The 144,179-nt window shown below is 39.3% G+C and overlaps 4 protein-coding genes across 6 annotated transcripts; all 4 read left to right on the top strand.

Annotated features, from left to right (window-relative positions):
• The first annotated feature begins 26,398 nt into the window (after positions 1-26,398).
• On the top strand, positions 26,399-50,318 carry FAM149A (family with sequence similarity 149 member A). 2 transcript variants are annotated; one of them, XM_055315705.1, is made up of 14 exons: positions 26,399-26,512; positions 31,686-31,796; positions 32,061-32,199; positions 34,125-34,267; positions 35,439-35,564; positions 36,222-36,392; positions 36,971-37,161; positions 38,090-38,244; positions 41,778-41,881; positions 42,386-42,595; positions 46,279-46,399; positions 47,593-47,721; positions 47,808-47,886; positions 50,103-50,318. In XM_055315705.1, exons 1-14 carry the CDS (start codon positions 26,502-26,504, stop codon positions 50,174-50,176), a joined length of 1,764 nt encoding a protein of 587 aa, XP_055171680.1. In that variant the 5' UTR covers positions 26,399-26,501; the 3' UTR covers positions 50,177-50,318. The 2 variants fall into 2 exon arrangements, 1 of the variants encoding a protein (XP_055171680.1); XR_008663194.1 differs by lacking the exon at positions 50,103-50,318 and having other exon boundaries at positions 47,598-47,721.
• A 5,841-nt stretch (positions 50,319-56,159) lies between these two features.
• LOC129503583 (cytochrome P450 4V2) lies at positions 56,160-78,274 on the top strand. Its single transcript, XM_055315757.1, has 11 exons — positions 56,160-56,665; positions 59,484-59,596; positions 61,033-61,118; positions 61,918-62,108; positions 62,509-62,578; positions 64,258-64,384; positions 66,186-66,371; positions 69,577-69,679; positions 74,128-74,262; positions 74,355-74,534; positions 75,695-78,274. The coding sequence occupies exons 1-11, from the start codon at positions 56,452-56,454 to the stop codon at positions 75,865-75,867; spliced, it is 1,578 nt and encodes a 525-aa protein (XP_055171732.1). The 5' UTR covers positions 56,160-56,451; the 3' UTR covers positions 75,868-78,274.
• Positions 78,275-83,366: 5,092 nt separating this feature from the next.
• Positions 83,367-109,332, top strand: KLKB1 (kallikrein B1). 2 transcript variants are annotated; one of them, XM_055315755.1, is made up of 15 exons: positions 83,367-84,284; positions 84,895-84,953; positions 90,451-90,613; positions 92,175-92,281; positions 94,644-94,803; positions 95,228-95,337; positions 99,470-99,629; positions 100,436-100,545; positions 100,704-100,866; positions 100,954-101,066; positions 101,229-101,397; positions 104,907-105,085; positions 106,035-106,130; positions 108,195-108,334; positions 108,848-109,332. In XM_055315755.1, the coding sequence occupies exons 2-15, from the start codon at positions 84,896-84,898 to the stop codon at positions 109,028-109,030; spliced, it is 1,911 nt and encodes a 636-aa protein (XP_055171730.1). In that variant the 5' UTR covers positions 83,367-84,284; position 84,895; the 3' UTR covers positions 109,031-109,332. The 2 variants fall into 2 exon arrangements, with proteins under 2 accessions (XP_055171730.1, XP_055171731.1); XM_055315756.1 differs by lacking the exon at positions 83,367-84,284 and having other exon boundaries at positions 84,942-85,068.
• A 4,744-nt stretch (positions 109,333-114,076) lies between these two features.
• On the top strand, positions 114,077-134,604 carry F11 (coagulation factor XI). Its single transcript, XM_055315754.1, has 15 exons — positions 114,077-114,561; positions 115,388-115,443; positions 117,208-117,370; positions 118,805-118,911; positions 119,568-119,727; positions 120,785-120,894; positions 121,729-121,888; positions 124,461-124,570; positions 124,672-124,834; positions 124,923-125,029; positions 128,532-128,700; positions 129,850-130,025; positions 130,614-130,709; positions 131,224-131,363; positions 131,879-134,604. Exons 1-15 carry the CDS (start codon positions 114,530-114,532, stop codon positions 132,038-132,040), a joined length of 1,911 nt encoding a protein of 636 aa, XP_055171729.1. The 5' UTR covers positions 114,077-114,529; the 3' UTR covers positions 132,041-134,604.
• Positions 134,605-144,179: the final 9,575 nt, after the last annotated feature.

The raw sequence follows: 144,179 nt of genomic DNA, 5'->3' as shown, positions 1-144,179 counted from the left end.
GTAGGAAGAAAAAGGCAGTAGGTAAAGAGAGTGTGGAGACATGGAAACAACAGTAAATAAACCCCTGAGCCCATGAATCTAATGGTGAGACCATTACACTCAGTTACAAAGGAAAATCCTCATTCAGTTTATATTTCTTTGAAGAAAACCCATACGTTTTACATTCTGATTCTGTACTGTTCTATTAAGGCTAAAAATAGTGAAATTAATTTGATGGGGGAGTATGCAAACTTTCTTGATTCTGTTTTTCTCTTTTTTTTTTTTTTTTTTTACTATCATGCTGTATAGCAGCAGGGGTTTTGATCTCTGAACCATGGCCTCAGTAAATGAATGGCGCATGGAAGAAGGGCTTGCCCTTTGCATCCCACAAGGCACATTGGCTGCCCCTCTGAACCAGAGGCAGAGGATACTGAGTTCTCTTCTTCACCTCACATTCTTGCACTCCTTGATAGGTATCCCACACTTTTTGTCTTCACCCTTACTTCCCCTTGCCTTTCTTCCACACTGTTTTTCAGTTTTGCCCACACGCCACACTACCTCTTTTTGCACTTCTGGTGTGAACTACACAGTTACCACCTTGTGAAAGGCCTTATTCTGTTTGTTCTCGAAATAAAAGAATTTCTAACAGGTATATAGATAGATAACAGCTGTATACAAATGTTGGTGGATTGTAAACTTCATGTGGTCAGAAAGGATTTCTGTCTTTTATAAGTTATAGCTGTTAGCAGATAATTATTGCTATTTTGAGTCATTGAGTTCGATTGTCAGAGTCACGTTAGTATGGAATTACTGCAGAAACTGCCTGCAGGGCTTGTTAACTTGGCTGGCAGTAAAACAAATGCAGGGACTTATCTCCCAGTTCAGCCCAGGGTTGGAGCGATGTCTGTCTACCCAGGAATCAGAAGAGCTGGATTCCAATCTTAAACCATTTGCTGGCTGTGTAAACCTTGGCAGGCTATTCAGTGTTCCAAATTGTAGCTTTTCCTCTTCAATAAAATGCAGATGATAATACTTGCCTCATAAGGATGTTCTAGAAATTGATTGCAATAGTATTTTAAGTACCTAACACATGGAGAAGTGCTTTAAGAATGTTAGCCATGATTGCCATCTGCTTCTTGGCACAGAAATGAAATTTGAGAACAGGTTTCCTGAAAGGATGCATTCCAGGTGAAGAACCAAGTGACAGAAAAAAAGAATCCATTTACACTTATCATATGACTGTAATAAATGGTGTCTTTCAGTTCCATTATTTGGGAGAACAACTTAGCGTACTCTAATCTTTCATCAAAACTTACAGAAGATAAAGGTTAGCTTGGTTAGTATGACCACTGATTGTGGTATAGTACATAGAATAAATGTATTTGCCATCCTGGGATCGAACTTTTAATTTTTTATTTTTGCGAACACTGCAGAATGATCAGTAATGTCACAAATTATTCCCAGCCCATGTTTTGTACAGGTCTTGCACATTCCTACCCACTAACCTTGTGATTCATGCTCACATATTACATCCTTTTTGAATAATAAACTCTTTGTCCTGTGCCACTTTAGACAACATATGTAATAAATAAAACACTAAAAATAAAATAATATAACAATAAATATAAGATAGAAAACAATTTTATTAACTTTAGTGGATAATCTCATAAAACTCTAGAGGCAATTTAAATGTCCTTCCTTAGGAATAATTGCTGTCTTGGGTCTTTCTGTTTCCTTGTCTTAGAGTTTCCCCAAAGTTAGTAATATTTTCTGCTGGGACTTTGCATTTCCACAGGGATGAATAGTGAGCTGAATAGATCATTGTTATATGACTGTTACTTTCTATTTCAGTCTTATGACCATTACCTTTATTAAAAATACTAATAAAGTGAGTTGGTTGTCCAAGTATTTGCTTAATTGTCTAGCATTTGCTTCAATCCAAGAAAACAACTTCATTTTTACCGTCTTATGCAGTCGTTTTTTATGCTTTAAATTATCTTTACTTTGTTGTATTCAAAAATCTCAAAAATTATATTTGACCTAATAATTATATGTTCTGCTACATATTTAAAGAACACATTTTGATTTTCTTCTAATATGATAGCTAACATGTCTATAATGTTGGCTACTTGAGATGTGCCAGGTACATAACAACAATCCCATAATGTGGGATATAAAATCTTGATAGTCTAAAATTATAATAATAAATTTAAATGAGGATAGTTTTGGGACTCCTGGGTGGCTCAGTAGTTGAGTATCTGTCTTTGGCTCAGGGTGGGATCCCAGGGTCCTGGGATCAAGTCCTGTATCGGGCTCCCCAGAGGGAGCCTACTTCTCCCACTGTCTAGGTCTCTGCCTCTCTCTCTGTGTCTCTCATGAATAAATATATAAAATCATAAATAAATAAATAAATAAACAAACAAACAAACAAATAAATAAATATAGTTTTTAGAGTGTACGTTTGAAGTCAGATTGACTTGGATTCAAATCCTTCTTTATAATCTTTCTGAGAATATTTAGAATACTAGTTAAGTATCCACCTTACTTGTCTTTAAGCCTTACCTTTTCATCCCTAAAGTGGGCATTAATAATAATACCTAGTCAAAGAGATATTGTACACATTAAAAGTGATAACACATGCAAACATCTTCCAGTGGCTGGTATGTAAGCACTCAATAAGTAGCTACTACTATTGGCTCATAATTATTTTCAATATCTTTTTACTTATCACCCACCATCAGCATTCTTTATATAAAGTGCAGTTTATTGCTATGATCTTCAGTAGAGATTAATATATTATTTTCCAAATATTAGTCATCAACCTGTGTTTATAAAATATCTGTTCTATCTAAAACCAACATAGAGCTAGACCTTCTGAGCAACAACTGGAAATGAATCTTATCATCAAAGAATAAGAAAAATAAGATGAACGATTCAGGAGAGGTTTCAGACAAATTACCATGAGCACATGGTTAGGGGAGAAGGTGTCCATAGATAATGGGAACGGGGGGAGGCTCAGGAATTTGAGTCCTAAAAAACATGTCAAACTGGGGGACATAGAGACTTGTGATTTGGAAGGACATTTCAGGAGACTAAAAACCATGTGAGCCAATCATGGAGGCACAAAACCATATGTCACATACGAAGTCCAATTTGTTAGGAGCACAGTGTTTGTGAAAAGGCATTGGGAGAAAACCAGGGAGAGTCGTGGATACCAGACTCTGTTTAGTAAACACTGGAGAGGCCACCAAGTGTTTTTAGATAGGGAAGTGGCCTGAACAGGGCTGAGCTTTTGAAGGATTAAGCTAATGCACAGGAGAGTGTAAACCCTGAAATAGTAGAGAGGCTCTGGCAATAAACCGAATGACAAGTAGAAGGGTCTGGGATGCAATTAATAATAATAAAGATATTGGGATGATAAATACCATAAGACTGGCAATGCATCAGTGCAGCTGAAGGAAGCAAGAGGGAGACATGAAGATCATTTTACATGGCTGCGAGTAGAAGGTCATTAATAAAGCAGAAACACAGAAGTGGGTGTGTTGGGTAGATGAGGAATTCACTTTGGGTTGCACATTGAGTTGAAATTTTAGGGAAGCAACTGAAGAAGGTGTCAGGCAGAGAGCTGGACATTCACCTGTGGAACTTGGGAGAAAGATTAAGGACTGGAAATATAAATATGGCAGCTTTCCTTAAGCAGTTAGTGGTGAATGTGTACAGCAGTTGCAGATTCGATGGCAGTGCATTACGTGCTCTGCAAGTATAGAGTGTTCTTTTTGTTGTTGCTACTGGGTGTTATAAGATCTTCTAAAATTAGAGGTGTTTCTTCTCTGTGCTAGACTAGTGTTTCTCAACATGTGTCCTCAACAGGTCCTGCCGGTTACCTGTTCACAGTCCAAGACTATATAAGTACAGAAAGTGAGAATAAGCATTTAGAAACTTGCACAGCAATTGACAGAGTAACTTTATGCCTATTGACTGATAGCCAAACATTTGTGTTTGTATTTTGTGTGTCTTTTTTCCAGTATATTTTCTAGTTAATTTATATTGTGTATACTTTGACAATTAGTTAACCACAATGAATTGGAAACTTTTTTTTTTAAATGGTCAGACACTACACAGTAGTTTGAGAAGCACCAACACAGACTTCACTTACATAAGTTTAGACCACAGGGAACAAAAAATTTTATGACAGCAAGAGAGAAAAAACCAACCAAGCGATTATACTATCTTTTCACTTTCCCTAAAGTACAGGGCTAGGCAACATTCAGAGTACCCTCTGATTAAAGATGAGATTCTTCAAGTTGTTCAAATGATCTAGAGTTGCAAATATGCTCTATTCACAATACCTTTGGGGGCTGTGGTCCTGTGGTTACAACCTACGGCCAAGAGTCCACTGCTCAAAGGGAAGGGATTTCTCATACTATTACTTTTTTGTTTGTTTGTTTTTTGAAGTTATAAGCCAAAGGTTATGTTCATCATGATTCTCATAATTCATTCACACCCTTGCTGGCAATTTGTCTCATAAAACATAACTTGCAAACACAGATAATTTCCAGACAAAAGGAACTTTTTTTTTTTTTTGACAAAAGGAACTTTTGACAGAAAATTTGCAAACACGACATGCTTTCTTCTCTTGTTGCCAATCTTTGGGAACAGTCCTTTGCTTGTGATTAAGTGATGATCACAATGTATTAATCTCTTCTGAATCCAATGGAAAAGAAGCATGTCACGGTGAGGACTCTGATCTTATGACCCATGAGACCTTTTTCCTGTAGTTTACATTTGATTTCTATTTGAGGCTCACATTCTGCCAAACTGATAGAAATGAACACTCAGCTATTTGGGATTTCTCCCATCTTTATCTTAGGCTTGAGCCACTTTTTGGGGGTAGGGGTTGGTGCTCACATAGGATCAGGATATTCAGTGGCAGGGAAGGAGTCCACTTGTTTTTTGATAACCTCTGTTCTTTCTGGATCCACTGAAATGTCCATAATCTCATCTTATCCTTTTTTATAACCTTCTTTATAACCCAGGTCTCATGCACATATCCACCAAGGCTCTTCAAGTTAGGGCTCTCTCCCTTATTTCTGTGTTGCTCATGGGAGCCCCTGGAGTCAGCCTGTTGCTCTCATACCGACATTCTTCATTATAGGACATCCAGGAGGATGCCAACCCACAGGTATACACTTTTTCTCTGGGATCCTTACCTCAGCTCTACTAAAGGATCAGGGCACAGGTACCCTCTGATACATTACCTTAGATCCTAGAGAAAACCTCTAGGAACTCCCTGGTGCTGAATGCCTGATTTAGGAACCCACCAGTTCATGGGAATGAGAAAAGATACTCCTCCACTAGGCCCATTACTGCACTGTGGTGCAAATCAACCAGAGGGCTATCTAGATTTCAATCGACCTCCTGGCTTTGTGCCTTGTCTAGGGTGCAGTGTGCACTAGTGCAGTGTGCACCCCAGTGCACTATTTTGCTTTGTAGTGGCCACTCAAGTCATACATCCTCATTTCCTACTCTCTCAAAGATTGCCTTCTTGGAGATGGAAAATCTGACCCACAGGATCACTCCATTTTAGGGGATCTTTTTCTCTTTGAAGGGATGGGAAGAACTTCCCTGATGTATGTGTTTTTCCTTAAATCTTTTACTAAGTTAAAAGTCCATACCAATCTTGTAAGTACAGGCCTTAATAAAAACACACAGACACATAAAAATCAAGGGGAAAAAATCCTGCTGCATTCTTTGTTTTCTGAAGCAATAGGCAAAAAAGCTTTGGATTATTCAGTGTGGGAAGGGACAAAGGAACATGAACGCACTAGGGAAAAAAATATCAGTTGAAATACATTTAAAAATACTCTACCACATAACCTTCACATGGGAACACTTTTCCCCTCACCAGAGCAGTGTGGATATGTGTTTAATTCACCAACAGCCAAACCACACACCTCTTGGGTATAATTTTATGATCTATAGGCAAAAATTTTGCTTTTTATAAAAATTTACCTGAATATTCTATGGTCCTAGGAATACCAGGTATTATACATATGCATATTAAATAGGACATGATTCGTTAAGTACTTTGTGCTACTCATTAAATAAATGAATAAATACTATTCATTAAATGTGTATTGAAAAAAATTAAAAAATTGACTTTTTATTCTTGAGCAGTGGAAACAGTCAATGAAGACAAGAAACCATGTTTCATAAAGCACAGAAATTAAATAAAGCTTCAAAATGAGTAAATATCCAGGTAGAAACTTGGAAAATAAGTGGATGGTCTTTGGCAATGATAAGAAAAATAGTTAAGCCAAGCCTTTCCTTACTTTTGTTTAAAAAACAGATTATTTAGGGTAAGTTGAACTGAATAAAGTGTTCTTTTCATATGCACATATACACGTATATTCTTCTTCAGATCATTGTCATCTTAAATTCATTATAATGCCAGTAATAAAGATGAAGACAAACCCCAACTTGGAAGCTCATAAATTACATTAGGTTTTTAATGCTAATAATTAAATTACAGAGTGTCACTAGATGCACAGACGGTTAAAATGGGGACTTCTTTTGAAATGAAACATTTAATTCAAATTTCTACCATTCAACAGTGAAGTCTTAGAAGGTATTCATGTATATCCAAGATTCTTTATAATCTAGTTGAATTAAGAGTCTCCATTGAAAAAATGAACTCCTGTCCCTTAAAATCCAGTAATTTCATTGCTAAGTTAATGCATAAAGATAAATCCTAGGGAACTTTGATTTCATATTTAAAATGTATTTTATTTTATTTTATTTTATTTTTAAAGCTTTATTTATTCACTTGTGAGAGAATGGGTGAGCATGGGGTTGGTTTAAAATGTATTTTAAAGAAACAGGTGATATATTCTCAAGAAAAGGCCTACTTCAGTCAGACTTTTGTTTTACTCACTAGTTTTAACATTTTTATAAGCATATTCCTCAAATATGTATTGTTCTGCAAAGCCAAGATTCTTAGCATTGGAAACGACAGCTGGTATTTCCATGTCTCCTAGATACCAAATGCTGCATGCAGGTTTTATAGACTTATCATGAATCCCCAAAACAAACATACAAGGTAGGAGTTTTATTTCCTTTTTATAGATGAAGAAATTGAGGCTCAGAAAAGAAAAGAAATTGTTTACTTGCACATGGCTAATAGGTGGAGAATGTAACATTCAAATCTGAGCAGTCGATCTGTGTCATGCATACATATGTAGAGCCCAGTGTTTTTCCAGGAATTGTTTAAGATGGTAAGGAGGATAAAAATCTATTTCTAAGATGATTGGTAGTATTTTCCCTGGAACAAACTGACTCTAAGAAATTTTGCCAAAAATAAAGTTTCCAAACTAAAGTTTACTCTTTCCAAAACTAAATCTGAAAAATAAAAATTATGTTAATGAGTAATCTAAAAATACCTTTCTTGAAATAATACTTTTAGTAATACTGACAAAGGGACCAAATTACTGAAAATGCTACTCTTAGTTTTGTCCATTTTGAAATGAGATAAAAAAATGACTTTTATCCCAAAGCCATGACTTCTTTAAAATAAAATATTAGTTTTACCAACTCTCTTTTATTGTATATATTATTCTTATAAATTATTTCATATATATTTAATAGCAAATCAAATATTTTTTTCATACTAGTAAGGCAGATGATTAGCAAGCATTGTCTTACTAGTAAAAATAGAGAAGCAGCAATTAGATATGGCCCTAGCTAGGGGAAAGGGTACACCTTCACATTAGCATTTTCTTAATCAGACGTTTCACTTAAGGGTTTAGAAGAAGCCTTATAATTAAATATTGACCACTGTAATCCTTACCAGGCACTTATATGTTCATGTTTATCTAATGAATTTTTTTCTTTCATGTAACAGTTAACATTTTGGATCTTGCTTATTGATTTCTAACATAATGATATGATTTTGAGTACCTAAAAAAATCAAATAATGAGGTATTAACTGGAGGGTATTATGCTGAGTGAAGTAAGTCAATCAGAGAGGACAAACATTATATGTTCTCATTCATTTGGGGAATATAAATAATAGTGAAAGGGAATATAAGGGAAGGGAGAAGAAATGTGTGGGAAATATCAGAAAGGGAGACAGAACATAAAGACTCCTAACTCTGGGAAACGAACTAGGGGTGGTGGAGGGGAGGAGGGCAGGGGGTGGGGGTGAATGGGTGACAGGCACTGAGAGGGGCACTTGACGGGATGAGCACTGGGTGTTATTCTGTATGTTGGCAAATTGAACACCAATAAAAAATAAATTTATTATAAAAAAAAGAAAATGAGTGAAAAAAAAAGATTCATTAAAGTGACAATTTTTAAATTAATCATTAACTTCAGTTCCTTACAATGGAATTTCTTTTAATGGAGCACATCGAAATTATATTGAAGAAATCTGTAGGACCCTATTTCCAATGTAAAATAATTATTATTAATGACAGTTGCTAGATTCCAGTGTATGCAAACCTGCATTGTGCCTATCCTAACACGCTGCCCCACACATACACACCACCTAGTTTGAGGTTGCAAAATGGAATCTTGTGGGAGTCACCTGCCATCCAGCACCTGTCTCTCTATCCTTATTCTCCCTTCTGACTCCACTGCAGTTCTGCTTCTAATACTTTGTCTTAACTTGATGGTAGAGTTTAACATTGGACGTGAAGATAAAATCTGGCTCTTAATATAACCCTGACTTAAGGTGGCTGAAGAGCAGAGTGGACTTCTGCAGTGAGCAAGTTGTCTTGTAAGTCAGTTCGAAATATTGTGGTGATGGCAGTTGTTTTGGAGGCAAAAGTAGCAATTTGTGTGATTCTCTGAGAATCCTTCCCTCCCCAGAAGCAGTGGTCTGCTGGAGTTGATTGAAAGGGCTGGTAGGAGCCAATTATGTGCATCTATTTCCTGATCCACACTGAGTGGCACCACAGCCTCAGCAGGGGCTGGAAGCTGGCCAAGGAGAGTGTATTCACACCCTGCACATCTGCAAACACCTCAAATCAGGACTTATGTTTTTTCAAAGAGCTGGTTTACCAGCACATCTCTGCTAATGAGTATAAGAAATATGCTTACTTCCAAAGCCTCTTGGATATGACAGGTAGATTGGAACAAGAGGATGTTTTTAACAATAGCTTATGAAATTACTGAAAATGGTACTCTCATATGAACACTCAAAAGAGATGTTAGGAGCTCTGCTCTTCAGAATTCACAGAGCTGGACAGGAGATGGGGATCCGTCAAGGAGATGCTCTCAACCTCGGTTTCCCCCACGTTAGAGAATGCCATTTTTATGTACAAGACACATTTTCATGCACAATTGTTCATGTAATCTCTTCCTCTCCACATAAACAAGAATATGAAAATGTAAATGAAAATGATAGTCTTGAAAGCATTCTATTTTGAAATGAACATCATTGATAAAATTGGTCCCAAATTTGTGGTTCATAGCTCACAATGGAGACTGAAGTTAGGATTTTCGATGATACATGGATAAGAAGAAATTGTGCCCTGCAGGAGGACTCAGAGTAGTTTTTTCAAGACAGACGTCTTGAAGAGCGACTCAGCTAAATGTTATCAAAAGCAAAACAAAACAAAAACAAAGGAACTCTTCATGAAACACCTTAGCACATAATGTGTTTCCTTCCTGTAATGAGGAAAATGTGTTTTTTGAGTTTATTATAGCCGAAGGTTGAGCTGTGCTTAGTGGAAATATGTCTGTTATATCTCAGAGCTCATGATTTTTGTGAATTCAAGGTCAATATCAAATTCAGTTTAGGATTAGAATGTTTATTATTATTATTTAATGCATTCCAACTGCTCATTTAATACCGACACTTTAAGTTTAGCATCGTGCCTGTGTGTGTGTGTGTGTACTCCAAATACACTTCTAATTCATATACTTGTCCCTGTTGGAAACATCTGTTTTTGCCTCAAGCTGACCATGAAGCAGGATGCAACCCTGTTTTCACCATAAAATGTTTGCTAATTCTTCCTCATTAAACATTAGGGGAAAAATGTATATTTTATTGAAGACTCTCCTGGGAGATGAATGGTGATTTATATCACACATTGTACAATAGTTTGCTACAAAAATTCCCCTAATTTTACTTCAGCAACAGCAGACTAGACTGTGTCAGACCAACCACCACCTGAGTGCAACTAGGAGGGTTGGACAATAAACTAAAGAAACCACTCAGGAGTTAGGGTGAACTGGAAAGAGACCAGCATCAGAGAGACTGAAACCCAGATTTAAATCTTCTTAATTACTGATTGGATTAATGTGATTTGGGATTGCTAGAGTGCCTCAGTCCACTCTGCCATAAGAGGCAAATTTAATCCTCTCTGAATTTAGCTCTAAGCAACAACTTTATATTGTTTACTGAAGAAGCAGTTTAAATATAAGAATACAGAAATACTGAGTATAAATGTATGGACGGAATGTCTATACATGTAAATTCTAATGAAAGGAATGCTGTTGTAGGTTATATAATATCAGACCAAGAAAACTTTAAATTTTATTTATTTATTCATGAGAGACACACACACACAGAGGCAGAGACATAGGCAGAGGGAGAAGCAGGCCCCATTCAGGAAGCCTGTTGTGGGACTCCATCCCAGGACCCAGGATCACACCCTGAGTCAAAGGCAGACGCTCAACTGCTGAGCCACCCAGGTGTCCCCCAAGTAAACTTTAAACCAAAAAGCATTCATGGAGGTAACAAGGGCCATTTTATAAGTATAGAAGAGCTACTTTATTAGAAGATATGAAAATTCTAAATTTAGAGACACCAGTAACATAATTTCAAATTATATAAAGAAGTGTCTATTTTTGACAGACCTGCGACATTTAATATCTGCTGCTAAGTTTTCCCTACCAGTGCAAGAAAAAAAGTGTTCTCATTCTTTCTGTCTGGTTATGGCAGCCAAGATTGAATGGGGGAATACAAGAATTACCAAATATGGGGAGAAGATCATTTTTACAACTCAGTAATAATCTTGTAGATAGCAAAGAGTGTATTTTACAGCAAAAAAAAAAAAAGCGCCTAAAATTTTAGTTTGTGAAAACAAAAACCCATCTATGTTTAGAGTGATAATTGACTAAAGGAATAAGGAAATCTAAAATCCTAATGAAAGATATTAACATACCTTTCACAGCAATTGGTAGAAAATATACAGGAAAAAATAGCAGTAATTACTATATAACAATATTTACAAAAATATACAATAAACACTCTAAAGAATACTAGATTTATTATAAAGCCACATTAATACATAAAGTATATTATTGATGCCAAGACAGACAAATAGGCCAGTGGCGTGTAATAAGGAAGCCAAGTACAGTCTTCTAAGTATATGAATGTTTGATTGTTGCAAAGTAGGCTTTGCAAATGTTGGTAAAATGGTGGTCTTTTCAATAAATGGCGCAACATCAGTTGTACATCCTTAAAGAAATAAAATAGACTTGATCACTTACATCACATTTCACATAAAAAATCAGTTTCAAGTGAATTGTAGATCTCAATATGAAACACAGGCTTCCAGAAGAAGCTTCCAGAAGAAAGCCTAGGAGATGATCTTTATGTCTTATATAGACAAAGATCTCTTAAATAAGACCCTCCAAAAAAATGCTAACCAAAAAGAAAAGATTGGTAAATTACTATATTAAAATTAAGAACTTCAGTTAATCAAAAGAGACCACTAACTAGGAAGCTTTTAATTACCCCAAGAAAGCTTTGTAAGGCGAGCTGGCCCTGTAACTGCAATTAATCATTGCATAGGAGGCGCTTTGGAATTTATGAGTTGAGTTTAGCTTCTATTTTACATTATCATCTCTGTACAAGGTTGAAAAACAAAAACCTAAATAGTTTCAGAGTAAGACTTAGAAACACAGGGCTCTGTGGTGGCTCAGTCCGTTAAGCATCTGACTCTTGGTTTTGGCCCAGGTCATGATCTCTGGGTCATGAGGTTGAGTCCCATGTTGGGTTCCACACTCAGTGGGGAGTCTGCTGGAGATTCTCTCTCCTTTGCCTTTCCCCCCACTCTCTCTTTCAAATAAAAAATAAATCTTTGTTAAAAAGACTTAGAAACACAGATAAACTTAGTATTTCTACAGCAGAGACCTGGTAATATTAATTATTTGATAAATTCCCATGGCACAATATCATTCTCCAGTTTATGTTGCCTTTAACAAAGGGCAAATCTTTATAGACTTATTTCCATTTCAGCAAATTTTCTTATTTTTTAAAAAATTGTATTTATTTATTTGAAAGAAAGCAAGTACACAAACAGGGAGCAGCAGACAGAGGGAAAGAGAGAAGCAGACCCCCAGCTGAGCAAGGAGCCTGATGTGGGGCTCCATCCCAGGATCCCAGCATCATGACCTAAGCCAAAGGCAGATGCTCAGCCACTGAGTCACCCAGGAACCCTTGTCTATCCTTTTAATTTTGAATTTGTTTTCCATTCAGCATTGTCAGGGCCTTGGTTTTTCCACACATTTTCTATAGCATTAAAACAGGGATGAAACAATCTTTTTAACATGAACCCAGTAAAGTATAAAAGGTGGGGCTGACCTATTAAGCTGGCTTTGCAGTTAGTAACATAGAGCCAACCTACACTTGACCCCGCTTAGGGAATGTGAATAAAGAAGTCTGATTCAACACTGTCCCACATCCTCCCTAGGGCATTGGCTGTTAAAGTTTAGATAAGTGCTTCTGTATTATTTCCAGATTTTGTTTCAGGTCACTAATACTCATTACTCAAATTGGAAGGTGATCCTTTTTTTAATGTGGTAAAATATAACATAAAATGTACCATTTTAACTACTTTTTTTAGAGAGTGTGTGTGTGAGAGTGATGGAGGGGGAGTGGCAGAGGAAGAGGGAGAGAGTATCTCCTTCATGTGATAGCATGATCAAAATTTCATGTTTTTAAAAAACAGAATAATATTTAATTGTAAGTATAGACCACATTCTGTTGTTTATATGTCGATCAATATTTGGGTTGTTTCCATCTTGTGGCTCATGCAAATAACGCTGTTATGAATAATGGTACATAAGTATCTGCTGGAGTCCCTGCTTTCAATCCTTGGGGTATTTACCTGGAAGTGGAAATGCTACATCATATGGCAATTCTATATTTAATTTCGTAAGGAACCACCAGATTGTCTTCCATAATAGCTGCACCATTTTACAGTCCCACCAACAATGCCAGGGCTTCAAGTTTTTCACATCCTCACCCACACATGTCATGTTTTATTTTTTTGGATAATAGTCATCCTAATGATGGATGCTTGAGTGGCTCAGTGTTTGAGCATCTGCCTTTGGCTCAGGACGTGATCCCGGAGTCCAGGGATCGAGTCCCACATTGGGCTCCCTTCATGGAGCCTGCTTCTCCCTTTGCCTATGTATCTGCTTCTTTCTCTCTGTGTATCTCATGAATAAATAAATAAAATCTTAAAAAAATAATCATCCTAATGAGTGTGCCATGGGAGCCTAGTCTTTATGGTGTATCACAAGGATTTCCTGATTGCCACTCAGCTGGCCACTATGGTAAGATGGTCTTAGTGATCTATATCCCAATCCCAGAGATTAAAAATTTGAGAAACTATGGTTTTTATTTTTTTACTTCTGCAACTTTTTAGGCTGGCATTTTTTAGACTATTTTTTGAGCAATTTGAAGTTCACAACAAAACTGAGTAACGGTAAAGATATTTCACATATTCCCTCTGCCCAACATATGCAGACCCTTCCTATTATCAACATTTCCCACCAGAGCTGGGTATTTCTTACTAATGATGAACCTACATTGTCACATCATTATCACCCCAAATCCATAGTTTACATTAGGGTTCAGCCTTGTATGTGTTTGAACAAATGTTTGACATGTATCTACCACTGTAGTACCACACAGAGTATTTCCACTGCCCTAAGAATTCTCTGCGTCCTCATCCTTCCCTCTCTCTAAGCCTTGGTGAACACTGATCTTTTTATGCTCTCCATATTTTCGTTTTCAGAACGTCATATATTTGGAATCATACATTGTGTAGCCTTTTCGGACTGCTTATTTCACTTAGTAATATGTATTTAAGTTTTCTCTCTGCCCTTTCATAGCCTGCTAGCTCATTTATTTTTAGAGCTGAATATTTCATTGTCTGGATGTACCTCAGTTTATTTATCCATTCACCTACTGAAGATGCTTGGTTGCCTCCAAGCTGTAGTGATAATGATAAGGCTGCTATAAACATCTGAGTGCACATTTTAGGTAGACATAAATTTTCACTCCTTTGGGCAAATATCAAGAAGTGAGATTCCTGGGTTGCATTGTAAGAGTATGTTTGGGGGCACCTGGGTGGCTCAGTCTGTTGAGCATCAGACTCTTGGTTTTGGCTCAGGTCATGATCTGGTTGTGGGATCCAGCCCGGCTTCTACATCTGTGCTCTGTGTGGATTCTGCTTCAGATTCTTTCTCCTGCTCCCTCTGCCCCTCTCCACTGGGACACTCTCTTTCATCATCTCTCTCAAATAAATAAGCAAAATCTTAAAAAAAAAAAAAAAAGAGAGAGAGAGAGTACATTTAGTTTTGTAAGAAACTGCCGAATTGTCTTCCAAAATGGATGTACCATTTCCCATTCCCACCAGCTATGAAAGAGTTCCTTTGCTCTATGTCCTTACCAGCAATTGGTGTTGTCAGTGTTCAGCATTTTGACCATTGTAAAGGGTGTGTAGTGGTATTTCATTTCTGCTTCAGTTTGCAGTTCCCTGATGACCTATGATGTGGAGTATATTTTCATTTGCTTCTTCGCTATCTGTACATCTTCTTTGATGGGGTGTCTGTTAAGGTCTTTGGCCCATTTTTAACAAAGTTATTTTCTTATTGTTGGTCTTAAGAGTTCTTTCTACATTTTGGATAACAGTTCTTTATCAAATGTGTCTTTTGCAGATATTTTCTCCCACTCTTGTTTCCCAGGCTTTTCTTTCCATTCTCTTGACAATATCCCTCACAGAGTATAAATGTTTCATTTTAATGAAGGCCCACTTGTCAAATCTTTCTTTCTTTAAAGGCATGCCCCATTAGTGTTTTATCTAAAAAGTCATTGCTAAACCCTAAGTCATCAAGATTTTCTTCTATGTTATCTTCTAGGAGTTTTAGAGCTTTTTTGTTTTACATGTTGGTTTATGGTCCATTTCAAGTTAATTTTTGAGGCGGATGTCAGGTCTGTGTCTAGGTTGATTTTTTTGCATGTGGATATCCAGTTGTTTTAGCACCATTTGTTGATGAGATTGTCTTTGCTTACTGTATTGTCTTCACTTCTTTGTCCAAGATTAGCTGACTATATGTAAATATATCTGTGGGCTCTCTACCCTGTTCCATTGATCTATTGTGTACTCTTTTACCAATATCAACCTTGATTATGGTAGCTTTATGGTAAGTCTTGAAGTCAGGTAGCATCAGTTCCTTAACTTAGTTCTTCTCCTTCAGTGTTGGTTAGTAATCTGGGTCTTCTGTGTCTCCATATAAACTTTAGAATCAATTCTAGATATCAGTTTGTTGATATCCACAAAATAACTTTTTACTGGAATCTTGATTTGGATTACATTAAATCTGTACATCAATTTGGGAAGAACTAATATCTTAACAATATTGAGTCTTTCTATCCATGAACATGGACTATTTCTCCACTTATTTAGTTCTCCCTTGATTTCTTTCATCAACCTTTGTAATTTTCCTCATATAGATTTTGTACATATTTTGTTGGATGTATATCTAAATAATTCATTTTCAGGTGTGCCAATGTAAATAGCATTGTATTTTTTATTTTAAATCCTCTTGCTCATTGCTGATATGTAGGGAAACAATTCACTTTTAAATATTAATCTTGTATCCTACAACTTTGCTATAATCACTTTTTTAATTCCAGGAGGGTGTTTTTCACTTTTGTTTTTGTTTTTGTTTTTTGTAAATTCTTTTGGATTTTCCATACAGAGATAATTTGGAAACAAAAATTGTTTTCTGTCTTCCAAATCAGCATACTTTTTCTTTCATTTTTGTGTTTTATTGAATTGGTTAGGACTTCCAATATAATGTTGAAAAGTGAATGGTGAGATAGGACATCCTGACATATTCCTGACCTTAGGGGGAAAGCTTCTAGCTTTAAACCATTGAGTAAAATGTCAGCTGTAAGCTTTATGTGGATGCTCTTTATCAAGTTGAAAAAAATTCCCCTCTATTCCTACTTTATTGAGAGTTTTTTCATGAATGGATGTTGGATTTTGTCAATGCATTTTATGCATTTATTACTGTAATCATGTGATTTTTCTTTAGTTTGTTGATATGATAGATCATGTTCATTGTTTTTTTGTATGTTAAACTAGCCTTGCACACCTAGGATAATTCCTTCTGGGTCATGGTGTATAATTCTTTTTATACATTGTTGGATTCAATTTACTAGTAACTTATTGAGAATTTTTGCATTTATCTTTGTAGGAGATATCGATCTCTAGTTTTCTTGTAAGGTCTTTGATTTTAGTATTATGGGGATGCTGGCCACATAGAATGAGTTAGGAAGTGTTTCCTCTGCTTTTATCTTCTGAAAGAGATTTAGAGAATTGGTATAATTTCTTCCTTAAATGTATGGTAGAATTAGCCAATGAATCCATTTAGGCCTGGTGCTTTCTGTTTGGGAAGGTTTTTAATTATTGATTTAATTTCTTTAATAGATTTAGGTGGCCTATTCAGATTGCCTGCTTCTTTTTGTGTGAGTTTTGGCAGATGTGTCTTTCAAGGAATTGGTCTGTTTTATCTACGTTATCAAATTTGTATGCAGTGAGTTGTTTAGCGTATATTCCTTTAGTGTATTTTTAATGTCCATGGTATTTGTAGTTATATTCCCTCTTTTATTTCTGACTTCAGTAATTTGTGTCTTCTTTCTCTTTTTCCGGCTAGAGGATTATTGATTTTTATCAAGCTTTTCAAAGAACCATCTTTTGATTTCATTGATTTTCTCTATTAAATTTTGTTTTCATTTTTTAAATTTCTTCTCTAATTTTAATTATTTCTTTTCTTCTGCTTACTTTGGATTTTATTTGCTCTTCTTTTTTCTAGTTTCCTAAGGTGGAAGCTTAGATGATTGATTTTAGATCTTCTTTTCTAATATACGTATTCAATGCTATAATTTCCCTCTAAGCACTATTTTTGCTGTATCTCACAAATTTTGACAGCAAAATCAGTAACTAAAAACACAAAAATACAAAGTAACATGGCATTAAACAGACTACAAAAGGGCATTTAATTATAGTATTAGAGCAAAAATAACCAGGCAAAATGGCGCCCTGTTCCACTTCTACTGAGAGCATGCCATTCAGTCAACTCAAGTTTTTTGCCACTCTTCGCATGTCCATGAACAAGCATGAAAGCACTTTGAGTAATGATTTTGGAATTACAAATAGATTTTAGCAAGTAGGTGAATTCACAAATATGGAAACCATGAATAATGAGGATCAACTGTATTTTAATATTTCAGTGATATCAAATGAAACTGAAATTATAATAGTGATCTAGCAATTATTACCAAGTCTTTATTTTCTGCTCTCTGAATTAAGAGAATGAGTGAAATTAAACATTAAAACACTCTGTTTTGGAAAATTTGACTATATTGATGCTGCTGTGGAGGAAATTTGACTCTTCATAGGGTATACTTAATTGTTTTCACTTTGAAAGTCTGATGAATTCTTTATAAAAATATTTATAAAACATTTTTTGGATTATTTGTTTCCTTTTTCACTTTCTACTATAATAGTACAGTAAAGTTAACTCCTAAAAGTAAGAAAAACTATTGAAGAATGTTATTGAATCCATTTATCCATTGTATTAGGTTGACTCATAAAATTTCTGGTTTTTTGGTTCAAAACAGTACACAACTGGCAATTTCATATGATCTTACCTAATAATTATTGTTCTTAATAGATTGCAGCACCAATTTAGAAATTGTTGGATTTCTAAATAACCAATTCAGGTGTTTTTTTTTGAATAAAATACTAATTCTATATTTTCTGTAAATTTTATATAAGCTGTTAACCTCATAAATAACTTAGGACTTTCCAAGTTTTTTATAGCCTTCATAGTAAAAGTCTAATGAAAGTCTCTACTTCTTTACAGATACAACATTTCTGTAGCAAATAATATAGAAAAATTTAAAAACTTTTCTATATGCTTTGTTAAATATAGTATGCTTGAGGTGCTCCAGATCTTTTGCAGAGGGCTTGTAAGGTGTATTTCCTGCATAAAAGACTGAAGTACGTCACTGAATATACTTTATCTCCAATAGCTGAAGTTAGAATGTTGGCTCAGTCACATCATTGACTTCTTTCTGCCTCAGTTTACTAGTCTGCAGAATTAATTATGAAACTTAAATACACTAACTTGAATCAAGAGCTTTAAAACACAGATGGAGAAGTGGTTAATACTCAAGAAATGTTAGTGAATATTATTATGTAACATATTTGGTATATCCATAAGAGATGTCCATAGAGCATCTTTATGAGAGAAGGAACTTCAGCAGAAATCTGCAAATTAGATCAGAGATGAATCTTAGGGCAAACTTGTGAACTCATACCTGACAGATCTGGATAAAACTGTTTACTCTCAGTAATTTACTTACATTGTTCACTTTGGGTTTTCTTTTCTGTACTTAAAAGCAGCCACTCATCAAGATGTTGTTATGTTTTGAAGTAAGGTATGTAGGTCCCTGAGCCTATTTGCCTACTAAAGTGTGATACTAACACAGACTAGCATAGACGATGTTAGCGTCTTGACGCTGTCAGCTGTGCATAAACAGAATTCCACATCTGTACTGGAAAGAAAATTCACTACATCCTAAATCTTGAAAAAACAAAACAAAACAAAACAGGGCAGCCCTGGTGGCGCAGCGGTTTGGTGCCGCCTGCAGCCTGGGGTGTGATCCTGGATACCCGGGATTGAGTCCCACATCGGGCTCCCTGAATGTAGCCTGTTTCTCCCTCTCCTTGTGTCTCTGCCTCTCTCTCTCTCTGTGTCTATGAAAAAATAAAATCTTAAAAAAAAAACAGAAAAAAAAAATCATACGTGGTATTAAAATCCACTTGGACAGAGTCTTTAGTGTTAACATATGGGAAGGATTGACATCTAGTGGCTCTTCAGTAGGATTGCATGCAAACATTTCAATCCCAAAATGGGTCAAATAATGTAGCTGTATTTTGCTTTACATAGGCTGTTCTTAGGAAAATTTTATATAAAGCTAATTTATGTTATTATTTAACATTAGATACAACTTATTAAAGTTTATTGCAATTCTTTAAAAATAATGTCCTTATAAATTTTACTACCTACGTAATTCTTTTTCATTTTTATGTTAAATAATATATCAATTTTAGAACGCCTGGGTGGTTCAGTTGGTTAAGTGTACAAGTTTTGATTTCTGCTCAGGTCATGATATCTGGGTTGTGAGACTGAGCTCCACATCATCTCCTCAATGGGCATGGAGCCTGCTTAAGATTCTCTCTCTCCCTCTGCCCCTCGCCACCTCTCTCTTTTTCTCTCCCTCTCAAAAAAATTATATATAGGGATCCCTGGGTGGCGCAGCGGTTTGGCGCCTGCCTTTGGCCCAGGGTGCGATCCTGGAGACTCAGAATCGAATCCCACATCGGGCTCCCGGTGCATGGAGCCTGCTTCTCCCTCTGCCTGTGTCTCTGCCTCTCTCTCTCTCTGTGTGTGTGTGACTATCATAAATAAATAAAAATTAAAAAAAATTATATATATATGCTATATATATAAATTCTATGTTTTTCTATAATTTTCTGTAAGCTATTGACTTTACAGTTTATCTAACACATTATGAGATGATTATACTCACATTAAAATAATAATAAAACACGATATTGTTTTATTGGTCTTCTTGGAAAATAGTTACTAACTTGTAAAATATATTTAAATGTGTAGAGAGTTTATCACAAGCACTTTTTAAATAAAGCTTTGAGAACAGCTTTAAATGCACAGGAAAGTTGCTCCTTATTATTAATATCTTATAATGGTACATCTATCACAAATAATGAACCAACATTGATGTGTTATTATGAACTAAAATTCACATTTCATTCCAATTTCACCAGTGAATGCAGCCAGGGTCTTCCAGAGAAACAGAACCAATAGGATGCATCTCTATGTCTACACCTGTATCTATATTTATAGACTTAAATAAAAAAATATATTCTGAGACAGAGAGAGAGATTTATTTTAAGGTATTGACTCACATGATGGTGGAGGATTGGTAAGTTCAAAATCTGCAGGGTAGGCTGGCAGGCCGGAGACCTGGGGAAGAGTTATAGTTTAAGTCCAAAGGCAGTCCATTTGCAGAATTCCTTCTTGCCTGTGAAAAGTCAGTCTTTGTGCTATTAAGGGCTTCAACTGATTGGATGAGGCCCACCCACATTATGGAGGCTAATCTGCTTTATTCAGATCCACTGATTTCGAGTTAGCCATTGCAGCTAGTTGATCTCCGAGGTACTTCTTCGGCTCCACAGTCCCTATTACATTTAATTATCACATCCCCTTAGTATTCTCTGTTTTGAGACAGTTTCTCAGACTTTCCTTGTTTTGATGACCTTAAGAATTTGAAGAGTACAGGCCCTGTATTTTGTAGAATGTCTCTCCATTAGAATTTGTCACTTTTATCATGATTAGGCCGCAATTATGGGCTTCAAGGAGGAAGACCACAAAAAATGAAGCGACATTCTCTTTGTATCTTCTTAAGGGTACAGGCTATTATGACTCATCACCACTGATGCTGACCTTGATCACCTGGCTGAGGGAGTGCTTGTCAGGTTTTTTCCCTTGTAAAGTTGTCTTGCCCCCTTTTCGGACTCTACTCTTTGGAATCAAGCCCACACTCAAGGTTTAGAGTAGGGTGTGTTAAGCTCAATCTCCTGAAAGAAGGAACAATTACATAATTCACTTATAATTCTTCTGTAGGATATTCACCCCTTTCCCCCATTGTTATTTGTTCATTCATTTATTTATATCAATGTGTACTCATAGATATTTATTTTGTCCTTTGGATTGTATATCAATACTACATTATTTGTTACTCAAATTGTTTCAGCTTTGGCTATTCTGGGCTCTTTCAGGTTGGCTCCTGAGTCCCTCTGACATGCCCCCACTCTTTTGTAGGTTTTTGAGTACTTCTTTATTTTCTGGCAGTGTGAATGCTCCAGGTATATTTTTATATTTTCCCTATCCCAGCCCTGGAATAATCTTTCTCCAAGGAACCCTAATTCCTTCAATTAGGGAATGGTGCTAGAAACCAAAATCTAGGTGCTGAGTGTGCTCATGGCTACTGGAGACAGCTCTGTGATAGAGATAGAAAATACATGTGTGTCTATATGTGTATATTTGCAAAGCAAGGACCCAATTTTGATACAGTTTCAGTTCACATGATACCTGTGCAAAGGAAAGACTGCCTGTACTGGGTAAATATAAAAGCTTATCTAGATGCAACATTTGTATATTGCAACTGCATAAGAATAAGATGAACACAAATGAACACTCAATTTTCTTCTTTTAAACTCTCACTGGAAGTAACTCAATGTTTCTAGCGCTGAAGGGGGAATGATTAAAGTTAGGATGTATTATGCATCTACATGCATTTTCCAAAAATCATCTCTAATTCATGCAACTCTATAAGGTAGAGAATAATATTAGATTTGTTTTCTATAACTTATGCTCAGAAAATTGTTGCCAGCTCAGGATTGCCTGGCTAGAGCAAGGCAAAGCCAGGATTTGAAATCAGGTCAATTTTTAGAAAATTTAAATGTTGCTTATAACTATTGATGTATCTTTAAATTACCAATAGATTTTTAGAGAGTGATCACATATACAATTCCATTTCATCCTAATGAATTCCCCCAAAGTAGGCTAAGGCAGATGCTAAGATCTGTATTTTAGGAATTAAGGTCTCCTATTTAATTACTGTGATTACTGACTGATCCCATGCCCCTTGCCTGCATTAGAATGTAAAACACTCAAACTAGAATGTGGAAATAGCTATTTACTTTCAGTTCTCAATTATGATTTGAGATAGTCAATGAAGGAGGAAAAATTACGTGCACTAAGTACAAATAACATTGAGAAAAATTTTTTTCTTTTATAAGTCATATCTGAATGTAGAACATTTTTCATTCTTTTTTAAAATTAATTTTTGTCTGCCCATATAAATTTTTATGTGTCTTTAAGGATAAACTGACAGCATCAGTAGCTTTAGATTCTGATATGCAGTTAAGCCTTTAACTGTCTATTGATGTTTGTGGCAACTACTTGGAATATGTGTGTATTTAGAAAATAATATATAGATTTTTTCATATATATGTATGTTTATATCTTATATATATAAATATCTCACAACTTCAGTCTTGACTAAGTAAGATGGAGTCTTAAAATGCTTCAGCCATATTAAAAATAAAAGTCAAGGGATTTTATTTTATGGTCTAGAGCCACCATCCAGGACGAAGTCGCTAACCACATGTAATGAATGAGCACTTGAAATATGGGTAGTCTAATTGAGATGTACTATGAGTGTAAAATACACACTGGGTTTCAATGACAGCCCCCCAAACATATTTAAAATATCCCAATAAATTTTGTATTGATTATATGTTGAAATAATATCTTAGATATATTGAATTAACTAAAATATAATATTAAAATTAACTTCAACTGTTTCTTTTAAGTTTATTAATGTGGATACTAGAACGTTTAAAATTATGTGTGGCTCACATTATATTTCTATCGGAGCACACTGCTCTAGACCAATCCAGCCGCAAGATTGTATGACTTTCATCTCGAAATCAATATTGCTTTTTCTTTTGAAATTTGAGAGAAGAGACATATGAACTAAAGAAGGAATTGTCCAGTTTGGGAGCAGAATTCATATGAAATCTATGAGCCAGGACTTGGGTTTGAGAAGTAAACTGTTCAACATCACAGTATCTCTGAGCAAAATTAAGAAATGACTTCCATGCACCAAACAGATCCCAGGCAGTGGTAAAGGTGAAACCAAAGGTTGGCTAGCTAAAAGCTTCAGGAAGATTTAGGGGCCAAGAGCATTGTCCCACAGCAGCCTCAAAGGGGCCCCAATAACCTGTCCCAGAAAGAAAAGCCAAGAGTGTCTTAGGGCCTAATGGAGTGAGCTCCTCCATTAACTGGAGGAAATTCAAAGGAAAGCACACAAGTTCTGTAAGAGGATGAGACTGGTGGAGGAGTGGAAGCACTGGCAGCTTGGACTAGACGTCCCTCTGGAAGGAAGCAGGCTGCGAGCCTACTCCGTTGCAAACCTGTGCCATGCCCTCTTCGTGAAGATGACTCAGAGGGTGGGAGCCAGAGCCCAGAAGGCAGAGCGAAGAGCTAGAGGAAGCCAGGGAGCAGAAGTGGGTCCTAATCAAGAAATTGGAAACATGAGCTTGCTTGGACTCCAACAGCCATGGGCTGGTGACTGCGCTGTCTCCCGCTGCCCCTCCTTTGGGACACGAGTTCCAGTTGTGGTTTCTTCAGTCTCTGTGTCTCCATTGTTCTTTGGGCACGTGGGAGGCCGCTGGCTTGTCTCTTTAGTTCACGGGTCTTCAGATCCAGAAGAAATGCCCCCCCACGAGGAACCTCCTTGTCCTCACTTGGACATGATCGAGATGATTAAATTTTAGGGAATTTTGAGTGGCTTGAGTATATTGTGCATGGAGGGGGAGGAGTGTAAATAATGTCTGGACAGAAGGTGGATTATGACCTGAAAAAAAAAAAGGTGGATTATGGTAGAGTAAAAATGTTCTTTGACACACTCCCCATTGGAGAGGGGTTCTCTTTTCCAACACTTGGAATCGGTGAATGCTTGGATAATGGAGTACAATGTAAGTGGCACTATGCCACTTTAATAGAGCAAACAGCTTCTGCCTTGGTTTCTTAGAGCCCTGAGTGCCATGTAGGACCCACTGGGTTTCTGGCTGTTCTGCTGGAGAGATTCCCCGGGGAGGTCCCGAGACTACAGGAGAGAAGGGCCACCTGGGCCCAGCCTTCCAGCCATCCCTCTGCCCCCAAGGGCTAGATACGTTGTGCGTGAAGTCTTTTTGGTATCTCCAGCCCAGCCCAGAGGCCAGTTGAATACCACTGAGCAATTCCAAGAAGCCACAGTGACACACAGAACAGACAAATCACCCAGCCACATCTTGCCAGGATTCCTGACTTCTGTGGTTTGTGAGCATAACAAAAATGACTTGTTTTAATCCACTAAATTCAGGGTAGTTTGCTGTGCAGTAACAGATATCTGGGACACAAACACACACACACACCCCACATCCTAGATGAGTGACCTGGAACATTTCACTTAAGGTCTCTATCTTCAGTATTTTCATCAGTAAAATTGGATGATAATATCTACCTAGCATGGGTGTTAAAAAATTAAACAGGGGATCCCTGGGTGGCTCAGCGGTTTGGTACCTGCCTTTGGCTCAGGGCGTGATCCTGGAGTCCCGGGATTGAGTCCCGCGTCGGGCTCCCTGCATGGAGCCTGCTTCTCCCTCTGCTTGTGTCTCTGCCTCTCTCTCTCTCTCCTCTCTCTCTCTATCATGAACAGATAAATCTTTTTAAAAAATTAAAAAAATTAAACAAAACAATGTACATATAAAGCAGCCAGTCTATATTGGGATCATAATCATAATATTCTTCTCTTTTGTTTCTCTATCAGGTCTCCCTTTATGTATCAATAGTTTTAGCAGGTATGTGTTTAACCTCAGACACCATCATAGCTTTCCTCATAGACACATCCATGCACACTCGCTCCCCACAGATGTACACATATGTATGGATCAGGATTAAAATCCTATTAATTTTAGGATTTAAAGCCATTCACCACTTCAAACTGATTATTTGTGGTGCTAAGTGTGGGGAGGATGCAGTATCCTTAGTTCAAGACATGGATGGTTTTATTGTTGGTAGTGGTTTCTGACCATTCTCTTAGGGTTGCTCATTAAAAGTCAGATTAAAAATAAATAAACCAGACTTTTTTTTCACTAATAAATGGAAGAGGTGTGGTGTACCTCTAAATGCAAGATGCCGAGCAGAAGGAATAGGTCGGCTTCATTGTACGGACTGTTCAGACTCGGGAGGCCTCAGATCAAAGGCGAATGGATATACAGGGCGGACTACAAAGCGTACCAGCGCCCGTTTTATACATTGTAATTATGAAAAATATTGTAGTGGGGAAAGGTATGCTACGCGTAGTGCCCGCACTCTGACACCTTGCTTACGCAGCCTACTTAAGCTAAATCATTCCCATTCTTTCAGTTTATGAATATGATGGCTTGGTCATCACACAACACAGGGGCCAGTGACTTTGGTCCTGGTATAATTAATTGTGTGACTCCAAGATGGAAACAAGCACACACCAATACACACAGACACAGGTTTGCAGAGAAGTTATTGGATCAGATACGATAAAACACCTGTGTGAGAATGGAGAGAGGGACCCTGAAGGGGCACAGTTAGACCTAGAGTTCCTGTTAATCAGGTTAGCATCTTGCATTTACCAGGTCTGAGGCTTTGTTTTTTTTTTTTTAACTTTCCTTCTGCCTACCCTCCCACCGGGCACCCCTGCCCAATTAGGAATTCTCTTGATGGGAGGAGGGGACAGGTCGCCTACCGTCCCCCCTCCCCCGCACCCCTGCCCAATTAGGAATTCCCTGATGCGAGGAGGGGTCAGGTGAACTCGTTCTGTAGTTCTCGGTCTATCTCCTGTTAATTAAAGGTCCACTTAGGGGAGTTAAGGAGAGCAAACACCTGTCGGGGCAGCCCGTCCCGCCCAGACAGGCCCGCGGAGGGGTGAGGGGCAGCGGGTGCGCGCGGGCGGCGCAGGGAGGCGGCAGGGCGGGCGCCCAGGGGCCCCGTGGCTCGCGGCCAAAGCTCAGGTCACTGGGTTATGAAATCGGGCCTCTGGCAGCAGGCTTTCCCCAAGGTTAGGTTCCCGGGAACGCGGGAGGCGGCGGCTGGGACGCGGAGTCCTCGGGGACCCCCCCCCCCCAGCCCGGCCCGGGCCGACCTCAGCGAGGGCGGAGGAGGAGGAGGAGGAGGAGGAGAGGAGGAGGAGGGCAGGGCGTGCGCGGCGGGACCCGGCCGGCCGGGGGGGGGGGGGCGCCCCGCGAGCAGCCGCGCCCATGGGCCGCGCGCCCCCGGCCCGCAGCGCCCCCGGCAGCGCCGCTCGGGGCTGGGGCCTCCGGGGCGCGACTGCGCTGCGGGCGCGGGGCTAGCGGGCGGGGGCGCGGGGCCCCGGGGGCGCGGGGCTGGGCGGGCGGGGGCGCGGGGCCCCGGGGGCGCGGGGGCGCACGGCCGCCCGCAGCCTGCAGGGGGCCCGCGCGGGGCGTCGGCGGCCGGAGGGGCCCAGGCCTCGGGGCGCGCGGCCGGGCCCCGGGGATGCGAGCCCGGGCCCGGGACTGATGGTGATCGGGTAAGTGTCGGGCGCCCAGGGACGTGGGGCGGGCTTCGCGCGGGTCGCGGGCTGGGGGCGCGTGTGGGGTATTTTCCCTGCGCCGGCTGCGAAGCGGGACTGCGTCTGCTCGGCTTCCCCGCATCCGTTCGTGAAATCTGCGGTGCGGACGTCACCCGGCTTTCCCAGGGAAGCTGCCCCCGTGCGCCGGGGCGACAGACTGTCCGCCAGCCCCGAGAGCTGCCGCCGCTTCTAGGGTGTGCTCCTCTTGGGTCGGGGCGGCGCTGCTTTGCCTTTGCTTGCGAACTGGTTTTTAAATGTGTTTATTATTTGACAGAGAGCACAAGCAGGTGATGCAGCTGGCAGAGGGAGAGGGAGAAGCAGACTCCCCGCTGGGTAGGGACCCCCCCGCCCCCCCCCGTGGAGCTGGGTCCCAGGACCCTGGGATCATGATTTTTTTTTTTTTTTTTTTTTTTTTTTTTTTTTATTAGAGAGAGAGAGGCAGAGACATAGGCAGAGGGAGAAGCAGGCTCCATGCACCGGGAGCCCGACGTGGGACTCGATTCCGGGTCTCCAGGATCGCGCCCTGGGCCAAAGGCAGGCGCCAAACCGCTGCGCCTACCCAGGGATCCCCCCTGGGATCATGATCTTGACCCGAGCCTGACCCCCTGAGCCACCCAGGCGTCCTGGCGCCCTTTCAGGGGACGAGGGGCTTCCTGAGAGCCAGCCCACCCAGGAAACCACCCCGCATTTTAACCCATTCAGAATACAGTGTTTGTTTCAGGCAGGCCTTTAAAGCAGAAATGCAAAATTACGAACGCTTCGATCACACTAATGTTGAATTTCTACAAGGCAAAAGGACAGAGGTTTGTGGGCTATCTAGAGGCAAGTTTTATTTATTTATTCATGAGAGATACAGAAGGAGAGAGAGGCAGAGACACAGGCAGAGGGAGAAGCAGGCTCCATGCAGGGAGCCCGACGCGGGACTCGATCCCGGGTCTCCAGGATCACACCCCGGGCTGAAGGTGGCGCTAAATCACTGAGCCACCGGGGCTTAGAGGCAAGTTTTAAAAAGTAAAAATAGATAATAGTCACTATCTTGACACTGGAAATGAGCGGCTCATAGAGATTGGGAGTCAGCCTTCCCTTTGTTGCATGGACAAATTAATGCCATATAGTTCAGTGGGTGCACTTCAGTCTGCTCCAAAACGCAGGTCACCTTTCCAAATGAACAGCCTTAAATGTACACCCATTAGCAGTTTTTATTTATTTATTTATTTTTATTTTTCAAAATTTTCACTTATTTATGATAGTCACACACACACACACACACAGAGGCAGAGACACAGGCAGAGGAAGAAGCAGGCTCCATGCACCGGGAGCCCGAGGTGGGATTCAATCCCGGGTCTCCAGGATCGCGCCCTGGGCCAAAGGCAGGCGCTAAACCGCTGTGCCACCCAGGGATTCCAGTTTGTTTGTTTGTTTTTTAACATCTCTAAAATTTAAGGGGCATAGACAAGAAGTAGTGTAAAGTTCATATGCCCATGTATAACATAATAAAAGCTTAATAGACATTCCACCACTTTCAAGTTTTATTTATAGGATGCATCCTGTACATCCTGTACACTTTTTTAGGCTGCATAGTTTGCATAGGAATTGATAGTTTACAGGGAATGAGAGATGTTCAGTGCTGTGCATGAAATAACAGTACAATGATTAGTTAGGGGAAAGAAATCAAAGATTCAAAACAAGGCATAAAAAGAAAAAACAAAAGGAAAATTGTATAGACTCTGTTGTTAACAATGTCAATAATTTGGGATTCCTGGAGAGACAGGCAGATGGCCTGGGCCCAGGGAGCAGCTGCATCCCTGTTTTCTTGGTGACCTTGGGTAGTCATTGCATTAATAGGCTCAGGTTTCTCTTTAGGGTTGTTCTGAGTTCTGTGGTCAAATGAACTCTGAAGTTCAAGAAGTTCCACAGAAATACAGAGACTTTTCAAGGAGATAAGATGAGAAGAACAGAGGAGAAAAAAGTTGAAGAAATACTATAGAAGTAGGTGGTGGTTGAGGGCATGGCATCCATTTTATAGTAATTCCTCCCCCTGCACTCCCCCCACTGCATCCCTGCATTTTGAAGCTCTGTCATCAGCTACCCTTTGAAGTGAGTAGTAATGCTATCTGCGAAAGGATATGGTGTTATATGAAGACAGAACTTAGTCCTTTCATTTTGCAAATCATTTTCTTAGGTTGGAAAGACTCCCTCCCCCCTCTCCCCCCCCAAAAAAGGGTGAATTTTCCCGGAGCAAGAGATTATTGTTCATTAGAAACAAAACAAGCAGGCATGAGTCTGATGAGTGAATTTAGTTTTCCGGTTGCTTAAAAGACAGAGGAGGAGCAGGAAGCAAGGAACCATCGTATCCAGCCATCCAGTTGTAAAAGTCACTTTTGGAGATAGCAGTTGCTCCAAGAGCTGGGAATTTTCTGTCTTTATAAAGGAGAAGCAAATCTCCAGAAATGTCTTGAATTGGAAGAGTATGCTTGCGTCCGGTCACAATGTAATCTTTTGTGGTAAGCATGAATTTATAGAGTAAAAACATGTTCTTTGTTTGGCTCACTAATTATTGATTCTTTCAGCAAACATAGAGCATCTCTATGTGACAGGCATTCTTTTAGGTGCTGCTGATAAAAAAAAATAGTGTAAAAATCATCTCAATAAAAAGCTGAGGGCCAGAAAGAGATCTATGTAATACAAAATGCTGCAGGAGGTACAAAGCAGCAGCTCAGTGTTTTCCAGTAGCAGGTGATAACACTGACAGCGGTGAGGAGGAGCAATCTGATGGACCCAGCACTGATTATGCATACTTTACATGCTTTTATCTAAGCTGGGTCTCACAACTGTAGGAAAACATTGACAGTATTGTCACTGTTTTTACAGATGTGTGTATTGGGTCCAGGAAAGGAAACAACTTGCTTGGAGCGCACAGCCAGTCAGGGCAGAGCAGGATTCTAATCTATCTTTATTTATTTTTTTAAAGATTTTATCTATTTATTTATTTGAGAGTGAGTGAGAGATCACAAGCAGAGGGAGTGGCAGAGGGAGAGGGAAAAGCAGATTCCCCACTGATGTGGGCTTGATCCTAGGACCCTAGGATCTTGACCTGAGTCAAAGGCAGATGCTTACCCCACTGAGCCACCCAGGTGTCCCAATCTTTGTTATTCTTATGCAGATTATTATGAAGGAATTTATTTTAATTCACCACCCCGAAGTTTAAGATTGTCTCTCAGTGAGAAGCAGGTTAATTCATATGCTAGTGTGTATTTCTTAATGCTCAAAGAAGCTTATTTGATGTAATTGTTAGTTGTCTCTTTTTTATCAATTTATGTTTATTTTGAGTTATTGAGTCACATGGAAATGATGAATAATTGATAGTTTTTTTGAAGCAACTGAAAAAGGCCAAAGGTAAAGCAATTTGTTAGCATACAACCTTGTCCTGTATTTTCTCTTAGTGCCTTTATCCTCAGAACCGCTTGATGGTATTTAAGATAAACGAGCAATAAGGAGGGAAAAAATTATGTAATTCTGTTATTCTCGCATATAAGACATATGTATGGAAGAAAGATTCTTGCCCACCTCTGCAGTAATGAACTTGTTTTTTCAAATTCCATTTTTCGTAAAGTATTATTGGTACATAACTCAGGGCAGAATTTATTCCTATATTAATATTTTTAAAAATTCCATTTATTTATTTATTTTTATTTATTTTTAAACATTCTTTTTTTTAAGATTTTTATTTATTTATTTATTTATTTATTTATTTATTTATTTATTTATTTACTTACTTACTTACTTACTTACTTACTTACTTATTATGGTAGACAGAGAGGCAGAGACACAGGAGGAGGGAGAAGCAGGCTCCATGCCAGGAGCCCGATGTGGTACTCCATCCCAGGACTCCAGGACCGCGCCCTGGCCCAAAGGCAGGCGCTAAACTGCTGAGCCACCCAGGGATCCCTAAAACTCCATTTATATTTAGAAATACAAGTGTAAATTAGGCACTGCTTTAATTGATAACACAGCAAATTTTTTTAAATGAATGTTACTGTGGTATCCCTGTTAGAAATATTGAAAGTTGACTTTCTTTTTCTCCAAATCACTACCATATCTTCAATTAATACAAAATTTGAGTTATTTGTATGGGAAAATATGATTTCTATAAAAGAGTAAGAGGTGTTTACTGTTAGATATTAGGAAGCTACTATGACTAAGAGGGAGGTAAATGTTTTAAGAGGTTCACTGAAAGGGCATTTTAATGATTAACACTATTAACACTAGCTTTTATACACCAGTCAGGTTTAGTACCTTATTTAAAGTTTAGAGATTTCTTCTGTGTTAGTTTTCCATTAATTTTAATATTTTATTTGTTTGTAAAATTTTATCCATTTATTCACAAGAGACACACAGAGAGAGGCAGAGACATAGGCTGAGGGAGAAGCAGGCTCCCTGCGGGGAGGGAGCCTGATGCAGGACTAGATCCCATGACCCTGGGATCAGGACCTGAGCCGAAGGCAGACGCTCAACCATTGAGCAACCCAGGCATCTCTATTTGTAAACTGCCTAGACATCAGGCTACAAACCAAACAATGGTGCCAAACTAAAATGAATTATTGTTTGTGTGTTTCAGTCATTTCTTCTATTCATTCATGTGTTTAGTGATTAGAGAGAATTTAATATATTTCAGAATTAATGTGGAGTTATCAATTTTTTTCCCAGAAGACTGGTTGCTTTTGTAATCACAAGGGCACCTGGTCAAAGGACAAGTGGGATCTGAAATCCAGCTCATGTTTCCTTTGGGAGTGGAGCTGTGTCTGCCAAGTTTTGAGCAAATTTTATTAGTCTGCTAAGTCACAAAAAAAAGTTGTGTGTGTTTTTCCATTTTGCATAAAGGGGCATGCAGGTTAATGGCAACCTTGTTATGAGAAAAATAAAAATGGTAAGCTCCCAGGCCTCAGTTTCTTGAGGATACACAGAGTGTGTGTATGCAGAGCGTGTGTGTATGTGTGTGGGGGGGTGCATGCACACGTGTTCAGGGGGACATGGAAGAGAGGAACAACTTTATGCAAAAGGATGTTTTAAAAGTTTTAATGAATAAATTACTACATTAGAGATATTTTTCATAGTTTATTTTATTTTTCAGAAGAGGACTGTCAGAAGGACCTGGAAGGCAAAGTTTGGCTGTGAAAGGCAAAGATCCTTTACCTACACATTTTACAAGAAATGTGCAGAAAGCCATTGACAAATATACCTGGTAAGAATTAACGTTTTAAATGGTTCTGATCTCAAAATCAAAACATGCCCATAATGAAGAGAGGAAGCAGAATCAGTGATTGGTCATGCATTTCTAAGAGTTTAAAAAAAAAAAAAAGCAGTTTTCAGTTTTAGTGTAATGAAATGTTACACTGCATAAATGTTTTCAAATAAGTTTTAAAATCAACTCAGAGCAGTACAACCACTTCTAGTTTAATCCCTTCCCAAGAAATGTTCTTTCTGTTGCTTGCATTGGTCTCTGCAGTGAATCTGGGTCATCGTTTCGATCCAGTGGAAGCCCCACGCCAGCAGGTGCCCACAGCTCTTGGCCTGGGTCCGGGACACAGAGTTCTACTACCGGCTTATCAACGGAGAGGAGCTCGATTTACTCTTGGAGAGATGATGTATGTCTCAGAATCTTTTGTATAATTCCATGATTACAATTTATAATGAAGAATTTCCTTTCTTACTTTTCAATACTCTCTTTACTGATTTTGAAAGCACTACCTATTTGTTACACATACACACATACATCCATAGAAGCGCATTTACATGTCATGTGGGAACATTTAAAAATATAGAATATGTAAGAGAAAATAAAAATCACTCCTAATCTCATAGCCCAGAGTCTTAGCCGTTGATAATTTTGCTCTTTCCCTACCTCCCATCCCCTCCCCCTCTGTATGTTGTACATGATCTCTTGTATTATATCCGTGACAGGAAATTGGGGACTGACTTTGACAATTAGGAACTTAAATACAAGAAAAAATGTGGAGAGGTAAAAATTGTACAAAATCACCGGATGAAGTGATATCCCCCCAATACTCTAAATCAGATCTTTTACTTTCACCTCTCACCCTAGCAGAAGCTGTTAACTTTAACCCTTTGTTTGTTCTCTTTGGGAGTGGGATTCTTAGCTGTGGGAGTGAGTGTCCAGCTCAGGTGGGAGCTCTACTAACCACAGTCTCCTGCCCCTTTACCCCATCAACTGTCCCTGAGAATAGGGTCCCAGGCTTTTGTGAAGCCCACGTGGCTGCGCAAGAGCCTCCACTACATCACCTTGGATGCTCTGACTCTTGCTCTTTTTTTGGTGTTCTGATTTCCTTTGCCATCTTTAAAGCAGTTCACCACTTGGAAGGCACCTGTAGGTCCACTTCTTCGGGTCTTGGGTGTGTGTGTGTAATAGCTGGGCTTCTCATAGCCACGGGGAAACACTGGACAGAGTCAGCTCCAAATCACTCAGGCCTTTTTGAACAAGGTGGGACCAGCTCAGCTGTGACAAGCAGCCCCCACCCTCATCCCCATGCATCTGCAAATGGGAAGAAGGCTGAGGACCATTGCTTCATGCCATCCAAATTCTGAGATCCTTTCTATACACGTTTTTGTGCAATTATCCAGAGAGATTCTTGCGACTTCCATTTATAGAATTGAATCAACTTCAGGCCCTACAATTGCTTTTCATTTAAAAACTTTAACTTACTTTTTTGGTGGGTAATATTTACAAAAAGCAACAAAAGCCAAAAGAAAGAAAATTGAAAGTAAGCCCAGTCCCCTCCCGGGAGGCAAATATTATTAGTTGTTACCCTCTTGGCATTTTAAAAGAGATCATTCAACTCACCTGCTGTCTGGGAATCTAGTTTATTATCAATTTAAGCAAAGACGCAAAAAAATATTGAATATCATTCCATGATATTCAATCCAGTTTGACCATCTTGAATCAGGTATATCACACTGAATGTGTGCTTTGTTGCTCTGAGTTGTGGATTAGATTTCAGGTTCACACACCCCTAAAAGAAATTATAGTCAGGGTTCTTCATTAAAAGAAGGTAAATGGCCCTTCACATAAAAGTAATTTTCCATTTCAGTGATATCATCATCAGAAGAAAAACTAGCTGGTATTTTGCAGATGTGCTTAGGTGTGTGACACCCAACCATACGAGGGACATGTGTCTATGTACACATGTGTACATACATACATATAGATATATAAATATGTGTAGTGTGTATGAGTCCATGTATGTCTGTCAATATGTGTACCTTTACCTATATTTACATCTCTGTAAAATCTCAAATAGGCCTCATAACTCGTGTGGTAGAAATGGTCTCTATTTAACAATTAAAGAAGCCGAGTCTCACAGTGGGATATAATTTATCAGAAGAGTAGAAATTGGGCCACTGGTATGTCTGACCACAAAGTCCACATTCTTGTTATCATGTCATACTTCTTCCTATATAATGGGCACTTTAAATTTTGCAAGCGTTACGGATTATGAAGGCCGGATTTCTAAAACTTTTAGTCTTGTAACTAAATGTGCATTTCTTGTTTTAGGAGTTTGACAAAGCCAATGCACAGAAAGTACAGCAGTTATTCTGGGAGGTGGAGGAAATGTTATTTGAAGGGAAAGTCAGCCCTCAGACTCAGAATCTGGTGGCCGAATGCAGTGAGTGGGCAAGAAGATCCCTCCATCTGAGGTAGGGAAGTTGTTTATGGTAATTCTCTGAAATGGGTTTCGGAACCACCCACTGATGTTTTCACTGAAACCAATTACCCCATCAAAACATGTATCCAGAACACGTCTTTGGTGAGAAAGCATATCCTTTGTTTTCTTTATTTATTTTTTATTTTTTTAGCATATCCTTTGAAATGGTGCTGGAGGGAGGAACAGAGTAATTATTTGCCAAATGATTGGAAAGATGAATCTTACTGACTAACCAAGATTCCTTATGTAGGAAAGATCACTTATTTTTTTAATCCCTCTGGTATTTATTTTATTTTCTTTCATTTTTATTTTTATTTTTTAATTGATTTTTTTTTTTTTTTTTTTTTTAGTAGCCTCCACCACCCAGTGAGAAGCCCAGTGCAGGGCTTAAACTCATGACCCTAATATCAAGACCTGAGTCGAGATCAAGACCTGAGTCGAAATCAAGAGTTGGATGCTTAACTGATCCAGGCGCCCCAGGATCATTTATTTTTTTAATATCAATGATGGAGAATATAGATTGGGTCTGAAGGAAAGCTTTTCTTCTCTCAGTATTCAGCCAAACTCACTTAGGAGAGAAAAAATATCCATCTCTGTTATCAGAAGTTCCTTTATATTAATTATATTTGGGAGAATAGATTAGAGCACTTATACAAATGCAGATGAATTTTCTGGTTACCTCAACTAGGTAACTTAAAAAAAAATCTTGACTAAGTAGTCTTTCGATTTTTCTACTCAGTCCTTTATAAGCCTTTTGTCTTGAATAGTATAATAAGTCCACCCGATATTAATTGTGGGTGCTTATTTTTCTAGGTGTAGGGCACTTAGTGAAAAGCCAGGAGCTCAGAGCAGCTCCCGTCACTCTTACATAGTTAAGATAATAGTGAAGGAAGGAGGGTGGAAAAAGAAAACACTGCAGGGAATATAAGCCAGGTGTACATATTTATATAGTTTTATTCATTATGTAGATATTAGTTAACATTTATAGAGAGCTCCTACGTGCCCAACATTACCCTAGCTGTCTGTTCCTTATCACTTCATAAATGTGTCTTCAAAATATTATTTCATCTGACTTTCAACATTGCAAAGCATTTTTCCTTTTTCTAATAAATTATATTAGAGTTCCTTTTATTCTTCCTTTTATTTATTTTTTTACCTTGCAGAGTATTAGGAAGACAGCTCATCATGCCAACTGATGAAGGGTTCCAACATTTCCAGGGCAGCGAGCCTCGTTCTGCACTCCACAAACCCTTCTTAGATGCCTGTAGACACAACCACAACAGCAGAGAGTAGGTTCCTATAGGTTATTTTTAAAAGTATTTTGAATTTCATTTTAGTTTTCCTTTTTTCATGTCTGTAGCCACGAGGCTTGGCTCCACTGATTTGGAAGCTTAGATTTCAGGGACTGGCAGGTACAGAGCATTTTTTTTCCCAGGATGTTTCTGATTCTAAATTGATGGTGATGATGATAATGGTGCAGAGTGTGTATGATGAGGGAGTTAACTCTTGAAATTCTGTTTCAAAGACTCTGAAAGGTGGGTTAGATACAAAATCAAAACCTGACCTCTTGTCATGGATCCTAAGTTCCAATGCAATAGCAAAAGAAATAAAGCTTTATCATATTTTCTTTTGTTCATCAACAGATTTTGATGAATCCCTCTATGCCAGTCACACATATTTGGGACTATGCCATGACATCATCTTATTACAGCAGAGGGGATGCAAACTCACATAGTAACTTAAACTTAAGAGACCCTTAGAATTTTTAATGATGCCTGTGTAATAATGTTGCTTTTAAGGATATGATTTTAACAAGTGTAATAAACAATGATTTTTTTGTTTGGGATTCTGTACTTTATGGATTTTAAAGACTTGCCAAAATCACACATAGCTTTATATTCTTGATACTTTACAAACTCTCACAGAGGATCTGCTTTTCCCTATAGGTTGTGCATCTCTGGCTCTCAAATACTCCCAGAGGCATGCTCAGCCTCAGCCCGGCCAGGCTCTGATGGCACAAGGGTTGCAGACCTAACAGCATGTTCATCCCTGGAAGAAGAGGTTTATGTTGTGGATGGAAAGATTGAGGAATATTTTGCTTTTGACAGAAAAGAAGAGTAAATAGAATTTATTTGACATTAACTTGGTGTAATAATATTAATTTACTTGACATTTATTTGGATTATATGCTCATTTATTGTTTTGTGTATTTTTTACTTATCCCCCAAATTTTCCATTCTTTTGAGAGTATTACACTCCCAAAAGATTTTAGATTCCTAGCAGGGTATGTCTATGCTGCATCAGGGCTTCCTCTCCACCTTATTTTTGGTGGTAAACAAGAATTATTTCAGCTAGTAAACAAGAATTATGTTCAGCATGTTGGTGAAAGTGGACAGACCTACTAGTGGCCTTCATTTCCTGAGGACTCCAGGCTGCCCAGAGGGGTAAAAGGGAAGGCCCAGACTCTGCACTAAATACAGAGACTTAAATTTGTTCTTGGATAAAAGCTACAAATATTGAATAATAAAAATTGGCACATTAAAAAGTAACAACGTGCTGTTTAAAAAAGAATGTTATGTTTACATATGTAGAATGTACATGTGCATTCATACTAGATAGAGATGAATAGGTTTATAACACTATTTTATCTTTAACCATTGGTACTTTTAGTAACCACAATGGGTTTTTTTCTTAGAGATGATGAATGTCTTGAGCAAAAGTCAGCTCACCGTCATAGGATGTGGCGTAAACACGGACTCCCTCCCGTGTCTCCTCATGACTGTATCAAAGATGCAGTGGCCGCAGAAGTGTTTGATCACGTCTGGACAAATGTGGTAGAAATATTGGAAGAACTGATTAGAAAAAATTGGGAAGTGACTCTCACAGGTACTTCTATGTAGTAGTTGGCTCTAATGAAAAGAAAAAAAGACCCTTGCTGCTCAGCCATGTGCCCTCACCCAGCTTGGCCACACCTAGGATATGATTCGGTGAGAAGGGAAGCAGGTTTTCTCCACTTAGTCATGAATGATCTTTAATCCCTTCAAAAAGGATGTTATTATTTTTTAAGAATATATATGCACTTTGGAACAATAACAGAAATACACAAGAAAGAAGCTTAAAGTTACTTTAAAAAATCTCTGATAATAGGAGAACTTCTCTGATAATGGGAAATTGCTTTTTAATTGTTTATGACATTATTTGTAAAGCAAAATAGAAACATAGATAATTTAATAATCATTTCATTTAGTCTTACAAAATGTTCTCTAAACTACTTGAAATTTACATCATAGAAATGTCAGCAGTGGACGTTAATGGCTAATGTTATAGAATCAGTTTATTTTATAAATAAATGATTTTATTTATTTATTTATAAATAAAATAAACTGATTATTTATAAAATGTTCTCTAAACTACTTGAAGAAACAGATGATAGAAATGTCAGCGGTGGACATTAATGGCTAATGTTATAGCATCAGTTTATACAAAAGGGTACTACTCATGTTAATTTAAATATATCTTTTTTCCAACCAAAGGGATTAATTGGGATATTATAAAATACCAAGAATTTTTCTTGCCCCAGTGTATAGTCCCTGCTTTTCTACCTACTACTGGAATGATAAGCCTGTGTGTGTGTGTGTGGAAAATGTCATGTCAGTCAATTGCTCTGTGGGGTCTCTGCTCTACAGCAGGATTCAGTGGCCATAGCAGATTCATGGTAACTAAAAAACAGAGGTTCTTTCCGAACAGTGAATTTTAAGTACATATATTTAATAATATGTTTCCTAATAATCTTGATTTGGTATTGTTGACACAGAAGGAAAGAAACAGAAAGAAAAACTGAAAGTAGCTGAGAATAAATCTCCACTTCTACATATTTCTCGTATTAACACTGATGCACCAAGTGTTCCCCCATCCAGAAGCTCTGAAGCTCGCAGCCTATCCCTGGCTTCTCATCTCAATCCACCTCAGGTAGGTGTTTTTCTACTAGTCTCTCTCTTTCCTTCAATATTTTTTTTTATCTCTGGCCTGGATTTGTCAGAGTGCCATCTAGTGTTTGGTTCTGTCAATTAGACTAAAATTTAAAAATAATCCTTTCAAGGAGTATAATAGCATAACCATATTCTTTTTTTAAAAAAAGATTTTATTTATTTATTCATGAGACACACAGAAAGAGGCAGAGACACAGGTGGAGGGAGAAGCAGGCTCCATGCAGGGAGCCTGACGTGGGATTCGATCCCGGATCTCCAGGATCACACCCTGGGCTGAAGGTGGCGCTAAATCGCTGAGCCACCTAGGCTGCCCACCATATTCTTTAATAGAGTAGGGACACTCAGATTTGAGACTGTCCACCTGCTTTGAGCTGTAGAATTTTTTCCATATTTTTAAAGAGAAAAAAAATGCTTTTCCTCAACATTTCTAACCAACTTGAAAGTTACAGATGTTTTCCTGTCTTCCCACCAAAATAATAATAAAAAAAGGTCAATGAGAATATGTTGGGTTCATTCAACATTTATTGAGTTTGCATGAAGTGTACTGTAGTAGATGCTTTGAGGAGACCTGTAGATGAGCAAAGCATGGTCCTCAATCCAGTAAAAGGAAAAGCATAGTATAAATCACATGCAATACATTGTGTGAGTCATGTGCAAAACGAGGCCTCAGGAGAATAAAGGAAAGAATGACTGGAGCTCAAGTCTTGATCTTTTAGGTTGGAGGTGAAATTGAGCCGAATCACAAAGAAGTGAATGGTTTTGCATGGGTAGGAAGTCTGTGTGGGTCATTTCAGGCCAAGCAGGGGCATGTTTGGAGAATAGTGTGTGGGTGGGATGGGATCAGAGGTGAGGATGCTGGGACCAGCAGGGGAATTGTACCAAGAACAGGGCATTGAGAGTCCTGGACTGTTGCGGGGATTATGTTGGACATGCTGTTTAATTTTTCAAAAGTTCAGTTTCCTTTATCTAGGGAATGATGTCCAAGTATTGTTGTGAGGATGAAATCACATAAATAGGTGAGAGCTCCTAACGCAGCACCTGGCACATGTTAGGTATTCAGTACGTTTTTCTCAAATTGCTTCCTTAGTTAAAGGTTAGGTGGAGGGTGAGGCCAGAAATTCTGGCTGAGCTTGTTCATGGGAGACCTCAGTAGTGCTAGGGAGCTTGGACTTTATGTTTGCACAGCTTGTCTTGTGTGGGGGAGCAGAGAAAAGGAGTAAGACAAGATTCTTGGTCTTGAGGTACAGGCAATTTAGCTGGAGCGAGTCAAGCTCCATGCCAAGCGATACTATACACGTGCACACAGGTGCACACACACAACATGAGGCAGTCAGTAGGTAGTAGAGCAGATGAGAGTTTGAGCTGTGGGACTACAAGTATGGGGTCGGATGTGACAATTTATTAGTTCTGTGATCTTGAATCAGTCCCTCAAAGATTTCGTCTCATTATCTGTGGGATCTGTGAGTCAGGAAGCTATGCAAAGTAGAGGAGATAAGACATTTAGTGCAATGCGTAGCATAGAGTAGACACCCAATAAGTGTTAGCTTTCAGTATAACCAGATGCAAACTGTAGGCTATATTGTATCATACCATATCCTAGCCTAGCTATATTGTAATCTGACGCCCTTTAGCTCATAAGTGCCTTGCGGTTCGGGGGGAAAGTAGCATACCTCCATAGTAGAGTGACACATAAACTAAATCTGAAATGATAGGTAAGATTTAGAAAGGCTGAAAGAAAAAGGGAAGATGTTCAAGGCAGAGGCAAAAATATGCATCTAGCATAGGAGCAAATAAACAGACGCTCTTCGCGAGATTAGAACACAGAATAGTGTGTAGGGTCCGGGGGCAGAAGTACAAAATAGGAATGTCTAATAGTATTGTTTTACTCTGTACATAAGGGCTTTACAGTAAGCCTTCTTTGCTTTTGCCAATCAAAATAAACTTTCGGGGGTAGCCCAGGTGGCTCAGTGGTTTAGCACCGCCTTCATCCCAGGGCCTGATCCTGGAGACCGGGGATTGAGTCCCATTTCGGGCTCCCTGCATGGGGCCTGCTTCTTCCTCTGCCTGTGTCTCTGCCTCTCTCTCTCAATCTCTCTGTGTCTCTCATGAATAAATAAAATCTTTTAAAACAATAAAATAAACTTTCGGAACTGCTACCCTTTATTGTATTTTTTGGTTTTTTAAAACTGCTCTGGCAGGTTCAATTGTGTTTCCCACTTTGCAGATTCAAATATGTGGTATGAATCACATAAAAATGGACAGCTGATGGCAGCATGGAAAAAAAGTCCTTAAGTTTTAGGCAATATAAGTAAACTTGAGAAATATGGAAATTTTTAAGTTTAAAGGGGTTTTTACAAGTGTTTTCTTTTTGTAGATTTTAATGGGTTTTGGAAATATTTTTTATAGCTAATTTGTTTTCATTTGAGTCAATGTTAAAATGAATGGAAAGCAAGGTTGGAAGTAAAGATGAGATATTATTAGAGCCTGTTTTGAAATAGTCAAAGCGGGTCTAGCAGTAATTACAACAGGTCTTAATTTATTCCTCTAACACTTTTAAAAAATATTCAACCTGGGGAAAATGTGATTGTCCACATCTATTCTCCAACAAGAATACGATGCTAGCTTCAGAAACAGGATTTTAAAGATTGAATCTAAATATTGTTTCCCATCCTCATTGGTCATATCGTGGGACCAGATAGGGAATTCATGATTATTTACCCTCACTTCATGCTTCCACCAGTGCTATCTAATTTAATTCTCATACAAAGTATCTATCGTTATCCTAACTTTAGAGATTAGGGAATTAAAACTCCAGGAACAAAGCAATCTTTCCAGGACCACCTACCAGGAAGCAGAACTGAGATTCTAATGTAATCCTTCAAAATCTGAGATCTGGTTTTTGGGCTTTTACCCAGGCTATTGTGCTGCTCCCAGGGCTGCTAACTGGGGCCAGCTGTGAAGGATAGGGTAGGAGAAGAGGTCTAAGCAACAGGTCTAGGAGGTCTAAGCAGTTAGAAGCTGGGGCATGTCCCTTCCTTTGCTTCTGCAGATTCCCTGTCTGCTTTCTTCACCCGGGTGTTATCTGGAGGCTGGTGCACGGTGGCTGTATGAGGGCTCCCTTGCCCTGGAGCTCTTGGAGCTCAGAGCAAAGGATGAGAATGACAGAACATTGTTTACTCCTGGCCTCTCTGCCAGGTGACAGCTATCGGTGGCATTTCTCTGAGCAGCTACCCTGTCCAGATTCCAGAAACCTCTTCCTCACTTCTCGCCATTGCAGTCATGCATGTGGTACTGTGTCCCTACTGCTACATGGTTATATTGCCTGGCGGGAATTAAGCCATTTCTTGTTAATTTCTTTTCCCACATCTTTATAAAACATCATCCCTTTTGAATTTTTCCGTCAAAGTAGCCAGTTGGAGTGTACCATTTATCTCCCGCTGATTCCTGACAGGCACCAAGTAATCTCAATAGCACTGGATGCCTCTTAATTTCTATTGTTTCTACTTTTCACAGGTTCATCGCTTCTCCAACAATTTTTATAGTGATTTGAGTGGTGTGATGACAATTCAGGCAAAACCACTGCAGCAGAGACCTACCTATTTTGCAGATAGAACACAGTATGTATAAGAAATAATCCCCCCCAAAAAAAGAAATAATTACCCCACCTCTTCTCTATGCTGGATACACTCAAGCACTGAAGACTGAAGAGGATGTGGGATAATGAGCATCCCACTGAACCCCTTGCAATAGGTATGCCTGAGCCCATTCGGGGAAGGAGACAGCCACGCGTGAGAATGAAAACACACTTATAATATCAACCACAAAATGGTCATTGTTAGGGTAGATAGATAAGGGGAAGACACCTGAGAAATTTTAATCTTGTGGGCTATACGGTAGGATTACATCAGTGAGAACCTTAGATCTTTTCTTTGTTTCCCCGTGGTTGATTCTTCAATGAAGTTGAAATTGATTTGGAAATCATAGTCTTTCATTCAACCAAACTTAGGAGTATCTTATTAAACCAGGGACTGTTCTAGATGATGCCTAGTAAAACACACATATATATGCCTTGTTCTCCTAATGCTTACATCTGAGTAATCAACTTGACCTCCACCCCCCAGGAATGAGCAAGAGGACAGATCATTGGGTACAGGGGCTGGTGCTATCTCTTTGGCACGACACCGCCTGGGACGAATCTCAGATGCTCGTGTACTACACACTTCTGGAAAGAAAACACCTGCACACACGAGGCTGCCTTCTCTTACTTCAGACTCACAGAGAATGAAAACCCCCAATGTGTACAGTGATGAGGTTCTTCGGGGAACAAAACTGTAAGTCCTGTCTCTCTCCCTGTAAACCAAATGTCACAGAGGACAGAGATGCTTGCCAGTTAGGACTTACGGATTCTTATCTGTCAAATTTTATGTGGCTACTTCCCAGGTATTTCATGACTTTGAATTTTTTAAAAAAAGATTTTATTTATTTGAGAGCGAGAGAGAGAAAGCATGAGCAGAGAAGAGGGGCAAAGGGAGAGGGAGATGCAGGGAGCCCGATGTGGAACTTGATTCCAGGACCCTGGAATTATGACCTGAGCCAAAGGCAGATGCTTAACCGACTGAGCCACTGAGCGCTCCATGAATTGGAATATTTAACATGAAATTTGTTCCAGTAGTATAGTTGGTTGTATCCTGGAATAAAAAAATCAGGCAATGTACCTGTAGCAGTGCAGCAAAATGAAGCTATAATGGTGAGGCCATCTTGGGTGGGTATTCAGTAGCCTCATCTGTAAACCTAATAGTTAACTAATGCTTTCAAATTACATATGCAATTCTTTCTTATTATGAGGTCCATTAGTGTGCATAAAATCCTATACAAATAAAAATTAGTGTGCATAAAATCCTATACAAATAAAAGGGAACACATAACTTCCAGGTTTTTGTTTGTCTCAAATTTTGATTTAAATTCTAGTTCGTTTACATATAGTGTGATACTAGTTTCAGCAGTAGTCCAACTATTAGTTTTTATTTAACTCCAAGGCTGCGTTTCACTCCATGTGGGGAGTTTCACAAAAGCTTTTGACCTTCAGGATCAACTTCAAATCATTGCTGTGTTAGATTGGAATCTGTCCAGTCCTTTGTTGCAGAATTATGAGGGAGCAATCCAGCTTTCTCACTCAAGTGTCAGGCGATCCTTCCATTAATAATAGCCAGTGTTTATTGACTGCATTCTGTTACCAGCACCAGCTAAAGGAGTCGCATTTATTATCATATTTATTACCTGCCACAAATCTTTCGAGTTGGTACTCATAGTATCCCAGATCCAAGGTGAGGAGACAGAGGCTGAAAGAAGTTGCATAACTTGGCCAAAGATGATCTCCCGAGGGAGAGGCAGAGCTGGGACTCTCCACAGTACAGTTCAGCTTCAGAGACCAGCCCTGGACTACAGGGGCCCTGGGCGTCCTGCAGCCAGGAAGCCAGTTATTAAGGGGCTGGCCTGGGCTCCCCACTGCAGGGATGGGAGGCATGAACTAGCCATCAGAGCTAACCAGTAACTGGATTTTTTGGGATGCATTACATAGTGCCATGGCACCTTTGGTTTTTGATGAGTCTCTGTTTCTTTCACCATCTGGAATTGATATTTCCTATGTTATTTGGGTTATTTGGGTCACCCGGGGTTATCTGCTCTGGGAGTTCTTTCAAGAGTGCTCCCCCTCCTCCATCCTTCGTGGCCATCTGGGACCCCTTCGCCCCCTGCCAGGGTCACTAGCCCATTGAGGCCCTCTCCTCCTCCTCCCCTCAGCCTGCCTGGGCTCCACTGTCAGGCTTTCCTCCCAAGCCTTTTCTATTTTCTCTTGAAATAAGCCAGATGCCTCCAAGTGGACATTCCCTTCATGTTCTGGCCCCCCTCTATCTGCAGGCCCGTGTTTTTCAACTTTTTTGTTTGTTTGTATTATTCCTGCCATTCTAAAATAGTTTTTTTTAAGACTTATTTATTTATTCAAGAGAGAGAGAGAGGGAGAGGGAGAGGGAGAGAAAAGCAGGCTCCATGCCGGGAGCCTGACACAGGACTCGATCCCGGGACTCCAGGATTGCGCCCTGGGCCGAAGGTAGGTGCCAAACCGCTGAGCCACCCAGGGATCCCTATTCCTGCCATTTTAGACTACCTTTTGTAATTCCTCCCCTACCCATGGAATTTTAATGCCACAAATCTGTATAGTCTATGTGTTCTTTATATCTGTGTTTTATGCATAAAAAGAATAAGGGTTTTTTTTCTGGGGGGGGGGTGTCCCACCAACAACCAGTGTTTGCCTGCTGGGAGCAATGTCACCATCTTTGATTCTGCATACCTATATCTTCCTGCTACTTCTCATCACCCACCTTGACTGGGGGCAGTCTTATTGTGTCTCTGACCCACAAATACACCAGCTGTGAATGTTCTTACTTCCAGATTTTGTTTGTGCTCTTTCACTTTTATTAAAATAACATCTTTTTAACTATAAAAGTATGACAAGTTCTCTGTGGATACAAAAAATATGAGTAGATATCAAAGATCACCCGTATGCCCAACACATACAAATATAAAAATGATAACTTGGTCAGTTTACTACCAATTTTGTCCATGGTTATGTTTCTTCTTTTCTCTCCTTTCCCTTTTCTTTTTTCCTAATAATATATTATCGTACTATTGTAGCATTTTTCATATGATTTTTTGACTTAATGTTATTCATATTTTCCATGTTTTTAAATATTTTTGAAAGCATATTTTAACGACTAGAAAAAGTAACATGTGGGTATGTGACAAATTATTAAGTATTTCCCATTACTGAAACTTTTCATTCCTTCTATATTTTCACTATTATAAGGTACAGTAAACATCGTTTTATACAAATCTTTTTTTTTTAATTTAAATTCCAGTTCATTAATATACAGTGCAATATTAGTTTCAGGTGTGACATTTTATGTAAATCTTAATAAGGATGTCTAAATTGTGTCCTGGTGGTGTCATCCTAGAAGTAAAGCAGCCAAGTCAAAGGTTATGGATATTTTTAAGACTCTTGGAATATTTTTCCAAAGCTCTTCCCAGAATGTTTTGGGACTACTACAATTTGTAGTCCCATTGGCAGGACGGGAGACTTTTTCCTTGCAGCCTCTTAACTATGGGTAGTATATGTATTTTAAAACTTGATAGGTCAAAAGGGTCATATTTTAATTTTCATAATTATTATCAACAAATAAATGAATTAGAGTGTTATTGTAAAATATCCATCTTTGTCCTAGTGCATGAACTGGACAATTTTTCAGTGTCCGTATCTGGTAGGGAATGTCTACCATCATTACTCTTCTTTTATTAACATTTCCTCACCTTTCCTGACAAACCTTATGATCTGGTTGTCAAATTCAAAAACAAAAAGTATCACATTGAACCTGCTTGCATTAAATCTATTAAAAACCTAGGGAAAACTGACATTGTCACAATATTCCATCTTCCCATCAAAGGACTTGTTTGCCTCTCCTTTTAATGACCTTATATAAGTTTTATATTCTCTTCATCTGGGTCCTGCACATTTGTAATTAATGTTATACTTCATGGATCACACCACTCCCTAAATTTCTACAGTACAGATATTTAGAATCATTTACTGTGTCCTTTTATTACATACAGTAATTGTATTGTTCTCTAATTACTTCATGGGTTTTCATCTTGTTTTCAGGAACTTGTAAGCTCGTCAAGGGGAGGCACTAGATCCTCAGTTACTTGCACATTCTGCCCATGGTTGGCCCAGCTGAGCACTCAGCATATACAGGTTGACAGTCCCTGCTGAACAAGGAGAAGGCGACTGGAGCTGGTGCTCATTCCCCTCCCTACATTTATCTTGGGGACATTCCGCTCATGCACCATGAGCATTTCTTTTGGAAGGCAATTGTGATTAGTAGCTCAGATTAAGAGCTTCGGGTGAGGTCCCTCCCCTTCTGTCTGCACCTGGGTACTCAGTCACGTGTTGTTGTGTTCACAGGCAAACTGGCGGGGACCGTGTGTCCTCCTCATCAGCTCAGGCCTCACGGAGCAGATTACCCCCAATAGGCTCAGAGACCTGTGAGCAGAATTTGGCAATTCCTGGATCTCGACCTGTTTCTGTAAGACAGATTTCCTTCTACTTAAGTGCACCATTCAGATTTTCTATTGGAAAACAAACAAAACAGAATATAAATTTGGCACTTCCCTGTGAACACAGTAATAACAAAATGTCTCTCCATAATCTGCTTCCTGACAGTGACAAGTGACAGGAGGTAGGAAGGTTAACTCATTGTGTTGTGAAATACAAACATGATTTGAATTAAGTCAGAAAGTCCAGGTGTCAAGGAAAATCTGATAGGTTGGTATAGAGAAGAAAATACCATGCCTGTCAGGTCAGGAGACAGGGAGATCTGTGTTTGAGCCCTGACTGCAAACTCTGTTTGACTTGGTAGACAGTAATCTCTCTGAGCCTTAATTTTCTCACTTGTTAAAGGGTCACACTGATTTCTTCCTCAAAGAATTGTTATAAGGATGAAATGAAATTACAGATGGTAAATTATGCCTGCATAAATAGGACCTCAGGAAAACACCTCTGCCATTTTTATCAGGCCTCATTCTCACAGTTAACCTGCACCACGTCTGTGCAGCGTGGAGGGGAGCATCTTCTTCACCCACGTTCAACTCAGCCACACCATGGCAAATGGTCTTGGAAGGTCTGAGGCTGCTAGTATGCATACCCACACGTCCTCCTAGACTTACAATGACTCCTCACTTACCTCCCATATGGGTAACATTTCCCTATTTTGGAGAACACAGAAGGACCCTGGGTTTGGGAGCATAAAGGCCTCGAGAGAAAACCTGACAAAACCATTTTCTCTTGCATTCTTTTGCCTTCTTCAGTACAGCAATAGAACCCATGCCCAGAGAGGCAGGAGTTGCAAAGCATTGATGTGTAACCTTAGCATGTTGTGGCTTAAAGTCATGAAAGAAGGCAAACATCACATAAAAAATATTCCGATGCTTCACAAATGCAAACTTCCATTGCAATTATAATGTAACATTAAGAATTTTATGTGGTTAAGGTTTTCAGTCAATGTTTAGTCTATTCGGATGCTACCATTTTACCAGGTTAAATAATAAAGTTACATAATTAGAATATATTTTGATATTTATGCTTGATAGGCCTGTACTTCACAGTATCTAAATAGAAGTTTCAAATAAGCAAGTGAATGATTGAGCACGTAGAGGTCTTCTTTTGTCTTTTTTAAAGATTGCATTTACCTTAAACCAGAACATATTATCTTTTATTTAGTACAGAGGGAGGCATCCACAGAACCGTGTGTTAAGTGCGATACCTGACAGTTTAGAACGATCACCTCTTCGAGAAAGATCTCTGACCATAGAACAGTTTTCAAGACCCAGCACAACCCATGCATTTCGGGTAGGTTGTCTGTTAATCATAAATGTGATTTTTAGAAATATCTGAAACAATAAAACTCAATTTTCATTTTATTTTTCTTCTAATAGCTAGATACTCCTCGAAAAGGTTCATTGACATTGATGGAATTTGCTGGCCACTCGTGGACAAGTCAAAGTTTCTTGACAGGTCAGTTTTTCCCGCATATAAGTAAAATAATATAATATGTGAAGCTTCAAGTTTTGGAAAGAGAAATTGAGGATTATCTACCTTAATAGGACTATTCTGACCATATAGGAGGAAATAGCCCAAGTGTTTATCATCAATGGCCAGACACGAAGTCTCTACAAAGAGCAAAGCTGCAAAAATAAGCACTTACCTGCTGTTAGTCATAAAGGGTAAAATGCCCAAATGCTCTTCATTTAATTGGGGCCTCACAGAAAAAGAAAAATTCTGTCTTAGGAGGCTTGTGAGAAATCAGTATCTCTCTCTCTGCAATGCAGTTTTCATGTTTTCCACGAAACCTTAATCTTAGTTCTCTTTGAAGATCTAATTATAAAAATGCTTCATGAAATTAATACAAATATTCTAAGTATTTTATAATGGAGAGTTTTACAGATAAATACTTGTTTTCAGCCTAGTAGCTATTTTTAGGGTAAAGTTTCTACTTGAATTTAGGCCAATGATGTTTTAGTTTTCAAAACTGTTACCAGCATTTTTGTTTAAGGAGGCAACATAGCATTGTCATGAGTCATGCCACTCTGAAACCAAATGCCAGCTTACCATTGTACTCGCTGAGCTATCTTAGGAGAGCCTGAACCTTTCTGAGCCTCAGTTTCTTCTTTTATAATAGGCTGGGTGGATGGATAAAACAATCATTGGAAAAATGTAGGCAAAGGACCTAACTAGATTCCAGGAATATATTGTTTGTTTAAAAATTATGAATACTTTGTATTATAGATAATCTGAAATGTAAAGGATAATTTGCTATCTTAAGGCAAATGCTATAATTTAAAAATAAATCTGGTAAATTGGAAACAGTGGGACAGTGCAGCAATTTTATCATTGTTTACATCAGCCCTTTTATAATTCTGTACCACAGTGATATCCAAGATTCTTTAGCCCTTTATAATTTTTCTCCTATGCAAATAGCCCTAAGCCACTATGCCTTTCTGCTACTTTTCTTTGTATATCCCCTAGCAGCATTAGGTCTCACTGTCAGTGACAGTATTTTTTTTTTTTTCTAAAAGGCACTCATGCTATGTTATCAGGTATTGCTCTGACTTGGAGATGGTCAGGAGCAAAGTAGGCATAAAGTGTGTTTATTAATAAATAGCAATGTACCAAGTGCTCCCTCTGTGCCAAGTTCTGTGCTGAGGGCTGGCATTCAAACACCAAGGAGGTTTTGGCCTGTGCCTCAAGGAACGCTCAGTGTAGTGGGGAAGATGGAAAGGCCCAGGAGAGAGGTGAGCAGGACCACCAGCTGGATATGCAGATGGCTAAACGGATAGAGAGGCTTCCCAGAGGAGGCATGAGCCATACCAAGCAGGATGAGCATCATGTGGTACATGAGAGAGACTCATTCCAAGGGAGTCATGTCCAGGAGACAGTGGTGCTGAAAGAGAGAGCTCACGGAATGGTGATGAATTTGGTTTTGGAGATGTTGACTGCAGCGAGCTAAGTGGAGCTGTCTAATAGTTTGTTGGTCACACAGGATTAGAGGTTCGGAGAGGGAACTGGGCTCTGAATTTGTTTTAAATCTCCACATTTAATTTTCCCCCAATACTAAGTCAGTATATTCTCTTATTGATAACTTCGCACCTATTATTATTGATGGTCAGAAGCCTTTTTTATTTCTAAGGAGTAAATGAGGGTACGTAAGAGAGATATGCCTGTATTTCTAAGCATTTATTTTCTTTTTCTCTGATAAGCAGGCATGTAATCTGTTTCTCAACCTTTGCTTCCAGGTCAGAAAGCATTAGGAGCTATTAATTTATTAACAGTTGTTCTGTGACAGAAAAAAAGAAAAAAGGAAATGCTGTGGGGGTATCCCCAATAGTGGGAATAAGGATCTCTTCAGGCAGCTGACTGCTCCTATGAAGTAGTAGGGTAGTCAGAGCTCACTACCCAACTTCCTGAGCCTTAGGGAATCCACCTTTGGGTAGAAGGTTCGAGCAAACCCATCAGCTCTGGGAGGACACAGGGTAGCACCCAGGCTTAGTGGAGGGGGCGCCCCCTTCCTTCCTCTCAGGACCCCAAATGGCAGTTTTTGCATATTTCCTGGTTTACATAAAATAACATGAACATATTTTTTCTAATCATGTGCATAGAAAGTACAAAATAATACTTTGAGAGCTGGAATTATTAGTGTTTTAATGAGAATTACTTTTTGGTTGGTGTTTCAGGTTCACAACATCCGCCTAAATCTTTTCAGAGGACAACTCTGACTACAAGAAAGAGATTCCAGGTGGCATCTTGATGGAACTTGGGCTTGAACTTCAAAGCCTCAGCATGCCATTATCACTTGAAAAGTGGAAGAACAAGTATTATACTGTGTATCTGTCTGATAGTGAGATGTGAACCTGAGTGAAATGCAAACAAATAAACAACTTAATTTTGAACACTCGCATTGTAAAGAGACTACAAGTCAAATTCACCAACCTTTACGGGAAGCATTCCAATAAAGGTTCTTTAGGCTTTGCTCAAAAGAATCTAACATGTTTATAATCCATCATTTTATCAATTATACACAGACACATAATTAGTATATGTATCCACATACTCCTTAACATATGAGAGGATATTATCTAGGAATAAGCCATTTTGTAATGTTGTGTCTGACATGTGTTTGGAGTCTCAGTCTGTCACTGAGCCGTCCAAATCCTGATCATCAATACATATCACTCTCTTCTCTAGAAAATAGCAAACCCATCTTTGGTACAGTATGTCAGTTTACTTAAGATTCAGATTGTTCTAGTCAATTAATTTGGGCTACTTTTGAATCAACTGGGTTTGAGCATGAAAACTAGTAAAACAAAAATGGCTTGTGAGCCTCTTTGAGGAATGGCAATTCCTCAAGCCATTTTTGTTTACTAGTTTTCATGCTCAAATCCAGTTGATTCAAAAGTAACCCAAATTTACTGATTTTTAAATTTGAACATAAACATAATATATCACTTATGGTTTCCTCCTTGTTGTTTACAGGTGAAGGTGTTCATCCACTGAAGGAAGGCTTTCAGCATCCTCTTCCCTTATTTGATCACAGGCTGACTTTTGCTCAGCTGTCACCTCGGCCAGAAAGCCTTCCTGACCCTTCTAAGACAGCGGTTCTCTCCTCTCTGTCCTCTTGCCCTGCTTTCTTTCCTTCAGAGCATGTGTCCCTGTCTGATAGTCATATAGAAAATGAAATAGGGAATGCCAAGGAGACATGATCGATTGGAAGCCAGGCTCTAGGTTCATTTTCTTTTGCTTCCCCACCCCATGTTTTTTTCTTTATAGTGACTTATATTTTTAGGTTCACTTTTAGATTCTCAGATCTCAATTCACCATTTTTCCCCCATCACTTAAATTTATCAATCTATATTTTATTAATCCAAAATGAAATTTTATCTATCTATCTATCTATCTATCATCATGGACATGTATTTTCAGACATATTTCTGCTGTAAGAAAAGAAGATTTTGGCCTATCTATAGATATCTGAAATTAAAAAGTGTGTTGGGACTAGAATTAGTATTGTCTTTGATCACGGAATGATGGAACATATGTGATGCTAGAGCCCCATCGCCTCTGATCATTGCTCCCTTCCATTCCTGATTCATTTCTTATAGTAACAGGAACATGTTAGGGAGTAGATGGATGATGGCCACAGCTCTGCAACTCTAGGTAACATTTTTAATGCTTAGTTACCGCAAAGCAGACTGAAACATTTGGAGAATTTTCTAAACTCTCCCCCCAACATCAGCTATAGAAACTTTCGAGAGAAAATATTAGTGTTAATTTAGCAGCTACCATCTAGGAAGAATTCTGGACACGGGAGCAGTCTGGATTCCCGGTTCCTAAGGGCTTCTACTTTGGGCTCTCTTGTCCCTAATTACGGCCAACTGTACCCATTCTATCCACCCTGCTCTTAACAGAACTGCTCAGGCTAATTTCTTCCAGGAACAATACACCTTTCCTAATCAGCATTAGGAGGAAAGAAATGACTAGAAAGAAAATAACTGCTATGCATTCTAAACTAACATTAAGGATGAGTATCGAAGATAAGTTTCTCCTGGAGAACCACTGAATATATTTTGTGGTAGCTTTACTTTGTGTGGCTTCTGAGTTTTGTAAATAAGAATCTATTCTTTTATATATATATAAAATATAATATATATATATAATATATATATAAAAGATATATAAATATATATAATTATATAATATATATAATTATATAATATATATAAAATATATTATATATATATTATATATAAATTTTTTTTTAGAATCTATTCTTTATACATGTATTAATAAAAAAATGCTTTCAAAAATAGAACCAAGTGCAGCAATCCTAATTTGCATCTTCTAAACATTTTCAGTTGGAGGATAAAGTACAATTTTAGAGATAATAGAGACTTGGCTCTGCCACTGACTTTACAAAAGATCTGCTCAGAGCATATGTTTTTACACCTGTATTAAAGATAATATTTTATTTCATTAAATGAGATTTAGGTTAGTAAATAATGCTTATATCAAGGATGGTGCTTTTTGAACTGATTAGGGAAAAATTGGGGCAGTGCTTCCATCATAATCCACCTTGATAAATGAGTCATAGAATTTCTCTGTTAAAAACTGAAAAAGGCAAATTGAATAACTCCTGAGGTCTATTTTTAAATGAAGGTTAATGACTACATTAACTGAAATATCTGTTAATTCATCCAAAACCAAGGAAAGAATGAAGGAATTTTAGAATAATATAAACACATGTAAAATACCAGAAAACTGCTAAATTTTATATATTAAATATCAACAGAAGTACCCTTACTGATGTTCTGAACTAGAATGGAATTTCTATGCCAATTAAGAGGTACAGTTTTATTTGTCATAAAACAGGTGGGTATTATATTTTTATTGCCCCTGCTTTCTTATGACTACAGATCATTACTAAGGATTTTAGCTCTTTAATTTTTAACAAAAGTATTGAAAAAATTTTCAAAACTTCATTTTACTCATAAGGCTTCTTTTGATTTCCAATTTTTATATGATTTGTGTACCTCTCCAGTTTATAATACACAGATTATTCACTCATTTGTTTTTAGCTGCATAGCAAACCTTTCCCAGGGAATTAAAAATACATAACCATACATGTTTGTGAGGGTTTGTCTCATTTATGAATATGCCAATTTAAGTTTTTTCTCCAGAAGATGACATTCCTGTGTGATAATCATGGATTTATTATTTTATCAAATATTCATCAAGTACCTTTTTTGTGTAAAATTCTGTTCTGAGCATTGGACTGAACAAGACAAAGTCCAAAGTCTTTGCCCTAATAGAACTTAGATTCCAGCAGAGGAAACCCATTATAAACAAATCAATACAAACATAATGCAAGGTCAGATAGCAATAGTGCTATGAAGAAACATGAAATGGGCAAGGTAACATTGGCAAGAGCTGCAACTTTAGATAAAGTAGGGAAAGCTTCATTGAGAGGCAATATTTTAGCAAAGACTTGAAGATGAGAAAAGCACATATATATGAAAAACTATGCTAGACAGAGAAAAAACACAAAGGCCTACAACAGGACCATACCTGGAGGTTTGAGGAATAGCAAAGAGGTTAGTGGGATGTGGTGTGGATTTAGCAGGGGGGTGTGTGGTAGGAGATGAGATTGGTGAAGTAATTGGAGCTGAAGGGATAAGATCCTTTCTGACATCGGGAATGGTAAATTAACTGAAGTGGGAAGCCACTGGAGAGTTTTCAGGACAGAGTGATGTAATCTGACCCCAGGTGATGTTCAGTGGTACAGCTAGTTAGGAGTCAAGGGACTTTGGATATATTTTGAAACTTGAGCCAATAGGATTTGCTGCCGCATTGGATGTATAGTGTGATGAAAATGAGTCAAGATTGACTCCTAGGCTTTGGTTTAACACCAAGGAACATCCTGGGATATGTCACGTTTGAGATGCCTATTAGATGCCTAAGTGGGAACACGGAGGCCTTTGAGGACCTACACCCGGTGTTTAAAGACATGCAGACTAGAGGGATACATTTGGCAACTGTCAACATATAGATGGTATTTAAGTGCTGAAGTGGATGAGATTACCAAGTGACTGAGTGTTGAGATTCAGGGAAAACAAGTGTGCTGGGTCCTGGGCCTCTTAATATCTAGAGGAATGGGATGTGAAGAGAAACTAGCAGAGCTAGAAGGAATGACTGGTGAGGGAAGAATAAAAAGCAAAGAACAGGGAATGCTCAAAGTCAAGTGGAAAGAAAACGTTTTCCGAGAAGGTGACAAGGACTCAAATATGTTGGATGCTGTTCGTAAGGGCCAAGAAATGATTTGAAGATTTAGCCACAGGGATGATGTTGGTAAATTGACAAGATCTGTGTTAGTGGAATGGACAAGGCCTGATTACAGAGGGTTCAGGAGAGAATATGAGGAGAGGGAATCAAAGCCAACAGGCACGGCCAGTCTTTTGAGGGATTTTTCTGTAAAGAGCAGAGGAACGGATCAAGAGGGAGATGTGGACTCAATCCCTTAGAAAATAAAAATCATGAGATACCCTTGAAGGTATTAAATAATTTTCTTAAGGTCTTAACATGATTAAACAATGTAGAAGTGAGTAAAAAACAGTGTAAGCTCTTCTCCATTCCCACTCCATAGAATTCTTTCCAGACATCAGTCTAGAGATACTTTTTCTCCCAAAGATGACATGACATTATATATTCAGTTCTGCAACTTGTTTTATTATTCGTTTTCTACTTAGTATTTCATGAGACTCTTTCCATATTGCTACTTACAGATGACTCAAAAATCAGTTGGAGAAAAGCACTAGGCAATGTTTCTCTCTACTTTAAAGAGGCGCTGTAAATGGCTGTGTGAAATCTATACAATAGCTACGGTGAAAACTAAGCAGAGTAGGAATCCAGAGCATTTCTCAATTTACCATCTTCCTTGCTGCTTTTGCTATAGTTTAGGGACCTGCTACCAGGCTCTTTGTAAATGAGTAAAGGGAACCTTCCTCTAAAATGGAGTGGGAGGCTAGAAGGGGGAGCACTCACCCCCTACTCCTCTTCCTCAATCTCAGACCCAACGGAAAGAGACAATCCTTGCAAGGGATACCTCTTCACTATCCCGGCAGGGAGGAAGAAAGGTTTTTCTCCTCCCCTGGCAACAGCACAGCCAATGAGAGCCTCTCACAACTCAGCCAATGAGAAGCCACTACACTTGGAACTCCCAGTTTAGCGAATGGACTTTTTGTTTCCAACAGCATCACCAATTCCCTCTTTCCTGGATAAGGGAGCACTTTTTTCTCCCTCGTTCTCTGGGCTCCTGTATGACTTTGCTGTCTTTTGCCTCAAATTGCAATTCTCTACTACTCCCAAACATACCCATTTTGCTGGTAAAAGAACTGACAGTTTTATTTTTAAGGTGGAGGCAGGATTGAGGGAGGTATCCTTGTCTGCGGAAAAGAAGGAAAGTGATAGGGCACGCAGCCCTTGGACAGAATTCCAGCATCCTTGTCACTGCCCTTTCCTTCTGCAGGCTCAGTGATTTTCTTCGCTCCCCTTTGAGGAGCAGGCCAGAACTACTGTCTCCTTACCAAGCCCTCCCTTCCCAGCGTCTCTTCCTTCTATCTCTTTCCGAGGCTTTGACCGCTCCCCCCCACCTCGCCCCCGCCACTTGTCCTTTTTTAGGTGCTGGCTCTTCACGGTCCCAAGGATGTTTTGGAAAATATTAGCATCACAGCAATGCAGCTGTCCCTTGTCTCAGGCACCTGATGCCAACCGAAAATTGGTGCTCCCAAGGTTGTTGCCCTTAGAGCTCCTCTCGATCAAAGTAGAGAGTCCTCTGAGTGATGCAGAAGCCGGGGGCAGCCCTGGGGGCAGGCAGCCAGTCCTAACAGTGGAACGCGGCCGGCTTGCGCAAGGAAGCATGAGGTTAGAGACCCCGCCAGGGAAAAAAAAAGCTCTGAAGGCTGAGTTTCGAATCCAGATGCCCGTTTATTTCACTTTTGAAGCATACCCTTGTCCCCAGCTGGCGTTCTCCCGTGACCAGCAGCAGAGACCTAAAACCCAAAGCTCAGCCCGCCCTTCACCCTCCTCCTCCTCCTCCTCCCCACTTCACTTAAATGCCTTCATTTCCATTTAGCAACACTCTGCGGAACCCCGAAGCTGTTTTCCGGTCTTTCGGTTTCTGCTTGTCCAAACAAAGAGGCCGGTGTGCATTACGTAGGGTTTTGCAGGCACAACCACCCCCACCGCCCCACCCCGCCCCAGCGGTGCGCTCCTAGGAGCCCCGGAGGCTCGAGCCTGGTCCCGGGGAGCCTAGGGCGGCCCCTGCAGCGAGAAGCCCCGAGCGGGGCGGGGGTGGGGGAGGAGGGGGAGGAGGAGAGCCACCTCCCCCCCGCGCGGCGCGCGAGCATCCCTGCGGAGTCCCGGAACTCCTCCCAGGACCTGTGCACGCGCCCTCCCGGGGCTGGAGCTGCGCCCCGCGCCGCCCCGCGGGCAGTGGCCGTGGCCGTGCGGAGCGGAGCGGAGCGCTGCGCGATGCCCGCGCTGTGGCTGGTGCCCTTGGGGCAGAAGCTGCTGTTGTGGGGCGCGCTGGGCGCCGCCTCGCTGGCGGGCGCCACCCTAGTGGTGAGGCTCCTGCAGATGCTGGCGAGCTACGCGCAGAAATGGCAGCAGATGAGGGCCGTCCCCACGTTACCCGGCGCCTACCCGCTGGTGGGACACTCGCTGTTGATGAAGCCTGACGGGAGAGGTAGGGGACGCGGCCCGGCCGGGCGCACCTGCTCCGGGGGTGGGGGTGGGGGTGGGGGCTCCCTGCCTGCGCGAACCCGCCTAGCGGGGAGCCCCAGGGTGCAGCAGCTCCTCCGGCCTCAGCCGGCCCCGCACCTCCTCCCCGCCCGCCACCCTCTCGCCCCCCCCCGCCCCCAGCACCTCTACTTGGGGTGCTAGCTTGTTGGGAGAAAGAAGAGCGAGCTCCCCGTTTCACGCGAACTTTTTCTTTATGTATAGGCGAGAACCCAGTATTTCTTAAGTTCTGTGCTTCTGCTTTTTCCTCCTTTCCCCACTTGGCAGCTACTCCTGTCTCCAAACAATGTCTTGTCTCTTGGCTCTTAGAGCCTTGAGGGCAGAAACTTCTTTGGAACAGGACAAGTCCCTTTCAATACTTACGATCAGCCTCCACCCAGCCACCGCTTCTGCAAAATCAGGGACTAGAAACTAATTTGAGACTTCCCTCCCTCCCCACATCACAAGACTTGCCCACAACTTTCTTTCCTTCTTGGCCTTCTCATTTCAGTTCTCTTAAGGAGGTTACATAATACCAGTAAACTATGAGGGCAGGCCCTCCTGGCAAATGTACACAGCATGTTTTAAAGACCTTCTTTATTCAACAGGGAATTGTTTTTTACTGATATCTTTTTGAAGAGATTGATGTATGCTCTGTTGATGAGAGGGAAAGAATAAACCACTTTAAGTTAGAAAGCTCTCAAAAGTACCTGGTGTTTTCAGTTTCCTATCAGGGGTGGTGAATTAGATCTTAGCACTTTATTTTTCTCGGTGTGTAAGTTGGGATACCCAGAGCTGAAAAAAAAAAATTTGCCCAAAATGATGTATTCTAAAATAAACCTAGGACCACAACCCAATTTTACCCCAAAATGAACTGTAGATAAGTTTTGCAAGTTGAACATTAACTCCAAAGCTTGAAGGATTATTTCTTTTCCACCTCTGTCCCTCGCTGTTCCACCCCCAAAATGCTGTCATCTCAACTTCACCGGAATAGATAAGGCCTCATGGGGGTGTTTGTCAAAATATTGGAATTGTTTTCTGACAGGAGAAATCCAAGTTAACTTTTCACCAGCTAAATAGCATGTGACTAATGTCACAACTGATCCAGTAATGCATTTAGATACATGAAAGCAATGGTTGTAAAAATTATCCTGGTTAATACTAAAAGCAGAGCTAACCTCTCCTTCTACCCTGAGGTTTAAGAAACAAGAAATAATGCACTTAAACAATCTCATCATATTCTTTTGGGAAATTTTTTCTAAGAATTGAAATCTCTAGCGAATGAGACCTGTTTCAAAATAAACTGTGAGTTGATTGGAGTATTTAAAGTAATTCTTGGAGTTACTTTCTGAGTGTAGAAAGTGACAACATACCAGCTTTTACAAAGGGACTTTTAAATCCAGCAAGTCCTAGAATCTGGCATCAGGCAAAGTTCTGCTCAATTTCCAGCTTTGCAACCATGTTGTTTATATTTGAGAAGTTGCTTAAAACTCTCTAAAAGGAAGAGAGCAAGAGAAGAAAAAGGGGACAGAGAAGAATTTCAACAACAGCCAGAAAACACTGAACAAAATGGCAATATCAGTAATTAATGTAAAGGGATGGAATTCTCCAATCAAAAAACCTAGTGTGGCTGAATGGGTAGAAAAACAAGACCCATATCTATGCTGCATATAAGACACTCACTTCAGATATAAGGACACACATGGATTGACAGGGAAGGGATAGAAAAAGATGTTTCATGCAAATGGAAACCAAGGGAAAGCTGGGAAGCTATACTAATACCAGAACAAAAAGAGACTTTAAAACAAAGACTGTCATAAACGACCAAGAGGGCGTTCCACGGTGACAAAGGGGTCAATCCAACAAGAAGTTATAGCATTTGTAAATATATTTGCACCTAATAGATGAGCACCAAAATATATAAAGCAAATATTAAAACTCTCTAAGTTAGAGGGGTTTTCCCCCCTTTACTTGTAAAAGTAACTGTATGGCAGAGTTATTTTAAGGAGTAAATTTAATGCATGTTGATGCCCCTAACTGGCTGCACTGAATCTCAGCCTCTTCCCCATCCTGAGAGGCTTCCTGTGGCCCCAGCATCCCCCAGTGATTTGCAGATCTCACCACATTGGTGTTACTGTCCTAAAATATGACTCCAGTCGTGCTAGTTCTCACTGGAAACTTCCAATTACTCCTTAGAGTATATAAAAGAAAATCAAACTCTCCAACGCTCCAATCTCCTCTTCCAGAGGTATCACCCCATCTGATGCTTTGGTTGTGCCTACAGGGAATTTCCAGACCTCTGTGCTTCTGCTTTGCTATTTCTGCTGCTTGTCTTACATTCTGTTTTACTCCTACTTCCCCTTTTCTGCCTATAAAAATACAAGTCATTTTTTTTTAATGATCAAATGCCTTCTCCTTCATGATATTGTTCAGTCTTCTCAGGGAGAACCAGTCACTCCCCAGACTTAAGTTTCTATTTTAGCAACCATTTCATTTTCTCTGGTGTTACAAAAGTCACCATCTCCGATGGTTAGAAGCTCCTTGAGAGGAGGGGTTGGGTTCTTTGGAGGTGCACGTTTCTTGGATGTTTTCTTACTCATAATTAAATTTCCTACACAATTCAATCATTTTATCATTTAATAGGCACTATGTGGTTTACCTTGAAGATGTGAGAGGTCTGGGAAATATTCAGTGACTTGCCCAAAGTAAATAAATAAACCGCTCCCTCCTAAAAAACCCAAAAGACACAACAAGAAACTCATTGAAAATTAAATATTTTCTCCCAGAATTTTTTCAGCAGGTCATTCTTTACAGCGAAGAATCCCGACACCTGCCACTCCTGAAACTCTGGCTTGGGCCCATACCAATAGTGGCCATTTATAGTGCTGAAAATGTGGAGGTGAGTGTGTGGTTAATAGGAACACTGCTCCACTGCATATTTGGTGGTGTGAAAGGCTCATTAGAAGAACTATAATAACAGTATTCCTATATTGAATTGAATTCAGTATATTGAGTATTTCATTAAGTATTTTTGGCTATGTAGGTGCCATTTAATGCTTTCCAGATATAGTCTAAATCCTGGGGAGGGTAGCAGACTCTGGATGAAGCAGCCTCTGTGCATATTTGTTATCAGACCCAAGATACTTGTTCTCCTTTTTTGGAAAGTCTGCATAAGGATATAGTTTTATAGAACCATAAATGGATTATTCCATAAGTGAGCCCACATATTATCTAACAGGCGCTCTTTCACAAGTCCAAAAATGTTAGACTAATAAAGTATGAGTGTTTCTCCCAAGGTTATCAGAGTCTCACATCCATTACAAGATTATTTTTCCAAGTTCATTTTCCCAAAAAGGAATGCTCATCTGGTATTGATAGGGCAAATAGCATTAATGCATGCTGTTGAAATTAACTGCTCAAAAAGACTGTCTACCTTTTACTTATCATTATGACACCAGGGAGATTATCTTGTGGTTTGATGGTAAAAGGGATTTGGATCAGGGAGTAAAAATGGGATAAACAGAGCTTCTTTTCATGGAACAAAATTAAACACAATTTCCTAGGCCATAATGCTGGGGTATGTCTTTCTTAGTTATTGCGGTGAACATGTTGGATTTCTCTTGTACCACACGGTAGCATCCTTGTTCAGAGTAAAGAGTGAGGAGACAGGCATAGGATTTCACACTGCTGAGCTGACTTGGTGTGAACAGGCTTGGTGTGTGTGTGTAGAGATCTGTCCAGAGTACATGGCTGCAGCTGGGAACCTGGGGAGCATTTTGTGCTCGGACCTAAATGCTTAACCCTTCTACTTCACTTGGGTTCCAGGTGATCTGACTGCATTCATGGCTTTCAAAGTGTTGCTTCCATGCTGGAGATATTCAGATGTGTGCTACTAGTTCAGGTCTTTATCCTGAGCATCATTCCTCTTTCAGAGCATGGCAACTTGAATGTCTCCATGACAACATGCCCAAAAATGAACTTGTGATTTCTGTCTCCCTAGACGTGGTCATACTTGGGTTCACCTACCTCCTCTCCCCTATCCCCTCACCCTCAATGAATGACTCCACTTGGTTCTTAGTTCATGGTAGGAACCAGGGCATCATCCTGGACAGTTCCTTTTTCTCAATTCCATGTAGTCCCAAGACCGAATGATAGTTACATGTTCAAAACTCTACTTGACTTTCTTTGAGGCACAGGAATAAAAAATGAGTCCCAGAGAAGTAATAGCTATGAGATGTTAGTTTAAAAGTAGTGTTCTAGCCAGGTAGAATTAAACTTATTGTTGAAATGGTTTTGATGTCTATCTATATATCTCTCATTTTTTTTCTTTCCGAGGTAATTTTAACTAGTTCAAGGCAAATCGACAAATCCTATGTATACAAGTTCCTAGAACCATGGCTTGGCCTAGGACTTCTTACAAGGTATGTCAGTGTAAATTTGTAAAGCTGTCTCATAGAAAGAGTTACTTCCATTGGTAACATGTTATGTCAGGAATTGCCACGAAGTAGTTGTCCTGTCTTTAAGACTGTGGTGCCAGGAAGTAGGAAAGAGGCTGGAATGAAAGGTCTGGAGAACAATTGGTTCTGTCAGACAAGAGTCCAGGGTGTATGGTAATCTCCAACCACGGGACTCAGTAATGATGATGAGCAGTGTTTCAAGAAGAATCAGGTCCTAGTGTATGAATGGAGTAAAGCCAAGGAGAGTTTGGGGCAGGTAGTTTGTGAAAATACAGTGAAAAAGGCAGTCAGCCTCAGAGACATATATGGAGCATAAAACCTCAGTCCTGGAACTGGAGTCCAGAAACAGGACTCCATCCTCAGAAAGAGGACCTGCCAAGAGAAAGGCAGGACCCTTACTGGGGTCTGTGGGTAATCTGAAGATAATAGAGCTCAAAGTAGAAGCACAGACCATGAGGATCATCTGAGGACTAAGGTATTAATAGAGGGGAGAAAAGATATTCTAATTTTTAGAAACTCAGAACTGAGAAATTTAGAACAATTCCCAAATTATTCAGTTTTTATGAGTGCTCCTTTAAATATTAGTAATATAGAATAATATCTAAACTCTCCACGTTCTTAGCACTATATGAATCTTTGCCATTCTGACCGAAGCGTTTGAGGATCTGTAGATTAAGCCCTTTCACTAGAGATTTGTTGACTAAATTTATAATTTGTTTCTGATGTTGCTTCTCTTATTTGTAACCATGCATTGTGTTTCTAGTACTGGAAACAAATGGCGATCTAGGAGAAAAATGTTAACACCCACTTTCCATTTTACGATTCTGGAAGATTTCTTAGATGTCATGAATGAACACGCAAATATATTGGTTAATAAGCTTGAAAAACATGTTAACCAAGAAGCATTTAACTGCTTTTTTTACATCACTCTTTGTGCATTAGATATAATTTGTGGTAAGTCTTACTGATTTGTTTCTAAAGTTCTGGTGTAAAGATAGAATGGCCCAAACAGAAAATAGCATTCCAGTGGACAGGCAAATAAAGAGATGGGAAAGGATATTGTATTTTTCAGGGTGGCCCTATTGCTCAGCCCCCTGAGAAGCAGCAGCCACTGTGAGGGTCTTGAGCAGAGCAGTCACAGATCCAACATGCCAGGAAGGGCAGAGGGAGGAAGAAGCAGGAAGCAGGAGGAGAAATTTACAGGAAGGAGCAAAAGAGGGAGGGAGCCATTTTCAACTCTATAAGAACAACAGAACTTAAGTCCTTTTTTTTTTTCCCTGAGTGTTTTCCACTGAAAAATAAACACAGGTTATGTGCTAGAATTGAGTGGTTGCTTCTTGTCTTTATTTTACAGAAACAGCTATGGGGAAGAATATTGGGGCTCAAAATAATGAGGATTCTGAGTATGTTCGTGCCATCTACAGGTAAGTGAAGTCCTTGTAATTATCTTTAAAATGATTGCTGCTTAGGGCTTTAAAAATTATTGCTAATAATTTGTATCTTTTTCATTGTTTTGAAATGAATCTTTATACTAAAATTGACCTCGTCATTGAAGCATATATTTTACCAGTAGAGGAACAGATTTGTAAATTATGACACACCTAGATTATGCCATAATTTTAAAATGATTATTTTACAATATATTGAGAGATTACAGTGCTAAGTGATAAAAATAAAACCAGTTTTTAAAGAATGGTAACTACTAGGTACAAAAAATTTTTTATAGACAGGAAAAGCTAGAAGATACTATACCAACATATCAGCTATAGTTACTATTATTTTGTGTGTGGGCTTCTCTTTCTTACTATGTTTTGCTCTTGTTGTGCATTTTCCTTTCTCATATTTTCTACTCTGAGTATGTATTATTTTTTAATCAAAACAATTTTATTTTAAAGATGGCTTGTAGTTATTCAACTATTACAATTTGGGGCCAGGATTTTATTTGATATAGCCTATCTTTAAGTTCACTGCTCAGTTTACTTTATTTTAATAAATAAATAAATAAATAAGTATTTATGGAACATCTGTAATCTGCCATTCATTGCAGTAGGTGCTGACCAGTTTTAAGGGGCACACAAACAGGAAGATTAGTAGGGAGACATGCTTTGAAACAAATAAATATAAACATAAATTCCAATAATTGCTTAGAAAGAAAAGATCAAGTTGACATTAGAAAGGAAAACAGAGGCGGTGCCTGGGTGGGTCCATTGGTTAAGTGTCCATCTCTTGATTTTGGCTCAGGTCATGACCTCAGTGTTATGAGGTCAGGCTCGTGAGGCTCTGTGCTCAGTAGGGAGTCTGCTTGGTATTTTCTCTCTCTCCCTCTTCCCCTCCACTTGAGATTTCTCTTTTTCTCTCTCTATCAAAAAATTAAAAAAGGAAGGAAGGAAGGAAATAAGAGAAGAGAAGAAAAAAGAAGAGAAGAGGAAAAAAAGAAAAGAAAAGAAAAAAGAAAAGAAAAGAAAGAAAAGAAGAGAAAAGAAAAGAAGAGCAAAGAAAAGAAAAGAAAAGAAAAGAAGAAAAGAAAAGAGAAAAACAGGGATATTTCCTATGGATGAGTGGTCAGAAAACATGTCTCTGAAGAGTTGGTGTCTAAGTCAATCTCGAAGGAGGGAATCCTGTTGGGGTCTTGCTTCTTTATCACTGGAAATGACAAGGGAGTTACTCAAGACAGCTGTGTGACAGATGGGTATTTAATGAGCACTTCTCTGTGGAAGAGGGTAACCAGTGGTTTTATCACTCCAGAGGAGTGATAAATGAGTGGATATTAAAAAGAGGCATATTTCATCCCAACATGTGATCCAAGAGCCACAGCAGCCTTACGAGGTCAGGAATTCTTTCTGAAAAAACAGAAGCAGACATCAGATCTTGTAAGGATGTTTTATAATGAATTCTTCCTTCCACTAATGAAAACATTAAAATTTGTAAGCTTCATTGGATGTGTAAAAGCCCATGGATTCATTGTTGAGCATAAAGCATGGAGCTCTTAGTAGCCTCTAAGACAAATAGACCTCATTCCCATATATTACCCTGTTGAGAGTAGGTGCTAAAGAAATACACATTTTTCCACGGATCAGCCAATATATTTTTATCCTATTTGTAGAATGAGTGATACGATACATCGAAGAATGAAGATGCCCTGGCTCTGGCTTGACTTTTTGTTCCTTATGTTTAAAGAAGGCCGGGAACACAAAAAGAACCTAGAGATCCTACATAATTTTACCAGTAATGTAAGTCCTCAGTTTACTTTTTTTATTGTGGTAAAATATACATAAAATAAAAATTTGCCATTATAGCCATTTTAAATGTCCAATTTAGTGGCATTAATTCACAATGCTGTGCAGCCATCACCATAATCCATTTCCAGAAATTTTTAAATCCATGATTTTTAGGTTTTGTCAATATACCTAGTGCAGAACCATGGAGCCTGTGCCTCATAAAAACTGAATAGAATAATGGAAAAAAGGAGGCAACATGATTACATTTCAATCCTGTATTTGGTAAATATTAATTAAGCACTTGCTAAGTGCCAAACACTTTACCAATTGTTAGAAATATAGTAATGAGTAAGACATGTATGTTCTCTACCCTAGAAGAGTTTAGTTTAGTAAGGGAGGTTATCTATTTAAAAAATATATATACTGTATATTTATGAACAAACTGACTGCTATGTTAAAAGAATAAAGAGAAGAGGATTATAAGAGTCTTCTGGAAGGTATTTGGATTAGACAGTAGTTTTCCTTTTTTTCTTTTTTCTTTTTTTTAGACAGTAGTTTTCAAAGGCAAAGGGCCTTTATTTTAGTATTTCAACTTGGAAAAAATTAAAATTAATTGGATTTTACTATTTCATTTCTAATTCAAAGATAACAAAGAGATAGTGATGTTGTTTTGTATATAGGATGTCAGTCTGTTGTAAAAAATGAATATAGAACAACCACCTGGCTATAGGAGAGTAGCCAATAGTTTGTATTCTACAGATGTTATTGAATTTTTCCTCACATTTCATGCATTAATATCAATAATTAATGAATCCTAAATTAATGAATCCTAAACATTAATATCAATATCAGTAATTAATGATAAACAGTATAATTCATTTAATAAACACTGAAAATTGTATCCTGAATGCTATGCACCAGGGGTTCCATTGGAGAGCTTGCCCTCAAAGAACTTAGGATCTATTCATTCAAACCACTAACCAGCAGGTTTGATGAATTTCCTGATAGGAGAAAAAAGTTGAAATGTATAGCCAAATTGCATTGATGAGCCTTAATGCTTTCATTCATTCAACAAATAAAGAGTGTTTTTTAAATGCCAGGCAGTGTTCTAGAGGTTGGAAATATATAAATGAACAAACACAAATTCTCTACCACATGGGTCATACATTTGAATTAGATGAGAAAGGCACAAAGTACCAAGTGTAGCATCATGCCAGATGGCAGGGGAAATGGGAAAAAATAGAGTAGGCATGGGAAGATAGTGCTAGGGACTAGCATCACAGCCATCAGGGAGGGTCTTTCTGATAGTGTGACGAGGAGCAGAGACTTGAAAGAAAGGAGGGAGCCGGCCACGCAGAGGAAGGAGCAGTCTAGCCAGAAGGAACAGCAAGCAAACAGGTGAGCTTTCAACTTGCTATTTCTTTTCTCCAACATGTAATTAGAACAATGTGTAATTAGTCTACTATCTAAGGATTGCGTTCTTTCCAGCACCTATATTTTTGTCTCGTTGGCTCATTCTGATCTCTAGAGATGATTACGCTATACCCCATTGGAAAGACTGTAAAAATAGCACTTGAAAATTCTGAAGTTGTCTGATACTAAATTCATTTTTAGAAGTCTTATCAGTTAATGCCCTAAAGTTCAAAAGGAAGCAAGGTTATATTTTTTCAAGAGCCTAAGTTATTGCTGAGATAGCAAGGAAAGGATAATCTCAGAAAAAATAAGTTAAAGAAGCTAGTATATTTTCATAGAAAAGTATATTGTTGGGTTATAATAAATTCCAAACAAAAGCATGTGATTGTTTAAATCATAGGTCATTGCTGAACGGGCCCGTGAACTGAAGAGAGACGAAGAACATGGAAGTGCTGACAAGGACTGCTCCCCCTCCAAAAATAAACGCAGAGCTTTTCTTGACTTGCTTTTAAATGTGACTGATGATGAGGGGAACAAGCTACGTCATGAAGATATTCGAGAAGAAGTTGACACCTTCATGTTTGAGGTATTTTATATCATTGTTATTTTTAGGTATCATTAAATAAATTTCAGTTATTTTTTTAGAATCTTTAACATATTTTTAGAAGTTTAATAAAAGTTTATTTATTTTAAAGATTTATTTATTTATTTAGGAGAGAGAAAGAGAGAGAGAGAGAGAGAGAGAGAGAGAGAGGAGTAGGAGCAGAAGAAAGAAATCCAAAGCAGACTCCACACTGAGCTCAGAGCCCCATGTGGGGCTCGATCCCATGACCCTGAGATCTTGACCTGAGCCAAAACTAAGAGTCAGATGCTTAACTGACTGCACCACTTGGGCACCCCTAATGAAATTTTAAAGTAGCTTAACATAACTAAGGAAGAGTCATTAGATCACCAGTAAAAATTATAAAATTTAAGAACCTAAGTAAGTATCAGATCAACCTCCTTGTTCAGAAAATCTTTGATTCGTGGTGGTTACAGCATAGACACATATGTTTTTTCTCAAGTAAAACTAATGTTTGTCAGACTTTTCCAAGCAGAAGAACAGCCAGAGATTACTATCAGTTCTCTGTATTGCTTCCCACTTCCTTTTAATCTCTAAAAACCCACAAGTTTGTTTCTTCACCAGCAACTTTTAAAGCAGTTTGTTTTCCTCGTGCTTCTACCCACGAGGACATAGCTACTGCTGTGAGCTGCCCCTAACTAAAGCAGGAACAAGAGCCCTCCGCTAGAGAATTTAGCCGGTTTGTGATTCTAAAAAGATTTCTGGTCTTCAAATAATAATAGTCATAATAAAAGATGCAGTTTTTAGCAAGATAATTCTAACTAACTATATTAAATATTACAAGGAGTGAGTCTCTGAATATGTGGATTGCCAAATAAAGAAATGTTTTTTTTTAAGCACCACGTGGTAATATTTTGGAAGTGGAGGAAAGCAAAAGGTATCAGTAGTTTTCGATGGCTCAGCATGGCTCAGTGGTGTGTTAGTTGCTCTGCACAACTGCCTGGATGTGATGCCAGTGCTCGTCCCTCTGTTCTTCCCGAGGGAGGACCGTCTGCGCGCTGTAGCAGAAAGCAGGCTGTGTTAAGCATCTATAGACGAGCTCTTTTTCTGGTTCATACTGGCCATACCAGATGGCTTCAATCATCTCCGATCTCTGTCCCAGCTTTCCTATGTGTAAAATAGAGAGATGGGCTAGATCAGAGATTTCAGCCTTATTTTTTATTTTATTTTTTTAAATTTTTATTTATTTATGATAGTCACAGAGAGAGAGAGAGAGAGAGAGGCAGAGACATAGGCAGAGAGAGAAGCAGGCTCCATGCACCGGGAGCCCGATGTGGGATTCGATCCCGGGTCTCCAGGATCGCGCCCTGGGCCAAAGGCAGGCGCCAAACCGCTGTGCCACCCAGGGATCCCCTCAGCCTTATTTTTTAAGCAGAGCACTTTATTGAAAAGAAATTGTATGAGAAAAGTGGAGAGGGAATAAGCATGTGGGCTCAGAGGCCAGATTCTCAGCCATGACTTGTCCTAGATGTGTGACCTCAGGCACCACATGCAGTCTTTCTGGGCTCCAGTATCCTCATTGTCAAAGCATGGGCCTCACAGATTAGATTAATGATTTTTTAAAGTACACCAAGAATTGTGCCTGGCCTATGGGAAGCATGTAGCAGATATATTAGCTCTTTTGAAAAAAGATTTTATTTATTTATTCATGATAGACATAGAGAGAGAGAGAAAGGCAGAGATACAGGCAGAGGGAGAAGCAGGCTCCACGCAGGGAGCCCGATGCAGGACTCGATCCTGGGACTCCAGGATCACGCCCTGGGCCAAAGGCAGGCGTTGAACCGCTGAGCCACCCAGGGATCCCCAATATATTAGCTCTTATGTTGAAGTGGAGGAGAGACCTTCTCACATCTCCACCCTGTATGCACACACATGTGCATGCACACATAAACAGATGTGTCCATACACACATATACACATACACTGTCATGCATGTACCTTTACCTACACATACATACATACATGTATATGGTGCACACACATCCATCTGCCCCCAGTGACCTCTCACATTCATGTGAACAGCCAGACCAATGATCTCTTTCTTCCAGTTCTAACGTTCTTTGAAATTCTAAGTTTTTTCCTTCTTTGCATCAAATAGAAGGCATTCCACAGACTGTAATATTGTGACCTCCTTCCTAAGGTGGGTGCAGGCTTTTAGTGCCATGCCTTTCACTGCCTGGGTGCCAGCCATTAGATACTTAGGTTTTTGCCCTCACCTAGCCCAGCGGTGTGCTCCTTGTAAATTCTGTGCTTTGTTTTGCTTCATCCTGCTTTCTCCCAGTAGCAGACAAAATAAAATAAAAAATTCAGTCTCAGTATTTGTTCTCTAAAATGTAAATAGCATTATCAAAATTTCATGAATGTTTAGTGAAGAACAATTGTGTTAGTTTCTGCAAAGTGTTTAGTGTTTTGCCTAGAACTCAAGCAAATATTAAATGAAGCTATTTGTTAACTTCTTGATGTGGCAAATGCTTAGAACTGTGTATATGCTCCCTGGTGTCCAGCATGGACAGGTAAAGCCTACCTTGCAAATGGTGAAAGTAGAGAAGTAGAGATCTGGCAAGCTGGCTCACGAAAGTCAGATATTTCCCCTTTTATTTTTTTAAAAGGAATTTATTTATTTGAGAGTGTGTGTGTGCACACAAGTGGGGAGGGGGCAGAGGGAGAAGCAGACTCCCTGCTGAGCAAGGGACTTGATGAAGGACTCGATCCCAGGACTCTGGCATCATGACCTGGGCCAAGGACAGGTGCTTAACTCACTGAGCCACCCAGGTGCCCTTGAACTTTTCCCCTTTTAAAACTACCTAGTGAAAAATAATAAATAAATAAATAAATAAATAAATAAATAAATAAATAAATAAATAAAAAACTACCTAGTGCATCCCAATTCCTTGGAATGTCACCTTATCAGCACAGCTGAGCTGCTTCTCACCATGTAGACAGTTCCATGTAGAGGTGAAATGTCTCTCTGAGCATGAACCTCCACCTTGAAGGGACTGTTTATATGTTTGCTTCTCACCAAGGTGAGATGCTGTATGGAATTAATTTGTTATGTTCTGGAGTCACATCGTAGTTGTCAAAATCAGAGACAACTCAAAACAGAGTCATCATTCCTGGTTTTTTCGATTCAACTCTGCTTTTTAAGCCATGTTTCTTCTCACATTTGTAGGGCCATGATACGACAGCAGCGGCGATAAACTGGTCCTTATATCTCTTGGGTTCCTACCCAGAAGTCCAGAAACAAGTGGACAGTGAACTGGAGGACGTGTTTGGTATGTTTGTCCCCATCGTTACCTGCTCTGTGGGTCCCAAATCCACTGAAACAAATGCCATTCATGCTCATTAAGGAGGGCAGTAGGACCTGTTACAGAGACACTGCAATTAGCAAGAAAGCTGCCATGTGGGATCCCTTCCAGTACCGTCTCTTTTGGAAGGTCTCTTCTGCTCACTTATAGGCATTTGCTAACTGCCTGGCATGTGACTGCATTGGGCTAGATGCTGGGGATGCACAGGTAAATACTACTGTCTCTAAGGACCTCACTGCTTAGTAGATGAACCAGCCATTGTGCGTAAAGCACGGAGTCCTGGCTATGCACTTGAGTGATATGAAGAAGGTACTCTTTGCGAGCAGCAAGGAACAGGTGATAATAGTTAGAGGGGGTCTGGGAAAGCTGTTCCATATTGGGTTGCATCTGACCAGGACATAAATTTCTAATATACAATCTATTATACAAGCAGAAATCTGCTTGTATAGCTAGGCATGCAAGGTATGTGGGAGTATAGGTAAGAGTCCTAGGCTGAATCCAACAGGGATGTCATCAGAGGTCCAGTCTTGTTCTCTTTTCTCTCTCTTCTTCACCATTGTGGCTTTTGTCTTCTTGATTGTTGTTCCAGGTCTCATGTTTATCTTTAAGACAAAGGAAAGGGGAAGGGGGAATGAAGAATGTATTAGATTCCTGGAGGTGCTATAACAAATTCTACCAACTGGGTGGCTTAAAACAACAGAAATGTATTCTTTCACGGTTCTGAACACCAGAAGTCCAAAATCAGTAATACTGAGCCTAAATTGATGCGCTGGCAGGTTGTTCTCCTTCTGGAAGCCCTAGTGGAGAATCTTTTCTTCCCCCTTCCGGTCCCTGCCAGCATTCCTTGGTTTATGGTCCATCACTCAAATTTTTGCCTCTATTTTTCACACCTCCTTCTCTTCTCTCTCTCTCTCTGTCTCTCGTCTCTTTGTGTGTGTGTGTGTGTGTGTGTGTGTGTGCGTGCGTGTGTGAGGGAGAGAGAGAGAGATCTCTTCCTCTCTCTTATAAAGATATTTGTGATGGCATTCAGAGCCCACCTGTATAATCCAAAATAGTTCCCCCATTTGTCAATCATTAATGAGACAAATCTGCAAAGATAACTTTCCCCCAAATAAGGTAACCTTTACAGGTCCCAGGGATTAGTACTTGACATATATAGGGGCCATTTCCAGCCAACCACAAAGGGGCCACACATTGTGCCATCAATTTCACCCTTTGTTTACTCACATATCACATGACTCCCACAGCTGGAAGGAGAAAATGAAAGATTAGGTCAGCCAACCAACAAATGGTGTCTGATGCAGTTGTATAGAGAAAAGAAGTAGGAAAGGAAAAATAAAGGTAAAAGGAGGAGACGTCAGACATTCTAGAAAGAGGAGAACAGATGGACAATGGCACAGAAGTGGAAACATTTGGAGGATAGTAGTGAACAGTGAGGGGCAGCTAGAATTTGGAACATAGAGTAGAAGATATTGAGAGATGAGGCTGGACAAGTAGTTTAATGTTCAGATTGTCTGAGGACTGGAATTTCATATCAAGAGGGAAGACTTTATTTAGTGGAATGGAGACAATCTAAACTTCTTGGCTCTGTTTCTATAGTCGGGTTTTTTTTTCTGTATTGATTTTAATTTCTCTCATATTGCCTATGGTGAGTTAATTTGGTCTTTGAAAAGCTCACACATTCTTTTGGAGTAAGTTCATTTTTTGTATCCTCTGCAATGTCTAGCTTATTGCTGGTCTCACAAATACTTTTTGACCTCACATAATTAAAACACTGTTATTTGAGATACTTTATTCTGCCGCTTGTCATGCTTTCTACTAATGGTGTCTCGCTTTTTCTTCTACCCCCAATACTAGCTTTAAAATTTCATGAGCAACTAATCTATGGGTCTTGCAAGTATTAATTTGTCTTGTTACACATAAAGTTAGCCACTTCTTTGTGTGTGTTTAGTTTTATTGTAACAAAGCAACTGGCACACCATTAGTGTTTAAAATCAAGTATCATCTTTTTCCCCCAGTGAAGAAAAAAAAGAAAATTTAAAAATAAACAGAAACAAAATTATAATAGAGAATGTCAACTTCAGATAAGGTCTTACAGGCTCATTGAGTCTCCCATTGAGTGGTAGTGCTCATGTCATGAGGAAAGAATTTTCTTTCTTTTTTTAAGATTTTATTTATTTATTAGAAAGAGAGAGAGAGCAGGGGCAGAGGCAGAGGGAGAGGGAGAAGCAGACTCCCCGCAGGGCAGACAGTCCAATGCAGGGCTCAATTCCAGGACCCTGAGATCATGACCTGAACTGAAGGCAGACGCTTAATTGACTGAGCCATCTAGGTGCCCTGAGAATTTTATTTCTAAAGTGTCATCTTAAACTGCAAAACTACCCATTAAACATCACAATTAAACATGCCAAAGGAGAAACCATGTTGTCAAGATGCCCACTTTACCTATCCAAACATCTCAAACCCACCCGTCCCTGATCTTCTAGGCACCCATTTTTAAAAAAATAATAAAAGCAAGAGAAAGTAGATACATGTTGGTAAATGGTAAGTGTCCACATTTACACAAAGACACAGTATACCTCTGAGCCCAATACTGAGGAAAAGGAAAAGAACTAAAATTCTCTGTACCACTGCTCCAGGGCCAAGTATCCTCCAGCTTCCAGCAGAGCTAAGGGAGCAGAAGGGTTTTGTTTTTGTTTGTTTTGTTTTTGTTTTTGTTTCTGCCCCCACAGAGCATAGTAATGTTGTTTATATGAAGTTTTGGTTGAGATGGAGAGGGATTGGAACGGAAAAGGGTAGAGTTTCTCTTCCCAGTGTATTGTGCTCAATGTATCATCCCCCAAAATCAGTTGAAAACCATGGCATAAAGGAGAGAAGAGAGATGTCAAGAACAGCATGACTGACCACAAGTGGACTGGAGAAAATGAAAACAGGAAGACTGGAAGCCATCAGTTTTCCATCTGTCATCGCCTCCACATTCCTGTCCTCCCTTCTCCTCCATCCCCTTCTTCATCATCCATGTCAGGAACTTAGTAGTACTGTCATGGATCTGACCAAATACCATCTTGCATGTCGTCTCCTAACTCATCTGTTTTTTCCACATTTTGCCCAAGAATGGGGTTCATGGAGGTAGGACTATCCTGGGAGGGTGGGGCAAGTGGAATGTTCTCTGCACAGCTGTGTACCATGTGTAATTCAGGGAGGTGAGCCAGTTCAGACCACCCACAGTGCAAAGGGGGCTAAGAATAGAAAACTTGAGCACCTGGGCTGGCTGAGGAATATCCAGCTCCCAGGCTCTGTCCCTCACCCCCATTAAACAAGCATGGAGCCCCAGCTCCTTCTATTACGTAGATGGAAAGACAGAAAATTGAAGTGTAATATGAAAGTAACTGAGCACAAATTTTATTTCAGCTACGAACTTTATTTTTGAAGGAAGAGGGTTGTTTTTGTTTGTTTGTTTGTTTGTTTGTTTTTTAAATCAAAACGAACCTCTATTCTATAACCTGGTTTAATATCTTCAAACACTGTCACTTCGACTCTGGTCAGATGATGCAGTGCCTCTTCATCTTCCTCTCCGAATAAGGCAGATTTGTGGGTGGTTGACAGATGCTGTTACCCCAGAATTTGGGATTTTGGTGATCAATTCCAACCTCCTTTGAAAACATGGTCAGGGCATTTGTTATATTTCCGTTATCCTTTCAAGGTTCTTCACTGGCTTTTCTCAAGTCTGTGTATCTCTTTTTGTACTTCATCAAGATGTTCAGTTGCTCCTTGCTATATACTCTTTTTCTTCCTGTGGCAAGTCCAGAGAGGTTGATGTCTTCTCTGGTCTGGAGGCAGGAGGCGATCTTAATGTCTTTGTTTAACACAGGAATGAAGGCATTTAGGGGCCATGCTGCTGTGGGGAAAGTCCAAGGATCTGACCCAAGAGAAGATGCACACGTGGAAGCTCTGAGAACTCGAAATTAACCATTTTAAAGTATACGATTTAGTTTGTTCACAGTGTTGCACAACTGTTACTCTATCTAATTCCGTGACATTTTCACGGGACAATTTCCTTCCCGGGAAGGAAACCCCATATGGTTAATCAGCCACACCCCATTCCTTCTTCCTCCAGCCCCAGGCAACCACTGATTTACTCTCAGTATTTATGGATTTACCTGTTCTGAGCACTTCCTATAAATGGAATCATAATCGTGATTGTTATAAAAATCACAATACGTGATTTGTTTTGTGTCTGGTTTCTCTCACTTAGCACATTGTCTCATTTCATTTTGATTATGTGTAATATTAGAAATCCTATTTTGGCTCTAAGTATTTAACATTCAGTGCTTTGATTAATTCCTCTTTGATTCCTTCATCCCCCAAGCCCAGACAGTTCTTTCATTGTCATCTCATGTATTTCCTTTAACCAGGGAAGTCTGATCGTCCTGCTACCTTAGAAGACCTGAAGAAACTCAAATACCTGGAGTGTGTCATTAAGGAGAGCCTTCGCCTTTTTCCTTCAGTTCCCTTATTTGCCCGTAATCTTAACGAAGATTGTGTAGTTGGTAAGAACTCTGTAATCAAGAGAGTGGGGAGAATGGATTTTTTAATGCCCGTCTCACTCGGTTCTTACGGCGTTTTGCCTACCTCTTGACAGCGGGTTACAAGGTTGTGAAAGGCTCCCAAGCAATCATCGTTCCCTATGCACTTCATAGAGATCCAAGATATTTCCCAAATCCCGAGGAGTTCCAGCCAGAGAGATTCTTTCCCGAAAATTTGCAAGGACGCCACCCATATGCATACATTCCCTTTTCTGCTGGACCCAGAAACTGTATAGGTTTGTATCCATCAGAATTGGTTTGACCTGTTCGGCCTACATGGTAATGAGTTTCTCACAATAATTTCTTTGAGATGTAGTGTCTCATAGACAACAGTCTTTAAAAAACTGATTTTCTTTTTCTTCTATATCATTAGATGTTATTGTTTCAAAAAAGACTGTCATAAAATAATTTGCTAGGGGTGCCATAACAAGAGACTACCAACTGGGTGGCTTACACAGCAGATATTCATTTTCTCATATTCTGGAATCTGAAGTCTGAAATCAAGGTGTCCAGAGGGTTGGTTTCTTCTGAGACCTTTCTAAAGCCTGGCTTGTAGATGGCCATCTCCTCCCTATATCTCCACAGGGTCTTGCCTGTGTGTGATATCCCGATTTCTTCTTTTTATAAAAATACCAGTCAGATTGGATTAGGGTCTGTCCATATGACCTCATTTTAAGTTAAGTAACCTCTGTAAAAATTCTATCTGCAAATACAGTCACATTCCAAAGTACGAGGGTTAGGGCTTCAACATATGAATTTGAAGGGGACACAGTTTGGCCCGTAACATAAAGCACAATCAGTTACATGGTGGAGCTTTAAAATATTGATTTTGGATCAAAGTAGGATATGGCTTATATGGTAGAAAACTTATTTGTAACAATTAGTTTATTTAACCTAATGTCTGTGTTCACTGCTTTTAAGAATTGCATCTTGCAAAATGAAAACAATGCTTACCACATGGCCAGCTGAAGTACTTAAAATGAATGCACATCACCATGCATTAGGATCTCCAGCATTTTATCATCCATGTAAATATACGTGTTAGTAAAATGAGGTCGGATCTAAAAGGATGAATCTGAAGCATATTTGGTGACTCTATGGTAAATTAATAATAAGAAAGCCATCTAGAATAGTGATTCTCATGCTTCAGTGACCCCAGAATTTATTTGCTATATTGCTCAAATACAATCATCTATCCCACCCCAACTATACGGATGCACTAGGTAGGAGCTGAGAAGGGCACTGAAGAATCTTCATTTTTAACAAACATCCCAAATGATTCTGATTGTTCCTACTGTGGAAATATAAAGTTACTTGGTTCATTTAGTAGGACCTATAATTTTCAGATTTGAGATATATGTATAATTAAATTAATGCTATTTACATTAATTTGAAGGTCAAAGGTTTGCCATAATGGAAGAAAAGACTGTTCTTTCCTGTGTCCTGAGGCATTTTTGGGTAGAATCCAATCAGAAAAGAGAAGAACTTGGTCTGGCAGGAGAGTTGATTCTTCGTCCAACTAATGGCATCTGGATCAAGTTGAAGAGGAGAAATGCAGATGAATTTTAACCATATAATTGGGCTGTGCCTTTGTCATGTAAAAGGTCTTTCTTGAAGGAAACTAGATTTACAATTTCTAGATCTGAGTTCAATACTCCTAATCCCTAGACCTATTTCTTTCCTGTCCCTGCTAACCTTGTGGTCAAGTCCTCCAAAGAGTTTTATATTTTCATTGCCACCATGGATCTTACCCTTGGGCTTGATCCCAAAAGTAGAGTCTGAAGATGGCACCCAAATAAATGTAGGACAAGTTTTTCAATAGAGAGATCCACAACCAACTCAATTTCAATTGTGAGACCCAAAGGATATAATTTAATTGAAGTTCCAGAATTTTTTAAAGGTATTCTTATTGACTGGGGAATATATATATATGCATTTAATTTGAAAAGGGTAAGTACTTAGACATGAGAAGCTTATGTTTTTAGATTATATTTGTGGCATCAATTATGAGAATAATTATTACGGTCCTTTTTGCATTTTATCACCTAGAGTAGATAATTTGTAAGTTGACTCACAGGTTCTGTTCCTATTTCCCTTTGGCTAAGTGGTTATAGCTATGATTCCATTATGCATAGTATCACAACTATCCATGTATACCATATACAGTTGGGAAAGATTCCTCTTGGTAATATCCAATCCCCTGCAGTGCCTCAGGGTTGAGTAATGGCTTTTGGAGCTGGAAGGACCTTATTGTTTATCTAATTGTACTCTTTTTATTAGAAAAAGGGAATAAAAAAAAAAAAGAAAAAGGGAATGAGATAGATGAGAAGTTAAGTTTCTGCCCAGAGTCATACTACTAGTGGGTGACAGGGCTGAAATTAGAGGTCTGTACTCTACATCTTTCCATTCTCAATGTGATAGACTTCACTGTGTGTGCTTTTACTTTATGGAACTCAGGTCTGTAACTAGATGTGTCATTAGAACACAGATTTTCTGCCTCTGATTTTGGATATTTCTTTTAGAATTCTTCCATTATTAAAGGAAAAGAAAAGTCGTTCATCTGTATTTGTAACCAGTAATATCTTACTTCTTTGGGGTTAGACTTTGAGTAAATTCAATCCTCTGGAACATACCTATCAAGCTGATAGCTGACACACATTCTCTGAATTTTAATTCCATAGGCAGTATCTCTACTCCATCACTCAGTGACTTTAAAAAACAACTTTTAATAAACTTTAATAAGATTGTTTCTTCAAATTTCCCAAGGCAATAGCAAATAGAAGGAACAAATTAAGAGGGTGAAATTTCTATTTTTCCATGAGTATCAGAGGAAGAGATTACAAAACCAAAGCCATTTTAAGCACTTCAAGCTGTCATTTAGGGTAGGGTCAGCATCTCTACCCACTTTACTACCCCAAGAAACCCCAATGCAGACAACCCAGTTGCTAAGTTGATGAGAAAAAGTCAAGGAAGTATATGATACATTTGAAAAAGATTCCCACTGTATGCTTACCTTTATTATCTAGAAAGTAGATATAAGAATATCTTATTCCCAGATGACTATGGATAAAGTATTATTCATGGGAATTAGTATTATTTCTCAATGTTATGCATTTAGATATAAAACTTGTTTTTTTTCTTACTCTCCTAGTCCTTCCTCCTCCTCCTCCTTCTCCTCCTCTTCCTTCTTCTCCTTTTTAGTGACCCCACATTGGCTGTGAAATTAAATTCAAAGTAAAATATTGTTTAATGTTACCTTTTGGTCTAAGATCTTCATGTAGCCCCACAATAATTGTTATTCATATTTTAATTGGAAATCCTCTTAACCATGTTAGAGGTGGAATTGAGAAATTATGTTATGGTCTGTGGTATTGAAATGCAGATGCTGACTTTTTTTTTTAATAAGAGGATGATCAAGTATCTGTGACCCTGTCTTACTACTGCTTGAAAGAGGTATCTCAAGAAACATAAATTACATTTTAATCATGAGTGTTACATTATATTCTAAGAATTGATGTCACTTTGAAATATAGGTAGCTCTGAAGGCAAATTAGTGGGTGACTGATTCATAATGAGTAATAAAAGAAATAGCACATTTGAGCTGATGTCAACAGTGCTCCTTAGACTTTCTAAAAAAATGTTCCTTTTACCCTTGTCATAGACTGATTTTGAGTTTTCTTGACTCTGAAGAATTAACCAGAGGAGAAGTATAAATTCCAGAACATTTTGCTCAGCTGATAGCAGAAAGTGAAATCTCCTGCAGAGGGAGGCCAGGGAATCAGCAAAACCATCAGTATCATTGTGTCCCGGGCATTTACAGTTTAGAAACTTTCTCCAGGTGATGAACTAGTGAACTGACCGATGTTCTGTTCATTGTCACAGACAACTAAAGACTATCAATTTCTGGACCAGTGACCTGTCTCACAATGAAAGAGATGCTGCCCACAAAAAAATAAAAGTAAAAAGTCAATTTTTACTCTGGAATGTGTCTGAATGATCACAGTGTTTTCTTTCCAGCATCTAATGAGATGCTGGTAGGAACATGACAATTTTTTTAGTTTGCCTGGAAGCCCTATCACCACCACCACCTATTTTTTAGGAACAGCAATCTATCTTTGGAACTACCCCATGATAAATGCCTCCCCCCTTTTCCTTCTGTTTCTCACTTTTTTTGCTTCCCTGACATATGTACACTGTAAATAGGCAGTTCTAGTTGAGCAATCTTGCTCTCTTGGCTTAAGTTGATTGACCCAAGCAGGGTCCACTCAGAGTTCTCCCCTTGGAAATTGGTGGAGATTTCAAGTTGTGAGACTGGGGATCAATTGGCAGTTGAGCCTCTGAACAGCTCCTAGAAGATGAGAAGAAGGTGATGAGTAAAGAAGATGCGGAGAAAAGAAACAGAACCCTGGAGGGTCAGAATCCCATGTTCCAGGGGATGCTGAAGGCCACCTGCATGCCTGCCCTGTGCACTCTTCACTTGTCCACCTCTGCCCTGGAGCCTGAGGACCAGGCTATCGTCATTTTTTCTTAGGTTGATTGCCTTTCATTTCTAACCCAAAGCAACTTAGTGTTTGTCGGTTCAGCTGAGGGATATAGAAAGGTGCTGTATTTTTTGGACATGATCTTAGGTCTTCATCGTATTTCCTTTGTGCTGTTCAGTACTTCTCTACACTGGATAACATCAGCTGGTAACATATGTCTGCTAGTCATTTAAATGCAATAGAATTTTTAAAAAAGATTTATTTATTCATGAGAGACAGAGAGAGAGAGAGAGGCAGAGACACAGGCAGAGGGAGAAGCAGGCTCTGCAAGGGAGCCTGATGTGGAACTAGATCCCAGGACTCTAGGATCATGCCCTGGGCCGAAGGCAGGCGCTCAACTGCTGAGCCATCCAGGCATCCCTAAATGCAATAGAATTTTGAAAAATTAAGATTCAATTGACATTATTTTAGTTTCAGGCATACAACATAATGATTTGATGCTTGTATGTATGAGAAATAATAAATGCAATAGCATTTGAGGAAATGCAGGGTTTCTATCTTTTCCAGATAGTAGGAAAATTAAAAGTCCAGTGCTTTATTTTCGAAGCCAGCTGGGATTAGCCTAACACGAGTCTAGTTCCTTAGCTCCATCCTGATGTGTTCCCTAGACTAGTTCATCATTTTTTCTTGATTTAATTAAACCGGATTCACCCCAGTTTTCCTTTAGCTAGCTGCATTCCAAATTCCAGGGCCAAACCTCTCGTCTATAATTACTACTAATGGATTGTGTATTCCCTCATCTGCTTCTTGAAATTGGTCTAGAAATTCACCAAATGGAGTATTTCTTTGGGCCTTTTGCACTGAATTCAATTTCTAAATTTACTCCCAGCCTGTAGATGTTCCTACTCCTGCTCTCTTGATCCTAAGAGGTACTTTTTGGCACCTTCTTTTTCCTTCCCATCACTTCCTGCCTCCTCCCATCCAGCATTTTCTTTGTGTTGCAGTTTACATGAATTCTTTCCTGTCTTTCCTGGCATTAGCCAATGTAGGTCTCATGGAAACAATGGCTATACTCAAACTCCTATTTCATATAAAAAACCTATAATAGCCCTTTCCTCAAAAGAAAAATCGTTACTGTATTTAGGCATGGTTTTCTTATTTCTAGAATGTTTTAAATTTATTTTTGAATGTTATCCATAGTTTAAAAATATGTGTTTTAGCTGAATGGTGAAGGATGTGTCAGCACAGGACTGCTCCCTGGGCACTCCCAGGATGGAGGCCTAACTCTCTTTTACCATATTGCACTCTTGACTTCCTCCTTTCTTGCTCAAGTCAATTGTCAGCTTGAAGTTTTATGCTTATGGAAATAGAGTAAATTAAGACTTTTAATACACTCAGGCACAATTAATTTTTTTTTCATATGGCCACAGCTTCCTAGGCATGTGATTGTGCTGCAGGCTTTTTGGCCTCCTGTGCCTTCACAATTAATTGTTACTCCATCAGTGATGCTTGATGTGTCCAATGTTGATTTGTTACCACCAGAAACAATGTTGTTTATGAAAACCAAGGTTTGAAGTGTCTCCTATTGAGCAGTTGGAGGGAACCTCAAAAGGACATCTGCTCCCACAGAGGATATTCATGGAATTAAGACCAGTCTGGCTATCAGTCCAGTAACTGCTGTCAGTGTTACCTATGCTCCTCCTCGCTTACGAGAGTGACAGTCACTTTCATACATGACTTAGATGGTCCACAATTGTGGGTAAAAGGACCATCCTGTCCTCGATCTCTTCCTTCCTTCCTTCCTTCCTTCCTTCCTTCCTTCCTTCCTTCCTTCCTTCCTTCCTCCTCCTCCTTCTTCTTCTTCTTCTTCTTCTTCTTCTTCTTCTTCTTCTTCTTCTTCTTCTTTCTTTCTTTCTTTCTTTCTTTCTTTCTTTCTTTCTTCTTTCTTTCTCTCCTTCTTTCTTCTTCTTCTTCTTCTTCTTCTTCTTCTTCTTCTTCTTCTTCTTCTTCTTCTTCTTCTTCCCTTCCTCCTTTCCTTCCTCTTTCCCTCTCTCCTTCCTTCCTTCCCTCTTCTTTTCTTTCTCCTTTCTTTCTTTATTTCCCTCCTATCTTTCCATCCTTCCTTCTTTTAACAAAAATTTAATATTTTATTTATTTAATTATTTATTCATTTCACACTTTCCTTCAATAAATGCCAAATACTACTCTGGGGATAGAGACCCAAGCCTAACAGCAAGGTGTGAGGGCTAGTGTGCAGCAGAAAGACAATATAAAAATTACTAAATAGAGGACCCAGTATCAGATAGTGCTAGGTGCTATGAAAAAAATGAAGCATAGTAAAGGGACAGGAGGAATGAAAAGATGCCTTTTTAGATCAGTTGCTTAATGATGGCATCTTGTGTTTCCTACTGCCCTCTTTCCTCTTTTTAATCCTTGACAAATAGAAGTCTATGCTACTCCAACCTTCCAGCTGTTATGTTACCACAAGGACAGTCACAGCTGTTCTGCTAAAATATTTATTTTGTAATTTATCCTGTTAATGTATATTTTACTTACATATGTGCTGATGATAGTGGTGTTATGTATATAAGATACTCCAGTTCTCACTGAGATGCACTGGGAAGAGAAAAGACCCTAAAATATGATCCTTCTCATCCTTCTCAGGGACATTTAATGCCATAGAGATCCAGAGAGCAGAAATCTTTCAAGAGTCAAATGTGCACCATCAAAGACCTTTCTCAGTGAACTGAGATTCTTTTCTTAATGAGCAGCACAATGTAGCTTTTGTTCATTTTTCTCCTTTCTCATTGCCCCATCTCCTGGCCACACAGCTTTAGAGATTCAGGGCTTTTCCCATTTTTTTTAAAGATTTATTTATTTATTCACGAGAGACACAGATTGAGAGAGAGTGACACAGGCAGAGGGAGAAGCAGGCTCCTCGCAGGGAGCCTAATGTGGGACTTGATCCCACATCCTGAGATCAGACCTGAACCAAAGGCAGGCGCCCAACTGCTGAGCCACCCAGGTGCCCCCCATTTTTTTTAAGCCCACAGGTTCTCTGAAAGATCCCATGGCAGATCACTACCATGCCAACAGCCCGCCCTGCCACCCAAAGCCCTTATACTCCACTAGGGACTCTCCTTCATTCCCTTCCTCTAGAAGTGTCCAGCTCCCAACCCTCTCTCTCCAGGCCACTGTCACTTCAGATAATAACCTTCTGTATTAGTATTCTTTTGCTGTGTAACAACTGACTGTAATCTTGGCAGTTCAAAACAACCCTAATTTATCCTTTCGCATTCTGTGGATTAGTAGGTGGGTTTAGCTGGGTTCCCTTTTTGGCATCTCACAAGCCCCAAATTGAGGTGTGGATGTTGTGGGAAGAATCCTCATCCAAGCCAATTCAGTTTGTTAGAAGCATTAGAGGCCACTCTGGGGGCTTTGCCTCAGGCCCCATCCATGTCAAAGCCAACTACTACTCTCTCACACACTTGAGTTTGGACTTCTCCTTAGGCTAACTGCAGAAGAAAACTGATGGGATTAGGCCCCCACATCATCTCCATTTTGATAGCTCAGAATCAACTCTTTAGCAATCCTGATTGCAACTGCAAAATTGCTCTCCTCATGCAACACAACATGATTGTGGACAGACAGGGCATCTTATCTTACATTCAGTCTCTGGGATCAGACTGGGAAATCTGGGGGAACATTTTAGAATTCTACCTACAATTGACTCTTTTCAACTTATTTCTGATTTTGTTCTTCTAAAAAGAAATTTTTAGTTTTATTGTATTACTGGAGAATGACTTCTTTTTTGCTGCAAGAGAAGTTCAAATGGAACACAGAAGTATGTGTAAAAAGGGTAAAATCTGTAATCTCCTCTTTTAGGGAAACAACCTCTAAGAGGTCAGCTGTGCTTTGGAGGCAGGGTAACTTTGTTCCACTCATCATTTTTTTCTGTTGAGGCCGGTAACAGATGAGATCCCAAATTTAAATTCTTTTATATTACATGGGACAGAGGATTATTTTTTGTTGTACTAGTTGATACCCTGAATCTACAAGGCGGTACAGCATGCATATTTGAAATATGCTGCTTCATTACAGCCAGGAAATATTTTACCAGCAACATTATGCTACATTTTTAATAAACACAGTTCTGCATTGCAGTAATATGCATAAAATATTTATATAAGAAGCAACTTCCTAAAAATCTATTTGACTAGTCAGAATGTACAATAATTTTGAGGGTTAGCAAACAAAGGAGATTTAGTGGGCACGTAATTATGGTCTTTTAGAAGTTTAAAAAGCACACAAAAAAGAGAATAAATTATTTTGTATGGATCTAGTAGGCGAATCTAGGCTGAAGTATAGAAGTTGCAAGAAGAGGCTAGGTCGATTAAATGTCTGATTCTTGATTTTGGCTCAGGTCATGATCTCAGGATCATGAGATCAAGCCCTAAACTGGGCTCCGAGCTGAGCATGGAGCCTGCATAAAGATTCTCTCTCTCCTCCCTCTGCCTCCTACCCTGCACATGCACTCTCTAAATAAGTAATTGATTCATTTTTAAAATATTAAAGTAGTTGCAAGAAGGTATATGTCAGTGTATACAGAGACTTTTTATTAAAAATAATAAGAAAATAGAACTCCCTAAACCGGAACAGATTTCTAGGCAAACCAGTATATTTTTTTTCCAGATGAGGTCATTTCAACTTCCCAACCAGGAAGTCTAAACTCTGCCTAGAGGGCTATATAGCAGGTTTCAGTTTACATAATCTGAAAAGGACCAGATAGTAAACTTTTTGTGCTTTGTAGGTCATACTGTCTGTCACAACTACTTAACTTTATTGTTGTAGAATGAAAGCAAATATAGACAATGCATGAATGAATGAGCGCGGCTGTGTTCCCATAAAACTTTATTTACAAAAATAGGCACCAGGCCAGATTTGATCTGTCAACTGTGGTTTGTCAACTCCTGCTATATATCACTTCCTGAATTGGGTGGGAGAAGGACCTAATCATCCTCCAATTCCCTTCCATACTCAAAACTTCAGAGCTACATGCTTCTTTGAGGAGGGTATGGAAAAGCATAGTTATCATTAGCCAAAAGATCTTCCCAGAAGGAGAAGGAGCTACCTATATGCATCCCTTTTTCAGTTTTCATCCAGATAATTGCAATGGGGAAAGTTCAGGTATATGAGATTTAAGCTGCATGACTCCAAATAATGGGGGAAGTTATAAACGTTTTTAAAAATGGAAATCTGGGCATGCGTTATGTGACTCTAACATGAAATAGTTAATATATTAAATAGCTGAACACAGGAATGGGATGTTCATAGAATATGTTGACAGGACAAAAAGTTGAAACTGTTGGCAGAAAACCAAAGTCAATATTGGAGCCAAGCAAATACTGCCTGCAGTGCCCTATTAGGGAAGCTTGAGGACCGTCCATTTTTAAGTGGCAAGAGACTCCCTCACTTCCAGAGCCACAGAAGCAATTGTGCTCTCAGGTAGAGAATTTCTATTATTCTGATTGCTTCCAAATAGATGCGTGTGTGTGTTTGTTTTGTTTTTTTAAAAATTAAGCATAGTTCTACTTTGAGAAGAAGCTATCCGTATGTTCTAATTTCCACTGTATTTAGAAAATATAAGAGATACTGATATTCTTATATATGAAATCTTTTACTCTAAGATATTTTAAAATCAAAGAGACTGTTGAGTGCTTTAAAGTTTTTCAATGGGCTTTAGTATTTTGAGAGCTTTCCTTAGGGATTCTGGACCAATATTATTGCCACTATTTACAATCATTTTCTTTTTCCCCAAATCAAGAGGTTTCACAACTATTTAACCCCCCTCTACCAATTCCCTTTCCATAATTATCAAAAACATTGACGGCAAGTGAGCCCTTAACATGATAGTAGTCTGGAGATCTCAGATTGTATCTTGTGCCAAGTCCCTGGCATAAAATATACAGAAGCTCTTGTTCCCTGTACCGGTAATTACGTGTTTAGATTTGCAATGCAGACATCTATAAGAAGATCTCTATCACCTTAAATTAAGGCTTATGATCAATATGATCTGTAACCAGCAGGGTTATGTATGTGTTGCTCTCTCTTCTAGGATGATTTCATTCAGGCAAGCCGCTTATTTCACTTGCTTCTTTGCTACAGTTTCCTGTGGTGAGTGCATTATCTCTAAGATGTAAAGTTCTGTGTAGGAAAGGAGTAGTTAACAAGACATGCCAGCCCTGGAGAAAGCTACTGAACATACAGCTTCCAGATGGAGGCAGATCCAGTAAGTCAGGACATAAATCCTTATAACATCCAGGGGCAACTGCCACTTCTCAGATGTATTGCCCTAGACACACAGGGGTGGGGAGCCCAGAAGTGAGAATGTTTGTGGGCAAACAGAAATTTCTGTTTGTAAATGACTCTTTACAAAGCAGATCTTAAACAGTCAGCCCTCCATTTTTATTATCAAGATATTTTAAAAACTTTATCTGAATATTCAATGTATAGGCATTTATAATGTCTGGATCCAACCCAAGTGTTGTTATAGGTACCAGGTGTATATTTTTTACTCTCTTAGGCCACTGGGGAACTACTTCAGAAATGAAAGTATTTGGTTTAAATTTAAATTAGTAAATCATCCTTTTGAATAGTTCTGGTTTTAACCGGGCTTTGAACCGTATTTCTCTCTCTAGTCATTCCATTAAATTTTTGGGGAATAAAGATGATTCTGGACACTGTTTTTCATTAATCGTTATGGAATGGAATGAGCCACTGTTATGGGTGGTTTCTGAGTCTGTGTTGACTTAAGATGGCCACGCCCCAGTGATTATTTATCTGCCTTTCAGATGTATGGCTAAGATAAACATCTCTTGGGAAAAGGTTACATTTGCAAAGAGATATTATTTTTTCAGGAAGAAGGTATTTTTCCCCTCCTAAACCCAAATCTGCCCCTCCATGTCTAATTGCTTTTTTGAGCTATGATCATTAAATTCATTGAATGCTGAGGAGTAGGAGCCAGAGATGCTATAGAATATGGCCACTTCAGTTTTATCTTTTTGGCAAAAAAAAAAAATAATAATAATAATTATGATCATGCTAAGAAAATTAGAGATGCAGGTAAGCAGAAAGTAAGAAACTATGTATTATTGTCTGTAGTCCTATAATCCAGAAATGGCCACTGTTAAAATTTATTTTAGTCTTTCAGATATTTTTCTACATGTGTCTATCTACACATTTAACAAAGATGCTATTAATTCTACATACTTTTTTATAACTTTTATAACATTTATAGCTATTATATATATATATATATATATATATATATATATATATAATTTTTGGAGCTTAGTAATCTTCCCTAGTCATGTTTTGTATGCTCATTCTTTTTTTTTTTAAAGATTTTATTTATTTATTCATGGGAGACACAGAGAGAGGCAGAGACACAGGCAGAGGGAGAAGCAGGCTCCCTGTGGGATGCCCAATGTGGGACTCAATCCCAGGACACCAGGATCATTACCTGAGCTAAAGGCAGATGCTCAACCACTGAGCCACCCAGGTGTCCACTCTATGCACATTTTTTTAAAAAGATTTTATGTATTTATTCATAGAGGCACACACAGAGAGAGAGAGAGGCAGAGACACGGGCAGAGGGAGAAGCGGGCTCCATGCAGGGAGCCTGATGTGGGACTCGATCCCAGGTCTCCAGGATCACACCCCAGGCTGCAGGCGGCGCTAAACCGCTGCGCCACTGGGGCTATCCCCTCTATGCACATTCTTATACACACATTCAGTTATTTCTGTAGAACAAAATTTTGGAAACAAAAATGTTAGAAAGGTGGAAATATTTTGGAAGGTTTTGTGATATATGTCATGAAATCATCTTTCAGAGGGGTGATTTTCCAGTTAACCCTCTCTACTAGCAAATGAGAGTGATCATTTATCCTACTTAGGCGAACTCCACTTGTCATCTATATGGCTTGACATATATTCACCTTTCTGGAAACTGTATCCTAATTTGTTTCTGTGCAACCACTGCCTCTGAATTCGGGTCCATGCAACTGTGACCCAAGCAGACCTCAACTAGTATGTAGATGCACGTGTCCTACTGGCTACCATGACCTGATCAGAGCCAAAGGCCTGCAACAAGACTTTTGCTTACACTTCTGGAAATAAGACTCTTGAACTATTAGGAAATGCAAAGGCGGGATCCCTGGGTGGCGCAGCGGTTTGGCGCCTGCCTTTGGCTCAGGGCGCGATCCTGGAGACCCGGGATCGAATCCCATGTCGGACTCCCGGTGCATGGAGCCTGCTTCTCCCTCTGCTTGTGTCTCTGCCTCTCTCTCTCTCTCTCTCTGTGACTATCATAAATAAATAAAAATTAAAAAAAAAAGAAAATACAAAGGCCTGAGCTTCTGGCACCACCTTGCCACTCTGTGTAACTTGAGACCAACAGCAACACCATAGAACAGAGCAAATAAATGAAGAGAAATTGAATCTTGATGGAATCATCTGAGTACCCTATCCAGTGATTCCTGAGGCCAAATCTGTCATGGACTCTGGTTTCTGAACCAATATATTGCATTATACTAGATCATATTGAACTAGGCTTTTTAAATCATTTGTGGCCAAAATCAGTACATCAACACTGGTAACTTAGATAATTAAAATTTTTTTTTTGCTAATCTCATCAGTAAAATGGCATCAGTTGTTTTAACTTGCTGGTATTTATGATTCTTTTTTTTTTAAAGACTTTATTTATTTAGATACACAGAGACACAGAGAGAGAGAGGCAGAGACACAGGCAGAGGGAGAAGTAGGCTCCCTGCAAGGAGCCCGATGTGGGATTTGATCCTGGATTCTGAGGTCACACCCCAAGCTGAAGGCAGACACTCAACCACTGAGCCACCTAGGCATCCCTGTATTTATTATTCTTACCATTTTTCATATACTCACATTTTTCATATACTTATTGTATGCTTGTGTTTCTTTTGTAAATTATCTTTTCTTTTTTAAAAAAATATATTTCTTTATTCATGAGAGACAGAGAGAGAGAGAGAGAAGCAGGCAGATGGAGAAGCAGGTTCCAGGGAGCCCGACATGGGATTCGATCTCAGGTCTCCAGGATCACGCCCTGGGCTGAAGGCGGCACTAAACCGCTGAGCCACCTGGGCTGCCCTGTAAATTATCTTTTCATATCTCTTTGCCCTTTTAAAAGAAAAATGTGGTGTTTTTCTTATTGATTATGTAATTTTTTTAACAACACTAAAGAACCTGCCCAAAGTCCATGGACACAGGAGACAGTGTGGCATATTTTATGTTATGGGATAACTTATATAACAGTGCTTTAAAACACTCTAAAATACAATATGAACAAGCCTACTATCATTATTGTCATCACCATTATCATCACCATTACCAACTTAGGAGGATAAGTAAGAACACCTATTAGAACTTTCCTCCCAATCTGTTCCAAAGTTGGTGTGTTTTTAGTTGCCCCTTTCTGTCAGCCAAGTCACATGGCAGTTCACAAAGGCTTAGCTGAGGAATGGAACTACCAGGCTAGCACAGGCTTTTGTTTGTACTCATGTTTGTGCACTGGGACAGGGGAGGATGACTTGGTAACTATGAATCAGCCAAATACATCAATTGTTCAAAACACAGGTTGCTTTGCAGTTCACGTTGTGACTGGACCAGCTACTCAGTGTTTTGTGTGTATATGAAATCTAGGCCTGTATACCTGGCAACTTGTATCCCCATAGGCTTCCACCTGAAGAGATCTCTGCTTTTTCTTCTTATTTTTTTATTTTTATTTTTTTGATCTCTGCTTTTTCTAAATATAAGCCTTACCCAAGGGTTAGTCATCTTAGCCATACCTCCCAGAGGAAGAAAAGCAATCTTCCTGGGTTAAGTCATCATAAGAGACCTCAAGGCTGGGATCCCCAGAGGGGTAGGATAGTGCAGGGGAAATTTTAATCATCAGTGCTTAATGAAACACATGTGTCTAAGCTGCCCATTCCCTGAAGGGCAATACAAAAATAGATGTCCTAGAAGATGGGCAAAGTTATCATTAGAATATCCTGTGGTTAATGGACAATTGACAGACAAACAAATGCGCTGCCTAAGACGGAAATGCTTATTAAGCTTCCTTTAAAGTGGGTCTCTCAAGGTAAACTCAAATTCATGCATCAAAGTTTACTTTTAATATATGAAACAGAAGAAGAGTAAAGCTAGCAGATAATACTCTAACAACACATGGGATGCAGGGTACCCTAGAACTGTGAACAATGCCAAACAGCAAATAGTTCAGAACGGATTTTCAATTTAGCTCATGTGTGCATTTGCATTTGCTTGTAGAAACTGAGCAAATAAACGTGTTCTCTGTACTGATCCCAATAAGTACCTAATAACTCTTGGTTTGTTTAAATTAAACTGAGATGAGGTACAACATTTAACATCGCACACTAGAAAAAGGAACAGGATTGGGAGTGAGAAGAGCTAGGTTTCTCTTCCAGGATGATCATTAGCCACATGGGTCTTACTTACACAACTCTATACTGCCCTGAGATTCAGTTCCTTCTTTCTGTTAAAAAAAAAAAAATCAGAGGCATATAATGAAGTCTGCCTCTAACTCCCCTTACACTCACAGAGCTGTTGTGAAAGGTTTTGAGACAGAGATTGTATATTGTTGGTTTTTTTTTAATTTTTTTATTTGACTATAGTTGACACATAATGTTACAACAGTTTCAGGTGTACAACATAGATTCAACTTCTCTATACACTATGTTATTCTCACCACAAGTGTAGCTACCATCTGTCACCATACAACACTGTTACAATGTTGACTATGTTCCCTATGCTATGCTTTTTATTCCTGTGACTTATTTATTCCATAACTGGAAGCCTATTATTTCATTTCATTTCATTCATTTCATTTCATTTTATTATTTTTAAGTAGGGTCCATGCCTAGTGGACCCCAGTGTGGGGCTTGAACTCACCACCCTGAGATCCAGACCTGAACTAATATTAAGAGTTGGACACTCAACTGACTGAGCCACCCAGGCATTCCACTTGTTATTTTTAAGGCATGGTATTTTCATAATCTGTTAGGCCACAGGGAGAAGCCAAGCTAGAATTGTATTTTCTTGCAGATAATTTATGTGCAAAATATTGTATAATTTCATAAAAATCAACCAAGTTTTTTATGGAGAAGTACCCGTAGAATGATTTTATTTTTTTATTAAAAGATTTTATGTATTTATTTGGGGGAGAGAGAGAGCAGGAGAGGAAGAGGGGAGAGGGAGAGAGAGAGAGAGAGAGAGAGAGAGAATGTGAGAAAATGCAAAAGGTGGAGAAAGAGAAGCAGGCTGCCCATCAAGCAGGGAGTCTGATGTGGGGTTCCATCCCAGGACCCTGGGATTATGACCTGAGCCGAAGGCGGATGCTTATCAGACTAAGCCACCCAGGCACCCCCCCATAGAATGACTTTAAATAATATTATGCTTTGTTCAAATAGTCACCTTAATATGTTATACTTAATACAGTCTTGTAAAGCTCTTTGGGTATTTAGTGGAAGAAGTAAGAAGGTTTAGAACAGATATATTTTTATCAAAATAATTATTCACATTCATTGCAAATTAACGTATTTTTTCAATGATTGTATCACAGGATGCCTGACTCAATTATATAAAAACACCTTCTTCAAAGGTGGGGACCTAACTGCCATGTACACCCCGAATGTCCATCACTGTCAGATGATGTGCACATTCCACCCCAGGTGTTTGCTCTTCAGTTTTCTTCCTGAAAATTCAACTCATGATGTAAACAAAAGGTAAAAGATGATATGCCATTATTGGAGAAGCCAGTCATTTTGCAAAATAGAACCAGTCGTGTGCAAAAAGGTATAGATGTTGCAGGGTTATGGTTCTCAAATGGGGTTGAAGGGCCAGTTTCATCGGAATCACCTGGAGCAGTTCTTATATTAGCAGATCCTTAGGCCACAGCCTCAGACCCAAACCATTCAGCCCACTGAACCAAAGTGTCTTGGGTCTGGCAATATGCATGTGAAACAGTTGTTTCCTTCACCTAAAGTCATAGAAACTAGGCATTGTCTATCCAAGGATGTAAGGAGAATGCTTGGGTTAAGTGATTGCCTCAAGAAAGGGTCTAAAAACAGGTGAATATTTCACCTGAACAAGGAAATATACTGTCTGACTCAGGATCCTATTAGTGGATAGCTCAGTCCTAAGAAAATATAACAGAAGGTAAATATTTTGTTGCAAATATTGTTGAGTAAGATCCAGAACTTGTGATCTTGGGAAGGGTCTGGTCTGAACGGGCCTGTAGTAAACCAGTACACCTGTAGTATGTATAGTTTGTGTGTGTGTGGGGGGCTGTGTACACACGTGCACATGCACGTGTGTGCCAATATATATTACTAACTAGCATTTTGGAAAAGTAAGAGCACTGGAAAAATAACCATTAAATATCCTACTAGCTCATAAAGTTGACTGAATGCAGCCATGATTTCACCATAATTTTCTTTCACTTTGATCAGTAATCAGAATGAGCATTTCTTCACTGTTCTCATTTCCATATTCATAAGTCTTTTCTTTTATCTTAACTCTGTTTGAATCGAAAAACTTGGAATTAGGTAATCACCCTCTAATTCTACATATTAAACTTGTACAGAAAACCCAGAGTGTGTGTGAGAGGCATCAACTTTTTTTTTTAAATTTTATTTATTTATTCATGAGAGAGAGAGAGAGAGAGAGGCAGAGACACAGACAGAGGGAGAAGCAGGCTCCATGCAGGGAGCCTGACATGGGACTTGATCTTGGGTCTCCAGGACCACACCCTGGGTTAAAGGCGGCAGTAAAACACTGAGCCACCCAGGCTGTCCCAACTTTTTATTTAGAGTTGAGTTAGGTTCTAGAATCCTTGTGAGAGATAACCATTAAGATTGACACTAAAGATAGAATGAAGTCTTCTGTTAGTGCAAACTAGAAGGAATTAATAAGCAAGCTGAACAGCATAGGTAGATCCAGCTCTCATGACTGATTTAATTTCTTAAGTAAAAACATTCACCAGGTGAAAACATAATACCCCAAATTTTAGGAACACGGGAAAAGTCATTACCTCTTTAATATGATTGACTTTCTGTATTTAAAAGTGTTTTTAAAAAAGAAAAATAATACTGAAGTTAAGTATTACAAAGGCTGTTAGATTTTTATGGAATTTCCTCTACAAGTGTTTTTTCCAGCAAGTGTCAGGGAAGCTCTATTATTTTCCTTATTCCTAGTCATAGTTATTAGTGTATAAAAAATGTTAGACATTTCCTCTAGTGCGTGTTTATTATTCTACTTTCTAACTGAAAGTTCTTTTAAAAACAGATTTGGTTGCTTCTTAAAAGACAGTGTTACAGAAACCCTGCCAAGAATGTCATGGACAAGTGCAATTTCTGGACATTCCTTAAAGCAATGTGGTCATCAAATAAGTGGTAAGCTGTTGATTCCTTAGCTAAATTTGAATGAATAATGTGTTTACCTTAAAACAGGTTCTGTTCAAGCTCTATACTGCCTTGGACATTTGGAAGGGAGCACTTTGAGGGGACACTATTTATTGGATGTATCCTTCCTCTTGTCTTTATCAGTTACATGCTCAAGGAGCCTCTATCACTAATGAGATTAGCACTGCAATATAAGATTTGCAGAAGGTGAATACACATTGAAATGATGGCTGTCACCTTCCCCCACTGCTGATTGCACAAAAGAATCTTAGAACACAGAGAATTGCACATAAGATTGCACATAAGAATCTTAGAACACATCTCTCTCCCTGTTTTACTTGAGATTATTTGTATGCTAGTGGTTCTTGACCAGGGGTGGTTTTGTCCTTCATCCAGGGAGCATTTGGCGATAACTGAAGACATTTTTGGTTGTCACATCTTGGGGGGATGCTACTGGCATCTGGTGGATAGAGATCAGAGAGGCTGTTAAACATTCTACAAGGCACAGAGCAGCCCCCCTGACAAGGATATTCTGGTCCCAAATGTCAATAACACAGAGGTTAAGAAACTCCATTAAGCCCTCAAATGGAAGGTCTGTGTTCTATAAATCTTGCTAATAAGAATAATACTTCTTAGAAAAAAAATGTGAGGACTTAAGAGTTCAGGAAATTCAAGTTCTGACACTGCTACCAATGTCTTAGGAAACAATTTCCAAACCTATCCTAATTTAAGGCAGATAAACTATTTCTCTGACCTGAAAGTGAAAAGTAATGAAAAGATTCTCTCCACCGATGGGCTGGCAGGACCTTGAAATAACAACCATGTTGTGACTGTACATCATTGCTATTTTGCCTTTACTATTTACATTTAGTTTTGTAGTGTCAAATTTCAGGTGTTTTAACATTTCTTATCCTTCCTTCCCCCATGAATACTGAATACCACTCCCTCAATCCACATGGGTGCTTTGTGCCCACAGTTTGTGTAGGAATCAGTCCTGGTTGGGAACGTGGGGATCTGACTTAGCCAACATGGAGTTTACCTGAGGATGAGTACGTGTCCTATGTTATAAGATCGAACCTATATCTCAATACAACTTAGTATAAATTATTCAATTAAGCATTCTTTTTAATTATGCTATCGTAGTAAAATTTAAAGAACAGTATTTTGCTTTTCTCAGTACTCCTAGTTATTTTTTTTTCTCAAACTTCATCTTACAGAACTAGATTTAATGTTCCCTCCTAACTCTCCCCAAGTATCTCAGATTAAAGTGAATAATTACTCCACAGGACATAAAGTCCCTAAACTCAGGACCAACTTTAGTTTAAAACATTTATAGGTAGGTTTATAGCTTTCCACTGATAATAAAGAAAAGTTTCAGTTTGTAAGTATCTCATCCCAATTCAGCTGGTTTCTTTTCTGATGTGCAGCAGAGTTGGAAAGAGACTTCATTTCTAGAATCTGCAAACTCCTATGGGCATGAATTACTGTGAGTTATCCACTGCCCTGCCCACCTCAATATATTGTTTTCCTACTAGTTTGTACTCTTTCTGTCATTCCCACCACTAAATCTAGTAGTATGACTTTTTCAACCATACCGTTAGGAGTGGAACATTACATACAACAGATTATGGTTATACTTCTGGTTTCCTTATCCAAGGGTCTAACTAACAAATCTGAGTGCCTTTTCTTTTTTCTTTTTTTTTTAAAAGCCTAAATCATAAATTTGGTTTGCTGTCTGTCAAAAAAAATTATATTTTTTGTGTATAAGATACATGTCAAATGAAAGGTTGCTTAAGTGAAATTTAACAAAAATATAAAGAAAATATAAATGGCTTCATCACAAATATACAAAGACTCTTCCCTTTTATAGTGATTTGGCACATAGATGTCAATGGCAGGGCTTACAGATGAAATTCACAATCAGACAGGAGTAGTTGAGAGCTGAGAAATAAGCAGAGATAGGGAAGCTCCTTTACTCAATGCAAGAAGTTGAGGGCACATCAGTTTGTTTAATAATGCGAACTCCTGGAACAATCACCAGGGCCCTCACTGTCGTTGCTTTGTTTGTCTTCCACTGCTCATTGATCATGAAATATTACCTGTATGGTTGCATATACCTTACAGTTTTGGAAACAAAGTCACCCTTTCTCCATGCTAGTGCTCTAAAACATACTAGAATGTTTTTAATTTGAGCAGAGTTTGATAATGTAGTGATGTCAGAAAAATTCTAAATCCCCTCATTAAAAAGGCAGTCGTGAAAAACAGAATATCATCCTTCAAAACTATCCTAATTGATGATCTAGTTCTAGAAGGAAAGCTTACTGAATTTGCTCTATGCATTTTACTTGTACAGCTTGCCACCGAGACATTCATAAAGGAATTGATATGAGAGGAGTCAATTTTAATGTCTCTAAGGTAAAAAGTGTTGAAGAATGCCAAAAAAAGTGCACCAATAGCATTCACTGCCAATTTTTCACATATGCCACTGAAACATTTTACAACGCAGAGTACCGGTGAGTAACATTCATGGTGCTTATTATTTCTGATGGTGCTTGTAAGATTTAATTGTACTCTTTGTAACTTTTTTTTTTTTTTACAATGGAAAACCAAATAGGGCTTTGAGACTTAACCACTCTGCTTATTTATTTATTTACTCAGTTTTGGTGTCATTTTGCTAAGGAGAATAATTTCCATGGATTGGGACATGAGGGTTTGTCTGAAAAATATCCCCCACTCCATTCTCACTCTAACCTTGAATGTGCAGAGCAGAAAAATGTCTTTTTGATTAATAATACAAACCCTGGACTCACTCAGGATCAAAGTCATTGTTCTGATTGCTTTATTTCCCACTGACCAAGGATCATTTCAATGCAAAATGGATTGCTACATGGATCTTGCAGTTTAGGAAGAGAAGTAATCTCTTTTCTTCATATTTAGAAACAGCTGCCTTTTAAAGAATGGTCCGGGAGGAACACCCAGCAGTATAAAGGTGCTGGCTGATGTGGTATCTGGATTCTCACTGAAGTCCTGTGCACTCTCAGAAATTGGTAATTGTATGGCTACTATTTCACTTTGTGATCGTGGTAGGCAGAATTAGAATCCCCCAAAGACATCTACATCCTAATTCCTGGAAATGTGTGAATGTTACAATACATGGCAAATGGGGCTTTGTAGAGGTGATTAAGCTAAGGATTTTGAGATGGGAGATAATTATTCTGGATTATGTGGATGGGCCCAGTGTAGTCACAAGAGTACTCATGAGAAAAAGAGGAAGACAGAGAGGCTGTAGTCAGAGAGAGAGAGTTTTGAAGAGGTCACACTGGTGGCTTTCAAGATGAAGAAAGGATCCATGAGCCAAGGAATTCAGGTAGCCTCCAGAAGCTGGAAAAGGCAAGGAAATGGGTCCTCCTATAGAGCTTCCAGAAGGAACAAAGCCCTGCCGACATCTTAATTGTAGCCCAGTAAGACTCATTTCAGATTTCTGATCTCCAGAACAGTGAGATACTAAATTTGTATTATTTAAAGATACTGGGTTTGTGATAATTTGTTACAACAGCAGCAGGAAACTAGTGCAATTACATTGCAGAGAAAACTATAATGTCATTTCTTGGTGGTGTCCATTGTCTGGTGAAATGACTCAACCATAATGAATCAATAAAGTGCTGCTGTCATTTGAATTACCCAGAAAATTGTCCCTCCACCTTATTTAGCATATCAGTCTGTTAGTGGTAGGATGTTACTGAAACCAAAGCACCAACATTCAATGCTACGCAGTATCCAGTGCCAGCTCCTGCCAAACTCCGCATCAGGTGCTGGGTGAAGACCCCCCACCCCAAGGGAGATTGGGAAATTGGCAACAAGGCATCTTTTTTCCTCTTTGTTTCCTTTCCCCTCTGGCACATCCCCTCTGTGATGGGTACCAGATTTCTGGTTCAAATTTACTGATTATTTAATTTTTAACATTCACATTTGGTTCTTTTTTACAAGTGTAATTTCTATCTCTTTACTGATATCCTTTATTTGTCAGGATAATGTTTTCATGTTTTTCTTCAGTTTTTTAGATGTGGATTCCTTTAGTTCTTTGAATATATTTAAAATAGCCGATATAAAAAAATTAAAAAATAAAAAAAAATAAAATAGCCGACATAAAGTCTCTGTATAGTAGATGAGGAAGTTGGTACTTTCTTAGCAAAAATGTATGTTGTGCGTAGGGGCCATAGTTTCTTGTTTCTATGCATGGCATGTATTTTTTTGCAAAAAAATTAGACCTTTTAAATTATAGCATACAGTAATGCTGGAAATCAGATTCCCTCCTTCCCCAGTCTGCTGTTGTTACCACTTTTTGTTACTGCTATTTGTTTGGTGACTTTCCTGAACTAATTCTGTATTTATTCTTTGTAGATATGACCAGGAATGTTTCTACTTGATTTTCCTAATAGTTAGCTAATGATTAGGCATAGATTTCCATATGTGCCTGGAACCAGTAAGTCTCTCAGGCTTTTTTTTTTTTTTAAGGGTTTTTCTTTTTTTTTTTAATTTTTATTTATTTATGTATGATAGTCACAGAGAGAGAGAGAGAGGCAGAGACACAGGCAGAGGGAGAAGCAGGCTCCATGCACCGGGAGCCCGATGTGGGATTCGATCCTGGGTCTCCAGAATCGTGCCCTGGGCCAAAGGCAGGTGCTAAACCGCTGCGCCACCCAGGGATCCCCCGTCTCTCAGGCTTTGATGAAGGGGTGTTTTGTGAGTGTTGGGGCACGCTACCAACCTGCAGACAGGCGTTGGCCTTGGCCTTGGCCTTCTGCCCACTCAGGGTGCAATGTCAGCAGGCCTGAGGGGTTAGGACTTTCTCAGATCTTTTATGGACTTGTGCCCAGCCCTGCTCATGCACACAGCCCTGTACTTGTAGATGGCCTTCTAGATTCCCTGGAATATGTCAAAGATTTTCTTTTCTTTTCTTTTCTTTTCTTTTCTTTTCTTTTCTTTTCTTTTCTTTTCTTTTCTTTTTTTATGTCAAAGATTTTCACCACCACCCTCTTTCCCTTCATTTTCCTTTTAAGAATTTTGTCAGCTTATTGTTTGCTCCAGCTATTACAGCTGCCCTAGGAAGCTGCAATGTTACATAATTGCCACTTTTTGGTTGTTGTTTGTTTTTTGTTCTTGGCAAACACTTGCAAGGAAAAGGCTGTTTACACTGAAGAGGCTCTGAGTCATGTCAAATAAACTCAGTCCTCATGAATAGTTCCTGAGAACATCCACACAGGTCAAATAATGGTTTAGCTGGGGCTGGGGATGGAGCTTTGGAGCATCCTGCCCCAACCCCATCCTGCCCCCTCCAGGGCTGCTGGACTGCTGGTTTTCAGCATGATTGTGGGGCTATTTCCAAGGAGCTGAGGAGAGGAGAATGGAAATAGGGCAAATTAAAAATCCCACAAAACTCACTGTTCTTACAGAGATTCAGCTGTTTCTCTTGAGCAAATGCTCCCTGGACTGTTATAATCTGATTAATTTTGATTAATTTCTAGAGCTCTGAAAACACTGACAATTTTTCCTCTACTCACATTATTTTTATGGAGGAGAGGATTTTTCAGGGGTCCTTCCCCTGCCATTTCCACTAACACCCTAGAGTGCTTCTGATAAAGCAAAACAAAACAAATGAAACAAAAAAAAACCTAGCTTTAAAAAAGAAAATGGTTCTTCTTAACAGGATAGCTCTTGTGCTTTTGTCAACTGGACGGGTCAAGTGGCGACTGCAACACTATACAGTTCTGTGCTGCATGTTTCATAGGCAGCAATGGACACCCAGAGTACTTCAGAATTAGGGAATCAGGAGAGTAGGATATCTAGAAGTAATGGAAAACATAAAATGGCTAAAGGGGAAGGTCAAAGGCATTTAACCAGAAAAAGATCAGGATGACTGTCTTAATTTTTTGTTTATAGAAGGGTGTCATTGAAGAACGGATTAAATTAACCTGTGTGGTTCCATTAGGCAGGTCTAGGTAGATGCTACCATGAAAAAAATAAAACTATTCTAACCCTTAGAAAGGACCAGAAAAAAATCGGGCCTTGTCACGAGGTAGTGGGCTCTTTGTCACTATAAATATCTTAGGAAAAGGGAAACAACTTGTCAGGAACATCCTAGAGGGATGGAGTTGTAGGTTGTGGATGTTGCATGGATGTCCCACCTCAGGAGGGATGACCTCTAAGTTCTCTTCCAGCTTCTAGAGTCTGCATTTTTTTTCTTTAAAGATTTAATTAGTAGAGGCTGAATTTCCAAGACTGCCCATATTATGGTATGGCATGATTAGCGATAATTCATTGTCGTTATGATGATATTATGTCACTAGAGGTACTTTCTCTTGAAACACCTATGCTCATTTAAATTAGGACTCTTTTTGTCCTTCCTATAATTGCTATCATTATTCCACAATTTTAACAAAATTTGTTATCAAATTGAGTAAACCGAGTAAATAATATGAACACAAATAAACACATAATTGAGACATAAAATAAGAGGCATCTGGGTAGCTCAGCTGGTTAAGCATCTGATTCTTGATTTTAACTCAGGTCATGATCTCAGGGTCCAGAGATCAAGCCTCATGTCAGGCTCAGCACTCGGTGTGGAGTCTGCTTGTCCCTCCTCTCTTTCTCTTTTTTCATTAATAAATAAAATCTTTAAGAAAATAAGATTATATAAAGATAATGAAAGTGGGTTTTCTCCTGTTCTAATTTCAATGGGCACAGGGCATTTTTGTTAGCTACCGGGTATCTTTGTTAATCTGTTTTTATTAAAATCTTTTTTGTAATAGTCAGAAAATGTAACACAAAACCTTATCTCCTAAGATCTGGAATTCAGGGTCAGGATAATAGAAAGAAAATCTAAACGTATGCTAAGTAACTTACATATTTTGCGTAGATTGAGATAGAACCGAGAGTATAGGTTGAGATATTTCACTTCTCTGACATAGAAATCTTTTATCAGATTTAGACCGATTTTTCCTTCTTCCAAATGGCAAACAAGTCTGAGGATAAAGGTCCATTTTAATGGACCTTTTCTTCACTTAGGGCATGTGGTGCTATGAATAACAGTCATAATTTCCTTAGATAGGATGATAAAGGACAAGTCTCTTGAGTGTCATGTCATTTGCTGAGGACTGTCTCCCCTCTGTGAGTTCACAGGTTGCCACATGAACATTTTCCAGCACCTGGCATTTTCGGATGTGGACATTGCCAGAGTTGTCACCCCAGATGCTTTTGTGTGCCAAACCATTTGCACCTACCATCCCAACTGCCTCTTCTTTACATTCTACACAAAGGCGTGGCATCTAGAACCACAAAGGTGAGTAAGAACATGTGACATTGGCTACGATCCTGTCATCACTGTAATTTTATAGTTTGGGTTTTTGAAAACCTTTGTTCATTTCCTCAGAGCACTTGAAGCCAGGGCTTAAGTAGGTAGTTTCCTGCCAGGTGTACATTAGTTAAGAGCTTAGCCGACTTGTCCACCTACCTTCTCTTCCTGAAACATAGCATTGGATCCATGGAACAATGGCCGTGGAAGAAAAGAATCAGATGCCTTTCTTACTGATCTAAATGTTTTCTCTTATTAACTTGAAGTAAAAACCACTCACTGACGGCATATCCATTAATATTGTCTCTAATTCCTGCCTCAGAAACTAGAGCCCTGTTTATCCCGATTGACCTCTTTACCCTCAGATAATCTATTCTTTTCTTTCTGTACAAAAGTGGAGCCAAGAGATGAGTGTATAGTTATACAATAGCATCAGCCACAGAAACGCCTGGAATTTGGTGTTGGCTCTTTTTTCTTTTCCATTTTCTCTTTTTTGCTTTCTATTCAATGAGAAGGTGGAACTTTACCATTCTTCTCTCTCTAGGTTATCTGTGCCTATCAGTTTTCCTTAGACAGAGATGTGGCTTGGTTTACATTTAATCTCTGTGATTTATTAGAGAGAATCCTGTGGTCTGCTTTACTTTCTTTCTTTTTTTTTTTTCTGTCTGCTTTACTTTCAAAAGAGTTTCTCAGAGGAATAAAATTTGCAGAGGTGATTTTCAAAACATGAAGAGCTTTTGTGTTTGCCTTTAACGCAGCTTTGTTTCTCTCTTTTGCTTTTTTTTTTTAAATAGAAATATTTGCTTTCTTAAGACTTCCAAAAGCGGGACACCAAGTTCACCTACTTCTCAGGAAAATGCCATGTCCGGATACAGCCTTTTAACCTGCAAGAAAGCTTTGCCTGGTAATGTAATTCAATAATAATAGCACATAAAATGTGATACACTTCATGATCTTCTAACAAGTAATAGCGAAGAAACAAACCCCAGTACCAAAACCTCGGATAAATGTGGTTTATAGCTGTTTTCATTTTGTATCTTTTTATGTCTCCAATTCACACAGAGCCGTGTCATTCCAAAATTTACTCAGGAGTGGGTTTTGAAGGGGAAGAATTGAATGTGACCTTTGCTGAAGGAGTGAACGCTTGCCAAGAGACTTGTACCAAGATGATTCGCTGTCAGTTTTTTACTTACTCTTTACACCCAGAAGACTGTAGAGGAGAGAAGTTAGTGAAAATTTATTTTTCAAAGACAGTTGCATGAGTTATGCCCTTCTCTGAAAGTTTAATCTTTCTACTGATCATTTTATCTAGGTGCAAGTGTTCCTTACGATTATCTTTGGATGGTTCCCCAACTGGGATGACATATGGGACACGAGTGAGCTCTGGTTATTCTTTGAGGCTGTGTAAAAGTGGGGACAGTTCTGGTGAGTGAGCCTCACTTATTCATGGAACCGTAAAGGGATGCCTGTGTTATTTTGATCGATTGCTTAGTTTCAGATAGCAGAATTATGTATTTTGTGTCCTTGGCTAAGAAGAACTCTGAGTCGCCTCTAATGCAACCATTAACTTTAAGACTCTCTTTTTAGTCTGCACAACAAAAACGAGCACACGCATTGTTGGAGGAACCAACTCTTCTTGGGGAGAGTGGCCCTGGCAGGTCAGCCTGCAAGTGAAGCTGAGAGCTCAGAGCCACTTGTGTGGAGGGTCAATCATTGGACGCCAGTGGGTCCTCACTGCTGCCCATTGCTTTGATGAGTAAGTATGGCGTGTGTCTTATCCAGAGTCTTGACCTGCCTTTTTGTTTGGAAGAATCTATGATAAGTTTCTTGAACATCGTGTCAGTGTATTCATCAAAGCTTATTCTTTAATAAAAGACTTTTTTTTTAAGGCAGATGTAATAAAAGGCATTTTAAAGCAGGGCTAATATTCAAAATGTTGAACAGCTAGTGGGGCCTCTCTGAGCACTGACGGATCTGACCCAGCAGAACACAGTGCGGCCTGTTTACAGGGCTGGCAATCCCGGGGGGCTATCACTCCTACTTTAAAGAATAAGAAGAAATGCCCCACCTGCTTCCACCTCCATCCACCACTCCCCAAATGTATTCTTCAAAGACTTAATTTTCCAGGCCCATACACATTTTGCTTTCAGCTCTTTGATTCACAAATGTACTCAATAATAGAGTGAAAACAAAAATGGGAGGTGGTTATATATTTCAGTGAATAAAATCTGGTAAAATATTTCTACTTTATAAGGAAAATTGTACATGTGGCAGGGTTTTAAAGTTTTAAAACACTTAGACTTTGTACCTGAATGGGGCTTGAGTCACAGCTCTGTCACTTATTGGAGCCATGAGTGACCTTGGGCGATTTGTAAATCTCTCTTTATTTTCCTGTCTGCAAAATAGGAACAATAATATCTAATTATAAGTTTACTAAAAGGGTTACGTGATACACTTAAAAGTCCTTAGCACTATACCTAGAACATAAAATCACTGTCCCCCCCCAATAAGCTATGATTAAATAAGAAATGTAAAAATGGACAAAGCATAGGAATAGCAAGAAATACAAATAGCCCTAAAATAAAAGATACTTGGTCTCTCTCAGGAGGTATTTTGTTTTCAAAGAATTCTCCCTCTTGCTCTAAGAGGGTAGGTCCCTGGTTGCCATGTGTCAGGATTGAGGATCTGGCTGCTGACTATACCAGAGTCAACGGTACTGCTGAGCAGAGCAAGGCTCCTTCATGGTTGCCACATAGCAGCATGGGACTCCAGGTAGTGGCTCTGCTACACATGGCATTGCTAAAGGGGAATTCTATTGACTTGGAAGGAAAGACCGTGTGAAGGGGAAATAGTAGGTCCTCCCTTTTCACAAAATGCACTCCAATTTAGGACCAAGAATTTTCATCCTTCCCCCCCCCCAGCTTTACTGAGATATAATTGATATATGACATTGTGTAAGTTTAAGGTGTAATGTAATGATTTCACATATGCATGCATTGCAAAATGATTACCCTAATAAGGTTAGCTAAGACATCTGCACATCCATCACTACACATAATTACTTTTTTGTGGGCAGTGAAAATTTTCAAGATTCGCACTCTTAGCAACTTTCAATGTTTCAAGTATTGTTAACTGCAGTCACCATGCTGTACATTAAGTCTCCAGAACCCATTTATAACTGGAAGTTTGTACCCTTTACTCCTTCCTGCCGTGACACTCCCCTGCAACCACCAATCTGTTCTCTGCATCTATGAGTTAAGTTTTTTTTAGGTTCCACATATGGATGAAAACATATAGCATCTGTCTTTCTCTGACTTATTTCATTTAGCATAATACCCTCAAGTCCCATCCACATTGTTGCAAATTGCAGGATTTCCTTCATTTCTATGGCTGAATAATATTCCATTGTATGTGCACACACACAGACATGCTTATATGCATATGTATAATACATGTATGCATATGTATATATTATATATGTGTATATATATATAGACACTGTATATATTATACCACATTTTTTTAAATCGTTCATCTATTAATGAACTTAGGTTGTCTCCATGTCCTGGCTATTACAAATAATGCGGCTGTGAACATGGGAGGGCAGACAACTCTCAAGGTAGTCTTCTCATTTTCTTTGAATATATACCCAGAAGCGGAATGGCTGAATCTTAAGGTAGTTCCATTTTGAAATTTTTGAAGAACCTCCATATTGTTTTCCACAGTGGCTGCGCCAATTTATATTAAGAATTTTCATTCTTGAAGGCTCAGTGTTGTTGAGTTTGTAAGAGATAATATACACGGAAACATTGATTTTATTGAAAGAAGACCACTTGTGCCCTTATCTGTATGATTTTCTCTAGAGTTTTATGCAAATATTATCTAGCATTTCTCCATGATGATAAAAACATCCAAATCTTTACACAAGATAAGACTTTGCTTTAGGTCTTAATTTTAGATTTACTTTGTATTCATATTTTTAAAAATTAATTTAGGGGTGCTGGGGTGGCTCAGTTGGTTGAGCAACTGACTGTGACTCAGGTCATGATCTCAGGGTCCTGGGATTCAGTCTCACGTCAGGCTCCACGCTCAGCAGGGAGTCTACTTGTCCCTCTATCCCTCCCCCCACTCATGCTCTCTCTCTCAAATAAATAAAATCCTTTAAAAAAGAGTTAATTTAAATTTTCACACTTCTGAAACTATCGATATTTTATTTTATTATGTATATTTATTTTTATATTCTATTATATTCTGATTCTGTTCTTTGGCCATGCCATGAGGTGTGCTTTATTTGCATTAATGACACAAATAATTTTCTAGAACAGGCCAAGGCAAACTGGAGGATTAGTAGTTCTGGTGGGGGTCCTCTGAGGGCCCCACAGGCTGGGTGCATCTGCTCAGGGTGCCGGGTCACTCAGGTTAGTTCTGAGTCATTAGTAGTTATTAGTTCGGGTCATTAGTAGTTCTGGTGGGGCGGTCCTCTGAGAGTCACATAGGCTGGGTGCATCTGCTCACGGCTCAGCCTGTCACTCAGGTCCATCTTGCAGGTGGCTCTTCATGTCAGGCCTGGGCTGTCTCCAAGATGATGGAGGTAGGGAATCCTTCAGGTTCTTAGGAACCTTCTTCACTCCTCCTTTCCTGCTCAGTGGTCTCTGGTGGGCAGGTGTTCTCCTGTGTCTCTGTTATCCTCAGCCTGGCCCTACAGAAGCAGGTGATCCCCGGCTTGTCTGCTATTTTCTGGAACCACCCTGGAGTTCGTCTCAGAGCCCCACGCCTGATGCTCCCACTCGCCTTGCTGCAGCCAGAGGCCTAGAAAGATAACTTTTGAGTATCATTGAAGCCTCCCAATTTTGCCCAGTGAGGGGGGCGTGTGTACGATCAGTCTGACAAGTTCATGGAACCAATTGCTTTCAGGTTTGCTGAACTGAGCAGGATTTCCCCACAATAAACGATAAGTCTCTCCCAGACAGTTTCTCTCAGATTTGGGACAGCAATGCTCTTGCATTTTTACTTACAGTAACATGAAATAACTACATAAATGCACACATTCAATGTTTTTAACTAAATCTTCAGAGATTCGGTGCTGCTGCTGTTAGTGATGACATGTTGCCAGGAAGCGAAATTAGGTAAGTAAAAATATGCCATTTGCAGTATTTTCTTCCCAGCCCAAAGCACCAATTTCAAAAGGTAAAATTGAAAGGAAAAAGGGCCAATATCAAAGGCTGTCTTTCTGGTTTCAAATGAGTCTTTATTTTTCCCTCCTAGACTCTCCTTGCCAGATGTTTGGCGCATTTATAGTGGCATTTTAAATCTGTCAGAGATTACAAAAGAAACACCTTTCTCGCAAATAAAAGAGATTATCATTCACCAAAATTACAAAATCACAGACGGTGGTAGTTACGATATTGCCTTAATAAAACTTGAGGCTCCTTTGAATTATACAGGTATGTAGCATATTTAAGGAGAAGCTATTCAGCTGAGTTCAGCAGCTTTAAATTTTCACATCAATTTGAGCAAAAGGGTAGAATCTGGAGAGATTGTCTTTAGTTTCTGGTTGATGGAGTCGGGAGCGAGTTGAGGAATTGCCAAGGGAGACAACACCTGTGACTTGGATAAATCTCTTCTATTTAAGGGATAAGAAGTAGAAATTGGTCTCTTCAGGTAGGAATCCAGGTGCATATACATTATTGAAATAATACACATGGGAAATGTCTTGGCTGTTTGGGAAGCATGGCTCCCTTTGGCAAGAGTAGCACGATGACTATGGCTTTGGGCATGTTAGGAATATATGAAGACTAGTGGGGCCAGATGCTAATTCCCAGGTCTAACTTGAGTGGAAGGAAGCTCTGGGAAGCTGGTAGTGTGGTGGTGGGAAGTGTGGCCTCCGTGGCACAATGCTCCACAGTTGGTGAATGCCCTCTGTGTCCAGGAATGATTACGTGACCTTGGTCAAGTTGCTTTTACCTCTTTGCACCTCGAATTTCTGCATCTGTAAAATGAGCATGACAGTCACCTGTTGGTGTGTCATAAAAATTGCTAATTAATAAGTTAAAGCACATAAAATAGTGCTTCAAACAGTGGAGACACTGTTACTACGATTGAAAGTAACATACACAGAGTAAAATACTTCTAAATGCTTTTGACAGAAATACATGTTCTGAGTTTAGGATTTAATTGAGAAAATTTGGCACCAAAAATGTCATGTGAAAATGAGTCTGATAATGAGAAATTTTCTTGAATCATTGGCCTTAGCAATCAAATAGAAAGCAAAAGGATCATTTTTCATGGTAGTACGCTAGAGAAAGAGAATATGGAAAAAGGAAATTGTGTATTTTTAAAGTCAATACCTATAACTTTGTTTAATCAAACTCTAATCTAAAAATTACCTTTCAGAATTCCAAAAACCAATATGCCTTCCTTCCAAAGATGATACAAATACAACTTATACTAATTGCTGGGTAACTGGATGGGGCTTCACAAAAGAAAGAGGTACAGCATGATATATTTTTTTAAGATTTTATTTATTTATTCATGAGAGACACACGGAGAGAGAGAGGCAGAGACACAGGCAGAGGGAGAAGCAGGCTCCATGCAGAGAGCCCGATGTGGGAATTCGATCCCAGGAATCTAGGATCATTCCCTGAGCCTAAGGCAGATGCTCAACTGCTGAGCCACCCAGGCGCCCCCAGCATGATATTTTAAATGTTGTTCTTAAAACAAGTCTTTTACCTTAAGGTACACAGAGTGAATCAATTTAACTGGCCTCTGTCTGAAATTTTATCCAAACTCATCACCATTCCAATCTATTCATTCTCAAATATTTACTCACTGATTCTTGAGAAGATGCATTTTTCTTTGGATCTGGAAAAATTTATAAAGTAACCTCTTCAGAATCTTACTTAATAATAAAGGCCACTTGTTTGACTATGGGATAAAGGATTTGTCCCATATGGGGCTAATAAGACCACTCAAGCCTATCCTGTCCTCACTACTAATAGTGTTTCCATCTCTCAGTGCCATTATTTTGCCTTTATACTAAGGGTCAGGAGTAGAGGCAGGCACACCATCTTTTTCTGGAAGGCTCTAAATGTTTTTTGTGTTGTTATTGTTGTTTCATGCATCCTTCCTGTAATCTGATGAAGCCTATGAGCCACTTTTGTAATGGTGCTTTTATTTTTTTATTTTTTAAAAGATTTTATTTATTTATTCATAAGAGACACATAGAAAGAGGCAGAGACATAGGCAGAGGGAGAAGCAGGCTCCCCACAGGGAACCCCATGTGGGACTCGATCTCAGGACTTCAGGATCATGACCTGAGCCAAAGGTAGACCCTCAACCACTGAGCCACCCAGACACCCCTGTCGTGGTGCTTTTAAATACTTAAAAAGAACATATAGACATATGAAGGAAACAAGTGAAATTGCAATAGAGTTATCAAAATACTTTCAAAAAGATGCAATACGGGAATGCATGAGTTTCTTTAATATATTAAATAGTAAGTTTTTCAAGTAACTACCATAATATCAGCCACAGCTGTCACATGAAACTATCACAAGTGTGATGAAAAATACCTGTGCTCTTGACTAATGGCAAAGCCATCCTACTAACACTCCCATTTTTATTGCCTGCACTCATAGCTGAAGGTAGTGTTAGACTTCAGTTGGAGATTGGTGAAAATAAGGATGTATTTTCCTATCCAAGTGTATAGAGCAAGTGAATTCTTTCTGTGGACCCCAATTTAAGAAGCCCTGCTCACGGGTAGTTGGTGTTTTTAAATTGCCCTTGGATTTCCCATGAAACAGACTTTTCTTGCTTTCCAAAGTTTTGTTCTTGATAGACACTATAGGGAATAAAATTTGCACATTCTTTACATATTTAAGCTCATCAAGATCTTTCCTTCTTTCCTGACTTAGTCCTTTATTCAGTGAATTCAAATTTTCCAAATGTTTGACTGGTACCTTAAGGCAGAAAGAAATTTTAAGAGTAACCTTAACTAAGAAAGGAGAGCTCCCAACATATGTTCAAGGGGAACCTGGACACGGGCGGAAATGTAATTATTTGTGGATAAATCGTTCTTCATGGAAAATATTTGCATAGTTAAAAAACAAAATACTCTTCTGAGCATATGGTGAGTTCCCCCCCCCAAAAAAATCACATATTTTTAAATGATCATGTTGAATATATAAAACAAAAACTGAAAGATAAGAATTTCCAGCTTTGGGGTTGGAGGTGATAAGAGGGAATTTCTGAGAGATTTCTATTGAGATGAGAGATTGGCAGGGAATCTGGTCAGCCTTGGGGTGCTGGGGTTGTCCTAACATTGACATCAGAGGCCAGTACATGGAGCTCTCTGTTTATCAATTTCTTTTTGCTTTTCTCTCTCTCTCTCTGTCTCTCTTTTGGTGTGATTAACTCTACTTTTCACCCTTTACTATTTTTACCTGAAGAAATGACCTAATGAAAGGTTCATAACACTGATTTGCTTTAAGACATTAGTAGTTTCAGACTCATCATATTTCCTCCTTCTGAAGTTTTATATTGATTACCTCACAGGGGAAATCCAAAATACCCTACAAAAGGCAAATATTCCTTTGGTACCAAATGAAGAATGCCAGAAAAAATATAGAGATTATGAAGTAAACAAACAGATGATCTGTGCTGGCTATAAAGAAGGAGGGAAAGATGCCTGCAAGGTAATACATTCAGTGATGAAAAAAACACACAGTAGTCTACTTGAGAAAAATCAACCACAAAATATACTCTCCATAGTACATTTCATTGTATTTTTCTTTAAAAAAATTGGAGCCAAATAATCTGACAATTTCAAAAGTAACCTTTGATGAACTGAATATGTGTGTGTGTGTGTGTGTGTGCAAATTTTTATTCTATTATAATCTGTGCAGAGGCATACTATATATAAGGGAGCACCATGGTACATAAAATAGCTGTAATAAAATATTAGAGCATTAGATTTACTTGACATTGAGATTCTGATATCAACATGTCCTTTTTGGAATAAATAGAAAATGCAACCATACGTATTGAATTCACTTATTTTCGTCACATCCAGAGGAATGAGGAAGGCAAGATATCCAAAGAACTATAAGGAACTGTATGTACGTGTTGTGTGTGGTGTGACTACAGAATTTTAATGGCACAACTGTCATACTTTGTATTATTTCATTTTTCCACTCACTGTGACACAGGGAGATTCAGGTGGTCCCTTAGTTTGTAAACACAACGGAAACTGGCATTTGGTGGGCATCACCAGTTGGGGTGAAGGCTGTGGTCGCAGAGAACAACCAGGTGTCTACACCAAAGTGGCTGAGTATGTGGACTGGATTTTAGAGAAAACACAGGTTGGTGATGGGCACGCCGGTCTTGGATGAAGTCACCAGTGTGAAGAAGCTTTCTAGAGATGGGAAAGAGCCCGGGTTGTAGCATGAGTTTTACAACCTGGGTCCAGCTCAAATGCTAAGCCTTGGAGTCTTCATCTGCAAAAATGTGGAAAATAGTATCTGCTTCATGTCCTTGTCATAAGGGTAAAAGGAGACAGTGCACGCAAAGCTGCTGAGGAAAATGTTGTGCAGAGGCAGGCTGTCAGCCTCCAGTAAAAATGCTAATAATGGAAGATAACAAGTGAACATTTCCGCAATTATTTGTTGCAAAATAAAATGGCAAAAGAATGTGACTCAAAAGTGTGTTCTTCTGATTGTGAGACAGAATGAAAGGTAAGTAACTCCAGATTCTAGCACCATGCTTGTGCTGGCCTCACTCTTCTCTGACTGCCTCCTCTGGATCTCGATATATATCTTAGGGACAGTAATCTCCTCTTTTCGTCACCTGCATGGTCATCAAAACCTACCACTGCCTGCCTCACTTGGGCAAAGAGCCAGTAAGCTTGGGTTTTGTTCTGCCAACTGTAGAATATTAACTTTTCCAAGAAAGAGATGTGTTTTCTGAACCGTGGAAACCGTGGAGAATAGTGGTGCACCTTTTGATTTGGGCCTCCTACCTTGTTAGCTGGTGTTGGCACAAGGCCCCTGGCTGGGTGTGCAGGAGAGGTCTGCGGGGCTGCAGCTCCTGCCATAGGCACACCACACAGCCTTCAAGGAGGGCAAGGAGTCTGCTCTGTGGGGTGCAGGAGGGGGTGCCAGTCCATACTGGGTTCGTGAATTAAGAAGCATTGGTTCTAAAGTATTGCAAAAATTCAGTCTTGTAAATTTGTGATCCAAATCCGTGTAGAGCCCAAACTCCAAACTTGTTAGTGATTACTATAACTGATATCAGCTGTTTGGATTGAGTTCGGTTAAACTGACTTGACATTTACAGAGGGCTGACCATCTACAAAATATTGTGTAAAATAAGTAGAAAAAATAGAAGTGTGAAGTTTCTGAATGATGTTTTTTCCCTTTCACACTCAAAGACACACTTAAGTGGTAGAAAGGGCTAAATGTGGGGAGTGAGCTGAAGGAAAGCCATGAAGTCTGAGTTATTCTTACCCCACAGTAGGAAACACAAAGAAATACTCTAGATTTTATAAAACCTGGCTGGTTTCCATGAGATAATTAAAAATAAATACAACCCCAACTTTTCCTTTGGCATGCAATAAAGATAGTGGTCCTTGTTCTGTATGGGTATCATTTTATCTTTAAAAGGTAGACAAGTGCTTGCTATGAGAATCTTTTCTCTCTGGCTTTTAGAATGAATTCAAATGGGTCTTTGAACAGGACTTTGGAATGCTTGCTGGGCAACCACTAGTCAGGGAATGACCTCATTTGGGCAAAACCGGGAGGAGAGTTTTGAAATGTGGAATTCCCCTGGGGTATGAATGATTATTTTAAAGTTGCAGATCAGGGCCGGGTCCTGGCATGGTCTCAGCTACTCACCATGTTTTCATGTACAGGGGTGATCAGAGGAGGAGCTTCATGGGACTAAGAAATTGGGAGAGGCTAAGAAGGCGAGGGGTTGAGATGACCTCACCCTCATGAAGAAGAGTGAGGAGGAGGCGTGGGTCACTGGCCAAGCCATCCAGGAGAGGGTGGTGGCAGTACCAGGCCTGAAGCTAGCGTTCTTCTTCCCCGTAACAGCAGCCTATGTGCATGGGGAACACACACCACAGGTTAGCCCAGGGCTCCAACGTCCTTCTCGTTCCTCACCAAGGTGTGTGAGACCTCTCATCTGAATTTAAAACTTTTAATTATTGTTTACCTTTATCTCCTCCCTAAATCATGAGCAACTTTGAGGGAGCCTCCCTTTCATTCATATTACATACAAATGGGCATTCGGTGAATGTCTAATGAATGAATGCATCTTTATTCTGAAGATGAGGAAGTGGAGACTTGAAGGGGAACAAAGATTAGCTCAAGGTCACTGGCAAGGACAGAGAGAGCTAGACTGAGCATGCCATTCGTATATCCCGGATCGTGTCTCTAGTCCCGATTGTGTTGCTTCATTCTATGAGAAGAATAAAAGGTGACAGGAGCATTTATAACCATCATTTGTTATTTTCATTATCATCTCAAGTAGTGGCTCTCAACTGGGTACAAGCCCCACTCAGGGGACATTTGGCAAACTCTAGAGACATTTTTGGTTGTCACACCAGGGCAAGGGGGGTATATCCGGTGGATAGAAGCCAGAGATGTTGCTAATCATCCTGCGGGGCACAGGACAGTCCCTTGAGACAAAGAATAATCTGGTCCAAGTATCAATAATGGCAGTGTTGAGAAACCCCGACTGAAGGCCAGCATTAACTCCTTATAATGAAAAAGGGATATTTCCGGAACAGCAAGAATGGAGTTGTAGGACAAGGGAGGCTACGCCCTTTTCAAAGCAAATCTTGATGAGAGACAGGGGAGCTCAAAGAACAAGTTGACTGTGGCTGTGACCGAGAGGAGGGTCTCCACCTGCAACACACCTATGATTTTCTTTGTCCCAGACAAAGAATTTTATGTCACCAATATTTCTAAGTTCTGACGTGCACTTAGGTCTCTCTAGACTAAGTTCTGGATTCTTCCTAAGATTTTTGTCTAGTAATTCCCTATTTCCATTATCCTTCAAAAAAATTTCCCCATTTCCATTATCCTTCATTGTTTCACTTATGGAAGGGGTTTTTACCTTTAAGATAAAAGTAGTTGACTTTGGAATTCTAATGCAGTAACATTAATTGAAAAAATGCCTTTAGAACATTTACTGTCAGTTTGAAAGGAAGGTCTATTTAATCCCAAAGAATTTCTATGCAAGTAAGACTTTTATTCTGCTTTTATTTGAATGGACAAAAATATTTCAGAATTTTTTATTTCAAAGGCTTTAGAGGTTTCACTAACTAACGAAATAAAACTTAGGAAGATGTTATCTGGTTTCCCAATGAAGTATTGCTGTCATTAGAGTCTTTCTGTTTCTCTGAATAGGACTGGAAGGTTATCATTATAGTCTTTTTATTGGAGCTTTAGGGTAGAGATGGGGTTTCATGGAATGAACAATACAGGGATGTAAGGACCTTATATAACTCCATGTATCAGTTTTCCATGAAAACCCGTCTTGGCATAAATTTGCTATTCTGTGCTTGAGCTTCATAAATAGCAGCACATCATAAATATGTGTTCCCCTTTTTATAGCTGGAATGTACTTAATTTTAAATGGGAAACTCAAGAAAGCAACTACGGACTCTTTACCCCAAGATAGGTCACACAATCTTGGCAATAGATGAATTAAAATGATCTGAAGAACTGCCCTCCAGATGGAATGTCACACAATCCTCAGCACTTTGCATAAAGCCTCTTCTGAGTCCAAATCCCTCTTATAATTTTCAGCCCTCTGTGACACAACGCTGGCTTCTATCTTCTTTTCAAAAAGTCTCCAATGAGGCTCTATGGGGCTAAGCTTCTAATCTATCTTACTTCACTAACTATACTCTCACTGTCTCCTTCACAAAGTTCTCTTTCACTGCAGTTCGATTTCTGCAAGTTTCAAAAGTGGTGTCCAGTGTTCCTAGAGTTGAGTCAGCTTTCTACCTAGGCACTTGGCCACGAAAGCCTATGTATTCCATACTTTCATTCATTCATTCATTCATTCATTCATTCATTGAGAGTGCAAGTGAAGGGGGGAGGGGCAGAGGGAGAGGGGGAATCTTAGGCTCCACACCCAGCAGGGAGCCCCTCGAGGGGTTCAGTCTCACAGCACAGAGATCGCCACCTGAGCCAAAATCAAGAGTAGGTCACTTAACTGGCTGAACCACTCAGGCACCCCAACACACTTTCAGAAACTGTTCAGATACCATCAACCTTGTCACAATAGACATAAAATGAAATTGTCTTGTTTCTGCCTCCAAATATTGAGAGCCTCAAAGTAACTGGTGGCATTTTCTAAGTCCAAAAGATCACACTCAGATCAGCCCAGTGTCCCTGAACAAAGTATACTATTTCCTCTGATACCAGTAACTTCAACAAGATCTCAAATGGGGGCAAACCCCTAATTTTATTTCTTCTTTCATCTTCAGAATTTTTAAAAAAAATTATGAGCTCCATTTATAAATGTGAAATCTTATTTTGCTTCTCTTTGGAAAACAGAAGGCTTCTCTGAACCATAAGATCATCTTTCTCTTAAATTTATTTGTTTGTTTGTTTGTTTATGCTAAAATTTATATAAATGGGACATATTAAAATGTTTTTTTTTTAAAAAAAGATTTTACTTATTTATTTGAGAGAGAAGGCAGGTGCACGCAAGCAGGGGAGAGGGGCAGAGGGAAAGGGAAAAGCAGACTCCCCTCCTGCACAGGGAACCCAGCTTGGGGCTCAATCCCAGGCCCGGGGGACCATGACCTGAGCTGAAGGCAGACACTTAACTGATTGAGCCACCCAGGCACCCCTAAAAAGGGTTTTTAAATTTTTAAAAAATTTCTTTGGGCTTCTAAGAGATCACATAGAAATCCTTAAGGCTAGTTATTGTCTAATATTATAAATGAGGAACCTGAAGCTCAGAGAGATAAAGCAACTTGACCAAGGACCCACAGGTAGCTAGCTGGCTTACCTAGCAGAAGGATGGTTTCTGCCCAAGTGCCATGACTAGCAAGCTAATGAATAATAATAGAGGACATGCCTCATCCATGGCTTCTGTAGAGCTCTTGGCCGGTCTTTCAAGGTCAATGGGAAGGTGCTTAACAAATACAATCAAGTGAAACCCAGAGAAGTGTTTTGCAAGCTTTCCTATGAACTGTACCAGGTCCTATCACTAGGAGACGCCCTCCAAGACAAAGAAAATTGATATTTTTTGATTGCTTGTCCTGCAAAAGCTAGACATGTGACTTCCTAGCTCTCCTTTTGTCTCAGGGCACCAACATCGAAAAAGAGATACGAAAGTCCCATATTTTTTTCAAAAAGGAAAAAAAAAGTTAGACTTTCAATGTGTGTGAGTGTAATAAATAAGAGCTTAATTTCTTAGAACCATATCAACACAGGCCTCCAACAGGTGAGGCTGCTATACTGCTCATCAATAAGTCCATCAGACCTTGTTTTCTTTGTAAAAGGCAAGGCTCAGGTTAGGCCAGATTTAATGATTAACCGCTGATAGTTGAACGTGTGGTTAAGGGCTGCTTTGGCAAGTAGGCACACAGGCAAACCCAAGTTCCACTGTGCGTGTCATTTTTTGGAATACACAGTAAAACAAGACAAAAAGATTTTAATGTATTGAGAAAGCAAGCAGCTCGACCAAGGTGCATTTTTGATAATGCCGAGATTTTAAGGCCTTTCGCAGACATGCTCCACAAAGAGACAATGTTACATAACATTGGGAACAGGTAAAAGTAAATATTAAATTGAGCGTTACCTGAACAAGTTCATTTAGAAGAGGATGAAGACCATTTGGGAAGAAGAAAAACACTCTTACTAAGAATGCGGCAAACAAGCAAACAAAATGTTTTCAGGTACGATTTCAAAAACTCTTAAGATTTCTCTCCAGCAATGATTCCTTGAAGTGACTTTTTTTTTTATGACAGAGGCTTTACAAACTTTTAAAATAGAGAATGATTGATTGATTAAAATTTGTCCGACTTGATATTCTAGAAGCTTTTATCTATAACCAAGTTGAGAGAAGATGCAGAATGAAAGAAGACTAGTAATTTGTAATCAATGACAAGTGGTTTATGAATTAAAGAGATTTTCAAGATCAATACTAAAAAACAAGTCTTGATTTTTCTCACTGATAGTTTTTCATAGAGCCGTTAATTCAATGCTTTGGGGGGATAAGCAGATTTATTGGCAACCAAGGTGGCCTATGAATATATTTCCAGCAGAATCTTTAAAATGGGGAACTTCATGAGTATAAAATCATTTATTTAGAGCTTCTCGACAGGTATGGAGAGACTTCAGAGATGCAAAGAAAGGAAGCAGTTTGGAAGAGAAAACAAGTGGAAAAATTGGAGTGGGGGAGGGGTCAGATGAGGGCAATGAGAAATATCTAGTTAATGGTGAACTGCAGGCAGCGGGGACGCAGAGATAAGGGGTGTCATTTCTCCTGTCAGGTTCTGGGTTCTTCAGAACTAGGAAGGTGTTGAACACTACACACAACCATGCTGAGGAGTATCCTAGGATTTGGGGAAGATACAATTCAGCATGATGATAAGAACCCTGCAAACACTATGGAATGAACCACTCCCCTCCCTCCCTATCTCTTGTGAACCCTGATGTCAGCAAACTAATTGCAAATTCACGTTCTGTGTTCTAAACACATGCACGTTTTTCTCTTTGTAGGATGATTGTACTATATCAAATGGTACATTTCATTTTATTTGCTTCAGTTTCTGGTGGTAAGTAGAGTTGAATCTTGGGTATGAATTAGAAATAGCTTGCTTGGTTCCCCGACTTGAAGAAAAGAAAACAAGAGCTTAAGGCCAGAGACAGAAATCGTCCCAGGGTCCCACGCCATCTACTCCAGGGAAGGATGTAATGAGTTTATTTTTCACTTAAGGCTCCAGGGATTTTCAAAGCAGGGATGGCAATTAAGGTGCAGAATTGTTCATAATAGTAGCAATTGAGGTCTATATGTTTATCCACGTTCTTACCTATATTTACATCCAAATATACATCTATCATTACTAGTTTGGTGGTAATTAGTACTTTGCTTTGCCCTAAGGTGGGATTTCTGTGGACAGTGGGAGTATTTTGAGTGCAAATAGATTATGCACTAGTGGGGGCGGCCTTACAACTCCGTTGGAAGCAACACAGAGCTTGGAAAAAGGAGGCAGTCTTCTGATAACTTCCAGGTCATTCTTGGGTAGCTGCCAGTTTTGGAGAAAATTATGCTATATGCAAAGGTTGTAGTTGCGTAATTTAGAAGTGTATGTGGTGGGTTTTGAACCAAGTCTGTGGCAGGGACCCTTGACCCCTTTTTCCCACAGATCCCTTTAGGCATAAAGTAAAAATACACAGGATTACCAAGAAAATCAATTATATTGCAATACAGTTAGTTAAAATGTAAACACACACACACACACACAAAACAACCCTGATATAAAAATAGATGCTTCTTATTAACAAATGATAGAACAGAATAAAAGTGCAGAGTAATGATTACCACCAAATCAGTGATGAGTGATAATGGTATTTTAAGATATCTGCAGCTCTAGTGTTTTCTTTTTAAATCTGTAATTTTATAATGAAAAAATTGCAGATACTATGAACACTAGGTGGTTTGTTACTTACATTAACAATAGGCTATGCCACCTATTATTTTTATTGTAATAAGAATTTGAATTATGTTTTATCCTTCCCAAAGTATTTCATTTTTAGTACATATGTATATATACATTTTAGGTAGATAGATAGAATGTATATGTTATATATATGAAAGATATTAAGACTTTGGGCCATATGGTAGTACTTCCTAATAGGAATATACCAAGATTAAAAGCTACAGCCTTTTATTCAGTGACTAATAATGACCTAAAAGAGCCACAATCTGGAATATTAGATATCTCTTTATAGAAACAGAAAAAAATTAATTTTATGCAATTTAGCCTTAAAAGAAAAAACACAAACCTGTGTATGGGTTCAGTTGGAATGGGATTCAGTTATTTTTCTGAGAGTCTAAAGTTCCTGTTACTAACTTGGCCCATTTTAAATAGTGACGTGATACAGTATACCACACCCAAGGCCATCAGACCCTATTGAAAAATGACCACTCTGGATCCTTTGCTTCGTATAAACATAGAGTTTCAACATATGAACAGTAGGGAGAGGAAAAAGTAGGTGGTCCATTCCAGACTTCAATGCAACCCTAAAGAACATCTTTTGCCAATAAAGCTTTGTGAAATTATTCAGTTACCCACAAAGCATCCGTGTCTCCAAGACAATCACCCATCGGCACAATTCCATGGAGGCAAATGGGCCATTTCATGATTTCCTTTTCTGTCCGAGGCTGCTTATCCAATACACTAACATAAAAGTGTTGATTGCTCTGATTTCGACGTTCAGGCATATTTTCTGTTAAGTAGATCTACTTTGCTTGTCTTTGTGAGATTATTGTCTAATTGGATATGTGCAACTAATACCTGCCATGTATTACATCACAGGCTGTATAACTGAGCTGTTGGCAGATACCTGCTTTCAAGGAGGAGACATCACTACCGTTTTTACGCCAAGTGCCAAGCACTGCCAGCTTGTCTGCACCCACCACCCACGCTGTTTGCTCTTCACCTTCATGGCTGAATCGCCATCTCAAGATCCTACCAAATGGTAAATGTTTGCATTTCTACATAGATAGAGGAAATAGTCTTTACATGAGGATTATTTACCAATAAACATTCATATAAATATAAAATATGAGGTTAACAGTTGGAAAACATATTGTCCTTCAATTAAAATATTAAATATGGGATCCCTGGGTGGCGCAGTGGTTTGGCGCCTGCCTTTGGCCCGGGGCGCGATCCTGGAGACCCGGGATCGAATCCCACGTCGGGCTCCCGGTGCATGGAGCCTGCTTCTCCCTCTGCCTGTGTCTCTGCATCTCTCTCTCTCTCTGTAACTATCATAAATAAATAAATAAAAATATTAAATATTACAGAAAAATAGATGGTGTTTAGGCAGATCAGGAAAGAGCAAGCATGCCTCTCAGTGTAGACTTCCCAATTTCTCTGTGGTCTAGATTTTAATGATACACTTTCTCTCCTATTTCTCTCCACTTTTATGCCTCTTAATCATTTCGTTCTTTGCTTTTTGATTGATTATTGATATTGGATATTATTTAAACCAGTGCATTTCTTTCAATTATTTTCTTAGGAAATACATAAAGGTAGTTTCAAAGAATAGTACAGTGATCCCCTGTCACCACCAAGGCTTTTGTCATTTGTTCTTTATCTATTTAACCATTTGAATTAATTTGGAGACATGGTAACACTTTACCCCTAAATATTTCTGCATACATTTTCCTACACAAAAGACATAAAATTTTTAACAAGAATCCCTTTATATCATCTCAATTGTAGCCCAAATATAATTTATAGCTATAAACTGGAATCTTCTCCAGATTCACAAATTGCATTTAGTGAGTTTTGTGTCTATAGTTATATTTTATAAAAATTTTAGGGCATTCCATCCACTGCTTTTGTTTCCATATTGAACTTGAAAATTCAGTAACAAAACTTTACTACAGAATTAAGTTATCGACATCTTTGTATATCATTGCTACATTCATAGAAATTTACACAGTACCCAAAACGTATAAAATAATTATTCTAGAATCTACAGCAGGGCTTAGCAAATGTTTTTTTTTTTGACAAGGCAGGGCATAAATATTTTAGGCTTTATAGATCCAGAAGCAAAATCAAGGATATTAAGTATTTATATAACCATTTATATAACCATTTAAAAATATAGAACCCATTCTCAGCTCATGGACCATAAAAACCGGCAGAGGGTTGTTTGATCAACAGTCCATAGCTTACCTGCTCCTGTTTCCGGTTAGTGGGGAATACCATATGTGATCTTTTAGGAGTAGGGATGTTGGAATGAGAGACAAACTCACAGTTTTGCTGAGAAAGTATTTGTTTTGGCATGAGATAGAGGAGCTTGCTTCTTTCTCCTTGACTTTCTATGTGCTGGCTTTTAAGATTTATTATTTTAAAACATAAGTTCTCATGCAGTTATTTATTTACTTATTTTAAAAAACAGGTTTACTTGTATCCTGAAAGACAGTGTAACAGAAACATTGCCAAGGGTGAATATGACAGGAGCCATTTCTGGATATTCTTTCAAGCAATGCCCACACCAAATAAGTGGTAAGATGTCTTATTAGGATTCATAAGTACTAGTTACTGTGATATATACATATAGTTACATCACATATAGTGTTATAACTATAAAATAAAACCCTGCTATATGGTCATCAAGTCTCCTGATGAAGTTCCTTCAGTGTAGAGTAAAAACTAGTATGCATGCATCCCACCCACCCCCGTCCCATTCATTGAAATTTTTGCAATAGTTGGATATTCTCCAACTATTACTACATTCTCACCATTCCTTTATTGTTTTTTTCTCCTTTCCAGCTTAAAGTTTTATATAAAAGTCCTTGTTAAACATATTACTTCAAATCAAAAGAGCAGCTGTAAAGGTTGACATGACACTTGTCTTAATTGTGAAAAGATTCTTGAAAAGGTTAATGAATCAGTCAATGAAATTGCAGAGACCAGGAAGGCCAGGGCAGAAAACTGAAGCAAGAATTTATAAATCTATATTGTTGTGATATAAGAGGGACATTGGCATTCGTTTAGTGCTTCTATGTGAGAGTAGATTAAGCAAATTAAGATGAAAACAAAGGACTTCTGAGGAAAAGTGGCTGTAGGTGTCAGAAGAGAAAGTCAGGAGGGACAGTTCCTAAGGTTCCAGTTGCCCCTGGAGTCTGGAAGATCCTTGCATGTTCTGCTTTTATTTCCAGCTTGCAACAGAAATGTATATGTGGATCTGGTCATGAAGGGCATGAACTATAATGGCTCCATCGCCAGGAATGTTCAGGAATGCCAAGAGAGGTGCACAAACAGTGTGCACTGTCACTTTTTTACATATGCAACAAGCCAGTTTCCAAGCGCAGAGCATCGGTAAGTGAGCCATAGGCTGAGCATAAGGACAGTAAGGAGATTGTTACAATATCGGATGGAAAATAAAAGTTATCTTCAACTTGATGCCAAAATTTATTCTTAGCCCCTCAATGACATTTCTATAACAAGCATAGTGCTGGTAGTTTTCTTCATAGAAAGTGCATTTAAAGCCCAACTTGCATGTATTTCTCTTCTGGTAAGGAGTCCCTTCTGGTAAGGAGTCAGTTTTAAGATAAGTTCCTTATCTAAGACAAAATAACTGAAGCTCATGTGAAGTGTTTTAAAAATCTTCCCCGATCCCAGATTTTGAAATATTCCAGAGATAAACACGTAGGAGTAGAAAATGACCTGATCTCTAAGGATGAATATGTGTTCTCTTAAAAAAAATAGGGAAAATATCACTGAATTTTATATTTAGAAATATTTGTGATACTTTAGAGTTGTATAGTAAATTATACTTATCTAGGATCCACCCACCCCAAAACGAGAGAGAGAGAGAGAGAGAGAAATAAGTTCAAATGATTAGTTTTTGGATTTACCTTTGGGCTTTAACATTCTACTCTCCACATTCACAACAAGGACATGAATGCAAAGCAGATGAAGCATCAGAAATTCATTTCAAAAACAACAATGATACAACAAAACCCTCAAATTAATAAGCATGGTTTGTATTTAGCTTAGTTCATACTGTATCTTTTTACGTATTTTACCTCTAAGACTTAACATGGATAGCAAGCTAGGAACCTGGGAGTTGCTGGGCATTATAAAAAAATTTAAACTGATACAATTGGGAAGGGCTTGAGAATTCATTACTTCCTACCTGCTACTCTTCAGGCCACCATCCCTTCAAAGCTGTCCTTTTAGTGGTGAAAAATAAAGTTGAAAAAAACAAGGACTCAAGTCCAACTGTCTAGCCTTTCTCAGATCCATGCTTTCCAGAGTGATCTCTTACCTGTAATATCCAGGAGTCTCTAAATTGGAATTTCTTATCATCTTATGTTTTTTTCCTACTTGTATTTAGAAGACTAAAACATTTTCCACTTTTGTTTTTATTCAGTAATGTTTGTCTACTGAAATACACAGAAATGGGGACCCCAACCAGAATCACGAAGCTCAGTATGGTGGTGTCTGGATTTTCATTGAAATCCTGTGCGCTTTCTAATCTGGGTAACTATTATTTACTTAGTGAGATGGGCTAGCCATTAAATAGTAGGAGCTGACGGTATGTATGATGGGTCTAACTTAGGAGCCCAATATGTGCTCACTGATGAAGTGGACCAGTGATTTTTTACCTTCTTCATGTGAAAATTCACTATGTCCTAGATAATCAGAGCTATATTTGTATTTAAAATAATCACTTCATGTTGTCTAACTTAAAAAAATTTAAAGTCCTTCAGATAAACATTTAAAAATTTGTTATTAAGACTTTATTTCTTTAGAGCAATTTTAAGTTTGCTGCAAAGTTGAGGGGAAAGTATAGATGTCCCATACACCACTGCCCGGACACATGCACAGACTCCCTCATTATCAACATCCCTCACCAGTGGTACATTTGTTACCATTGATTAATGTGCACCAACACATCATGATCCCCTCAAGCCAACAGTTTATACTCTCATTCACCCTTGGTGTTCTATATTCTATGGGTTTGGACAAATGTATAATGACATTTGCATCCCTCCCTCACCCCACAATGAACTTTTTTTTAAAAAAAATATTTATTTATTTATTTATTTATGATAGTCACACACACAGAGAGAGAGAGAGGCAGAGACATAGGCAGAGGGAGAAGCAGGCTCCATGCACCAGGAGCCCGACGTGGGATTCGATCCCGGGTCTCCAGGATCGCGCCCTGGGCCAAAGGCAGGCACCAAACCGCTGCGCCACCCAGGGATCCCCCACAATGAACTTTTTATATGGAATTTACAAATACTGTGACTGGGATTTTACTGATGATATTAGTGAATTGATTTCTTAAGCATGGTTTCTTCTGTTGTACAGCTTGTATTAGGGACATTTTCCCCAGCACGGTGTTTGCAGACAATAACATTGACAGTGTCATGGCTCCAGATGCCTTTGTCTGTCGCCGCATTTGTACTCACCATCCCAGCTGCTTATTTTTTACCTTCTTTTCTCAAGAATGGCCAAAGGAATCTGAAAGGTAAGGAGTTAATAACAGCTGATCAAAATCCATCATTAAAAATTCTGAGCTACTGGGGCACCTGGATGGCTCAATTGGTTAAGGGTGTGCCTTCAGCTCAGGTCATGATCTCGGGGTCCTGGGATTGAGTCCCACATCGTGCTCCCTTCATCCTTGATGTAGCAGGGAGGCTGCTTCTCCCTCTCCCTCTTCCTCTGCCCCTCCATCTCTTTGTACCCTCTGGTTTTCTTTCTCTGGTGCTCTCTCTCTCTCTTTCTCTGTCAAATAAATAAATAAATAAAATCATTTAAAAAATTCTGAGCCACTAAACCTTTAATCTAAATGTCTGTATAGGATAGATCAAAGCTGCGAAGAATTCCTAGCTCCATTCTCTTTCTATTCCCCACTTAATGGCCACAAATCTCATGTTAGCAAGGACTCTTGTTTTCTTTAGCTGAGGTAGGGCCCTGCCTTCAGCAAAGAGAAAGTTGTTTAGTTCTGAACAGAATGAAGAAAATATGGATGACCATTTGGAAGCAACTTAGTCCAACACCCAGTTTGAGGTCATTGAATCCTGAGCAAAAAGAGCTGAGAATATTAGTGAAATGTCAAATCCAAAGTGAAGAGAAGGGGAAATGAAGGCCTCCATTAATGGAATTGGGGGTAAATGTGGACAGAGGTTTGAACTGAGATGCTGCTCCCTACTGATGGGTATTAATATAGGAAACCATAATAAAAGCATAGGAAATTTCTTTGATCATTAAAGGGATATCTGTTGGGATTGCTGCCCTGCATTAATAAGACTCATTTAAAAAAATTAAGATTAAATTGGCTTCAAAATCTAGCTTCTCTATATCATCTGAGTCAGAATTGTCAGAATCCCTGGTAATTGCCTGACTTGGCTGCCCACATAGGGAATGTGTCCCCAAGAACAGTCCATCCAAGGTAAGCCCTCAAGCTCCTTGTCCGTCAAGCAAGTCTGATTTTCCATGGAGTGACTCTCAGAAGTACTAAGTCCATCACATGAAAATATATGTGTTGCTTTCATGTAGTCAACAATATAATATAATTTATTTGGTGCCTACTTTTTACCAGGCCCTCTTCTAAGCACCAGGGATACCATTAGTGAACTAAAGAGAGAAGAACTCTGCCCTACTTGGACCAGGGTGGAAGTGACAGAGAAGTAATCAGATTGGAATTAATTGTCCATGTAGGGAAAATAAGATTTGGTGATGAATTTGATGTCTATCCAGAGGAAAGAGTCCGTGATAGATCTTAGACTTTTGGCCCAAGGAATTGAAAGGATAAAAAAGACCCATGACTGGGATACAGATTTCATGAGGAACAGATTTCAAGAGGGGAGCCTCGTAGACATCCAGAAAGAAGGGTTGAATTGGCAGTTAGGAAGAGAAATCTGGAACTAAGCAGAGAGGTTTATGTTCTAGATCTGTGTTTGGGTGTCACCAGCATACAGCTGGGAATTAGAGTGACTGAACCTGGGTGAGACCATCAAAGGACCAGATGCAGAGAAGAAAGTAGCTTCAAAGATTGAGCCTTGGGACATTATAAATGTCACAGATTAGAAAGATGGCTTTGTACTGTTGGGTTAATCATTGTTCTGTTTCTTTTTTATTCCTTTAATAAAATTCCCGATTGACAACTACACAAGGAGTAAAACATTGGGTCCTCAATATGATGATGAATGAGAGAAGATGGTGAATGTGACAAGCCAAGACTTGGCTTTTTTAAATTAATTAAAATTAAATAGAACTATGTATTCATTTCTTCAGTTGTATTAACCACATTTCAAGTGCTCACGAGTCACATGGGGGTAGTGGCTATTGAATTTGGGTGGCACAGACATGGACTCATTTCTATCATTGCAGAAAATTCTGTTGGACAGCACTGCTCTAGACTGGGATTTGGGGCTAAGTAGGAAAAGTTAACTTCCTTCCAGGACAATGCTGCCTGTGTAGAGCCTGTGTTGCATTTGATTTATCCCTGTCTAAACCAGGGGTAAATCTGCCATCCAGAGTTGCCCAGCAATTTCTCTGTAGCATGAAAATCATGGAATCTTTGAGACAGGCCAGGAGTGTTGAAAGAGAGGAGGTAAGGGAGGAAGATACTAGGAACACTGACCATAGAACCAGCTCAGAAGATTTTGTATGGAGGCAAGGGGTTTCTTGGTTTTGAAGATTTGTCTACAACCTATGGATCATGGGGTCTGATTCAGTGATTTATGAGGAGTGCTTGCAACATGAGAAACTGTTCCCTATTCAATACCAGCATGAGTTACCTTTTTTGAAAAAGAAAGATTTTATTGATTTATTCATGAGAGACACAGAGAGAAGCAGAGAGACATGAGCAGAGGGAGAAGCAGGCTCTCTGTGGGGAGTCCAACGTGGGACTTGATCCTGGGACCCTGAGATCACAACCTGAGTCAGAGGCAGATGCTCAACCACCAAGCCCCCCGGGTGCCCCGTGAATTGCCTTTTGTATGTGCTGCAAAAATGGTTCTTTTTGTTGATATGTTTTACATGATACATTTACATCCTCCCCATTTTGTTTTGTTTTGTTTTGTTTTTATGGTTAGAAATCTTTGTCTCCTGAAAACATCTGAAAGCGGATTACCAAGCATACGCATTAAAAAGCACAAAGCTCTCTCTGGTTTTAGTCTGCAGAGCTGCAGGCACAGCGTCCCAGGTAAAGAGCGGCCGCGCTTTCTCCTGGTGGAGATGGGTGACCCGCGGTTGACAAGCGCTGAGGTCTTGGGTCTCACATGTGACCTGTGTTTTGCTGCCTAGTGTTTTGTCACTCTTCCTTTTACCACAATACGGATTTCTTGGGAGAGGAACTGGACATTGTTGATGCGAAGGGTCATGAAGCCTGCCAGAAAATGTGTACCGATGCCATCCGCTGCCAATTTTTTACCTATTCCCCATCTCCGGAATCTTGCCACGGAGGGAAGTAAGACATATGAAGCCTCACCTGGATGCTCCTGCCCCGTCTCTTGAGGGGTGCATTATGTTTATACTATTGTGTTTCCAACCTGCAGGGGTAAATGTTACTTAAAGCTTTCTTCAAATGGATCTCCAACTAAAATACTTCATGGGAGAGGAGGCATCTCTGGATATACACTGAGGTTATGTAAAATGGATAATGGTGAGTCTAATGTTACCTGGAAAAAAATCCATCTGAAGGGGTTATTCTATCCCAAATATATCATGACTGAGACAGTCAATAATAGCCACAAGGAAGAGAAAATTGCTATGGTAATGAGCTTGGATGCAATTTTCTGTTATTTTTGCTCCTGTTACCCAAGCTGACCATGTTTTCAGGGTGAATATTGAGCCTTAACTAAACTCTGCATTGCCTAGTATTGTATGAATATGTATTTTAAGTTGACACATTTATATAACTGGTATTTCATGATGAGAGTCAGGTTTAGCTGACTCTTTGATGTTTGATTCTTGTTAGGAAGCCCAGTGGTCTTTCTTATCCTTTAAAATTAAACATCAAAAAAAAAAATAAATAAAAAAATAAATAAATAAATAAATAATAAAAATTAAATTAAATTAAACATTAGCCAGCATTTTGGTTAATCAAATCATTTTCATTTTCTGTCCATGGGCCATTACTTGACCTTTAGTTGAAACACAAACAATGATCATATGTTTTAAAAATTATGTATTTTTTCCAAGATTTTATTTATTTATTCATGACAGACACAGAGAGAGGGGCAGAGACACAGGCAGAGGGAGAAGCAGGCTCCCTGAGGGGAGCCCGAGGTGGGACTCGATGCCAGGACCCTGGGATCATGACCTGAGCCAAAGGCAGATGCTCAAACACTGAGCCACCCAGGTGTCCCTGAAAAATTATGTATTTATTCTAGAAATAAAGTAGCTCCTTTTCAGGGGACTTCCTTCTTTCAAATGGCCTGCAAGTGTTCTGCATATTTATGAATATTGGCAAAAATTTACAGTAAAACCTTGTTTACTTATAACAGTGAGTGTGGTCGAGTAAAAAGGAAATGAAGAGATTGTCTAGATTAAAGGAGACTATAATAACATGAGAATTGTAACAGAAATCAGATCAGCGGTGGCCAATTCCAGTGGCTAATTTCTGAGCATAGTAGCAAGGGCTGGCTTGTAGGCAAACAGATGAACTAAGGGACAGAGAATCCCCAATGGGAAAGAATATACCACACTCCTCCCTAAGCCACCATAATAACCTATTATGACTTCAGTACTTACTGATTTACATAAAACTATATTTTAGACTTTTATTGCCTAATGTTCAATATTCTAAAGCACTACAAATTTAAGATTCAGCTGAGATTTAATGAATAAAATAGAAGTGATGATTATACTTTGTAATAGTTTTCAAAGTATAAAAAATCTTTTGTCGGAATTATTTCTCTATTGAGAAGGTGTGTAAATCCTTAACGTCTATGAATTTGTTTCATAGCATGTACAATATTGCATCCTGTGCTAACATCCTAACTCGGAGACCATGCCTTCCTGGAGTGTAGATGGATCTGATGGGAATCTTTGGATGGCTCAAGCTCCTTTAAAAAGCAAGCCAATTAAGTTGTATCTCAAATATTCTGTTTTCTTCACAATACATTCACCTAAGACAGGAGGAGTATTTATGATAATTTTGTCATCTTAATTCTGCTAAGCCCTAGAAGGGACACTTGGCACTTGGCAGACTTTGCTGTTAGTGATGTTGATAGAGTTTCTAAAATGGGAATCAGCACTTACACCTTAAATTGCAGAATCTATTCCCCACCCTCCTTCTTTCATTATCTTCCTCTCTGATGAATGTATGGATCCTGATCTGTGAAGGCTACAGAATATATCAGGTGGAAATTGGTAGCTGAAGCAGAAAATACAAGATAAAGGGAAATAAAATCTTACGGCTTTTTAGGACACCTTCTGAAACTAGATAATTAGGTTTTCCTGCACTATATTAGATGAAATAATACCCTAATGGGAGGTGATATCTACCAGAGATATTTATCATGACTTATACTGTCCTTGGTCCTCATAACTTTTTGAAAATACAGAGTAATTGCCATCAAAAGAAATGTTCCCTGCCCCCAAATCTAATGCCAAACACATATTTTCAGCATTTTATTTAAACTGAGAGACAAAACAGAATGAACAAGACCTATTATTTATCCCCAAGAAAATCTTTATTGACCTATCTGTAACATACTTTGGTTACTGCTTACCTATTAGTTTTCCTAAACTTTGCCTTTCCTTTCTTATAAATCATCATCTTATAAATAAATCATCCCTGTAGTTCCAGAATCTAGTCAAACTCTTCAGAATGTTTCTCTGAACCTAATGTCACCCCATCTACTCTCAGGTGACAACTCTTCTCCCAGCACACCAGCCTATTTAAACTCTCACAAGCACACGTCTTCAAGATTCCTTTTCCTGCCCTCTCCTTTTCTTTGAAGCCTGCCCCAGGATTATGCATCCATTTTCCTATTGAGGAAAGAAAGACCTAGAGAGATTATTTTGCACCTATAAAACTACAGAATGGACCATCTAGGACTTGGATTTTGACTAGCGACTCTTTTAACTTCACAATCCTCCTTTAGCTAAGGCCATGAGGCTTCCCTGATCCTCTGGGCCTTACTATTCTGAGTGTGTCTGGGTGTAGCATGTTGACATCACTGGTGAGCTTGCTAGAAAAATTTTCACGTCTTGCCCCAGACTGAATCAGAATACAACATTTTAAAAGATAACGGGGTGAAAAAAAATAAAGTAAAAATAACATAAAAGATTACCCAGTGATCCATATGCACATTAAAATATGAGAAGACTTGTTCTAGAAAGCTGATGTTTATGAGTAACTCATTTCCAGTCTATCAAGGTTACTGGGACAGATTTGGTCAAGACTCCCATCAGGAGGGTGACATTCTAGGAAGTAGAAGTAGAATGGATTCTCCTGCCCAGGACAGCTAAGACAGGAAGAAACAAAGGGGTAAATCTGAGTCATAGTCCTTGGAAAGTATCAAGGATTGAATGTACGGAAACCCAAACTGTCAACAAGGCCAAAAGGCAGAAACAGTTCACAAACAGAAGAGCAGCCCAGGTTTGGATGGAACCCAGCTGGAGCAGGAGAGACTGGGACCAAAGATCAGCCTGAGGGGAAAAAAGATGAGGGGTGGGGGAGGTTGGATGGATGCTGTAAACTGAGTAGAAGGTGCTCACTTTTCTATATAACAGTATTCTGAAACTTTAGCAGGGCTGATTGAAATCCAGATGACTAGGCTCCACTGTCCAAGTTTCTGATGTACTGAGTCTGAGGGAAGCTCAAGAAATTGCATTTCTAACAGTTGGTCCAAGGGCCACACTTGACAACTGCCGCTTTGAAAGAACCATCACAGTTATCACATGAGGGCATATAAGACAGCATGCAATACCAAATGAGACTTTCTTTGGGGGCATGTGATTACAAGCTGCCTTAGTCATTCAATTTTCCTGTGCATGTTTTGCTTGCCAACCTGATTATAAAATTTCTTCAAGTCAAGGTCATGATAAAATATCGAATCGAGGGAAGGTTTTCTTCTCTTTGTGCCTAAAGGAACATAACTACCGATAAAAAAGGAAGATTTAGGAAGTTACTCATTGCAACCCTTCTGTTGTAGCATGCACAACCAAAATCAAGCCCAGAATTGTTGGAGGAACGGCATCTGTTCATGGTGAGTGGCCGTGGCAGATAACTTTGCATACCACGTCACCCATCCGGAGACACCTGTGTGGAGGTTCCATCATTGGAAACCAGTGGATACTAACAGCTGCTCACTGTTTTGACCAGTCAGTACTATTACTGTTTTTATAAGTTCCCCAGGTTCATATATTTATGAGATCTATCATTAGCAGTTTAGTAAATACTTTAAAAATGTAAATTATCCTATTTGTGGAATTAAATTTCTATTATGAAAAAAGTTTTCTGTTATGAAATAAAAAGGAAAAGGGAAGAACTACCTATGGTCTACCAGCATTAGGTTAGGTACAGGAACATGATGGCATATTATTTCACTTTCCCATTTAAATGCATACACATGCCCAGGGGTGTTCTTGCTGTTTCCTATCAGAACATATGTTCTGTGCCTTACCTTGGGCGTCAGTTCCAGAACTAAACACAAAGAGAATTTCCCCTTTTATAAATCTAGTATGTCATTCCCTGTCTTCTTCACTTCTTCCCTGTCTGGTCTTGTTTCCTCCTCACTCCCCTCCCCTTCCTTTTCTTTCCCTTCCCTCCCTTCCCCTCTTCTCCTCTTCTCTCTCTGTGTTTCCAAAAATAGGTGAAGTTCATTATGTATCCTCAAATTGGATTCCCTACTTAGGTTAATTTCAACACAGGCCAAACCTAAAAGCTTCTTCAAGAGAGTACATGCATCCCAGGGAATTTTAATTTTAGTTGGCCAAACTTCCTCAGTATTCTCTGACTTTCCAGACATGGTATTGTGTGTTTGTTTTTCTTTTTTCTCAGTATAGCATACTCACATTATAACTCAAAGATCCATTTGAAGTCAATAGTTTCCTTTACCTTTTACCTTTTCCATGTAGGAAAATGGAATACGAGAAAATCCAAGTGAATTTCGCAGGGTCATGGCTAATCAGTGGTAGGGTTGAGATTAAAACCTGGGACTCTTCATGAGAGGGAAATTGAGAGGAAAAGAGAATGAAGGAGAGGGAGAAAATGTGTGTATGTGTGTTTGTTGGAGGGTGAAAAGACCCTTCATTCATTTTTATGTGCTTAATATATTAAATACTAGCCAAGAACTTTCTACAGGAGGAATATATAAGTAAAAAATCTTAGCATGAAATCACTCCTTTCCATCAAAAAGCCTACCACCTGCAGAAAACATTAGTAATAGGCAGGTAAATAGCAATTAACTCAAATATTTGGGAATTATTTGGTAATGGGAATTTCTTTTCCTCTTACTGTTTATTCATTAGGATAGAGTCACCTAAAATCTTGCGTGTCTATAGCGGCATTTTAAACCAAACGGAAATTAAAAAGAACACATCTTTCTTTGGGGTTCAAAAAATAATAATTCATGATCAATATGAAGAGGCAGAAAGTGGGTATGATATTGCCTTGTTGAAACTGGAAACGGCAATGAATTACACAGGTATGTGGAGTTTTAAATGGAAATTTATCAACAATGATGACCTAGATGCAGTGTTTAACACCACCAGATTCATGACCTGACCCAGCAATCTCAGGGTAGTGTTGTAATCCTGAAAGAGAGGAGGTCCGCAAAGCTAGTCTTTTAGTCTATTCATACTGGAATTCTTTCCCAATTATTAAATCTTATTGTGGGGTGTGAGTGAAGAACTAAGTTTTCTGCAGGTTTCCTCAGCTGCACCAAATGATAGTATCTATAATAAATTGGAATTTTAAAGATGACTTATATCTCTTGTTTAGGGACAAAAGGATTGCAGGTCAGAATGAGTAACCAATTTCTACAGGGTTACAGACCTAGTTAGAGAGATGGACCCAGCAGGGAGGGCTGTATCTTGTCTCCCCATCATTCCCTCACCCTGGGATGTTGATGGATAATGCTAAACATGAGGAATGAAGATGAATAGTAATGAGGCAAAACCCAAATATAATAAATAGAGAACACACTGCATAATATAAAGTGAAATAAGAGAGTCTCTCTGGAGAGAAGATATATTTTGATTCTGATGACTAAACTATGATTTTTAAAATTTAGATGCTCAAAGACCCATATGTCTACCTTCCAAAGGAGATAGAAATGTAATATATACTGATTGCTGGGTGACTGGATGGGGGTACAGAAAATTAGCAGGTAAGGAATGATGTATCTCAATGTGCTTCATCCTAAAGATAAAAGAACATAGCTCAGTCTTACCCTTTCCTACTGTATCAAGCAAGGCACACAGCTAAAATGTGAGTAAAATAATCACATCCTTCAATGACAGAGAGCATGCTAATAAAAGTGAAAAGGCAAAAATTGCCCAAGTGAGGAGGATCCCACATTTGTTTGATTGGAAAATTTAAATATGACAGTCTCTTTAAAGACTAATTGAAGTTTAATGTGAAACCTAGCACTTTTCATGAAATGTCCTAGCCTGTTACCAGTTATTTTCTCTGGGAAGCAATTCCAGTTAGAACCATACTTAGTTTAGAGCTTAATGTTAACAAATAACCTCTTCTCTATACTTGGTAGTTACTAAAGGTCTGTGAGATAAACCTAATATTTTTTTCCTTCTAGATTTTTATGTAGATATTTTTATTTCAAATACACACCTTTATATTATATATATGATTATTCCATTAACAAGCCAAAACACTTTTTTCAGGCGAAATACAAAATACTCTCCAGAAAGCTAACGTACCCTTGGTGACAACTGAAGAATGCCAGATAAGATACAAAGGACACAAAATAACCAATAAGATGATCTGTGCAGGCTATAGAGAAGGAGGGAAGGATGCCTGTAAGGTAAGAGTGTTTTCAACCAATTAAATATATTCAGGGACTCTTGGGTGTCTCAGTGGTTGAGAGTCTGCCTTTGGCTCAGGGCGTGATCCTGGGGTCCTGGGATTGGGTCCCACACAGGGCTCCCCATGGGGAGGCTGCTTCTCCCTCTACCTATGTCTCTGCCCCTCTCTATATGTCCCTTATGAGTAAATAAATAAAAATCTTTTCTAAAAAATGAATATATTCACATTAGAATGTTTAATGCATTTTTTTAAGAGACAGCACTAGTCAGGGGAGGGGCAGAGGGAGAAGGAGAGAATCCCAAGCAGGCTCCCCAGAAAGGTTAGAGCATTTAAAAAGCAGTTTTCTTCCCCTGACTAGGGAACCATGGCATATTTGTTTTTACTACATTGAAGTTTATTAAAGAGCCAAGAATAGAATTTGAGGCAAAATCACTCTGAGGAACATGTATTTGAGATGAGAAGCATCTGAACTCATCTGTGCATCTTTTCTTTTTTTTTTCTCCTCCATCACAGGGAGACTCAGGGGGGCCTTTGTCCTGCAAACACAATGAGGTCTGGCACTTGGTGGGCATCACCAGCTGGGGAGAAGGCTGTGGCCAAAGGGAACGGCCAGGAGTTTATACCAATGTGGTTGAGTACCTGGACTGGATTTTGAAGAAAACTCAAGCAGTGTGAAAGAGTCCCTAGAGGCCATTTGACATCTGACCCTCATAAGGCATAACAGATTATTTCTGGGTGGGAAGGTTCTGATTTCACTGAAGAAGAAGACACACCATTTCCCTCCATGGGTTATAGTACTGAGACAGTAACGCATGGGAGGGGGTTGGTATTTGTGAGAATGTGCCAATTAAAAACAAACTCATTGTCAAAATACCCATTCTATGATAAGCATAGTTTGTGTTCAGCATCCAGTCTCTTGCTTTCTGATCACACCTTACTGAGCCAAAGAAATACTATACGGTGATATCTTTTAAGATTCAAGTATTGAGAGTTTTAAGATTGAAGAATCAAGTTGTGGCGCCAGAGGCTCCAGTGGGACTGCCAAAAGCAACCACCATGAAAAGATTCGTTAAGCAAGAAATGGGAGCTGGAGAAAATGGGGACAAGGACAGTCACCATCATTTTGCAAGAATCTGTACTCTGCCTACGTGAATATCTTTCTTTTGTGAAAGGAGAATTTGACTGGGTTCAATGGCAGGTTTTCAGAATAATCAGGAATGTTTGTCACTTCAATTCTTTTTGAGAGAGAGAGGAAGAAAGAGAGAGATAACATGAGTGGGAGGAAAGGCAGAAGGAGAGGGAGAGAGAGAATCTTAAGCAGATTCCATGCTCAGCATAGAGCCTGATGTGGGGTTCAATCCCATGACCCTGAGATCATCACCTTAGTGAAATCAACAGTTGGACTCTCAACTGACTGAGTCACCCAGATAACCCTGTCATTTCAATTTTGTAAAATGTTTTTAAATTAGTTTGGGTAGACACAAGCCATGAATGAATGTGAATGTGGACTCTATAATTTCTATATGGGAAAGGATTGAAGGCTGTAATTTACCTAAAAGTGGTACCTTAAGGGAAAAATCTTAAAGTTGACTTTCCTTAAAAACTATTAGTGTGTGGAATGTATATTTATTCAGTGTGGTTCTGGGTAACGGAAGCTGATAGAGGTGAGGGGAGCAAGCTAGAGCCTTCCTAAGACAAGGTGCCAGTGTGAGTCTACAAATCTACATTTATGGTAATAAAAGAATTGGACAGAAATCATACAAAGTACATCCATACTACAGGGAAAAAGCAATTTAGGAACAAATGGATGGCTCGTAGAGTCTTTGTTATCTTCAAAACAGCTCCCTGTATGTTAAGTATTAGGGTTTTTCCCTGTAGTGAGAATATTTGCCTGGTAATTGTTTCTAATGTGGTGCAATAACTAGAGTGTCTTCACTGCAGTTTTCAGCCTATGTCAACAACTTTACATCTCATCCCATATGAAAAGTACTTATTGAGCACACAGAACTATGGAACACAATGTAAGCAAGTAGCCGTGTCCTTGCCGTCATGGATCCTTGGTCTAGTTAGCATAAACAACAAAAAGAAAACAATTACACGACTATAAAACTTCAGGGAGGGATGCCCAGGGTTCTATGACAAGAGAGAGGAAGAAGAGCATTTGAGGCAGGTTCAAGGACTGGGATAAAAATGAATTTGTGCTGAGGAAGACAAATGAAAAACAAAAGCAAACAGAACCCCAAATCAAAGACTGGGATGGTATAAAGGGGCCCAGATCCAAAACGCTTACAGAGTCAAACAAGACTGGAACTGAGACTTGAGCACCTTTAAGATTACCAAACAGCAGCAACAATTTTCTTATTATTTGCTCATTACCTTAGTAGTCTTGACGTAACACTTAACATTAAAAAAAGTTAGGATATAATTCCTCATAGGAAGAGATCTTTCCTCTATGTTCCCCATTTGTGTCTTTTGTTTTGTTCAAAAGGAGAGGAAGAGGCATGAAAGGTGGAGGAGACCATGTGTTACTAATGCATTTCTGAATAAATATGTGCTCTTTAAAAGAAGGATAGAGAAAAAGATCTTTCTGGAAAGTCTCGACAAATATTTGAGAAAACCATATTAGTTTTGTCATACTTAATGTTGTATATTATTTTAATTTTTGAACAGTAAGTATATGCCCATGATTCAGAAATGGAAACAGTGTGAGGAGATATAAAATATACAATGGGAAGGTCTCCTGCTCTGCATCAGAAGATTGCACACTCTACACACAGTTCAGCACTGTTCTTGTTTTCATGTAGTTCTCTGCCTTCAAAATATTTCTGATTGTTGCATAAAGGGCTTTCTCAGTCCGTTTTTTACAAAAGTATGGTATTCCAGTATGGGGATTCCGTAACCTAGCTGCCCACTGATGGACATTTAGGTGGTTTCCAATTTTTTCACTCATTGATATGTATGCAGGTAAATTTGTAGCTTATATTCCAGAAGTAGGATTGCTGAAAACAAAACAAAAAGAGTAAATGCATTTGTAATTTTGATAAATATTATCCAATCTCTCTTCAAAAATCGGTGCCAATTTTCTCTCCAATTAGCAATACAACAGAGGGTCACATTTGAGTAACATTATGAAATTACAACTTGGGAATTTTTGATGGCCTGATGGTTGGAAAAAGGTATCTCAATGTAGTTTTTTTTTTTGCAATTTTCTTAATATAAATGACATTAAACATCACATGTGTAAGATCACCAACTTATTAACAGCTTATTTTTTATTTAAATATTAATTTAGTAGTTACCATGTAGACAAAAATAGATTATGTTCCTTGCAGCCTTATAAACATGGTAGGGGCAGTCCAGATGGCTCAGCGGTTTAGCGCTGCCTTTGGCCCAGGGTATGATCCTGGGGTCCTGGGATCGAGTCCCACATCGGGCTCCCTGCATGGAGCCTGCTTCTCACTCTGCCTGTGTCTCTGCCTCTCTCTCTCTCTCTCCCTCTCTGTGTGTCTCTCATGAATAAATAAACAAAATCTTAAAAAAAAAACATGGTAAGAATTCTTGCAAGAAAAAAAAGCCTAAGACATCCAGAGCTTATCTTGTTCTAACTGGACAGTAGCTCAGTATTATGAAAATATTGGTTGGCTGTCCTTCCCCTTGCATGTTACAGACATAAATTTGGGCCAGAAGTAGTGCCATCTCCAGTTCTAGGGATGGATCCTGACTTGTGTGCATCCATCCAGTGATAAATGCTGTCTTCCTTGCCCTGGGAATTAGTCTGTGGATGAGTGAGTCTAGGCAGCTGGCACATGCATCCCCCAGCTACTGTGATTGGCTCAGAGATGTCAATCTGAGCAACATTTAAGACTTTGATTACGGATGGGAATGACTTTCTCCTCCTCCTCCTCCATGTGAGTGAGGAAGCACTGATCTTGGTTGTGGCAATAGCAGTTTTGAGAAGTTTTGAGAAGTCAGCCCAGGGCCCACTGAGACATAGATACAGAATGCCTGAGGCCTGAACAAAGTCTGGGCCTCCCTGCTTCATTGCAACAAATCTCTTTTCATGTTTATAACAGTTCAAATTGGGTTTTCTATTACTTGCAGTGGACACATTAGGATCTACTGTGAATTAGTGACCTAAAGTATTAATATTACCCTGATTCAAATAAATGTAACCTACATATATTAGGCACTTACAACCTATTCTACAGGACATGGTCTGTTTTTTTCTTCTATTTTTTTTGTTTTTTCTTCCAATTTTAAAAGTTATTATTTTTTTAGAAATAATTTTGATTCTACGCATTTAAAGAAAGGTTGGTTGTGACTCTTTATAGAGCTGTCCCTCTCTCTGAGATGAGTGGTGCTCCTGGACAGCGAGTGATGAGGTCTCACCTAATGTGGTTCTCACAGGCCAGCACCCTGGGCACCCACAAGTTGCCATTATCATAGACTCTAGGAAGTGAACCCAAACTTTGGAATGAGAATCATATACAATATTAAGCCATTTATTTAAGAAAGACTGTAAACATCACATTTTATATTATATATGTTACACTTAGGGCCCTACCCATTGTCCATCCTCATTAAAGAATCAGGGAACCTGATCCATTTGATGAAGAGGCATCTTTCCTTTTGGTCCCGTTCAGTCCCTCTTCTCTCTTCATCCTCTGGACTCTACAATGTGCTGGGCCTGGAAAATCCAGGTCTTCTGATTATAATCCCTGGTTCTCCCAGGTCCAATCCACACGTGAAAGGAAGTCAGATAACACACGAGGAGGCAGTCCTTTGTCAGGGCATGTCTTTCTTTTTGTGGCCACATACATATTAGAAAGAAACAGATTTCTAAGGTGCTACACGTTACCACAGGCATTTTACACCGACCTGCTCTTCTGTGCACCCACGGTCTCGCTACTAAGGGAAGGCTGCTGTTCTCAGGAGGTGTGTGTCCTCCAGCCGCTTCTAGTTCAGTTTTGGGGAATAGCGCACATGGAAATCAACTAGGATCTTCTTGAGCAGCCTGGTAAACCATCCTATGGAAGGTGTGCCTGTAACGGGAGCATACCATTATCATGGCCTTCTATCCCAAAAGACTTAAAATGGACATTCTAGAGTTAAGCCAAGAGCTTAAGCAGATACCATAAACCTGAAATCTGGTAGGCCCAACAGCCAGTGATTCGTATTGTTAATAATAGCACTTTGATTAGCAAAAATAAGAAAACACAAATAAGGAATTACAATTATCTACCTCTTACAAGTATGCCTGCGGTGTGCTGCACGCTCTACTGTGTGCTTTACCCTTTCTACCGTCTCATGCTCCTTGTTACCACCACATCTGATAAGGTATTGTTATTTCCATTGCAACAGAATGTTATTTGCTTTTACAGGGGAAAAAAAGAAAATTCAGCTTGTACATATTTTCAGCTTAATTTGCCATTGCCCCACTAGATGGCACTTTGATACCTCTTCTTGTTACATTTTAAGCCTTAGTATCCAGACAGAACGCATTTAATATTGTCTAAAATTCTAGGTACAGACGTATCTAGCAGCCTTCAATCAATTGCTTCAATTCAGATACGCTTGACTTTTCTAATATGATTGTTGTAAATATCTAGTCTCTAGATAGTGGACAACGCACTTCAGAGGCCCCAACTTTGGGGACTTCCCTTCCTGTTAGTGACTAACTACTGTGAGCCCCCAACAGTGGGCGCAAGTGGGTCTAGGTGTGCCAGGTGTGCTCCTCAGACACCTGGAGGACCGCAGGGGGAGAGCTCTCCTGTGTTCCACCAAACCATCCCCGTTGTCATTTGTCGCATGGATCAGGACTCCTTGTCATGTCTCTGTGGATTCCTATAAGCCACTGCCACCGTCCCCACCGTCCCACGACCCCCTCAACCTTCTGGTCACTCCCTGCCTCTCCCTCACACCTGATTTGCTAAACATGGGAACAGAATGCCCTCCCTTGATTACTCAGAATATTAGCCTCAAGTTGCAATATTTAAAACAAACACTGTTTTTGAATCCTAGAGGCTTGATGATAACAGAAAAGAAAAAAAAAGAAAAGAAATACCACCGGCACACACACACACGCACACACACACACACACCTACAGGCAAACACATACGCACGTGCACACACTCAGAAGTGGATGTGGACACAGCCCCTCCAAAGCTCCACAGGTCCAGCTCCTGCCTGCAGGTTTCCCTCCTGGCTGACTGCTGCAAGGCCGGGCTCAAGCACGCTCCAACCACGGGGCCCACGGGGACAGAACCGGGTTTGGTGGGGCAGTTGCTCGTGCTACTCTGTGCCTACAGAGGTCTCTATCCTCGGGTTTCATTACCCGGGTCTGGAAGCAGCTGCTCCTCATTCCGACTCAGCGCCCTAAGGTCAGTGGCAGGGCCTGCAGGGTAGTTACCTCGCTTCCTCCCCCACGCCCCTCATTTCAGCAGCTCAGGTCGTCAAGGGAAGAAGGGTGAGTACCTTGGGGCAATATGTTTAGAGGGAGGGCGAGCCCACCTTCACATAACTTGTAATTCAGTATATCGTGACAGATCTCATTACGTGCTGCTAATCTCTCACTGTGCCTCCTTTATACATGAGACTTCATCACAGGTAGGTCCGTAAAGGAAAAAGCATAGTATCTAGAGGGTCTGGTACTGTCTGCAGTTTCAGGGCATCCACTGGAGGCCTGGGGTCGGACTCCCGTGGATGGAGGTGGGGAAACTACTGTGTGCCACGGAAAGCTATTTAGGGCCAGAACCGTCTGCACTGGGTTTGTCCCCTTCATGTGAACAGGGCCTGACCTATGGGTCTTCCCTGACTCATGGGCAGTGTGCAGGACGTTGGCCAGCTGGCTTAGGGGCTTGAAAAAAAAATGAGAATAAAAAACTGGTGGAAAGATAGTGTGGGGAAGAAGGCTTAAGGATGCGGTTCTTGAGTGGGCTCAGTGTGGAATCTTCCCAGCTTCCAAAGATGCCCACCAGAGGGTGCGGTCTGCCTGGGAGTTGCATACCAATGCCCTGTGGCAGTTTGGAGCCACGGAGAAGTTCCTTGCAGCCTTAAAATGGCATTCCTCCTCAGTCCCACCTTACCCTGTCTACAATCTGTAGCTCTCCTGGTCTCAGAAGCGCTGGGCCTGAGCAGCCTGTAACAAAGTTATCACTCAGCGCTACTGAGCAGAGGTGCTCAGGTATTGTGGGAGGTCATGTGGTGCAGCCACTGGAAATTTGCAGATACTATCCATTTTTTTTTTAAGATTTTATTCATCTGAGAGAGAGAGAGAGAGAGAACACAAGCAGGGGCAGAGGGAGAGGGAGAAGAAGACTCCCCACCAACCAGGGAGCCTGACATGGGGTTTGTTCCCAGGACTCCAGGGTCATGACTCAGCCAAAGGTAAATGCTTAATCAACTGAGTCACCCAGGCGCCCTAATACTGTCCATCTTTATCTGGTTCCCATGAGGTCCAGTGGGAGAACTCTGCAGTGCCTGGGGATTGCAGGAATGCGCTTCTAATGCCTCCCCAACTCAGCCATTGGCCTTTAAGTTAAAATCACCTATGGAATTTTTTTTTTTTATAGCTCCCTTCAGAAAGCGAGTTCAGATGATACCCTTCTAGTAAGAGGTGACTGAGGGACAGATATTTATTTGAGCACTACATAATTTGGGGGGAAATGAAGCCTTAGAAGTCATACTTTATTCAAATGTAACCCATTAAATTGTTTACCTAAAGAAGAAAGCATAGTCTCTGTTAGACCACAGAGCAAACTTCTACACAAAAGTATTATTTTGAAATGAATTTCACTTCAAACATTTCCATTTAAACTTAATGATTGCTACAAAGCAGAGGACCCAAAGATGCAAATACCAAAAATATTCAAAACTCCTAGAGAAAAACTAACAAAATTAACTCTCATCCATTACCCAATTTATCCAAGGATAGTTATTAAAATTAATTTTGAGACCTGTAACTGTCATACTTTATTACAGAGGATAGGAGATAGGGAAAAAAACTTTTAAAACACAATTGGTAATTATATAAAATGAGAAATGTTAAATGTTTTGTCAGGAGAACTTACTGAAAATGTTTTCATTATATTTCATACATTTAAATTTTTTTCTCTAAAATACAATGGGTGAGTTCATAAATATTTCAATAAATATGATTCTTTAAAGATTTTTTGTTGTACATCTAAAAAAGTGGTTACATAAAATCATATAAAATTTCTGTTCAATATGTTAAATATTATCTGAAAAGTTTTTGCCTTCTTAACTAATGGAAGCTTTTGGCCCAAGTTCACCTTCAGATTACCAAAAATAATGATTTAAGACTCTTTAAAATGTTGAAGAGTTTTTAATGGTATTTTGTGACTATAAACGTAAGATCTGTTTCTTGAAGATTTGTAAACTCCTTCACAGTACAGAGAGATGAATAAAAATCACCCACCATCCCAAAGCACTGCTCGCACTCTGAATTCCTTCCAGTCATTTTGTATTTCTAGAACCTAATAAAGCCAGTTTGAGAGGGAAACTTTGGAGCAGTGTTGTATTTGAATATGGATAGAAACATCCAACATGAAGCACAAGCACAGAGAATTCAGATTTGGATTCAAATAAAGAGAGAAGTCATTTTATTCGATGTGAATGGATCTAAACAGATTTGACCTCTCCAAAAATGTCATGTTCTTTTAGTAAATAGTTTCTCATTGACTAGAGGAAGGTTGGCCGCTTCATACTCCCTTCCCCCACTAACTGCCCGTGAGATGGTATGTGACAGAGAAAGCAAGTCTTAGACCAAATTCCACCTAACATACAAACATTTATTAGCAAGCATGTACAAAAAGTTATACAGCTTGTCCTCAGGTGGTGTCTTCAGGTTTACTACGAGGGGGACACAACGCTGGTAGAAGAACCTTGAGGTGGACTGGTATTCAGTAGACATTTCGAGCATCAGTAGGGCTCTGGCTCCAGATCTTGAAGGTGACATTGAAGACACAGGTGTGGGATTTACAGGATTTTCCTTTTCCACTCAGGTGTTGGTAGCACGGCCTGTGCAGATGCTTCCAACTAGGCTTCATTCCTCCTAAACAACACAATTGTGCTTCCTTGTTAATTTTGCTAACTACCAAACCCTCTGGTAGAGATTCTGATAGCATCCTTTGAAATACTAAGTAACCATCCCTGGGTTACTGATCTCTGCTGAGAGTACCTCAGATGCTAAGTAAGCACTCCTGTTACTGTTGAGGGTAACCTGTCACCCACATACATACCAGTCTCCTCCACTTAATCCTTTCCTTCCCTTTATCTAGTTTCAACCAGGAGTCAAAGTGACCCCATTACATCTTACGTGTAATCATGTTACTTTTTTTTTTGCTCAGAAGCCTCCAGTGGCTCACCAGCAACCTTAGAGCATAAGGCAACCTCACGGAATGGCCTATCAGATCCTCCACAACACACACCTGTCATACGTAAAGACTCAAATATTTTTGTATGAGTAACCAAACATAAGAACCAATGGATATGGAGGTATTTTTAAAATAAACTACCACATAATAGAGTTTTTGTTCTATTTCCAGTGAGTTTTTTTTTTTTTAAACTCCTTTCCGCTAATACTCTTAATTCTCCAGCTGTGATGTATTTGCAGACTGAAAAGCTGCTCGACTGCCCTAAAGGGACTCCTGAATTAATCTGGAGATAATTTAAATACAGGAAGAACCTTGTTTATTATGAATTTCATTTTTAGCACCAGTGCACCCACCATGAGACCCATCATGCCTTCAAACAGTTAGTTGTTTATTTTTCATTGGCATTCATATCTGGTACTGTTTATTATGGCATCGCAGATAATCACTATCTGCTGCTTTATAGTCTTTCATTTTTTTCCTGAGTTTCAAAGTCCTATTGGCCTGCAAATACTACTAAGAAGCAAAAAGACCATGCTACATTTTGTGGCACTCAAGGCCGGCAAAATTAAGTTGATGCCCTGAATGAGATTTTACTAATTTGATGGCATCTTTTAAAATTTCTTATTTATTTTAACTTCTACTGAGACGTTAGTTTTTAAAGTTGGAAGCTTCCAGTTGTATCTTCCCTCCCTCTCAGTGTTCTGATCCATTGCAGAGACCAGGATATGAAATTTAACCAAAGAGGCCAGGCAATGCTCCCCTCTCCCAAAGATGCCCATGTGCTAATTCTTAGAACCTGTGACTATGTTAATTAAATAGGAGAAGGGACATTGCTGAGGTGATGAAGCATCTTGTGATGGGGGGGGGGGTTATCCCAGCGAGCCCAGTGCAATCACAAAGTCTTTATGAGAAGGAGACAGGAAGACCAAAGCCAGTAATAGATGTGACCATGGAAGCAAAGGGTTTGCAAGATGCAAGGAAGGGCCACTGGCCAAGGAGCGCAGGTCCTTCTGAAAGCTGGAAAGGGCAAGGAAAAGGGTATTCCCCTCAGAGCTTCCAGAAACACTGAAGTCCTGCCAACACCTCAACTTTAGTCAGTGAGACTGAATTGAGACTTCTGACCTCCAGAACTGTTAGATGATAAATTTGCGTTGTTTTAAGCTGCTGAGTTTGTGGTAATTTGTCAGAACAGCAGTAGGAACTTAATGCCCAGGGCTTTAGGAACCTCCTCTGTCCGCAGAGATGGTAGCTTTGTAGTAGAAGATCACTAAAAGTGCAAATACATAGAGTAAAATATTTTTGCTTTATGGGGGCACATTTCTGTGGCTGCTGAAAGTCTGCCCTGAATGCAAACTCATATCATTCAAGGACACCATCTGCATTAGCACATTTTTTTCTTAAGTGTCCCAAGAATAATAATCTTGTCAGAATCGTGTGAGGCTCCACTGAGGAGGAGCAAAAGGGGATGGTGGACAGGCTAGAGCCTGAAGAAGCTGACTCCACTCTGAACTGTTCCACCTGACAGAGGAAAGGTCAGCCACGCTGGCAGTCTATTGCTCCATTACCTGCACTTAATAGCATTATTAATGTGCCCAGGGGAGTGCAGACCTGATTTTTGTTTGACTGTGAGAAGATAGCATTTTGGCCCAGACAGATTTGGCTTTGATTTCTCTGTTTCCCACCGTCATGAATGTACAGCTACTGATGAAAACTAACTTCTTTCAAATAAAGCCTCTTATTTCCCTTCAAGTAAGAAAAATATGGTGGACATTTAGGAAAACAAGAGTGTAAATTTCTCTCATAGGTATCCAGGGAATCTGGGCTCAGATATCCCACCTCACTTACAGTTTGTGTGGTCACCCACTTCTGATATTTTAGGCACTCTCGGTTGAATAAATTGTAATCTAAGAAGGTGCAAGTTCATTCCTTGGGAATCAAGAGCCCTGAGCTTTTTCACATCTCATTGATCAGCAGGGTCTCTGCTTTCAATTTCAGTGCCTCTTCTCTGCTGCCAGGCAACGCCCAGCCATCACCACCTCTTTCCTGCCTAAACTAATGTGAGTCTCCGAATGGGTATCCTTACCATTTCTTTGTGCTTTCTTACAATTTGTTCTTTGCAAGTAAGCAGAATTTTTTCAATATAGATTCCTGGACGTCAAGATCAGATCTTTCTAGGTGTTTGATTTTTACCTAAATTCTGACTCATTACCTGAGACTTCTAATCCCTGACACATCCGGACCCTGCATCTCTGACTAACGTCATTACCCATCACTCCACATCCTTGTCCTTGTTCTCCACCAATGCATTTTGCTGAGGCCCTGGGTAAGGGCTTCTCTGTTGGGAAGGCACTACTCCCAGCTTTCACTTGAATGGATCTTATTAAGTCTCAGCTCAAATGCCACATCTGTAGAGAAGTCTTGCTCATCCACGTAAACCAAACCTTGACATGAGTCCTCACTGACACAATAACTTTATGACCTTATCACAATAAAATATATTATACGTGTTTTTTTTTCTATTTTTGATCCTAGACTAGAAGTTCTGCTTCTAAAATATAGTTGAATTACAATAAGTATTTGTTGAGTGAATGAATACATGAATGAGTTAATGAATATGCAGAAAGCCAATTGCTTGCTTCTTGGGGTTTACCACAAACATATATTTATAAAACCAGAGCAACAGAACCTTTTAATTCACAATGCTTTTCTGTTTTCCCATGCTTGTTACTGGAAATTCAAGTTTCTGTGTAATTTTCCCTAATAGAACATAATTGCCCTGAAAGATCTGTCCCCTGGAACAGACATTTGTCATAAATGAAAGCATTGCTGTTAACATGGCAAACAAACAACTGAATAGATTATTCTATTCTCTAAAGGGGACACTATCAAAGGTCAAGCAAATGTTGAGACTTACTTACATTCTTTAATAAGTTGTTTAAAGTGTGGAGTGGGTCTGAAATGTGCTTTGAAACAGCAGAATAGAGTAATACCCCTTCTATAGCCCAGGCTGTGCTCTTCACCCAGGACAATCTCTGTAGCTCTAGAAAGAGGTTGCTTTAGTTTCAGAAGCCTCATTAGATTGACTGGATTGTTTTTGTGCTGAGTCATCTCCTGTCAGGTAGAGGAGAAAAAAAGGGGGGATGTGGTTTGAAAGCATAAGATTCTTTGCCTAAGTAATAACAAAAATCTCTCTGGAAAAATTGGACAGTTGCATTTGGGGCCATTGATAACTTTCAGATTCACTGCCAACACTCCTTACATCTACTGTAAAACACTCTGGCTGATTCCACCATCCATGAAACGCTCGTGGCTCAAAGGCTAGTTTGTAGCGCACACATGAGCTTCTGTGCAGTTGAATAACAGCTTCGGAATTGGCTGTTTGTTTGCATGTCCAGATTACTTTTACTTGTTATTGTAA

This window comes from Nyctereutes procyonoides, unplaced genomic scaffold (assembly GCF_905146905.1).
Source record: "Nyctereutes procyonoides isolate TBG_1078 unplaced genomic scaffold, NYPRO_anot_genome, whole genome shotgun sequence".
NCBI classification, from domain to species: Eukaryota; Metazoa; Chordata; class Mammalia; order Carnivora; family Canidae; genus Nyctereutes; species Nyctereutes procyonoides.
The sequence above is the reverse complement of the archived record's forward strand: the minus strand, read 5'-3'. Positions and strand labels throughout refer to the sequence as shown.

Coding starts and splice junctions, on each gene's coding strand:
- FAM149A (XM_055315705.1), top strand. Junction 38,245..41,777: donor CTCATCTCAATCCACCTCAG/GTAGGTGTTTTT, acceptor TACTTTTCACAG/GTTCATCGCTTCTCCAACAA. Junction 46,400..47,592: donor CTGGATCTCGACCTGTTTCT/GTAAGACAGATT, acceptor TCTTTTATTTAG/TACAGAGGGAGGCATCCACA.
- LOC129503583 (XM_055315757.1), top strand. CDS start 56,452: ATGCCCGCGCTGTGGCTGGTGCCCTTGGGGCAGAAGCTGCTGTTGTGG. Junction 59,597..61,032: donor ATAGTGCTGAAAATGTGGAG/GTGAGTGTGTGG, acceptor TTTCTTTCCGAG/GTAATTTTAACTAGTTCAAG. Junction 74,535..75,694: donor TGGACCCAGAAACTGTATAG/GTTTGTATCCAT, acceptor ATTAATTTGAAG/GTCAAAGGTTTGCCATAATG.
- KLKB1 (XM_055315755.1), top strand. CDS start 84,896: ATGATTTCATTCAGGCAAGCCGCTTATTTCACTTGCTTCTTTGCTACA. Junction 100,867..100,953: donor GAAGACTGTAGAGGAGAGAA/GTTAGTGAAAAT, acceptor CATTTTATCTAG/GTGCAAGTGTTCCTTACGAT. Junction 108,335..108,847: donor GAGGGAAAGATGCCTGCAAG/GTAATACATTCA, acceptor ACTGTGACACAG/GGAGATTCAGGTGGTCCCTT.
- F11 (XM_055315754.1), top strand. CDS start 114,530: ATGCGGCAAACAAGCAAACAAAATGTTTTCAG. Junction 117,371..118,804: donor TCTCAAGATCCTACCAAATG/GTAAATGTTTGC, acceptor TTTAAAAAACAG/GTTTACTTGTATCCTGAAAG. Junction 124,835..124,922: donor GAATCTTGCCACGGAGGGAA/GTAAGACATATG, acceptor TCCAACCTGCAG/GGGTAAATGTTACTTAAAGC.